The following is a 143,240-nucleotide window of genomic DNA, read 5'->3' on the forward strand; positions in this document are numbered from 1 at the left end:
ATTCCCTAGTGCCTTCGCCCTCCTAGAAATGAAGTTTTCAGCAATGACGGCATGATTACCTGCAGCATTTCCATTTCAGCGATCTGCACTGTGCCAGAGCTGCTCATCAGCTTCTCCAGCTCTACACAGTGCACAGAGACAGCTTTTAGAACTTTTTACATGTCATCTATAGAACAATTACTGCCAAACCTATTCCCACTTCCAGTTCTAGCTACTGGGAAGAGTTCTGGATGCCTGGGGAGTCCATGAGCATGTGCTTTCCCATGCATGATGAGAAAAGAAGCATCCTAACCATAGCCAAATCATGAAAACCTTCATTTCTACTTTTATCTGTTAGGATACTATGTACAAGATTGTTTTATTAGAGCTGCTTCAGAAATAAAACCATCATTAAGCAAATGAGATTCTGATTAATTGGTATAAACCAGACCATTATATTAGTCTATACGATTCAATTAAATTTTCTGATTTATATCGATTTCTTAGCTGCAATTACTTCTCTTTTCATCAGTCCTTGCCATCCCGGTGCCCCTGCCTATTTCTCTATCAGAGACAGCCAGAAAAATCTTTGGTTTTTTTGGACATCACTTCTTCATTAACCAGGCTTAGAAGAGAAAAACCTGGGTGGCAGAGCCGTGAGTCAAGCAGCCACAGAAAGTTTTCAACAGGGGAGATGAAATTCCAAGAGCAAGCAAGTTTTAAAATATGCTCTCATATTTTGGCAATAGCATTTGAAATCAATATTTTCCATTACCTCTATAAACGGGGATGGAATGCAGGGTAGCGTTTCAGCTGCTAATATCTTTCGGCCTGATCTATACAGAATATCTACTTCTTGAGGTCTGATTGCATCAATTCCTCATTCACCATACAAATGAGGCTCTGAGTTCATTAAAAAGGGAAAAAAAATCCCCATAGTTTATACTTGTCACTCTGGAGACTGAGCTGGATTTCAGCGAACTGACGGGGAAGCAAGATCTATGAGCATATGCACGCTTGTCCTCGGAAGCTGCATAAATCTCCCTATAAACCCTGTTCCGAGTTTCCTCTAACCTTAATGCCCGAAACACTGGCACAGTTTCTCTTGGCTGCAGCAGAAGAGATGCTCCCACCAAGCCAACACACCTAACGATGCTCCAGAAGCAGCTTTCCTTGCTTTCATCAGCCATTTGACGAAGGCACAGCAATGCAACGCTGCCTGCATCGTTCCTCCAAGGGATTCGTGTGGACAGAGCATGCAGGAATATTTGCAACATAAGCACAGATTGGGAACCTGCAATTCATCTTTTTGTTCCAGGGCCATCCACAGCACTGCTCTGGTACTGCAGACAGACAGAGGAGTTGTAAAGCAGGGGGGAACTGTCAGCTCACACCACAATTCTCACCTCGTATGCATCCAGAAGAAAGGAAACCCGCTATTGCTGACAAGTTGGAGAGCTTGTACTCAGGGTATGTGATTTGCTCATTAAGATTCCTGGTTATGTACCTGGTAACAGAGACATGCAGCTCCATGGCCTCTACCAGACCATTCACAAACAGCCCTCACAAACCACAAGGCTCAGAGAACATCCTTAATCAAACACCAGTTTCACTGCCAGGCAGGAATCTGGTGGCCTACCATCAGTACTGCCTGGTGCAACCTCACGGAAAGCAGGTCCTGTGTCTGTGAGGTGCATCCCACACAGGTTTAAAGCACAGTAACAGAGAGCTGTTAAACTGTCAACTTCAGGTGACAAAAAGCCTATTTTTCCCTCTTGGAATGAAGAGATGACGTACCAGTGGGGTGGATGGATGTGTGAACTGAGATTTCAGGAAAGGCCATTTAGTTTGCAGAGCCCAGGCTCTGACCTCCCACTTGGAGCTGATGCCTGTTAGAGGCTTAGACTGGTCTCATATTTAATGGAATTCTGAAAAATACAGCCCCAATGTGCTCATGCAGAGCTCTCAAACATACCAAGCAGGAACAACCTCTGTCCGTATGGAGGCGAGCTAATTTGGATTAACAAATCCAAGGGGACACCCATAGATTATTCCCTGGTTTGTACCTTCTGTGCTATAGGAATAAGGATACCAATTTCTGAAATTACAGCAACCTGGAAGAAGAACTTGAGCCAAACCATCAGGCCGTAATGAACAACAGCCATGTCATTTCCGAGGCTCGCCGTGGAGAAAGAGAAGCGCATTAGGTACATTTAGGTCTTACATTACAGGAGTTTCAGTGTACTCCGGGTATAAGACTCCTGATACTCTTAAAAACTACGTCCTTGAAAAGGTAATGACTATGTCAGGCAATGAAGTTAAAATAAGAAATGTGAAAGTAATAAAACACTATCCATAAGCCACAGCAGGAGCCCAGCCTTCACCTGCTGACATAAAAAATGCCTCTTTTTTCCAGAAGATAAGCTGCGAGAGATGACTATTCTGGAAATTACATTTTAGCTCCAATGAATCACATTTTCCAGCTTGAAGTCACTCACAGTGAAAGGACTCTGTGCCCGAGTACTCTTGAGTTCCAGAAATAACACTTGGAGTGGCTGGGAGAAAATAAACCCCTATGGCTCCAGTGGCTCTAGGGATGCACAGATGCTATTTAGATGGACCTCAAAATCTCCCCCCAGAGACCACAACCATCCCTCTATCACTTTTATCTTCCAGAGGCTTTGAAAAAGGGAGGTTGTGCTCCCCTATGAGATGTTACCCCTCAGACTGTCACAAGCATCTTCTCCCAACCGTGAACTATCCAAATCACCCGAGAAATGGTACCATACATCTGTGCTCTCTTGATAGCCAGGCTTTATTCAAAAAGAACTCCACCTATTTTGTCTTTTGCATCCACCTAAAGCATCTTTAGCTCCTGGGTTTGGGTCCCACCTCACACAGCAGCATCCCCGGCAGCACATCCCTCTGGAGCTGCTCATCAGCACCCATTCTCTTGCATCAGGGTCACTTGCTGCCTCCATTTACACCCCAAAGCAGCTCATTCTCCTTTTAGTGCTGTGCCTAGCACATGGACACACCACCAGTGCTGACAGATAACTGCAGGAACAGTACAGAGTTGCAGACAGCTTGCCTTGATGCCTTCACATAATTTACCTTAACACTTTCTTTCTATACATTGTTTTCTCTCTGCTGTCTTCTACATGTTCTACTGCTGATGCTAATTATGGTTTTAAATGCAAGATGAAAGGAACTTATCTAGTTGCAGAAAATTATAGTGCTTTATGTATTCATGTAATTGTCTGTTTTCCTTTTCCTGGATATTTACATGAGCCATTAATTTTATTTTCTTTAGGTATGGAAGCTGGAGCTTCAAAATAATCATTTGGCTTGTTTATTTGCAAAAGAAGCTCTGATTTAATTATTTACAAGAATTACGAATTGCAAACAATGAATAAACATGTGCAACAATTAATAGATGCTTTGTTGAATTCTCCTATGGAACCAGATGGTCTACTGATGCATGTAAATAGATCATTTATTTCATTTGGAAATCTGAATATTGAATAAGAAATGAGATCTTTGCAGCTGAAGACCTTACCAAACACTCAAGCTAGTTCAGAACAGAATTAGGGAAGGGATTATACAGTGTCACATAGAAATAAACCCAGGGGCCTCTTTGGGATGATCAGCATAGTTCAACATGAGTGCATCACAAACACTTAATAGGCATGGAAGAAAAATATTTGTCTATCTGAACCTTTCAATCACGGCATTTTACATCAGAAGTATTTGTTTTGTCTCAATGGCTGCTGACATCACATACAAACTTCCCTGGTGCTTATTAAGCTCCAGTCTTCACATGACTGCTTCAGACAGAAACTGTTTATGAGCTGAACATGCTGTAAGGAGCTAGAGTTGGGTGGAAAAACCAAGACAAACTGAGCAGCACCAGCAGTGTGTTTGCTCCTCAGCAAGCCAGCACCACTGCTCCTCAAGATGCAGTCTAAAGAAAAAGACATATCCGAAACCAGGACTCTCCAATGATGCTGCTGTGACATGTTTGCAAATAACCACAGCAGCAACAGTCACTCAGATACCCATCACTGTGGTTTAACGGCTCAATAGCACACAGGCCTTGGAGTCATTGATAAATAAACTCATGGATGCCCTGTAAAGCTGATTTTCACTGCCCGCTTTAATAGGAGAGAAAGTAAATACAACTGTGACCTTTGCACAGATCAGTAGAGAACCAGCACTCTAATTAATTGACTCTGTATATTATTCAGAATCTGTTATCACGGTGACCCCGGAAAGGTGATTTATGTACACAGGTAGGAAGAACCAGCTCTCATCTTACTAAAACTGGTATAAATCAGATCCCCGTGGGGGTACCCCAGGGCTAAGCCACGTAACTGAGAGGAGAAGCAGGTCCCACGCCTGCAGTCAGGATCTTCATGTGCAGGGGACCAGGGATCCATCCACCCGGAGCCAGGGATGCTCAGGAAGGGGAGCTGAAGGCTGGGATCCAGCAGAGCCGAGCAGAGGGAATTGCTCTGACCACAGGACACCCTTTCAGCAGCTGAGCAGAGAGATCTTTGGAAATGGGAAGGGGGAAATTACTGCTCTGACAGAGGCTTTCTGAAGCCCATCGCAAGTTTAATATTTAAAATGGCCAGTTCCAGGTGTATTAGCGCCTCAGCTTTCCCACGGAATGAAGCTCACAGTGCATTTGTAGCATAGCAACGTGCCTGCAGGCACACTTGAGCTGCTACTGGTGTAGATCAAGCCCTCACCTCAGCTTGGCCAGCTTTTCCAGGGAAGGGAACAGAGAAATGCCACTGGCGGGTAAACCCATGCTGACTCCAGAGCCCAGGAGGGTTAATGCGGCTTTCCTGTGGTGTGGCGAGGAGTAATCTTATTTTCCAGGCTTTTTAAGTATGAGAGACTTTGGTACCTGGCACCTCGTAAGGAGCCAGTGACCCTTTCCTGAATGCTGTTTCCTAGAGCTCTGAGGATCCTCACGGGAGCGCCCTGCCCTCCTGCAGACTCGGGGTCTCTGTTTTCTTACAAACACGGGTTACTTACGGCAGCAGAACAAAGAGCCCGTGCTAGCAGCCTGCTGTAACCCTCTCCTTTGACCAGAACATCACCCAGCAAACCTGGAAATCTGTCCTTATTGCTGGAACAGAGTAACAGGGAGGATGCCAAACCCGTACCAATGGTAAGGGCTGTTCCTCTCCAGGGACAAAAAGTGCAAACGTGTGTTACTGTAAGGAGTGAGTCTTCAGTCAAAGCCCTTGTAATTCTTTTCTATTCTAGCACTAACTATAAATTAGTTTTTATTACACTTAATGGCTATAGCAGTTGTGTAGATTCAGTATCGACTTCCTTAGGTCATAATAGCCGGTAACAGTGTGAATTCTTCATCCCTTTCGGCAAAGAACTTCAATACAGGAAAACAAGGAAACTCATTGCTGCAGATCTAAACTGAGGAGGCAGGCTCCAAAGAGGGAGCTGCAGCAGGGCAGGAGGTAGATCCCTGCGATGGGACATGCCCAGGTATCCCAGCTGGAGAAGGGGTCCCTGCCACACGCCCCAGCACACAGCCCTGCACTGCTGATGCTCAGAGAGAAAAACACAGCTTGGGGATGACTTTGAGTGTTTTGAATGCAGTTACCAGGTGAGCCCTTGACTTGTTTCTCATCCTTCTGAGGACTGGACAGCAGCAGTGCTCTCTACACACAAACAAACAGCTCGCCTCTGCCTTCTGAGCAAGGATTTGTCCATAGTCAGGTGGAGCCCCCCTCCTAGAGACAGCCCCTGTTACTGGAAAGCTGCAGTGAGCCTCTTCCTTGTGCACTGAGCACTGCCCCTGCAAGTACAGTGCTGCTGTTTCAGAAGGCAGTTGTCTGGGTGCTCCACACCGCGCCTGCCATCACTGCAAGCTCAGTTTTCCAGTTACATTTAGGAGCTTCAATGTCCGTTTTGCCACAAAGGCATTTATTCTTGTGCATATTTCACATACGATATCAAGAATCCAACACATGCTGAGGCCAGACAGCCAGTTGAACTGTTTGATATTCCTCCTTTCCAGTGAGAAATCCCAAATGGCACAAGAAAGCTGGAAAAATCAGGTCCCCTTGATCCAGGTCTGCTGGAAATACAGATCCTAAAAGGTTTGTTTTCAGCGAAGCAAACCTATTCAACAGGACAAGCTTCATTTGCTCTTCAGTCCCAACTTGCCTACCTGTGATACACAGTAACATTTACCTGCTTCAGAGAAAATGATGTTGTTTAATTAAGGACTGTTAAACCACTTGGGATGCTTGATGGCAAAGTTTATTCTTTATTATCAGAATAATCAGCCCTTAATGAGGAAAAATGCAAATTACTGGCAATAAATTCACATGCACAAGTCCCTCCAGCTTTTCTGTGGGATGATTATTCCACATTAGTGCTGAGTGAAGCCTCTTCCACCAGTTGAGCTCACCTACAGCCATTGTACCCCAGGGGTACACACACATCCCTTGGCCCCAGAAGAGAACAACCAGCCACTGCAGTGATGTGGCATTTAGAGCACGTTTTCATGTTTAACAACATACCATTGAATTAAGCATCAATCATAACCAACCGATAAGCCAAGACACAGACCTGAGACATTCGTGTACATTAGGTACATGTCAGAAGCTGTGACAAGTCAAGTCACAGCTAAGCATACCCTGAAAAACAGCTTGCAAGAGAGGAGCCGAACAGTGGGCAAAGCACGGAGCTGAAGGGAATTGCCTGGGGTCACGGGGCTGCTGTTGAGCTGGAGAGGAAAAGCACATGCCCACAATGCTCTCGTGCTGTACAAGCTGCATCTCGGCGCCCCACACAGCTCCTTGTCACTTGCTTGGGGGTGGGCCAATTTCACTGGAATCATACCCTCTTTCTGCTTTGTCTCTATTGTTTTCTTATGTCCTAACATTTCACGGATAATTACCACTGCCATTCAGTCAGCTCCCTCTTCCCCAAGCACACACACATCACGTAGATAGTATTCTATACACATTATTACAGTATGTGCCCAAGATTAATCATGGGGAACGAACACAAATGCTTGACATCACTCACTAATGTAAAAGAGAAAATACTTCCAGACAGGCACATGCTGTCCCAAAGGTAGACATGGCAGAGGCACTTTGCAGTATTTTAGATGCGTTTGGTGTTCATGGGGATTCATAAGCAGCATCAATGCAAAGCAGACAGGGCACAGACACTTTGTTCCAATTCTGCACTGCTGTAAAACAGTTTTATATCGACTACAGCATGATTTTCCTTAGCAGTTACTGGGTGAAGCTATTGGAAAGGCAGGGATTTAGAAAGAATAGAAAAGGAAATAAGACGAAGAGTTACAGAATCTTTAGTGACAAACTGCAAAGATTTTCATAGTTTCTGACTATAAAAGAAGATATCAGAAGGAACACACTCTCATCTCCTTTCATTTTGAGCTTTGAGAGGGCCTGAAGCCCAGCTGAAACGATAGAGGAGTCCGCAGCACCAATAGAAATCAGCTCCTATTCACGCACTGCCCACCCAGCTTTACAATGCTGCTGCTATTGGTTATCATGACAGCTCCTCAGTTTTGCTTTTTGAGTTCTAGGAAGGTCTTAGCACATGCATAGAAGGACCCCTTCCTGAGCAAGAGCTGAGCAAAACCTGCCTTTGTAGGGAGGGCTACACAGGGAGAGTCTGATACCTGGTATACAAGAGACTAATGCACATGGAGATCAAATTAATTCCCCTTCTCCTCCCTCGCCCCATATACAGCACCCCCCATTAAAGCCCATCCGCTCTTGCAAAAGAAAGCCCAATTCTCATTTACCCATAGATTTCTTATGTTATGGGTTATTCTAGCAGTACAATGCAAGTTAAAAATGGCAGTGAATAGGGGTTGCAACTGCAACACCAGTCACACAGAGGAGCACTCGCAGGTCCTGAGCTCTAAGGCATGGGGTACACAGCCCTGTGCCCTGGCTGCACTTTGTGAAATTGAAGTGGTTTTATGAGGATTTCACAGGGAAGAGTAAAAGCCTGAGCTCGTGTCCCTGGGTCAATCTTCTGACAGCAACTGCAGCTGCAGAACCAATCCTATTTGAACCATAGGCTGCAGTGTTTGGTGACAGCAGGCACATAGCTCAACATATGGTGAACCACCCTTCAAATGGGATTGTGAAGTGCCCACTGCCATGAGGCAGCATCAGGAAATCCTCACCAGTGGCAGTATTTAGTCACCTATTTCCCCCCAGCAAATATCCTGAAGTCTTCCCACATTTGAGTATGGGACAGGAGGTGTTTTTACAGCAGCATTCCCAGGCAACATCTCACCTCCTCCTGCTGAACGTATTAAATGTTCCCACAATTTGTTATGAGCGCGCTATTAGTTTTCTGATTGAAGACTTCACTTACTGACCACATTTTCCCATTACCAAATCAGTGCTTTCATTAACGCATCCCAGAGCCAGACCTGGCACTGACCACAGGGAAAACAAAGGCTGTGCAGGCACAGATAATGTCCTGGTCAAGCGTGCTTCATCAGGAAGGACAGCGCAGAGTGGCAGAGATGAGTGGCACACTTTTATCCTGCTCTGCATCTGTTTAAACACAGCTTTATCCAGAGCACCGTTAGCATCTGGAGCACAACCTTTTGTCACCGCTCAGCCCCTGCTCGCCTGTCACCAGTAGCGAAGTTCTCCAGGGGGACAGGCAGGAGGGACTCTCTGCATGGGTCTTGGATGGTGTCAGCATCATGCAGCAGATGGCAACAGCTGAACATCAAGCAATAACACCAGTCATTGATATAAAAACCCAAACCACCCATTTGCTCTTTGATCAAAATCATCACCAGAGCTGCCTGCAGGTTTGGCCAGCAAACCCTCACCAGCCTTTCACATCGGCTACAGACACAAGCACTGTTTCCTAATGCCCTGTGTTCGTAGCATCAATTAACTCCAGGCAGATACGCGGTCAGCAGGGATTTATGGGAAGCTGTTCCACAGCTGGTGCACGTGGCACTGAAGTCACTCAGGCACTGGGACAACAGGTCAACCTTCGCAGCAGGCGGTGCAATGCACAGCTGAGGGTGGCAGCTTTTCCCTTGCACACTCTTCAGCAAGGTCTCTTTGATTCTGTTGTAATCTTAAAGCAAATTAACCCAGCGCAAGGCAAAGCTCAGCGTGGGGCTGGTTCCTTTTGGCATTTTGGTTTGGTTTTGGTTTTGATTTCCAGCTTTTCTTCTTGCTTTCTGAAGAACTTCGATCCCCCTTAAAATACAAACACATTCCAACCAGACCTCAGGCCTAATGTTTGTTATTGTAAAAGCCCTGTAATGACTCCTGGCTTTCTTCTTCAAGGGACCTCTTGCCAAACTAGGACTTACTCATTGTAGCGGCTGAAGTTGGCAGCCACAGCGCTCAGAGAAACCTCAAAACTTCACAGAGGATTAGCTAAGGTGACGTTGAGATTGAACAGCACCTTCACACCATCTGCTCTCTGGTAAAACCCTGCTCAAGGGAAAGCACACTAACCAGTTCTGTCTTCATAGAATCATGGAATGGTTCGGGTTGGAAAGGACCTTAAGATCAGCCACTTCCACCCCCCCACGGGTAAGGCTCCTTGCACACATTGCCCAAGGCTCTGAACACTGCCAGGGATGGAGCATCCACCACTTCTTTAAGCAACCTGTTCCAGTACCTCAGCACCTTCACAGTAAAGAGCTTCCTCCTTATCTCTAACCTAACCTTCCCGTTTCAGTTTGAACCCATCACCCCTTGTCCTATCGCTACAGTCCCTGATGAAGAGTCCTCTTCCAGCATCCTCGTAGCCCCCTTCAGACACTGGAAGCTGCTCTGAGGTCTCCTCGCAGCCTTCTCTTCTCCAGGCTGAACAGTCCCAACTTTCTCAGCCTGTCTTCATACAGGAGCTGCTCCAGCCCCTGAGCACCCCTGTGGCCTCCTCTGGACTTGTTCCAACAGTTCCATGTCCTTTTTATGTTGAGGACACCAGAACTGCACACAGTGCTGCAAGTGGGGTCTCATGAGAGCAGAGGAGCAGGCACAGCTCTGGGTCATCACAAGCTTGCTGAGGGCACACCAATCCCACTGTCCATGTTTTCTGACAAGGATGTTGAACAGGATCGGCCCCAACACCGACCCCTGAGGGACACCACTCGTTACCCATCTCCACTTGGACACCGAGCCCCTCCGTCTCCAGCAGTACCTGATTTAGCTCTGGTCCCCTGGCAGCTACATGGCCCTGAAGCCAGCCCCTTCCTCCCTCACCAGTGACCACCCTGCCTCTGGGGTTGGGGTGTTTTGGGAAGCTAAAGGGTACACAGTAAACAGGTTGCAAGTGGCAGTGTTGTGGGCTGGAGGAAAGCAGTGCAGTTAACAGCATTTAAATGATTAACTGAGCTCAGGAGATGCAGCCACCTCCTAAGTGACTATGAATATTCAGGTAAATATGTTTAGCTGAAATATTGAGTCATCAGCAGACACCACATGCACAAAATGTACTCCTGCCTATTTGTCGTTAACTTAAACCCCAGCTCTGGCCAGCACTCCTGCCAGCTCACCACGACATCTGTAGTACCTCAGGTGTGTTATCTCCCAGGTAGGCTGGCTTTCTTCTGACACGTTACAGAATACAGACGTTAACAGCTCTGCATGCAGCAGCTAAATCTACATAGATAAAAGTTGGGGTTGGGGAGGAAGAGGAATTGGATTACATGGTTTTCCTGACAGAGGAAAGGACTCATTTACCATAAGACAATGTTCATTAAATGACAAGCACCAAGGATTTCCAGACAGCAAGGATGGAATTCTGACCCAGGGCATCCAGCCAGTGTAACATGTGGAAGCACAGGCTCAGCAATTGAGGAGCGGATAGAGCAAATGCCTTGCTCCTTATGGAGTCAGGGGAGCAGCAGGCATTGGGCAGAGGATTTAAACTGGAGCAGGCGATTCCCAAGGATTAGGAAATGGAGATAAAACCATGCAGGAAAGGAACGTCTGCCATGGGAGGAGGCGAGCAGCACTTTTGAGCTAATACTTTTCATTAATGGCTGAGAAATGGGGAGAGCAGAAGTGGCTTGGATGAAGTTTGACACAAGAGCAATGGAATAAGGACAATACATTTCTGGAATGCTAGAAACAGGGCAAAACCAGGCAAAGTTCAAGGAGGAGCTAAGCAAGGAAGAATTCTGAAACAATGGGCCACAGCTGCTGTAAGCAGAATGGGAAGGAACTGGAAAGGAGCACAGGAGGAAAGCTGGATCCCCTGCTCAGCCCACTGAAAGCCAGTTGGCAGCTCAGCACGCTGGATGACACAAGGACCAGCCGAGACAGCTCCTCTTGCCAGTTCATGGAGTGGATTTCATATGTTCCTCACTAAAGCATTTGAAATGGGCTCGCACTCACTGCTCCAAGAGAGCGTCTTTGACACATTGTCCTAACAAGTTGTTTCTGGTTGTACATTGTCTGATCCCCCCGACAAATCTGGCCCCAGCCCCTGATGCGACAAACTGCAGGCTAATGCGCAGGCTGGAAAGATGGTGACTAAAGGTCAACGGAGCTCCACTGGACCTTGGGAATCCTCAGCAGCTGGCACCAGGAGACAGGCACTGCACTGGTTGTAATGTATTTGCGTCCCATTAGATCTCTGTTTGAGAGCAAATTTTAATGTATTTGTGTCCCATTAGATCTGTTTGGGAGCAGGACCAGGAGCGCTGCTGGTCCCGCACCGCACAGCTGCCGAGTGGCTCAGGTCCCGCTGCTGCGGGGACACGCACCATCCTGCACACCACCCCTTCTGGCCTCTCCCAGCAGACAGCATGACATCAGCTTACAGTGGCAGCAGCTTCTGCAGAGAGGCATCCATCTGGTTGCTCCATGTTGGGCCGTGGGGACCCCCCGCTGCTCCGAAGCGGATTCTCAAGCTGCAGCTTTACAGCCCGCTCTGAACCAGCGCCAGCAGAGCTCAGTCACTGGGACAGCACAAGGAGCCAGACGGGTAAAGCAGGAGGTAAAGATGTGACTCAGACCTCGGAGGGAAAGTGTTGAATCCATTGCACTCAGTCACGCTCTCCCCCCGAGCCTGGCAGCAGCCTGGAGGCTGAAGCCCAGCAGGGGCTGGCAGGCAGCAGCAGCATCGCTCCCCTCTCAGTGCACCCAGGGCGGGCTGAGGGACAGGGCATTCTCATCCTCTCTTTACAGTCTATTCTTCCAGAAGGGTCTGCAGCTACCACATCTCTGCTGTTCTGGGTTCAATTTGGAAGCCACGCATTCATAGCTGGAGAAATCCCTGTTCCTGAAGGACGCGGCCCTTGCCAGTGCCAACAACTGGTTTGTGTTTGTTACAGTAGACGCTGCCATCTCGTATTTTTAATGTGCTGATGGACTAGGACTAAAGCTTCCCTTACTCGCTGGTGGAGACTTCAGACTGCCGGTGATCTATTTCTATAGCTTGGCTGCAGTGACTTTGCCTCCCAAATCTCTTGTCGCATGGAATTTATGCTGTTGTTCAGCTGGGGCTGGGTGACTCCAGTTCTTTCCAAGGCTGTGGATGGCCTTCAGTCATCCTGTGCTCAGTTCACTGTAAGAAAACCTCATCTACAGCACAAAGCCTATATTGTCCTGGAAGAACCTCTCAAGCACTGCACAGCCCAGGCTATCTGCTGCCTCTTCCCCAAGGCCAGGATACAAATGCGCTCTGCATTTTCAGAGTGATTCATCAGAAAGTTACCACCATCAGAAACAAACCTATGGGCCCGGTATTCCTGTTTAACCCAGGACTTTCTGGCATGCAGCAGTAGGTGTTGCCTCCTTTGGGAAAGGAGGGAGACGGGGAGAGGAAGAGCCATGCATTTTGCTGACAGGGCTGGATTAGAAGATGCACAATGGGATTTCTTTAAGGCTTCCTTTAGCATCTTAAGAGAATATTATCCTTATATTTGACATCTCATCACCAAGCCACTTTATCTTAACAAAACAATTCATACAGAAGCCCAATTTACTGCTGCTATTAATGTTTTTACCTATCCACTTGTTTTACCAAGCAGCGGGCAGTGTCTATTTAGTGCAGGTTTAATATGCAACCAATACACATCTCAGTTTTCTGATATTCCTTAGTATTTCTTGTTGAAGTACAAGCCAATGAACACACTTAAAACCACTGGCATCCCCTTCCCAAGGTAAAGAAATCTTCTGAAGATTAATGCAAAAGGACCTCACCCTGCCACAGGGTAAACAGCACCTGCAGGGGAAGGGCAGCACAAGGCAGCAGGCAGCAAGGCACTGTCCAGAGGGGAGGGCTGGAGACAGGGTTTTTTGATGGAAATCTGCTTCTTGGTTGGCTTAGGTGTGAAGTCAACCCACACCTTGAGAGGCAAGTTACACTGCTATAGCATCATTGCACATTACTGCACCGTTCACCTTAGTAACCCCAAGGCACAAAGTCCTGGGTAGCTCTGATACTCCCCTGTCCCCAGGCTGTCTGGCTTCAGCCTGTCCAGAAGCCCCTAAATCCCTGCCAGAGAATCCTCCCTTGGGCCTACAGAGCTCACAGGTGCTTGCAGCAGCACAGAAGAGCTCATTTCAGATCAAACCCCCCTTTCTACCCCCCCCCCCCCCCCCCCCAACTGGAACAAGATGCTCAGGTCCTTGAAACTCAAAGTCTGCACAATGAGGCACCTCCTTCCCGGGCAAGGCATCCCAGGCCCATGATGCTCCATCCAGAACCAGCACTTTGATTGCAGCCTCAACACCACAGGCCCTTCTGGGCAGCACTCAGGGAAAGCTGAGCCAGACCATGGTTTCAATTACTGTTAACAGAGCAGCTTCACTTGCATGCTGGCAGCTCTTTACAGGCTAACTTCATCCTGGTGCATGGATATTTCACCCCCAATAGCATGAAAGAGAGAAAACCAAGGTCCCCAATTTCCTTAAAAGTAATCCATCCCTTTCTCATTATCTTTAAGCTTGGGGGGGGGGGGGGGGGAGCAGAGCATCTGTATTCTTGATAGTAGAGAAACAGCTGTATCATCTCTAATCTGAGTAAGCTGTGTTGTAGCACTGAGTGAGCACTTTCTTTACAGTCCACAAGCTCTTCTCACTTCACTCAACACATGGATCTTATTTGAACACAGCGATACAAGGAGTAAAGAACTGGGAACAGTGGTGAGGGGGAAGTTAGGAGAACAATGAAGCACTAAGTTCCCAAAATGTTACATTGATTTACCAGTTTCTGGCGCTTTGGGGTCTGCAGGGTACAGAAACACATGCTCAGGAATACCAGCAAAGCCCAAGTGAGCACATGCACACTGCTGTCAACCTCAGGAAAATCCAAGTTTTTCTCCAAAGTCAGGAGAGATTTAGCCAAAAAAATGGCCAAGGAAAACAAGGTACAGCTCAGAATGCCCACAGCGTTCCAAGCACTGATTTAAGTATAGCCTATAGATAACACTGGACTAACTTGAACCTATTCCCACTTGGCAGAAAAGCTAATCTTTTCCTCCCACAGCTGTCTACATAGATGTCCTGTCTTCTTAATACATCTAACATCTAATTTAATGCCTATTAAGTGTTCTCGATCCAATATAATTTCCTTCATTTTAGGGGGAAAAAAGCTGTATCAAACACAGTTTGCACACACCACAAAGAGCACAGCTTCACAAGACATGAACAGAAACCCGGGGCTCCTACACAGCCACCTCTGTGCCACCCCTTTCCTCTGACAGTTAAGTCACTAAAACATCTCATTACCAACATTTTAAAGGTTTCTTTTCAGTTCCAATTTTTTCCTTTTCACTTTTATGCAGTACAAGCTCACGGTTTCAAACAAAACCCTGCACCCAACTGAACGTGTCACTTTGACAAAGGTCCTTTTGCAAGAGCTCAAATTAGAAGACTCACAAGAAACCTTTCTGTGAATGGCTTTAATAAATTAATGTTTTCCAGGGGAAGAAGGTGATAAGGATTTCACGGACACTGCCACACACCAAGGAAATGCCATGATTACTTTGGTAATTGGAAGTGTAATAGCTCCTATCATGTACTCTGGTAACTGCGTGGTGCTCTTCCATACTATCCCAATGGCTTTATTCCTTCCTGCCCGTCCCGAACAGCTGAGCACATCTGTAGGATAGCCAAAGCTTACTGAAGAGACGCAGATCTATTCAGATGAATACACTGAACTTGAGAACCAGACCCCACACCACAGAACATATTAACATAGCTAACACCAGACACGGCTGGTAACAAACGGGGCTGCTCCGCTTTCCCAGCCCTATCCACATCATTAGTATCAACAGCAGTACCAGGCTATCAGAACAGCAACCAGCTGAAACATGTGGATATGCAACTTCTGAGCCTACTCCACCCCGTGTTTCAATAGCTTCAGCTTTGCATTCAAGTACCAACTCCTCAGTACCACATCAAGAGCCTTCCCTGGCAGCTCTAACAGCCCATTTGTTTGCTAAATAGTGACACTTCATCCATCAGGCTGTTGGCTTCCAGCGCAGTCCTAAAGGTAACACCACCTTTTACTGGATGTTCGTTTTAAATCCATCTGGTTTTCTATATTCCAATACATGTATTACTGCCCAGCGAGGGCTCCTGAGGACAGAAGGGTCACCATCTGGAGACACAAGCCTTGCTCCGGACAACAAACACTCTTGGTAGAGAAGACTGATGGAGTAAACAGGGCAATAGTTCAAGCAGCCTCTTGGTTCAGCATAAAATGCAAGCATTGCAATGCAGCATGAAGTGTCACACTGGCTTAGAGCTGTGGCTCTCTGCCATTTCTTTGGATGTTTATGTAGCTACACAGAACTGCAAAGCAGAGGCCACTGCATTATTGACCTCTCCTTGGTGCACCAAGTGCCTATATCTCATGTTGCTTCCTTTTGAAAGTAGCTGTCAACAGTTCCATAGGCTAAGGCTGGCGCTCATTGCCAGAGGTTGTTAAATGAGTAAAGCTTTTAGAGAACAACAGCCTCATGGCTGAAACACAAGGTTGGAGAACCCTGAGAATCTGTTGCTTTACAAGTCACTCCATGCACCCCAGTAAGGGTGGCCAGAGCCTTCTGCACAGACCCCTCATGTGCCAATGAAGCTGCGAATGCCTGCTTTGACACAGCAAGTGACAACGTGCAAGCACTGACCCAGGATAACCCCAGCTCCGGTATTTACAGGATGAGACAGAGGACAATTCCCTGGTTTTTACCCAGGGAATTCCACAGGATGCCCCCAGTGACCAGCACTGGGACCATGGGGGATTTGGTGCCATGGGGCTGGATTCTCTCAGGACACTCGGTCTCTAGTGAGCTTGAGCTCCCCATTCAACAGCAGCCCCAGAAGTCCAGGAGCTGCTTTTACCCCCTCACACAGCCCTGAGCTCCGGCTCCAGTGCCCAGGGCTGGGTGCTGCACCCACAGCTCTGCACAGGCTTGCCAGAGCCTCTGCTGCTGCCCATGGAGGAGGAAGGACCGTGGGCCATTAGGAAACACTGGGGGCAATTCAGTGCCTCTGCTGCCTTGGCACAGGGCTGAGCCCATCTCCCCACGCCCAGCACCCCTGGAGCAGAGCTGCCCCTGTGCTGCCATCAGCTCCACAAGGCCCTTCCACCCTAACACAGTCATAGAAACAGAGGAGACGAGGGACGAGGAGGCACAGAGCACTGCTACAGCTGCGCAGGCATCATCAACAGGAGACTTCAGAACCTTCTGCCGAAATCTCAAGTTTTACCATCTATTACCCCAGGAAGCCACATCCACAGGAGCAAAGGAAATGACTACAACAACCGGGAGCCACTTGCCGCAGTCTCTGAAGAGCCACCAAACAGACACAGCATCAGCAATGGCTCAAACACTCATTAACAACAGGGAATCAGAGGCCCGATCCGGGGGGGCTCCTCAGTGGGGCAACACATACAGGAGAACAGCCGGAGGGCAGCAAAAGCCCAACTGCGGCAAGCACAGCCCCGCTGCCCGGCCATCGCTTCCCGGGATTCAGAGCAGTGCTGGGAATCCGGAGCAGCCTCTCTCCTCCATACTTGCAATTTGTCATGCTGTTGCAATGTAAACAGTAGTGACTATGGGTAAATGTTAGCTTTCAACGACAACCACTGTACATATAGATTCCGTGCAGTTTACTTTGGGTGTTTTGGTTAGAAGGTCAGCGCAGTGCTCAAATATTTGGAAGAGGCACAAAATTTATAGCACCTAAGAAATTACAGCACATAGTAAACACACATGTGCCCTATTTATACATCTATACATATAAAGAGAAGCAGCGTGGCTTCGGCAGTTAATTTGCTCCTGCTGGAAGGCAGGATACAAGAGGTAAAGCTGTGTGCATGGCCTCACCCCTCCCTGCTCTCTGGAAGCGCCTTCATTCCATGGCACACGTTAAGCCGATGCATATTTCTATTGACACTATTTAATTAAACCCCACTCTCCACACACACACCGAGCTCACACTCACGGCTCTGCCTCCACACCGAGGGAGGCCTCCTCTCTGCAGCCCCTGCTCCAGAAGTTTGCCTTTTGGCAGCTGGGCAGCATTAACCCAGTTGCAGAGAAACCAGTGCCATGAACCACACCAGCCCACTGGCACCCCACAGGGTGCGCCGTCCTATCCTGCGCTGTGCAGCGGGTCCCCCTGCCCTGCCATGGGCACTGCACCCCTGAAAACCTCCCTCTTGAGCTCTGCTCCCGCAGTGGAGCCTGACCCCCCCTTCTCCCATGCACACTTTGCTGTCAGCAGGAAGGGCACGGGTTTTCCTGACTTCCACATCAGCAGCTCACAGTCTGCCTCTGGAAGAGGACAGCCCACACTGGGAAGCTGCTTCTCACCGCACCTGCAAGGCCATGGAAGTGTGTGATCCCAGCATCGCAGGTCAAGAAACACCAGCAGCAGATCACCCGCTCCCTCCTTTCTGTACCAAATCCCAAAAAAGGGCAGGTGTGAAATCCACGGAAACCAGGACGCTGTCCCCAGGGAGCCCGCACGTGCTGCCCCACTCATAAGGGACCTCTAGGTGAGGCAGGCAAAGCACATCAATGTTCCTCTCCAAGCACAACGAGACCTTGAGGGCTCAGCCCGAGCACATGTGTGAGCACAGGCAGGGGCTGGGCCATATCCTGCAGCACGGAGCTGCCGCTCTCAGCCACCAGGAGCAGCACCAACCCCAAGGCTCCCATTGGGATCACCTCAGCGTGCAGGGGTAAGGATGGAATCCCTGATCCTCAGCACGAATTTGCTGCTCTGGCAAACACTGCACCCAACTCCCTGCACCCCCCTTCCCAGCTCCGGCAGAAGGAGCCACCTCGCCTGCCCCAGCCAGCAGCTCCATGAGCAGCCCCATGGAAGCTTAATTACGGTTAACAAAGGGTTTGCAGCTGCAGCTTGGATTGTGACATAACAAAACTCACTTCTCCAGTTGTTCCAAGAGTGACTGGAGTTCACTGCACTGCAATCCCAACAGCAGCTCCCGGGCAGCGGTTGAACACTGGGCTCTCTTTCTGATCAAGCAGAGGCATGAGGTTTTGCAATGCAAACCAGCTATATTTATGGAGCCCACCAAAGCAAGAGTGTGTGATTATTATTGAGAGCAAACAATGGGCTTGCTTTCCAGAATGCTCTTTCACAAGACAGCACTAGTGGAAAAGCTCCTGACCTGGGCTCAAGGGGCAGGCACTCAGCTCAGGGCAAACACAGCCCATGCGGGATAGCACAACAGGATGAAGGTTACCTATAGTACCCGATGGGAGTACTAGGATGAGCCTGACAATTGCTACTATTTGCCCACCCAACAGCCAGCCCAGAAGCCATGTTCACCCCACCAACAGCCTTCTGCACAGAATGATTTTTAAGTTATCCTGAAGAGGAAACTCCAACTTCTTTTCTCCCAGATGAAGACTTACAGCTTCAAACATTCACATTCTGAGCAGCACCCCCAACAGGCTCAGTTTCTATCCTTTATATTCCAGCTGCACCATGGCTGGGCTGCTGCAGATAAAGCCACACTGGAGCTGTCACTCAGCAGCTTCTGCAGTGCCCAACTCCTTCTGGGTTGTAAGCAACAGAGAAGGGAAACTGAAAAACTTCAGCTCTTCACAAAGAAAAGACTTTAAAAAGCCTCAGCATTGAAATAAAACGTGGTCATTTTGATGTACATCCCTTTCCTTGGTTTATTTTTAGAGGTTTAGTTGCCATAACAACATAAAGTATTTTACTCTATAGCATAGACTGCAATGAGTTTGTTGCTCCTCTTTGTGCACAGCAGAGCCCAGAGCAGCACCCCTATCCCAAAGGGGAGGGATGCCCCCCTGCTCCAGGGCACCCACAGCACCAATGCAAAGTATTCATGTACCACAAATGGCCAGCAAGAACAAACTTGGGAGCTTGGGCTGCACCTACAGCAACCCAGGCACACAGAACAAAAGCAGCCAGAGAAGCAGACACAGCAGCCCAACAACCATTGTCTGAGCAGCAATCGCTACTGCAGAGCCCACAAGAATCCCCCCCTCTCACACCCCACTCCCCCTAGCCCAGAGAAGCCCTTACCTGTACCCAGCACCCTGTCTGCAAGCAAAGGGACCCTCCGACAGAGGAGGAGCCCCTGCGCTGGCTGCACATATAAGCAGGGCTGCAGGATGGGGCACACCTGTGTGGATGGGCACACCTGAGGTGCAGATGATCATTACTGGTCCCTTCCAACTGATACAACCTGCTCTGCTCTCTGCCTGCGTGGATGGGGCACACCTGCAGCTCTGCCCCTTTTAAACACCCCCTGCCCAGCCTGCAGGTGAATGAGGGGCTCTGTTTGCTGGTGCCCCCTGCCCTGGCCCGTGGCTGGGAGCTGGCTTTAGTGGGTCTCCCCATTTCCGTGCTGATTGCATGTGACCTTTTGAAGGGCTGTTTTTGCTGGTAAATGCTGTTGTTGCTGTAGCCACAATGACCTAAGACCATCAGCAAGGGAGGAGGAGATGCAAGAGTGCCTCTTGTGCTGGTTGCGTACAGCTGGGGCCGAGGGGGCTTGTTAAAGCTTGTCCTGCTGCCCAAGAGCTGGGGCTGTAACCCCTTCCCTGTGTGCTCAGCTCCCGGGTCAGCGAGCACGGGGTGGTTGTGGTGGGGTCTGCTGCTGCCAGCCTCGGCACCCCAGGGCCCTCGGCAGCAGGCAGAGCCTCGCCGGGTTACTCATGTTCAGAAACTGCTTTATTGTTTCAAAGCATGTCGTATCTGAAATGCATCTCTTCTGCTTGAGCAGCGCTCGGCTTCCCTAGAGCTGCCTGGTCACCAGGGAGCTGGGATGTTGAGCCGGTTCAGGCAGCAGAATGGCTGCTAAGTGCAGTTTTCACATGTTTTCAGATATTTATGCTCTTGTTTACCATTTTCTGCAACAGAAGCGGCAGTATCATCTCATACAAAACACACCAGAGGCAGTGGCAGTAGGTGAATGCTCCTGGACACTCCTGCTCCTCTGAATCCTTGGGGAAAAGCTCTGCTGGCGGCAGCTCCTGTGGCAAACCAGGCTCCAGCACCCAGTCCAGGGGGCGATGGGCACGCTCACACACAGTGCGTGGCTGCAGAGAGCACATTCCGTGTTCAAGCAGCTGAAGGACTCTAATTCAAACCAGTAGAAAGAGTTTTATGTACAGAAAATACCGATCTGCCCCAAAACTGTTTGCTGTGCTCAGGAGCGGGCGCTCTGCATTAGGTCTGGTTTTAAACGTCTCTTGGCCCTGAGTTATGGCACATTAATTATGGCCAGGGGCGATGAAGAGGAGTTATTCCTTTACAGGGAAGATGGAGAAATGCAGTTAAAAATAGCCGGTAAGGCAGCGCCGTCAGGCACCGGCGCCTCCCTGCCCCCGCTGGATCGCCGTTTCCCAAAGGCCGGGGGGATTTGCTCCCAGAACACAGGGAATTTTTGCATTACTCAGCATAATTCAGGGTGAGCGGTGGAAGGAGCGGCTGTGGCGGCCACGGCGAGGGGCAGCGAGCGACCTTCCCCTGCCGTCAGCGGCTGCTGGCCAAAACCTCGCTACGTTCCCCCGCCCCTTCCCCTTCGGATCCCGACACGGGGCTCGGCTCCTGGCGGAGCGGAGGAGGGAAGGGCCCGGGCAGGCTCGGGGCCGCGCTCCGGGTGTGAGGGCGAGCTCACGGCGGGCTCTGAAAGCAAACCCACGCCATGGACGGGCTCTCGTGGGACCTGGTGCCACCTGGAGACCTCACCGGGGTCTGCTCCGCGGGCAAGGAGCGGTGGAACCGGGAACCCCTCCCTGGCAGGAGAACAGAGTCCCCCTTGCAGGGGCCAGCGGAGCTTTGGGTAACTCACAGGTCGAAGTGAGGGTTTGTTCCCTTCTGCTCCGGAATACCTGCGAGTGCTCCTAAACCAGCATCGCGGCTTGGAACCCGTGTGCTGGGCCCTGCGGTCATCCAGTGCTGCTGGAGAGGGTGTCCCCTCCTGCAGTGCTCGTGGGGCCCTGACACAAGCTTGGGGTCAGGAAACTGATTCAGCTGAACGTTACCCTCGTCCCGTTAAACCTGAACCAGGCGGTCCTCGGTGCGGCCCCACGCACCGGCATCGGCGTGTCCCAGGAGCGGATCCCATGGTCTACCAAACGTTACTGCAGCTCAGAAGTGGGTATACACAGATTGCCATCTAGTGGCCTCTGAAAATGAGCCTCATAACTTCATTCTCTTAAGTTTTGCTGGCGGGAGATGCTCAGCGAGTGAAACTATTGCTACAAGGCTGCTCCGGAACGGTCTGGCCCTGTGGCAGTGCCCAGGTCACATAATATCCACTCTTTCTTCCTTTATGAAACCTGTATTTGAAAGTTTCAGGATACTTTGGCTAGAAAGTAAGGCTAAAGAGTGCCTTTGGGAAGAAGGTTCGCTGTTGGTGCCACTTCTGCGTGGAACACCGGTTGGAGGTCAGGGATGCTCTGATCATGCCCACACCTTACATCAGGTTTAGGGAAACCCCAGCAGCCCTGTCAAGACCCTCACACGTGTGGACCTGCAGGACACAGCCCTTGCCAGCAGCCAGCTTGAATTCAGCAGCAGCACTGGGTCAGTGCTGCCCATCCTGGGGTTCACTGTAGGCAGGAGCTCCTGCACACCCTCGGCTGCTGGGAGCTGCTGAGGATGCTCCCATGAGGAAGACTGGATGTGTGCTCTACACGAGCCAGCCTCGGTAACCAGCATCTGCACATCTCCTGTCACAGGGTGTGACTCATCTAACTTATTATGGCAGTCTGCTTTAAGATAAGTGCCTTATAGAGCTCATCTTTTTCCATTGCCTGCAAAGCTTTGAATGATTTACTTGTAGGACTACATCTGCGTTACAGATGTATTGTAGTATGTATACATACATGTATAAATGTATATTAGACATTAGGCAGAAGCTCTTCCCTGTGAGGGTGCTGAGGCGCTGGCACAGGGTGCCCAGAGAAGCTGTGGCTGCCCCATCCCTGGCAGTGCTCAAGGCCAGGTTGGACACAGGGGCTTGGAGCAAGCTGCTCTAGTGGAAGGGGTCCCTGCCTGTGGCAGGGGTTGGAGCTGGAGCAGCTTTAAGGTCCCTTCAACCCAAACCAGGCTGGGATTCTATGATATCCATGTGATTAGGCAAATCCCACAGCACATGAGTTGAAATAAAGGCTGAAAGCAGTGAGAAGTATTGAGAACCACAGCATTATAAATATAGCAGTTAAAACCAGTTCACTGGTTCAGAGAATGATGGGGATGAGTTGCTGGTGATGGTATAGATTAATGAGCAAAAGGTAGAGATACACTCTTGTTTTGGTTCATTTTTCCCAGCAGAACTGGGGACCTGGAGAGTGGTTCAGCTTTGCCTGCTCGGTGACCTCCAGACAAATCGTTCTTCTCCACGTCTCCATTTCTCCCTGTGTGATATAGAATGATAATAATTAACTGACATCTTTGCAGAATGGGTTGACAAAAAAGGAAAAGGCATTTTATAGCAGAAGAAAACTGGAGCAGAATGCTAATCCATGAAGCTTTTTTGGCTTTCTAAGCTTCATCAAGTGTTGCATTCATGGGTTACTCTTGTGCTTGAATGTCACCCTCTTGCCAAGATGCATCATCTGCAGATTTTGCACCTTGCTTACTGCAGGCTGTAAATAAGAGCAAATTGATGACAGCAGAACAAAGCGGCAAGGGCCTGAGCTGGTAAAGGCTTCTGGAGCCTGTCGTGTGTGTGTTGCTCAAGGCAACGTTGATCCTGGTTTGCCAGGGGCTGGATGGGCTGCAAATCCCAACAATGCAGCCGGGCTGCGAGAGGCTCCAGCACCGAGTGGTGACAGTGGGAGAGATCTTGCAGTGGAGTGGAGGGGTCCAGGCGCTGTGCAAGTGCAGGCTGGGCTGTCTGAACTGCCAGAGGCTCTTGGAAGAAAGGAGCAGTGTTTGTGCATTAGTGAGCACATCCGTGCCCAGCGCGCTCCGGGGAGCATCCGTACGCCTGCCTGAGCCCCTGCTGTCATCAAAGGTTATGGACAACAAGACCATAGCAACCAGACCAGCAGCACCGGGTGGTATCTAGACACCGAGTCCATCCACGTTAGAGTGAGCTGTTTGGGGGATTACACTTCAGGTTTCCATGGAAAAGACTCCCATAGAACACGCTTCCAGCCGCATCCCTGTGTAAACTGAAGAGAGGTTTCAAAGCTTCAGCTCAATGTTTTTAATGAGTGTAAATAAAGGGTTTTCTTTGCCATTTGTGTGCATGCAAACAGGAAAGGCTCCGCTGCCCTTTCTGTGCCCTGTTCCCTCATCAAGCCAATCTATGTTTTTACAGGGTAAAATTTTGGATGTCTTGTTAAACTCTGAGGGATACTGAACATAAACAGTGCAAAGAACAACCATTTTTGACCATTTATCCTCTGCATCCTATTTACAGATACAGACAGATACCAGCAGGAGCATCCCAGGGCTGCAACCCTCTTGGGGCCTGGCTCCAGCCTGGCAGCATGCAGGGTTTGGTGCCATGAGAGGGAGTGCAGGGCAAGGGACAGGATTTCCTCCATGCCACCACATTCACTGCACACTGGGATGATTTATGTATGCAGAGAATAGCCAAGAACACTCCCACCTGAACAGTGCTCCTGCCTCCTACATTTAAACACCTTCACAGCTGGGATGGATTTTTGCTCTCGCCCTCCCTGTGTTTTTCAGTTGTTAGAGGTACCGCAGCCTGCTGCTTAGCTCGCTCTGAAGCTCTGAGACCTTTTGTGGCTTTATTTCCTTCTGGTATTCCCTAAATAAATCACTGTATATTCACAAATGCTCTCATGAGAAGTGATAGGAGCAACATGTGGCAAACGTCAGCCCATTCCATGCTCACACGTGTTCAGGTGATTTGCTGGGAACCCCCGGCAGCTCCTTACGTGGCTGTGGAAAAAGCTGAGTGCCTTCATGGAAGCACTGGTGGGAAAATGCCCCAGTAATGGGCAAACAGGAGGATCGCTTTCTAATTGAAGCCCTGTATTCACCGCAGCAAGCAAGAATAGAACTGAGGCAGAATTAGGCCTTTTAAGCTCACTTAAAGCTCAGGCAGAACATTACAATCTTCACACTTACCACCCGAGCATCATCGCTTGACTGCTGCAAATTTATTCCAAATTAACAGTGGTGCGAAGGAGTGAAGAATTAATCCCATGACGTGGGCTTGGGCCAATCCATCATTTGTAATTATGATCTTCTTGTCTTTGACACTATGCATGGGTAAGATTTAGCTCTGCTTTATTCAGAGATGAGTGGAATCGCCAGAGATGAAGAAGTGAAACGAGGAAGAGAGGCCTGTTCAAGGAAAAAAAAACGCAAAAAGCCTCCATGCAAACCTTGGTATTGAAAGCAGATAATGTTATTTAAACACTAAATAGAGGAACAGAAATAAACTACCCCATGGCATCAGAATTGTTATCTTGGCTGCGTAAACATGTGAATAAATAAATGCATTTGGTCTAAAAGACACTGAAATTAAGTTAACATGAAACATCTGCGTCTCTCAAAGCTGTTACTGACATACAAAACTGTGAATTCTCAATCTCCAGATCAAACCTACCATTACAAGATAGTTAAGTACGTCTAGTTTAGATAAAAGGAGCTAGATTGTAAGAATTCCAGGAAAGCACAAAATGGCCAGAGCAAACATCAAAGCCAATAATCGCAGCTCATCAAGCTGATGTCCCTGTTACTGAGCCTCTGAAATCCATACCCAGGGCGTTCTTCTTCCATGTGAGATTATGTTCACAGATCCCTTCTCATTGTTAAGCTTTTAAGAACAATACAACCGCTGAGCTCTTCTTCAAAGCCAATGTAATTGGATGATTTCAATGCTTTACCAAAGTGCACTTTTCCATTGGCACAGCCCTGGCTGGTAACGGGCACAAGCAGAGTCACCCATGGTGCAGCGCTCACCCTGCTCCGGTTGCTTGGAGCAACCCCCCTGCTCCTCCACAGGTCTCTGCAGCTCCAGAATTTGCAACCCCATTTTGTAATCAACCTGAACTGGGCCCAGTGGATTCTAGAGTTGTTTAACTAAGGGCTGACTGGTAAAATCAGCCACCTGGTTTGGAGGACTGAACAAGCATCCCTCCAAACAACGACTCAAAGCAACCAAGGACCCTCTTCTCCTGTGCTGCGCAATCCAGCAGCACTCACAGCCACTGCTCGGGGTGTATTTAAAGACTGAAGTAGACCCAAAATATTCAGTGGTGAAATTGTGTCTGAAAGGCATTGGGAAGGTTAAAAGATGGAGTGCTATTTTTATAGTACTCTTGTCTGGTTATTTCAGCTTCTTCTCTAAATAACATCTCAATGGTTGATGGTGGTAAATGAAGCCATCAAAGTTGGATGCATGCTCTTCTAGCAAAGACAAGTAAAAAATAAGCAGCCTATGCTGAGGTAGAATGGAAGTAACACGAGATCAGTGAACAGAGCTGCAAACAAGACTGACAAAAGTGCCTGTGAATATACTAGAACAAAAAGGAAAAGCCAAGAACACGAGCAGGGGAGGGCAGCAAGTGCTGTGTGACAGGCAGGTTAACGCGCCCTCCTTGGGTGCCCCCCACCAGAGCACCAGCTGCGGCCAAAGGCTGAACCCCGATGAGGTTAATGCTGTTTCTGTACATTGTGTGTCTGTGGAGGCTTGTGAAATGTACCTGAGGGTGCTCAGGGATCCGGCTCAGCCATCTGGGAGCATCTCGAGGACACACACAGCAGGCACGGGGATGGGGCTGCGAGTGCTGCAGTGATGGAGGGACAAATAAAACACTTTATAAGAGGAGGAACCAAGGAACCAAGGAGGCTGGAAAACAGTGAAAAGAATCCATAAATATACAGAAGAAAATGAGGTGACAACGAACAGCCAATATGGGATTGTACTGGAGAAAGCAGGTTCAGCAAACCTGCAAACCTACCATCTTCCACACCTAACTGGTCCTACCAAAGACAGGGAAGCAGCAGAGGTGATACTGAGACAAGAAACAGGGCTCAGAAACATTGACTGTGAAGGTTTATAGGTGAGCGCACAATTGGGACTGCATCGCTACTGAATGTAGACAATACAGCCCACCCTCAGGCTGCAGCACTGACTGCTCTGATCAGCCTGGGGGTGGAAGATAAAGACGGGAAGTGGAAAGCTTTGGAGATGGGATTAGAGCTCAAATTGATCTGCAAAGTTGGAGAAATGATGTGAGTTGTTCAGATGGAGTTTAGCCCAGCACACGATGCTATTTTAAAGAAGAAATGTCAATGCCTGTAAGCAAGACAGGTAACCAAGGGCTCAGCAGCGTTTGTGCAGGAGAGGGTTTGGGGCTGGCAACAGATAGTCAAATAGGGCTTGTTCAAGGAAAGAGAAGAATGACAGGGGAAATCAGGAGGAGTTCACCATTATGTAAGAGGCTGCTGCCAAAAGGAAGAGAATGAACTGTCTTTCATGTCTATTGTGACTTGTAATTACAAAGTGCATTAGAGGGAGGGAAAAAAAAGGAAGAAATAAGCCTGACATTGTGAACCATTTTCTGATCATAAAGTTAGCAGAGCACAGACAAGGTGTTCAAGAGTGATTGTGCCATTTCCCTCCCACTGGAGTTCTAGAGGACAGGTCAGACCTATTTGGCAGAAATAATCTCGCCTTTACATCCGGTGATGACTCCTCTGAGTCCTCTCCACAGCCGAGAGCAGAGGATGTGGGAGCAGGCACAGGAGGTGCCCATGGAGGCGGCCAAGGGAACAAGGCACAGGGGGTAATCCAATGGGCAGCATTAGAACACCAGAGAGCACTGGAGGGCTCCTCGTGCAGCCCCAGCTGAGGCCCGGCCTGCTCTCCATGGTGGAGACTGGGATTCCATCACTGCCTGCCTGCATGTGCCCACCCTAGCCCCACAGTGGAGACCTGGAGAAAGGAGCTTCCCAGGGAACCAAATTAAGCGCTCACAAGAGGTGATGAAACAGGGCATCCATATGACTTTTGAGCCCTCACTTCCCATCTAACCTAACCTGGATAGAGTTCCACGAGAGAGGCCACTAGACTGATCATCTGCCAAGTGCTACACGATGGTGACAGGCCAGGCTCAAGCCTGTGGTTTCATGGTGGATCTGCTGTGCAGAGAGCCCCATCTGACTTTCCTGGAACTCTCAAATCCAAAAGATAAGCCCCTCTCTTTGTATCCTCAAGGAGTGCTGAAGTCTCTCAAATCCCATATAAAACAATTGAAGGTAATTCTGTACCTTGCTGGCTCAGGGCTTTAAAATAAACCCAATGGCCATTTGGCAGAATCTGGCTGAATGAATCTGTAAGAAAGCAGAGCAGTAAGTAACGTGACATCTGCTGGTGGTGTTAGTTAAGTGCAGACCCTGCAGCCTGAAGATCCCCTCCCCTTGTCTGAACCAGTAATTTTTACTTGGGACGAAACACTGGACTGAGAAAATCATCCTCAAGCACAGACAGAAACCAAGAGGCTTCCTGCAATGGGACCAAAGCAGCTGGTCAGAAATAGCACAGCTTTATGGCAAGGCTTCCTGTTGCCAGGAGGGCTACCCAGCACACACAGCATCTCTGTGATGGGACAGGCCATGACTGCAAAAAACCCTTCCTGCTACAGGGAACAGAAACCTGACAACAGGAGAGGTTTGACTACCTGGGAATGGGATTGCTACTGATGCTGTGGGAGACAGGCAAGGAGGGGAAAGGCTTCCTGCTGCTGAGCCATGCCAGACCCATGTCCTGCTTTCCAGCACATGGAAGTGATGCAGCGCAGCAGTGATGGGAGTGCATGGGGTGTGTGGTACACGTGGGATATGCTGCAGGCCCACCCAGTGGAGAAGCAGGAAACAGCAAGCCCCACTTACTCCGTTCCTTCATGTCTTGTTAGGATGCAATGTGTAACACTAAGGGCAGAGACTCCAGAGCATCTCGGTGAAGACACAGAGTGAAGGCATAAGAGCACAGACGAAACATGCTTTCCAGTAAAGGCTTTGCCATTTGTTGGTACCCACAGAAATGTTGCTACAGAACCAAACTGAACTGCAGTCAGCAGCTACCTCAGAGCCAAACTAGTGACCTGAAAAACAAAGCCACTGTCAAAACACAAACCACGACAAGATGGACAAACTGGGAAAGTACCTTTTACCTGCTGTGAATGGAAGTCATTTCAAGATCCGGTGTTACGACAAAAGTGGTTTTAAATAAGCAACACCAGCATTCGTATTTGAATGCTTTAGGCTGAGTAACAAGAAATGTCAAGAGAATGCAGGCTGGAATCAAACAATGTTAGTATTTCACTTGAGAACCAGATAAAAACACTTATGTTAACAGACTGTGGCAGAGAGGTCAGATTTAGAAAGTAAAAATGTCCTATGAAGTATGAAAGGCAAATGTGGGAGTGAAGAATTACAGCACAGTCCTGTCATGCCATGCAATGGCAAGATTAAATTGTCTGAAATGGGACTAAAATTGAAGCAAGATCTAGGACAAAACACTATTACAGAAAAATCAATGGAATTGATTTTGAAAAGGCAATAAACAGAGTCAATGGCATCATATTAATTAATGTACCAGAAACGGGATATTTAAAACTACCAGTCTAGATGTAACACTGTGATTTATTAGGTCCTCTATGAATTAAAGTGCTTGACCCCTTCTACTCCCATCCACTTCTCCTCTGCCCCAGGAGACCAGTCAGGAATTCATTGATAAACTCCACAGCATGAGCTGAACACAAACCACTCCTGAAACCTCACTGCTTGAGTGGGATGAGCAGCATCCTCTACTGCCAGAGCAAGGGCTTTGTGAGCATGTACCTGAGTAAATAAAGGCTTCTTCAGACAGCCTCAGCAGCTGCATTGCCAGAGCCATACTGAGACAAGCCAATTTTAGTCTTCCTGCACACTGTTTGCTCGTGCTGTGGCGAGGGAAAAGGTTCTTTACAGTGGTTTAACCTGTAATTAATCACTGTGGAAGCCACCTACAGCATCAATGCAGGCTTTAAGAAACAAACCACACTGGTTTATGCAAGGTCAGCTTAATGAGCCTGCTTCACTAGAATATGAGTATTAGAACCCAGTGTGCTCGAGAAAGAATGTGAGCTTTTACACCTACAAGAACAATTCTATATTTAATTAGGCCTCATTGGAAATCACTGTAATGTATTTGCACAAACACAGGACACTGTGCTCCACCAGCAGGTAATGTTCTTCATTAAAGAGTAAGAACTTTGTGCACCAGGGCAGAGGTGGCCCACCAATGCGGAGAATCCTACCAAGTACAGAGCAACACATTTTGCCATTTTGCTAAGTGATAAAGCACGTTCTGCTCAATGAAACCAACTCACCACTTATTTAGGATGATATTTTTTAATAACGTACCAAAGTAGAAAATTATCTGGGCTCTTCAATTCATTCTGGAAGGAAATTGATGTTCCTTGTGTGTGAGTTGTTCAATTCACTGTAACAACCAGTTATAGTACACAGTGCAAGTCAGAAACATTCTGTGCATCAGTGTTTGGTTCTTAAAGGCTTTAGACCCAGGACACTCCTCACAGCTCCCAATGACACAGGCAAAAGCTGGCTCTGGACCTTGACAGTAACCTCCAGTGGCACCAGGAAGGTGCTTTCAGGAGAAGGTGCAGGACGAAGGGAAGAGTGAACAAAAACATGTGCTGGGCCATTGAAATCATTCACTCCCATATCACTACAGATGAAAGCTCTCCTTTGAAGCAGCACCCACACCTCGAGTCTTACCAGAAGGTGTTAAAGTAACACTGCTGACCGGCCATTCAGCTCCTGGAGTCTGTGAACAGATCATTCCATGGATGTGACAGAGGAACATCAGACTAACACCTGCAGTACAGTCAATGAGATGGAGCGCTCATGTGAAGAAGAACTGTTTTTGCTCTCCCACTTCCCACACTTCAAACAATTCTTGTGACTAACATCCCAAACCAGGTTATAATTCTCGTTTGTGACTGAAGCAAAGACCAAATCCACTAACTGAAGAGTTTTAAACAGATATTTGGTTCAGTAATGAAGTTTCTATTTCAGTAACTGAACTCCATTAATAAAGATAGAAAAAAATCAAACCACCTTTTTCAAAATTCAAGGAAAATTTAATCAATATGCCTTAAATTATTATACAGTAACTACAATACTGACAAGCGTTACATTTTCGAAATGGTGTTTTTCTTGGAAGTACTGCAAAAGAGATTACTCTTTATCTACTAGTATGTGCACCATCAGGAAAAGAAACTCTAGTTGAAATCACCTTCAGAAATCCAAGGTAACATATAGCTACTCAGACATCCAAACGTATTCTTATTTCAAGTGTGATAGAATTACAGATCCCTTTAACTTTTAACCATGTTTTCTAATTCATAATTTAAGTATTTTAAATCCTGAAATACTACCACATCAAATGAACAAATAAATGAGACCAAGGAGCTTCAGAGGACCTTTGTTAAAATATAGAAAATAGTCTAATTGCTTCTGCTCATTTGTGCATTTTGCTCTTGGTAAGAGGGGACTGGAAACAGGTCCTTTATTACTGCAGATTTATTCAGAGTACCCCAGATCTACAGCACCTGCAGTTCTGGTAACTCTTTTGGATGAAAATCTATCCGTTTATAACTGCAACCATTGTCCCTCCCTCAGCCCCCTAGAAACAAATCGAACCAGACAAACACCACCCCCCTCCCCAAATGAACCCCACAGCCTTCAAATAACCAAAAGTTACTTGTCTAAACATAGAGGAATGGGAAAGAAATTACATTAACTTGAGAAGCATGGACACTTATTAAAGCTATAGACACCTCAGGTCAATTGAAAACAGTATTCAGAGTCCTAAAAAAAGTGAACACGAGACATTTGTTTTCATTGTTCCAGATGATTCAAACCAGGTCTAAGTGTCGTGACAGCAACACTACACAGTTGTTTGCAGCTGCTTCTGGTCCAGGTGCATGTCCCAAGTTGATGTTTCCATTTTGGCCCACGGGAGTCCAGCAGTTTGGACAGTCTGTTCAAAACACGGAAATGAGAGCAAAGACCCCATACAGCAGCGCGCAGGGGTATGCTACGAGGAGCTGTTGTCCTTCCATTGCTAAGGCAGAGATAAAGATTTTGGAAGCAGAAAAGCTGCACCAGCCAATGATTGCAGATGTGAAAATAATCCCCAGCATTCCCCTGAAGAGAGAAGTGAAAACAATTCATACCAACCTTGTGTATACCTGCTCAGAGGAGCTGTAACTGGGCTCCTCGCAACACCTCTTACAGATCCCAAGACAAATTTCAGCTTTCATAGTTGACATTAAATGAAATAGCTTCACTAAAGACTTCAGAATGATATTATTCAGTTATGACAGCATAAAAAATGCCCCAAATTAACTCCGTGCATATGAAATGTAGAAGCAGTGAGTAAAGTAACTGGTGCAAGTTCTTTCTTTTCAGTCCCCAATTTCACATGGCTATGAGGAATCACACCAATCTTCTGTCCATCAAATTCAAATTTGCACCTTATAGGATGATTGCTTTTAGACTTTTCAGATTTGACAGATTTGAATACAGAACTGTGAAAGCAGACTCGATATTGTTATTTGAGTCTACGTATTTAAAAGCTGGTAACTGACTTATAGCCAAAGCCAGCATTCACCTACCGTTTATCTACCTGGAGACTGTCAATATTTATGGTTTTACACTTACTAAGGGCTCCTGTCATACTCAAATTCTATGCAGCTTCATCACTGCCTACGAAAATTCCTTTTAATAACTTCCTTCCCCACCTCACAAGAGAGGAACCTACTACCAAATTATAAAGTTTATGTACTTACTGCAAGGAAAACACAATTGCACAACTGGAAAGTAGGATCATTGGTAGAAGACAATATCCGAGGACACTGGCAACGCAGCCAAATGAGACACCCGTCACGCTCATTAAGTTCAGGAGACAAAACATCCCTACACATCCAATTACACTGATGCCATACACATAGCCAAATTGAATTTTACCAGCCTGAAAGTCAAGCAGAGCAATGCAGGTTAGTCACCAGAACAAGTAACACCTCCCACCAACACAGGGATGAGGGCAGAGTGTTCACAGAGCATCTGCACTTTCTCCCTTGTCCCCCACCCCTATATCTAAATTCAAGATTTGGACATCCCACCACGTGAATTCCAGGACACCTGTATGTTCTAGCCATCAAGAGGTACATTTAGACTCACTTCATGTGTCTTGATGAACAGAGTTTGACTGAATTGTTATGCTTTGATCTGAGCTCCAAAAGCCTATAAATTCTTCAGGATTCAATCAACTAACTTCTCATGTGGGCTGCACATTATAATCCCTACAGAACCAGGGTATAAAGACCAAAAAATTGCAGTCTGGGGACTTCTTAACAAAAAAAAGAGCTGAAGTCTAAAACTGCTTCCTTTCTAACACCAAACTGCACTGACATAACAGCATGCACCCTGCAGGGACACAGGACCAGGCAGCCACTGAAGCTGCCACCTTGTGTGGCTTTGAGCTCTGTTATCCACTTACTTCCAGATCAAATTAATGTATAACCCACTTCTCTCCTTCCTCAAGCTCTATGGGAAACATTGGGAAAGTAATAATCTCTTAGGAAAAGAACATTCAATGTATCTATTAGAAACATATTCATTAACTTTACTGGCCTAGTTTCCATAAATAAAGTTACTTATTAGAGTAGGCTTGAAGGCCCCTTGGTACCAAACCACTGTGTTCGTGTTGTAGCAATGCAAAATTTTTGGCAAAAATTAAATGTGGCGCTTCAAGACATTCAGAGAAAAGAGCTTGTTATAACTATAGCTATAACTACTTCAGTGACAAAGACGACGTTTGCTGCTGCTCTGTCATTTCATAATTGACGTTTCTGAGTCATTAAAGTACAATCTTATTTCAATTAAGCTCAACTAAAAAAAGCTGCTGACCTAGTAACAGGCATAAACAATTGAAAGCAGGTTTACTTTACAAGTGTTTCACCAGACTGACTCTTGATACTGAAAGTCATCTCTGACGTGCCAGGTAATTTGGCTTCCCCCCCCCCCCCCGTGTTTCCAAGAATATTAACACACAAACAGGAATCTTTGGCAAATAGTATCTTACCAGTAATAACGTGGCTCCAAACGCTAGACAGAAGACCACTGGTCCAGCCAAATCAGTCTCATTCATGATGCTGCCATCTGCTACTTTTAACGGGTGCAGCACTGTTAGCGTCTTCTGCCAGATGTGATCAAAATTGATCCCCAATTCTACAAGTTACATGAAAAGAATTATGCACGTTCATTTCAGTTTTGCCCTTCCTGTCATTCCCAGCTGCTTCACTCAGCTTATCCCCAAACTGGGAAGAGTTCTGGATTTCAGCCATAAAGCATAAGTTATACCTTCTAATAGAGGAGGCTCATCCTCAAAATTACTTCCATAAAAAGACTGTGCTGAAGTCGAGCTGTACATCTGTGTTGGCTGGTAGATCTGCCCTGTGTAAGGCTGCTGCTGCTGCATCATGTCGGGAGGGACAAATCCACTTTGCTGAGAGTACTCATAGCCTCCATACTGCCTGCAAGGAATGACATCAGATCATGGACAGGCACAGAACTGTATTTTAAACACCTCCCTGCAAAAGCAAAGGTTCTTTTCACAGCAACCAATCCTTCCTTCGTTTTATAAAGTGACATTAGATGATCCCCTACTTGGATCCAGGCTCTCTGGGCACACAGTCACATCCATCTTTCGAACCCTCCCTGTTAACCTAAATGAGATGATTTTTGCTATACGCACTAGTATTGCTTTCTGGGTTCAAGTCGGAGGCCTGGAGAAACAAGCATTATCCGTTGACTGAATCCCTACTACAGGTTGTAACAGAGTTGTAAAATTTTGTGTCTCAAACTTATTTTGATATTGGCCATAAAATACTACTTACATCTGACACCAGCATGGATTTGCTATTTAGAAAGCCTGTTTACAAGCTCACTGTCAGAGAAGGAAGCTTTTCACAAAGACACTTTTGTTCCCCACCATATTTAAAAAAGGAACATAGTAAAAATAAATCAATAGAGAGAAAAGCTGTTTTCTCCTTCCCTTGAGCACCACGCGTGTCAGGCATACAAGAAGAATGGTATGGACATTAACCATGTGATGACCTACAGGACATGATGCAGGGGAGGATAAAACAAGGATTTTCAGTTTCTATTTCACATAGTCTTGATTAAGTACTACCAAATCAAGTTATCCTGCCTTTGGAATACTTTCCATTATAAATGTTGCATGTATAAAAATATATATGTTGGTATGTCTAAGCTAAATCAAAGCTATCCTCTGTTCCTAAACAAACTCCTAAGTTATCTTCACCATTAATCATTTCCAAGTCTGACTACAGAGATTCTGGTACATGTTTCCAAAACATTTAACTGTGAAAACATAAACATGCAGAAGGAAAATCCAGATCTCGCTCTCCTTCCTCTCCCTGCTCCAGCAGAGCTCAGCACAGCACTGAGATCCCTTTCAGGTCACCAATGGGCATCGCCCTGCTCCATCTATTGCAGGGATCCCACGGGTCATGTACCTGACCCAGACCCTCAGCCTGGGGCTGGATATTCCCAGCAGCCTCCTCAGAGCTGCCCCGGCTGAGGAACATCGGCCCCGCTTCCCTGCTGACGCCCAGGAACCACCGCTGACATTGCCAGCTCCTTTATGGAACACTGCAGCTGGTTTTACTGCCTGCAGATGGACTTACAGAACACTGACATTCCCCTTCCCAAAGATTACGCTTACAATCAAGAGAGCCCACGTACCCTTTCTTGCCATTTTTTAATCTCTTGCTTTAAAAGGCAGAAGGCAGAGTACTCAACACACAACTGCTTTATTCCTCCGTTTACAGAGCACAAGTTATGCTGCTCATAGAGCAGAGCAGCAGGAAGCCCCTGACAAGCCACAGCGGGTGGCCGGACTCTAACCCTTTCCTGACCAACCCCAACCCCGATCCCCAGCCCAGCCCAGCCCAGCCCAGCTCAGGCTCTGCACAGGGCACGAGCGGCACACGAGCTCAAAGGCCAGCGGGCCTTACTTGCTGTAGGGCCTCCCGCCGTACTCGTAGGGCTGGCTCTGCTCATCGATGCTGTAACTCGTCTGGAAGAACTCGGTGTTGAAGCTGTCAAACCCGGACATCGCAGAGGATCTGCAACAGAGCAGCGGGGCTCGCGGCGCTGCCCGGCCCGGCCCGAGGGGAGCGCCCCGGGACACCGAGCCCTCCGCCACCCGGCCGCGGGCCCTCCCTCCCCGCCGCCCCCCCCCGCTCAGCCCGGCCCCAGCCGCCGCCCCGCGCCTCCCCCCCGGCCGGGGCAGCCGCCCGCGGACCCACCGACAGCCCCGGGCCCGGCTCCGCTCCCGCCGCCGCGGCCCCTGCGACGTGTCACCCGCGGCACGACCGCTTCCGGGTCAGCGGGGCGGCGCGCCCGCACCGGCCATGCGCAGACCCCGCCCCTGCCCGCGTGGCGCTGGCGCGGGGGCAAGATGGCGGCGGTGGGGGGAGCGCCGGGAGTGCCCTGCCCCGGCCCGTGCGAGTGCCCGGTCAGTCCGGTCACAGCCCCCGCGCTGCACTGTTCACCGTGGTGCTGCTGAGGCTGTGGCGTGCGTGACCGCTGCCTCCCGGTGCGCTGCCCGAAATGGGAAGAAAAGCAAAACCCTGGCTGTAAAATACGTGTAAAGAATCAGCTTGTGCCCGTATCTGTGTGGGCACTAAAGCAGCGTTAGCCCGTGCCTCTGTTCCCTGCTTTGCCTCGTGTGCTGGGACAGCCCCGTGATCCATAGGAAGAGTGACAAGGATCTGCGGTCAGGTGCCCTGGCTTTATCCCCAGGCCACAGCTCCCGTGGTGTTCCCATGGGAGTGGTTTCCCCGTGACCGGTGTGGATGCAGAGGCAGCAGCGTGGGAGCGTTGATGTGAAACTGAAGGAGATGGAGCAGGCTGAGGGGAAAGCGAGCAATCAGCGTTAGCCCTCCTTATCCTTACACACATCCTCATTAAAGAAGGGATTCCTGAGGCCAGGCGGAAGATGTGCTACAGCCATGGATCTGCATGGCATCGTTAAAGCCCAGGCGTTGCCTCACCCTCACAAATAAACTGTAGTTGCTGGGAAAACTGTGGAATGGAGAAGAATGACTGGGACTGTGAGGACACTGACGTGAAGCAGCTCCTTCACAGTCCCTTGTCACTCACTGTTTATCCCCCTGGTTTCACCATTTTGCTCCCATATTCTCATGTAGGGCCAGGGCAGAAGCTGTGCTCAGACTGAGAGGTAGAATTTGTCTGTATTGAGTACTTGAGGTGCTGTGGTGGGCGCAGGAAGCCAGAAGTGTGCATTGCTGGGCTCTGGGCCAGGAGCACCCCGGCTGGGGCAGTTTCTGACACTTCAGAACGAGTGCATGGTGATGGCTGCTGTTCTGTTTCCATTCATTCTGGCCCAGGACACAGGACAGTTATTCTGGTGCAAACTGTCACGTATTTAATCTTCCGGTGAGCTCACTGTATGTCACTGTGGGCCTGTTCCAAGCCTCTCCTGCAGAACCCATTCCATGGTGCAGCCCTGTAGGGCATGCAGTGATGCTGATGACTTGGTGGCCCTTTGCTGAGCCCTGTGACTTTGCTGCAGTTCACTGGACAGTAAAATGAGGCCCAGGTGCAGGCAGTGGGCTCTGTAACTGATCTGCTCGTGAAATGCTCTTTGGCTGGAAATCTGGGGGGATTTGTGTAGATGACCAGATTTTACTGGCAGCTTAGGCTGAGTCCTCTCTGCGCTGGGTATCTCAGCATTGCTGTAGGGTCTCATCTGCTCCAGCTTTACAGGACAAATTTGTACCTGCCTGTTGCAGGGTGCAGCCTGAGACCTGCCTGTGGGTTCAAGGGAAGCTGTGACACTGCAGCCACACCACTGCTGCCTTCCCTGGGGACCCAGGAAGGGTGTCAATGGACAGCCGGGATCACCCAGCCCTGCCTGACGAGGTACAACCTCCACAGGCACCAGTCCTTCCGTTCTGCGGTGTCACAGTTAAGCAGTTACCTGCACAGGGGATCTGGCTTTGCAAAAGGCCAAAATGGCTCCAAGATGGGAAGAGTAAAGATGCTCCTAACATGGGGTACACAGTGCTGAGGTCATGACAGTGCTACCCAGGGAGGTGCAAACTTTGCTTTACCTGTAACATTCAAATTACACCAGTGTTAATAAGAGAATAATTTGAACCGGACTGTGAGCAAAAGTGTCATTGAAACAACTCTGGAAGTGTGGGAGAAGGGAGAAAGGAGGGAGGAGGAAGTCTGCTGAAACAGGCTTTGCTATGGCAGAAAGTGTAAGAGGGAAGGGGGTTCCCTTACAGACGGGTGGCTGAAAACAACCATTATTTGTTTGAGTTTAGTCCTGGGATGCTGCTGTGAGCGCACGAGGTCTCTGTCCCCCTGTACGTGCTGGGTCTGTTGCAGTGCCAGAGCCCCCCAGGACTGTTGGAACAGTGGGAGGCTTTGTTGAACAGTGCCTGTAAAATTCTAAAGGATTTGTCAGCATTGGGTATCTCAGTTCTGGGTCAGAACATTACCGGATGTCCAGCAATCGTGATCTGAATGGGTGGAACATGGGTTTTTCCCTTGCTGTGAGTTTTTGAAAGCCTAGAACGCTGCACACTGCATTTGCTGTGCATTTGGTGTGTGGCAGAAGGAGGGGACAGCTTCCTTGGCAGGAGCTGTGCCCACACTCTGTACATTGCGTGATGGAAAACACATTGTCGCGTGTGTCCTGTTGGATTCGCCTCCTCGTGCCGTGCCCGTGCTCACGCGCGCAGCAGCTGGGAGAGCTCTGCTCTGCCTTTGCCTTCTTGCAATGGAAATGCATTATCCAGTTGAGTTATGAATTAAAGATCAAGGGCAAATCTGGATAATGCTTTACTATGTGCCTGTTAATAAGCCCTGCTTTGTGGCACTTGCTCTTTTGCCAGCAGATCCTTTTCCAAGGGAGATTCTCACATTCAGTGTTTCTCTATGCCTCTTCTTCAAAGCGAGGATGTGTTAGGGCTTTGACTCACACATGCTGCTGGACTGCAGCAGACGGGGTGTGCACTGTGTGCAGTTCACACTGCTGGATCAGTGGACAATGTGCTATTTTAGCTCAGTATCATACTTGCTTTGCTCCTTTTGTGGGAACTCGGTTTCCAGGGGTACCTGAGTGATGGGAAGACTGCTCCATCCCAGGAAGGCTCGTAGCTCTGTGTTGGCCCCATGTTTAGCTTGGAGACTGCTGAGGAGAGCTGGCTGTTACAGCAGATGTGGCTGGAGGATCCTTGGGTGGCACCTTCAAACCATTTCTGATCCAAAGCGGAAGCCTAGAGCTGGGAGTATGGGTTTTCTTTCTTCCTTTTCTGTGTGAATTATTGTGTGTAAAATCCACCCAGAGTGATGAAAGTTCCCATGTGGCTTTTTAGCTGAAATCTTCTGTCCAAAATCCAACTTAGATTGCTTTTTTCTTCTTTCCAGAATTACTCCTTCAGTTTCTGGTACTTCCAATTGGTGCTGCTTGGAGCTCCTCAGCGTCTGCATGGAGTTGCTAAATGCTGATAAACAGCTTCCTATTGCTCATGACAAGTGGGCGACTCGATCGTATTTATAGGTTGTGTATTCATATGCAGGATGGAAGGGAGGTGCACACACAGCCTTGCTACTACACACCTCGCTGGGTACTCCCCTTGCTTTCTAACACTCACCGCTGCCTCTTTTGGGACGCCTTTTTTTAGCACCCACGGAACGCAGTGGAGTCAGTTGTGCCATGATTCCTAATTTAGCACTTTGACATGAGGAGTGACCTCAGCCCTGGGAATGATGTCACGTCACTGGTGCACCGGGTGTAAGGATAGCTCTGCTCTGACTTTGGAGGCTGAATATTCCCCTCGCTGTGCTGGAGGTAGTACAGCATCTGTTCACCTTCCCCTCCACGGGAGCTGCTTCCCTTTCCCAAAGGAGCCGCAGAGCTCTGCAATGGAGCTGCGTGGGAGCTGCGGCTGCACGGTCCTGATGTGCCTTACCTGTGGGGCACAGAGTGTTTCGGTTTCCCTCTCCTGCAGCTGCAACACTGATGGATTTGGGCAACGGCTTGTACTGAGCTGGGAAGCATTATGGGATGCTTTTATTACTGAAGTAATTCCATCAAAGGAAATTATGTTACAGTAAAATGATGGGAACGTCCTGTGTAAAGAAATAAAAGCAGGTGTTGAATTCCTTTCATTTATTATTTGAAAAGTGCAGGTCATTTCTAACACTGTTGTGATCAAAATTCCACAGGTTTTGTTCTTTTCAAAGGGTTATAATTTTTAAACAGACTTGGAGCTTCAATCTGGCAGCATCAGCCCCTCACACGGTGTCAGGATGCTGCACACAAGCTCATCAGGAGTCACAGGTTTTATATGACCTCCCATCTGCACATTAGAGGTACATTAGGTTTCCACTCAGGCCTCAAGCCTTCTGCCAGGTTGTTCTTTGCCTCGTGGTTTGGATCATGACCATTCCGTGGGCTCGCAAGGGGTGTATTTGAACAAGGATCAGTTTTTACTGGGCAGATCCTTCAAGCCCTGCCAGTTGTGGCATCCCTGGCTTTATGAAAACTGATACACATATTATCACAGGATGTTAACTAGCATTAATACGTTCAGGATTTGAAAAGCTGGTGCGATGCTCCTTGCTTTGAACGGGGCAGCACCAGGGAGCTGAGCTCTCAAAGGAAGCCAGTGTTTCACCACTCATTGTAGGTGTTAAAGCCCCTCATTGACCATACCCCTGAGGTCAAACTCCAGGGTGTGATTGACTGTTCCACTCTCACATTTGAATTTGAAAAGTCTGCGAGAGTAAAAATTACTGTTTTCCTGCCTTAGCATTAAAAGTTGTACTTGTGGCACCAGCAGGTTGTGTTCACTGTTACTCTTTTTAATTATGGCCATGTTTTCAGAAGAATCTCACAGAAGTATCTGCAACTTCAGCAGTCAGCAAAGCCAGGCTGCACACAGGGGCTTCCTCACATGCAGATTTCACTCTGAAGCTGCCCCTCCAGCTGTTGGTTAGGGTTTGAGTGAAACGCTTGTATTTATTATAGAATCACAGGATCCCAGACTGGTTTGTGTTGAAGGGACCTTAAAGCTCCTCCAGCTCCAACCCTGCCATGGGCAGGGACCCCTTCCACTAGAGCAGCTTGCTCCAAGCCCCTGTGTCCAACCTGGCCTTGAACACTGCCAGGGATGGGGCAGCCACAGCTTCTCTGGGCACCCTGTGCCAGCGCCTCAGCACCCTCACAAGGAAGAGCTTCTGCCTAAGAGCTCATCTCAGTCTCCCCTCGGGCAGGTTAAAGCCATTCCCCTTGGCCTGTCCCTACAGGCCCTTGTCCAAAGCCCCTCTCCAGGTTTCCTGCAGCCCCTTCAGGCACTGGAGCTGCTCTCAGGTCTCCCCTTCAGGAGCCTTCTCTTCTCCAGCTGCCCCAGCCCAGCTCTCCCAGCCTGGCTCCAGAGCAGAGCTGCTCCAGCCCTCGCAGCAGCTCCGTGGCCTTCTCTGAACTGCTCGAGCAGCTCCATCTTTATCACCGCGGGTAACCTGGTTCTGCCGGAACCGGAGCGTGTGGACGCAGAGCTGGGCTGTGCGGTGCGGTTGTGACCGGCTGCGGGGCCGAGGCGGGCGCGATGCGGGGAGCCCCTCACCGCGCCTCACGGCTTCCTTCCGGCGGCGGCTCTGTGCCTCCCGGCCCGGGGCTGCGCCGTTACCGGCCGGGTCCCGGCGCCGCCGCCCGCGCTCCCCGGTTCCGCTCCGCTCCGCTCCCGCTCGGAGCCGCCGGGACGGTTCTGCGCGATCGCCCAAAGCCGCCAGGTGGCGCTGCCGGCGCGCGCAGGGCCGGGGGCCGCGCCGGGCTCCGACCGCTCCCCCCCCCCCCCGGTCCCCAGCTCCCGTCAGAGCGCACGGAGGTGCGGGACCGCTCCCGCCGCGCCCCCGCACCGGCTCTCGGAGGGCTCCGACCCTCGCCGGGGACATGCGGAGCGCCAGCAGCGGGGGGAGCCCACGGTCCTGCCCCACAGCCACGGGCGGGCGCGCTGGGAGCCCCCTCCCGCCGGGATCCCCCGCCCCGCCCGCCCGCGTCGCCGGCTGAGACCGCGGCGGTGGCTGCGCGGAGCCGGCAAAGGCACGTCCGGGCTGCGGGCGGGCGGGGGACGGGCGCTGGCGGCCGGAGCGGGCGGAGCGGAGCGGGACGAACTTCACCCGAAGTGAGCGGGGCGGCCGCGGCCAGGCGCTGTCTCGGTGCTGGCGCTGTCCGCGGGCTGCCCCCGGCGCTCGCCCGGTCCCGGCCCGACTCCTTTAAGATGATGCAATCGGCATCGCCCGCCGCGCTCCCGGCCCCGCGCCGCTGAGCGGAGCCGAGCAGAGCCCCGCAGCGCCGGCAGCGGGAGCGGACCCCGGCGGAGCGGCCCCGGCCGCGGTGGCCCCGGCGGAGCGATGGCTGTGCCGCCCGCCGCGGAGCCGCCGGAGCCCCGCAGCCCTTAGCGCCGGCTGCGGGGTTTCTGCAAGTCATCTGAGGCTGCCGGAACGCGCGCCCCCCCGGCCCGAGCTCCCCGAGCCCCGTCTGATTCACTCGGGGGTCGTTGCGGGGTTTTTTCTTGCTCTCCCCATCGTGCTGTGTGCTTTGGTCTCTGTCGTCACCTGCCACGGTTAACTTGTGAGTCGGGTTAACTCTTGAGACCTCCACGGATGTTGCTAAGAGCACTTTTCCTGCCTTTGCTGTCCCTTGCTGGGATCGGATTTCGTACTCGCTGGACTCTGTGTGCCTGTCTGTGTGTTCTGAGTGTCTTGAGATTTTGCTTTCCTTTCCAAGAGCTGTGCATTGACTGTGACCAAGGTAAGGCTCGCTGTTCTTGTTCCCTCATGTGCATGTCTAAATGAGATGTTTCCTTAAAGATGAAGTATGTATTTTCCTTTAATCGGTGGAGTCATATGTGGTCCTTCCCTTGATTAGTGCTTGTGAAAAAGCAGTGTAGAACTTGCAAGATGCCAGACCCATTTAGCAGGAGACCTGGCTTGGCTTTCTAAACCGAGCTGCTTTTCTCTGGTGCAGCTTCTGTGATGCTTAAAAGGGTAATTTGTGTCCTGTGTTGTTTTCCCTTTTGACAGACCCATGAAGGACCATAGGCTTGGCTTGACCTTGATTTTGATGGCTTTGTTGGAAGATGTAATGATGTGATCGCGTTTTGTGAAGTGATTGCTCTCCAGCCTCTGTGGCTTAGGGTAGAAGCCACTTCTGCCTCCCTGTCACTCATGGACAGTTTGGGTTTTTTTTGAACAAACCTTTTGGCTGTTTTTCTTTTCTCACTTCCCCTTTGCCCCCTGTTTCTCCTCAGTGTTGGAAGCTTTATTCTACCCTTTAATGTGATTGATAGTCCTGCTGCTTCCTGCTGCTGATTTCTGTTTTGAAGTACAATGGCTCTGAGTGGCAACTGCAGGACTTACCTTCCTTCTCGAGAGCAGGGGTCGGGGCTGCACTCCTTCCCAGAGGTCGTGGAGCTAAATGTGGGTGGCCAGGTTTACTTCACTCGCCATTCCACCTTGGTTGGCACCCCTCACTCCCTGCTCTGGAAGATGTTCACCCCAAAGAGAGACACGGCCAATGATCTGGCCAAGGACTCCAAGGGAAGATTCTTCATCGACAGAGACGGTTTCCTTTTCCGCTACATTCTGGACTATCTCAGGGACAAGCAAGTGGTTCTGCCTGACCACTTCCCAGAGAAGGGCAGGCTCAAGAGGGAGGCTGAGTACTTCCAGCTCCCAGACTTGGTCAAACTCCTGACTCCCGATGACAAGCAGCAAAGCCCTGATGATTTTTGCCACAGTGACTATGAAGAGGTCTCCCAAGGCAGTGACACAAGAATATGCCCACCCTCGTCGCTCTTACCGCCTGATCGCAAGTGGGGATTCATTACCATCGGGTACCGGGGGTCCTGCATTGTGGGCAGGGAGAGCCAAGCAGATGCCAAATTCAGGAGGGTCCCAAGGATTTTGGTTTGTGGAAGGATTGCTCTGGTCAAAGAGGTCTTTGGAGAAAGTTTGAATGAAAGCAGAGACCCAGACAGGGCTCCAGAGAGGTACACCTCCCGGTTCTATCTCAAGTTCAAGCACCTGGAAAGGGCTTTCGACATGTTATCTGAGTGTGGATTCCACATGGTGGCCTGTAACTCCTCGGTGACAGCTTCCTTTGTCAACCAGTACACAGATGACAAGGTCTGGTCCAGCTACACCGAATATGTCTTCTACCGTAAGTACAAGCCATTGCTGAGGGGAATACGACCTGCTTTAAGCTGCTGCCTTCTGTTGGCCGTGCAGTTCTCAAAGCCCAGAGTGCAAATTGCCTCCTGCCTGCCGCGCTCTGAGGCTCATTGGGGTCTGGGGATACGCTTCAGGTTAAGCTTTCGCAGTGTAAGGCAAGGCCGAGCCCGGTGGCTTGGTCCTGGCTAGGTGGCAGCACAGACTGCCAGAAGCGCCCAGCCCTGTGGCTGGAGGGTGCTGCTGCCTCCGGCGGTGTAAATCACGCCTCTGACTGCCCCGCACGCTCTCGAGGCGGCGCGGGATGGAGCCTGAGCCTTGCGAAGACACTGCAGAGTTAATTACAGAAAGTCTTCAGATGGGATTCCATTTACAAAGGTAATGGCTGCTTGGTAATAGTCAGGCGCAGTCAGCCAAGCCATCTGTCAGCAAAGCTGACACACTTGCCCGCAGGGAAGGGAAAACAAAGTCCCGTCCCTGGCTGCTTTTCCACAGGGAGCCTCCTCGGAGCCAGCCGGTGTGCTCTGGAATGAGGGCTCGGAACAGAAGGATGCGGTTGCTGTGCCGTGTTATGCAACATGCCTGTGAGAACCAAACTGGCCTCGGAATGGGAAGTGCCTGCCCTGCTTCCCGCAGTCACAGCGGATCGTATGCTGTTGTGGTGATTCCACCTGATAGCTCTGGCAGGCTCATTAACTTCCTAAGTTGCTGTTCAGGTGGAGGCACCGTTACTAATGGTAACTCCAGGGTAATTTTGATTCTATAATTCCATACCAGAACGTCATTCCACAACTGCTGTGCTTAAATATTTGAGAGGCTCATGCGGCTCTTCCTCCATTTTCACTTCGGGAGGGAGAAGGATGGGGCATTTCCCAGCCCGTTGGTAGAAATGGGCTTCAGGCAGCAGCTGCATTGGCAGCGGGGCTGGGGAAGGTGATGCTCTGCCATGGGCACTGTGTGCGAGGCTCACTGGGACCAGGTTGGTACCAAGGAGAGATGGCAAAAGTTTGGGATGAAAGATGTATTGGGAAGTGAACAGTTTGTGTGTGATACCGGAGTCAGCACCATCTACTCTGGTGTCGGGGCTCAACAGGCAGCCCTGATCTGCTTATGTAATGGTGCTTAAGTTAGCATCCTGAAGCCATCTGTATTTCTGACGTGCATAGATTTACTTAAAATTAGTTTTCTAGCTGGATTTCTTAGCAAAATGGTTCTAAGGTCATGGATTCGCTTACATTCCAACAGGGATGGATGAGTTCTGTTATTAGGCTTCTTCTGCTTGAAATCGCAGTGTCTTGTACAAGTTTTAGGAGGAGAATTACTGTAGTTAAAGGAATGGATTAGGATAAATTGTGTTAGCATTTATATATAAAAATCAGAAAAACAGATGAGTTCCTTATGGGCACCAGGGTTTGCTCATTGAAGGGGGATGGAAGGGGGGTTTGCATGAGTCAGCAAACACAGGCTCCATTTGTGTGTTACTCAAATTCCTACCCTTAGGGATTGCTCCCACATCGCTCCAGCTAGGGCCGGGTACCCAGAGGTGCCTTGGGAGCATTGGAGAGCGGAAGTCTACAGTAGGTGTCACAAATCTTCTCTCACTAGTGCAGGGGAAGCCCGATCCAATTCAGGTTCCTGGAAACCCTTACCCTGGCTTTGCGTTTGGCTCATGCCAGTTCTGTGGACTTCTGACACTGCTGCAGTTTCAGAGATGGGTTTTCCAAAGGGTCCTTCCCCAGGTAAAAGCGAAAGCAGCGACCATGATGCCAAACCACTCTCTTAGCTCTATGCTCCTCACTCTGTTGCGCTCTGTGCCATGGCTGCTGGCTCTGAAGCTGCTGGTGGGCTGCCGAGGTTCTCCAGCCGCGTGCCCGGGGTCTGGCTGCAGCCTGAGAGCCGGCACAGAATGCTCTGGGAGGGAAAGAGCCCCCTTCCCAAGTTTCCAATGTCAGTTCATACCAAATTTCCCCAGATCATGTCATTTGGAACTTTGAGGACCAATAAAATTGACATCTGGTTTTCTGGTGGCATTACATCTTCTCTGCAGCTGCTTAGCCATAGTTACTTAATTAGAAGCTGCCAACTGTGTCTACAGAAGCATTAATTCATCAGGCTGTTGTGAGCAGGTTAATGGGCCTAAGCATGGGAGGTGTCTTATCCAAGTGGTTAGGCAGATGCAGACTCACTCCTGTGAGATGCATGGCCAGAGGGAGTCTTCAGAGATGGGAAAGGAAGGAGAAGGAGGAGGAAGAGAGAGAGGAAGGAGGAATAATAGAGGGAAGAATATATTTCTGAGGCACCAAATACATTGTACAAAAGCTGCTCAGAAGGTAGCTGCCTGCGGTTGGCATGAAGACAAAGAGCATTCTTCATGTGCAGATCCCTCTAAAAGCAGATCAGCTGGTCCAAAGGGGCTGGAACCTGCAGTGGCTCACATGGGTACAGTGTGGGCTGTTAACAGAACGGCACGATGGATGCTGTATGACGCCTTCTCCCCTTGTTCAAATTTAGGTGCTATTAAGGCTAATGGAGCTTCCAGCTCTCTGGGGAGGAGGCTTTCCCGAAGCACAGGGCACGCAGGGAGCCCAGTGCAGGGAACCCACAGCTGTTTTGCGTGGCTGCTGGGAAGGGCTGTGGATGACACTGCAGTCCTCGGAGTGCTGCTCTGCTCCACTGAAGCTTCAAACAGGGTTTGGAGGGAGGCGGTGCTGGTGTGGTACAGCTGAAATCAAACAGTGCTTTGAGGCACGCACAGTTCCTGCGTGGTGGGTGGGCAGGAGGCACAGCCTGGTCCTGCTCACAGGTGGATACGGGTTGAAGAAAGGAGGTGAGGTTCTGCTCAGGCATCTGCTTTCCCTCCACTTTCTCCTATGTCAAAGACATTTACTCAAACTCCATGCTGGCAAAGGCTGCGTTTCAGACTTGAACCATTTTGTGGGTGCTGCCCCCTCCTCTGGTTTGATGATCTTTAAGTAAAACCTCATCTCCAAACACTCTCATTTTTGGAGAGGGTGACAGCCTGTGCTTGGATCTTCGTCTTTACATGTTTCCAACCTTTGCAATGGGATGAATCAAAAGTGTGCACTTGAACATCTGGTAAATGTGGTGCTGGGGGCTGGGGGTGTTAAAGCATATGGGCTGGCTCAGCCTTCTGCAGCCTGGCCCCATTCCTGACGTTGCAGCAGCACACTCCTTTTCACCGCCTCCCATAACCTACAAACCAGCTCCTCTTGCCTCGCTCCAGTCTTGCAGCCTTGCCAGGCTGTGGTGACAGCCCTGCACGTGGATGCTGTGATTGCCAGAAGAGCAAACGAGCAGGTTGGGAATGGAGAAGGCTTTAGCTTCAGAGAGCAGATCAGGGACAGGGCAGGCTGGGTGCTTGTGTCTGTGGAGCAGTGAGGAACCGCATGACATGGCAGTGGGATGGCGTGGGGAAAACAGCACAGCAGCCCGTCTACATAGTGCTACTGCCCCCAAGCCTCTGATGCCATGTCCCTGCTCTCTCTGAGGTCAGTCACTGGTGATGACAATAATTACCTGGAAACAGAATTAATGTTTTCCTATAGGAGGAGAGGGGTTGACAAATTCTCCTTCCGGTTCAGTAGCAGAAAAGAATAGAGGGATTTCAGATAAACTGTTCCTGCCCTTCCTAAGGCCGTGCTTTGAAGTCTGAGCAGGCATGAGGAAATCAGGACAGCCGGTCTGATTTGCTGAAACCTTGCCCTGCGCCGGCCACTTGCATGTCTGCACATGGGGAGCAGCTCAAGCACCTGCAGATGTTGCTGTGAGATGTTCCTGGCTCTGTAGCTCGGAAAGCCCCAGATGAGTGATCAGGCTCTGGCTCCTCAAGGGCATGTGCTGCTGCCTCTGCTCGCACTAGGGACAGTTGTAAATTTGGGCTGCCTCACCGTACTCTTTCAAGGAGGTGCTGGCTGGGAGAGCTTTCCTCTTGCTGGTAGGAGGCTCTTGAAGTAGGTTACTGATTATCCTGGCATAAACAGAAGAATCCTCCTGGGTGGGGATGTGCATCAGGAAGGAGATGTGAAACCCTCTGTGAATGCGCTCTGATGGCCGTCCATCGGACATGTACATCTGGGATGATCCTGGTGTTCTTTAGACAAGATGATCCACTTGGGATTAATGCAGCCAGCCGCAGCCTGTCACTTTGCATGTGTGAACAGAGCTGAAAGATCCCATTCTGATGTACCTACCACTGACTCATAAATTAATTGTGTGGTAGAAATTTGACTAACAAAACCGAATGCTCTTGTACAGTGACACCTACAGCTGTGCTGTCAAATGGGTTACGTGGGGAAGAGGAACATTGCCTGTTCTCCCCTCTCTTTGAACTGGTACTGTCATATGTTCCAGTAGTTGGTTCTGTCTGTTTTTAAATCAGTGGAGACCAAAATGACCCAAAAGTTAACAAAATAATGTCTAATCCAACGGATAATGCAAGCTGTCTTCCCTGCGGACAGGAGATGTTTCTGCTTCCAGGTAATTATTGTCATCATCAGTGACTCTGGTCCATCTTGCCAAACAAAACTCCTCTCACAGGGATGATCATCTGCAGGCGGTGAGGCTGGAACCAGCCAAGTCTGTCAGCACATTCATGTCAGAAGGACCTTGCTCTCAGCTTTGCTGCTCAGACTGGAGCAGCAGCTGAATTCTAACCAGTTTGTCATGGCAGGCTGAAAAGCTGCAGTTTTTGATTAGGGCTATTCCATAGATGAAAAGTGCTGTTATGTATTGGAAGCCAGCAGTGTCAAATCTGACAGGTAGAAAAGTCTAAGAATCTCCATCTCAATGGGTAACTGAAGCAAAACTTGGTTTAAAAGTTGGCTGGATGTAGGGCTCGGAGTTTATTCTATCAGCGTATGAACAGTGATGCTCAGGAGCCGGCAAGGATGGCATTTGGGTACTGGCCTCTGTCTCTCCCCGGTGTTCACACGCAGCTGATTGTTTCATAGCCCTTTGGGTATGATCTTCATTGACTTGAATATCTGGGATAGATATTTAGCATAATTGCACAGATCTGTTGCCTGGCTGCTCCCAAATACCATTTGGCAATGCAGACCCTCCCTCTGGCGCAACAGCCGCGCAGCAGCCAGGCAGATTCCTGCCAAGGAAAGCCCTTAATCCTCTGCCCTGCGTCCCTGGAGGTCTCTGCAGTGCAAGGGGGGCTCTGAGCTCAGGAGGCAAAACCAGCGCTGCCGGGGGAGGGTGCTGAGTGGGGTTTGACCTGGTGCTTGCGTCTTCCCTCTCTCTCCAAGCCGTGCTGAGCACTGCGGGTGCTTCGTGCACTGCAGGCATCGGCGGGCACTGGAAATACTCGTGCAGGGTTCAGGGATGTGGGGGCCTGGCCGTGGGCATGGGCTGTGGTCACATCCTCACTGTGCCTGGCCACCACTCCTGCTGCTACTGGACAGACCGGCACGCACTGGGGGGCAGAACCCCACCGGGGACACCAGCACTGCTGCTGCTTGGTGATCCAGGAGGGGCCGTGGGGAATAAAGGATTAACCAGGGAGGGCTGGCACTTAGGGGGGAAGGAAAAACTCAATGTATTTCGAACTGCAGCCTTGAGCTGGATGTTTTCCATGCACATGAGGTCCCAGAGCACCATTTTGGTAGGCTGATCAGAGGAGGGGTTTGCTGTGATGTACGTGTGTGTTGGCAAGATGCATGCAACTCCAGTTGGGAGGTGCAGAAGCGGGAATGCCCAGTCTGCTGCCCTGACAGCAGTGGTGGCCGCATGGAGGGGCTCCCACCAGCCTGTTGGTGCAGCTCTCCCCGGCCTGGGCAGGTCTGGCCTGCTGTAAAACTTGCTGAAATGTGGTTGTGGTTCTCATGAAACCAAACCCAGGAAGGGCAAAGGAGCGTAACTCCGAGAACACAGCACAGATACTTGCCGTTCACTGCATAGCAGCAACATATTGCGCAGGCAGACGGACACTTGCAGCAGGTTGGGTTTTTCTGTCCACCCATCCTGCATTGGTTTAAATTTGTAACCACAACATTTTCTCAGTTTCTTCTCCTTTTTTTTTCCCGGCTTCTCAAGTTCAAGTCTGACACACGGTAAATAATGGAGACAAGAAGCAAACTCAGAATTACATCTTTGCAAAGAGAAAGAGGAACCGGCTATGAAACTTGTCCGGATATGTATGGTTTTTTGTAAAGGAGGAAAACAGACTGAAGGGAGTAGCTCAGCTTGGTGGGATTGCTTCAGTAGTGATGAATGAGCTGGCCAAGGAACCCTGCCTGAGTGGTTTCCCTGTGCTACTTTCAGGAGACAAGCTCTAGTTAGTACTGGAATACATAAAACATCGCTGCTGTTATTCTGCCTCCTGATGTTGACCCAAGTGCTTAAGGAGCAGTGGAGCTCAGGCTCCAGCCCTGATGATGTGTTGTTGATTTGGGAAGGGCTGATGCCTCTGAAGTCCATGCAGAGGCAGCTCTGGTGGCTGATGCATGGTATAAAGGCTCAGTGCATGAGGTGAGGTCTCCCTTTGCTGTTTCGTGTTGGAGGCTGGTGTTCATTTCTGTGCTAATGGCCTCGCTGAGGCTGCCCCAGCAACCTTGGGCTTTCCTTCATGAGTGAATGTCCCTTGGTTTTGTCTCTGTTGGTAGGATCTGGGTCAGTAACAGAGAGAATGAGCAGCAGTACACTGAGCATCAGAGTACTGCGTAGGCTGTTTTCCTTAGTTTTCCCACATTAGCCTGTTAAATAAGTTTTCTAATGATGTTTAAAGGAAAGCTGGAAGTCTGGAAGTCAGAATAGTTTTTACATTTCAATGGCTGGGTATAAGCTTTGCTGAAACACCCATAATATACGGTGTTCACTTAGAGTGCACTCCTGTTGACCACTTTGCATTGACTATCAGCTGTGTAGAACCATGGGCCGGTGCTGGGCTGAGCACTGCACGGCTCCAGCAACCCCCTGGATGTAGGAAGCTGGCTCATAAATCACTGAAGATTTTTCCTGTGCTGCTTCTGAATCTACTCACCAAGTGATCAGTGATTTATAGGAGCTCATTGATTAGCTGCTAAGGCAGCTAAAAAATTCCTCTGCGGAAAATAGAGTGGAGAGAGCCCCGGTTCACAATCCATCCTGAAAGCCTCCAGACAAACTGCTCTAAGTCTGCCTGTGGAAACCTGTCGCTGTGCTATGGGGCTCTGGGGATTGTTGGAAAATGACTGCAACATCCCCAAACCTCTCATTCCAAACAGGAAAATGACCCCACGCTTTGGTGTGTGTTTTTAGAGGAATAGGATCACTCTGAGGGAGCAACAGCCCAGGGGATGCTCGTCCTTGCTCCGAGCCAGGGCTGAAGATGGGAATGGAGCCCCTGTGCTGCTGCTGGGTGTTAGGCTGTGGCCAGGGCCTGAAAGCCAAATTTTAAGGAAAAATTGTCTCCCTGCATATTTTGGAGGAGACGTATTTGAAGACTTCATCTTGAATTTCCATCAAACTGAATCACAGTGTATTTTTACACCAGAATTAAATCAGGCTGAAATAGAACCCAGTGGATCATGCTGATTTTGACTGAGTTTTGCACTTTAAATATTCTCAAAGCCAAAAACTGAGAGCAAAGCTTGAGTGGGCAAAAGCAAAGGCATGTCATTGGAGAGCCGGGGAAATGGGACTGTGCCCCTACACAAGGAATTTTACCACTTTTTCTCAGCTCACAGTTTTCTCTGGTGGTGCTGGCAAGTCCAACATTTTGTTCCCTAAAGGACCAGGAGGATTGCGGAGGCTGATCCCGGGACCGGGAAATGAAAAGGGTTTCTTGCAAATTTACTGCTTGCGTGCCCATAGGACAGCAGGATTACTGATGACACCTCTGTCTATAATGTACTGATGACACCTGTATCAATAATGTACTGATCACACCTGTATCAATAATGTACTGATCACACCCATATTAATAATGTACTGATGACACCTGTATCAATAATGTACTGATCACACCTGTATCAATAATGTACTGATCACACCCATTTTAATAACGTACTGATCACACCCATATTAATAACACACTGATCACACCTGCATCAATAAGGTACTGATCACACCTGTATGGACAGTGGATGCTTTCAGGCAAACCTTGACAGGATTTTCTCTTGCAGGGTCGGTGCCTTAGTGTGTTATCATATGGCAGATGAGCGTAGGCTGGGCAGGAGCAGGAAGACTGGGGCATCCGAAGAAAATGAGATCTAAACCACAAAAAGATCAGTAATGAGGGAGTTGATGAGTTGCTGATTGTTTCAGAAGTATGTTGCCTTTAGTTTATTCTCTAGTTTTTAGGTGATCTCAAGGTTGGTGCAGGGAGCTGGTCCTCAAGAGCTTTCTCAATCCTGCCATCACCTCCTAAAGCACAGGACTTGTAGGTTTAGAGATGGTTTGTACCCATGGCTCGAATGAATTCTGTCATTCCTTTGGATGCTGTTTCCCCTAAGCCACAGGCAGCCCGAGCCTATCTGTACTTTCCCTGGTGAAGCCACAATTATCAGGATGCAAAAGCATGTTTCCCAGCTGGGAGCAGAGGAGTTCCTAGCTATTCTTGATTCCATTCATTTGTGAGCATTCAAGAGAACAAATCCTCCATTCTCTCAAGTCAATGCACTTGTATTACGTGAGGATTAAATCATTCCCTTCCTTCAATTCAGAGCGCAGGTAGAAAGCTGGCCTGCCTTACTTCTATTCCACAGACAATATTAAAAATGATGATAAAAGTGCTTTCACCAGTAAAGATTTGATTAAAGAATCTGCTGCTTTAGAGTCCTGGGAGTGAAGGCAGAAGTCAAATGATACCATTTCATGAACACTGCCAGGGATGGGGCAGCCACAGCTTCTCTGGGCACCCTGTGCCAGCGCCTCAGCACCCTCACAGGGAAGAGCTTCTGCCTAAGAGCTCATCTCAGTCTCCCCTCGGGCAGGTTCAAGCCATTCCCCTTGGCCTGTCCCTACAGGCCCTTGTCCAAAGCCCCTCTCCAGGTTTCCTGCAGCCCCTTCAGGCACTGGAGCTGCTCTGAGGTCTCCCCTTCAGGAGCCTTCTCTTCTCCAGCTGACCCAGCCCAGCTCTCTCAGCCTGGCTCCAGAGCAGAGGTTTGAGTTTGTGTATTCCCAATCCAGCAGCAGCAGACCGGGGATCATGCCACATCTGGGCACGACCACGGCTCCCGCAGCACTCACTGCTGCTGAGCAGAACCAGCTCTTCTTCACTTTACATTCCTGTTCCAGCTGTGGCTGGTGGCTCTGGTACAAACAGCATCGTACTGGAGCTGTGTCTAAAGGCATCAATAGCTTTTCTTTGCAAGAAGATGGCCAACCTCCCAACAGCGAAGGAAGAGCCAACCTCCCCACGATCCCTCATGGAGGCAGACTGCTGCGCATCTCCTGCAGCACAGCCAGTCTTCTCCTGGATGAAATCTAAAAGCTACCTGCCAGGTAGTAAATAAATAATTGCAGGGAAATATTGCACATAGATTTCTTGGGAACAAACTTAATTACATTTTGTGAACATGCCTACGTAGTTCCATTGATCAGGAAAAAAAGGGTGTATGCTCTGTCTTTAAGATTTAAGTGCTTGACAGTATTGTCTTCCTCCCCTCCCTCAGTTACATTCGCTTTATATCCTACAGTGGAAAGGAAATGCATTTCTGTTTTTCTTTCTTGAGGAAATTGATCCTAATCAGCACAGGACATGATGTATGGGTTGTCACTCTACAGTATTGCTAAGAAAAAAAACCCAAACAGAAATGACTAAAGAAGGCTGGGCAGATATTATATTAATTTCCATCTCAAAATGGATTTTTTCCCACTAGGACCAATAAAAAGGAAGCAGAGGCTTTCAACAGCCTCTCCAGCTATAATTAGTTAAAAGAGGGTATGAATCTTGCAAGGCTAATTTAGCAAGGTAGGTTTTTTTAGACACTTCACAAGATGTTTTTTTGCCATTGAGTCCAAACTCATCCTTGAATTCACAATCCCAACCACCCCGGGTGTTGCTGGGATCTCAGCATCTCCTCCTCCATCCATCACAGAGGCAGACAGGGGGTGACCCCATGGGTCTGACAGAAGTGCAAAAGGACCAGCGAGTCCCAGCCACCTCCATGGCCCAGCAAAGGCTCGTGCCAAGGGACTTGATCCTCATCCCAGCAGTGGTAAATCCCTCCTCTGGAAGGGCTCTGCTGGGGCTGCCAGCTCTGCAGGATGGCGAACGTGCTGCTGTGCTTGAGAACAAAACATCCCACGGGAGCCCACGGGGTTCCTTCTGTTTGTTTGTCACTCCCTGGATGTCCTGCCCAAGCGGCCTCTTTACATTAGGGCTGTGCGAGCAGCCCTGGGAGCACAAACGTCCTGGGCCTGTGTCCGCACCCCGCGGGGAGCAGCGAACACCCCGGTGCAGTTTGCTCCAGGTTGGCTGCTTTTCCTTCCCCAGATCATTCCAGCAGAGCAGCGAGCTGCGTGGTGCAGGAGGCGGCTGCGTCCCTGCTCGCGTGGTCGTGCTTTGGCATACTGGTACAGCATTAAAGTCCCAATTGAACAGATGGTGTCAGGATTTCAGCTCGAGCTGCAGATGGTCCGAGGAGTGAACTTGCACACTTGTTATTTTTATTTGAAACAGGTTAAGAACAAATTACTTTTTGACTATTGTTGTTATCGCGCTACTTGTCCTTTTCCTTTCCCTCTGCATGCGTGTGTGCATTTATGTGTGTGGCTGTGGCATAGAATCATAGAATCCAACCTGGTTTGGGTGGAAGGGACCTTAAAGCTCCTCCAGCTCCAACCCCTGCCATGGGCAGGGACCCCTTCCACTGGAGCAGCTTGCTCCAAGCCCCTGTGTCCAACCTGGCCTTGAACACTGCCAGGGATGGGGCAGCCACAGCTTCTCTGGGCACCCTGTGCCAGCGCCTCAGCACCCTCACAGGGAAGAGCTTCTGCCTAAGAGCTCATCTCAGTCTCCCCTCTGGCAGGTTAAAGCCATTCCCCTTGTCCTGTTCCTAAAGCCCCTCTCCAGCTTTCCTGTAGTCCCTTCAGGCACTGGATCTGCTCTAAGGTCTCCCCTTAAGGAGCCTTCTCTTCTCCAGGCTGAAATTTCTGGGTTAATTTAATAGAAAAAGATCTCTGCTGCTTCAAATCATCAATGTCCGTGTGAGCACCTCACACCCACTGCATGGCACTGATTTTCCTGTAAAGATCCCAGTGTCACAGAGCCCCTGCGCACATTCTCTGTGCTGTTTCTCCCACCCCATGTACCACACTCAGGGAGGTTGTGACCATATGTTCCAGGCTGTGTCCTGTGTGCCAGCTCCATCCTGCTCTGGCTGCCTGCCTGCGGGGGCTGCACTGGGGCATCTTCCCGGGGGTGAGGCTGACGTGGCTGCTGCTGCTCCTCCTCTCTGCGCTGTTTGCTGCGGGCAGGTGGGCACAGGGCAGCTCGTGCCTGCCTCTGGTGTTGGGCTTTAACTGGGAGCCCAGCCCAGGGAGCAGAGGGTCCCAGTGCCTCCTGCTCTGAAACACACTGCAGGTATCTGGGCTCTTTAGACTGGGGGAGACGTTTCCCAAGGGTTAGATCATTGAGTGAGCATCTGCCCAGCTTGCTTCTAATAAGGGAACTTGTTTCTGAGCTCTGACTGTGATCGAGTGACTGGACCAGCAAAGATAAATCTTGGTCTGTTACCTGTCCTGGATGCATTCCACGTGTTCATCCGGCCATGCCACTGCAGGGAGGGTTTCCATGAAACACGCTGCAAACATATGGCAGAAGGGCAAAGCCTCCAGTTGCAGGTGTAGGTATAATCAGGTTCATTTATTCCTCCCTCGTGCCTGCTGCCATTACTCATTCCTCTCGCATGCAAATGTACCCATCTCCCTGCTGCTCATCAAGCCCACAGTGGTTTAGAAGACACTATTCCTATCCTTAAACCACAGTGGGTCTGGGATGGAGGCACCTTCCCACAGCAGGGACCCCTCACCCAGGGAGCCGGCACCCAGGGACCCCAGCTCCCTCCATGGGGCCCTCGGTTCCAGTTAGTTCTGCTTCCTGGGCAGCTGGTGCAGGATGTGAAGGGCTTTGGTGGGCTGGAGGGAGCAGCAGGGCTGGCTGGGGGCCGCAGGGACACTGGGGCGAGCTGCAGACCAGAGCGCTGCTGGAGCGAGATGCCCATGGGGCTGGTATGTCCCCCCTTGCTGGGGCGGCCGCGCTGATGCAGAGAGGGCTTTTGGGATCCCTGGAGCACAGAAAAGTGCTCCACATGTTTTTGATAATTAGTGTTTTCCATAATTATCCTGGGTAGGATGACATTGACCGAGAAGGCCGTGCCATAGCCAGAGGGCTTTGAGCTGGTTTGGTTTTCCCTGCAGTCCCAGGCAGGCTGTGCGCAGTGCCGGGGCTGCCGCTCGGCCTCTCCTCTGCTCGGCTGCTCGAGTGCTGATGGGAACAGGGTGAGCGGGGATGAGTGATGAATATTTCATGGGGAAGCATTGCAGCACCGTGTATGAGAGCAGCTCCATCACATCCTCACAGCTGCCTCCTTGCTTTAGACAGCGTGGTTTTGTCTCCCCGGTTACCTGCAGGGGAAAGGACAGGCACATTGCACTGAACCCCTTGTGGCACACCCCAGATGGCTTGAAATCAAACCCAGCCTTGGAACCAGTGTCAGTAGAGCTGCTTGTGTTAATATAGCCATAAAACCAAACCTGAACCTCAGTGTTGTGTTCCAAGTTTCCCCTGGACCATTTGGTGACATAAACCATTGCCCTGGTGAAAGGGAAATCTTCCTGTACCCAGATTTCCTGCACCTCACCCTGCCGTGTTTCTCCATGGCATGGAGTCATTTTTCTTTCCACGCAAGTATGTAATGGTCTGTAAAGTGTATGGCACAACAAGTAAACTATTAGGCAGGATGTGTTTGCTCAGCTGTAGTGACAACTTCAGTTACACGCTGTGTTTTTGTTTGCAGATGCAGTTTTCCAGAGCAATAGCTATAGGACAGATTAAGTATTGTTTGAAAAAGTGATCAGAGATTTTGTTTGCAGTCATGCTGGGGCTCGTCTCTAAATATTGGAAGCATTTTAAGTTGCTTTGTATTGATAATGGCATTGTAATGCCTTTTCTTGCTTGTACAGCTCGTCGGTGTTTTAATGTGCTTATTCCCAAGGGATGAAGTAACTGAAGAGAACAGATTAACTTAAACCTTAAAGAATGTTCCGTGAGGGAAAATCATATTTCCTTTCATCGGCTTTGCAGAAGGTTATTAGGTATTAGACTGTTTGTGTTTCTCACTGCTGTCCATGGCCAGCGCGTGGTTATCAGTGTCCTACTGCAACACTCAAGTCCGATACAGAAACATGCCTGAGCCAAAGCAGGGATGTTTCAGGAGCCTCTCAGGAGAGGTTGTTCCCACCACTTCCTCTCCATGGGCCTGGGGTGGGAGGGTTGTGCTGAAAGGGGGCACCCTGGCCTCTGCTGTGCCCCCCTGCACTGTGCGGCTGCCAGGGCTCAGGGGAGGCAGGCTGGAGCCATGGACCTCAACAGCACCGTGTTCAACCTAAAGCCTTTTCTTGTGCTCCTATCTGAAAATGCAGACCAGGGGATGCTTGTGTATGTGGTGAAGTGCTCATCCGTGGTTTTGCCTGTCACAACACGCCCCATCATCTTCTGCACCAACTCGGTGTGCAGCAACACAGCCACTTTGGGAAGACAGGTCAGGTTTGATAGATTCATGGAGACGTGGCTTGCCAAAAGCTGTTTGCGTGTACAGGAGTCACAGTTTTACTGAGCTGCTCTGAACATGTCCACCTGGATATACCCTTATATAAAACAACCCCCTTCTGCAGGACAGGGACATGTCACGTCTGTCCCCGGTGGAGACCAGATCCATCTGACAGCTCTTGCTCATCAGCCCTTCGAGCTGACATGTGCTACCCACAGGTCCTGAGTAAAACCCGTGAAGGCCTTGGTGGCTGTGGGAGCAGGGCTGCTGTGCCCTTTCACCAGCACTGTTCAGATGATTTCAGTGAGACCTTTACATTCTTTCCAGGCTTTGTAGCTGCAGTTCTGTTTGGTGTGCATGCACAGCCCGATTCCAGTGTGCCAAATAACCCGTGTATTTATTGGACCCTCCCAAATTGATCAGAAACACAGAGCTAGCTTCTACAACAAGGTTTCCTTGTGCTTAGAACCACCATTTCAATGTAGGATGATGCAAAACCTCTCTTGTCATTGTGCTTTCTCTTTAACAGCTTATTACTGTGCTTTCCCTAGGAATGCATCACCAGCATCCCAAATAGGATGTGTGACGTGGACCAGCAGCTCTTTAAAACAATGCAGAAGGATCAATTCCACCTGGTACTAGTGTGGGATTTACTGCTCATAGCAAGACGTGTCCTCCTGGCATGCCAGCCTTCCCCTCCCGGCTGCTCTGCCTGGGCAGGCAGGAGTAGAGCAGGAACCTGGGCTTGTAAAACCCGTGACTTGGCCAGCTGCATTGCCTCTGACAGGGTTAAAATGCCCCCACCAGTAGCCTTGCCCCAGGCACAAGCTTACTGATGGTCTGTAAACCTCAGGTAGCACTTGTACTTACCTTACAGACCCCCCAGGTCCCCCATGCCCAGAGCACCCTATCTCTAGATGCTGAACACCATTAGCTGGAGGCTGAACATCAGCTGTCAGGAGATGCTCAGAAAACCCACCGGAGCTGGCGGTGCTGGTGCATTGCAACACTCTGTTTATGTTTGTTGCAATAAAGAATGTGATAAAAATCTCACATACCCAATGTTTCAGCTGATCAGAAACTGCCGTATTTGTTCGTTCTCATTGAGGCTCTGATCTGTGCTGAGAAAATAATTGGCTGAAGCAGCAGAAGCCTTTTGGTTTCCAATCAATGCCAGCTCTGTTCTGGAAGCAGTCGGTGACCCCACCGCGAGTAAACACACAAATATTCTTACTTATGCCCCAATTATCTGCTCTATAATTTAAACTCCGAAGTATCCGGTTGCCTTTGCACTAATTACTGTGCTGGCTCCTTGCGAGTGCCTCCGCCTTGCTAATGGCAGTTTGTAAGGTCCTGATGGCACTGCAAGACCCGGCAGGGCTGTGGAGGGTGAGCTGCGAGCTCCGCACGGGGAGCAGCGTGCCGGTGTTCGCATCACTGGTACCTGTGCTGAGCGCAGCATGGGGATGCTCTGTGGTTTAGCCAGGCTCAGCGGGGAAAGGAGGGCAGAGGAGCCTGGGTCCGAGCTCTTTGGTTCCTCCTCCAGCTCCTCAGCTCATTCTCGCAGCGCTGGGGTGCAGCCTGCAGGTGATGGCAGGAGCAGTGCCCAGGAGGTGACGAAACAGCCTGAGCCACCGGTACAGTGAAGTTCCGTGACCTGAGCACAGCCTGGTCTTTGTTTCCTGAACTCATTTGGTCTTGAGAAATGCCTCAGCCTTGCGCTGGTTTAGCAGCAGGACACGGCTCCTGCGTTCCACTGGCACTGCCTTAGCTGCTGGTAACTCCTGGGGCCTAAAAGAGCAGATTTTAATCTTACAATAGTCTCTGAGTTCCTCCACTTGTTGCTGGTGATGACCCTGTCAGTTACCTATCGGAAACAGTCCCTAGCCCGACTTCTTCTGTTGGTACAGCTATAATTGGGTTTGAAGTGAAGCCCATTTATCTGCAGGGGTGGGCTCTGGGGGCGTAGCAGAGGGCAGAGCATTGGTGAGGGGTATGTGGGGACATGTGAGGACATGAGAGCACTGAAGCAGTGGCTTCTCCGCTGCTTTGAGTGCTTAGAAATGTATTTTTAGACTGGTTGATTTTAAAGCTAAACCTGGCCTGAGAATTTTTTCTGTAGAGACAAGGTCCTGTGTCTGTTCTGGTAATCTGAAAACACCCAAGCTAACTCAGTAAAAGTGAAACTTCAGTGCATGATTTAACTGCACGATCAGCTGAGTGATTCTGCATATTGAATTTATTTGGAGCTTAAGTGAGAACATAACGAACCTGAGCAACGTAGAAACCTAATTTTCTGTTAAAATAATCTGCAGGAATGTACAAATCTGTCGTAAGACAGCCCAAGCTGGAGGAGCCGTTTCTTCACTGCTGTTACAGATGGAAAGATAAACTTGTTTTCACGTCGGCTTAGAGTTTTGCTCTGCTTAGGAATGAGTATGGGATAAAGCTGATCAGCAGAAGCACAGATGCTTTCCCTAGCGCTTAAACCACGCTGCTCATAGTGATTACCGTAACGGAGACATGTGCTGGTATTCTGTGGATTTAGGGAGGAATGTCAGCCAGAGATGCCAAAACATCTGCACAGCCCTAGCCGCTCCCTGAGCCCATGGGCAGCTCTCCATCTCCTCCGAAGGCTGCAGGATGTTGTCCGTGTCCTGGTCTCTGCCTTTTGCCGTGGAAGCCTTGGCTGGGCAAGATGGCTGTGGCCATGGGGAGGAGACTTCTGAGGAGCCCTTGATGGGCTCAGGCCTCTCTAAAGTGCTCTTGGTCACGGTGAAGGCTGAGCCCGCCGTGATTTGCTCTTCAGCCTCCCCTGCACCAGCCCAGGTGCCACTGCCTCCTCTCCAGCCCCCCTGTAAAGCACATCTTCAGGAAGACCTTTTCTTCCCTACACCAAGTCCAGCAGGGCTGGGCTGTGTCACCACGGTAGAACTGTGGTTAGTGATTCGGCAGCTCTCGTCCCCCTCACATGTGAACGTCGCTCAGATAACACTCTTCACATGAAAAGGTTTCTTGAAATTCTTTAAGTGCACATTAAAATGCAAATCTGGCTTATTAAAGATTTCTGGAAGTTCTCTGACAACACATTTAAATGCAAATCACTGAAACGTGGATTCACTGTGAAAATCCAAACAATTACCGGATCCACATGCGGAAATTAAAATGGGACCAGGTTAAATGTGTCTGTAGAATCAGGGCCACCTTGGCAGCAAACAGGAGGCAGCTCTGCGGAGCACTGGCCTGGCCTTTTGGGGAGCAAGAGGGTGGGATGGGGCCCAGTGCTGTGTCCTGGAGCTCCTATTGCACCATGGGGAGATCATGGGGCCACAACTCATCTTCGGTGGGACAAAGGCTCCTGATGTGGATCTGGACTGGTGGAATGCAAAAGCCCAGCTGGCACCTATAGTGAAGTATCCCTGATGGCATGAGATCCTCTTTTTGTCCAGTTAGGATGTCATCAACATAAAAATACACGTGTGAGAAGCAAAGGCAGAGCCCTTGGGCTTATGCAGATCTGGACTCATCAGTACCCAGGCAATACAAGTGGGAGCATGTGAGGCAGCAGAAGAGCCCATTAAAACACCTTTAACAAGGAGGAAGCTACAGCTGGGTTTGATTTTCCCCCAGATTATGCAGTGCGGGGTCAAAGGTCTGCCCCAGCCAAATTGGTGGTAATTATCTGCTGGAGTTCTGATGGGTGTGCTCTGAGGTCAGCTCTAAAAGCTCTTGGTGTTCGGGGATGCAGCCCAGTTGAATGCATCTCATCTGCTTTGGTTTGAAGTATGATAGCTCATTAGGATCAACAGGCTTTAAATACCTGCAAGACTAAATGAGGCCCTTTCTTCCTTTTGCTCTGCTGTGCTTGTGAAGTTCCTTCAGGAAACTGGAGAGGAGGAAGAGGTGCTGCCATCTGAGGTTTCTCCGGAAGAAAAGGGGGATTCTTTTCTCCCATGAGCTGTGTATCCTGCAAACAAGCTTTGCCAACACCCAGGTTTCATTTATTTGGGGCATTTGTATTTGAGGGATCTGAAGCTGTGCTTTTGTTTGGCGCTTTTATGTTATTTCATGTGCTAATCAGGGCTTTTTAACTTAACTCTGTCACTCAAATGCTTCTTGATGATGACGAGCAAAACTGAACTATTTTACTGCTGAGTGTGTTTCATCAGTGAATTTTAATTTTAAAGGAAAAAGTGGGGGTTTTCTGTATTTTCAGTATGATTATTTAAAAACCAAAACCAAACCAGCATGGGGCATTGGACAGATAATGTGCTAAGTGTGGTTGAATCCAAAGTACAAAATGAATCTGTTTTTTTTCCATCCTCCATATACAGTTTGTGATACATGAAAATAAATGTCATGCCCGAGTGATTCAAGGACAAAACGTTCTGCAGCTGGTATGTGTCAGTGTTGGAGGAAAAGAACGGGAAGCCTGTCAGCTCCTCATGCTCCTGGGTTATGTATCTCTGCCCCAGACTTTATTGCAAGCATTTCTGTGTTGGGGTAAATGGAAAGCGAGATGATGAACTGTAGCTGTCAGGTGATGGTCCATGGCTGCCTGCACCCATGGCACTGGTGCCGATAACAAGGCAAATGCAAGCCAGGTCTGTCCCCTCCTGCTTTTGTGGCTCTGATGAGGAGCTGGGTACCTGTTTCTGCTGTGTCTGGCCCTTGTGGGAAGCTGGTGCATCTCTTCCAGCAGGGGATGTGGGGGTGCAGGGATGGATCCCTCCCTCCTCTGCCACAGGGTTAAGGAGACTGACACCACAACCTCTGCATACAACATGATGGATCAAGCCATTTTCCCCGTGCTGCTGGGTTTTGAACTGATGTATTGCTCCATGGGCCTTAATTTACAGCAGAGATCTGTATTTTCCAGTGACATACACTGCAGAAGAGCATAACTGTGTGCCTTACCTTCTTAGGCAGCGAGGAAGAATAACTCTTGCCACTGACTGCAGGCGATGAAATCCCTGACATGTGCTCTGTATTATGGGCTTAAGAAGCCTGGAAAATCAGGGAAGTGGCAATCCCTCAACATAATACATGTTAGCTGCAGTGTATGGTACAAATTATATTGGAAAACTGTGTTATTCTTGAGCCATTTGTCCATGTTGTGAAGTTGATGCTTTCTTAATCAGAAAATGAGAGAAATGCAAAGTACCTGATGCTGTGGGTGCTTAGATCCGTGTGGAGAATATCTGCTGTACACTGGGTGTGCAGAGCTTAACTGTGTTCTTCATAGAATCGCAGACTGATTGGAAGGGACCTTAAAGCTCCCCCAGCTCCAACCCCTGCCACAGGCAGGGACCCCTTCCACTGGAGCAGCTTGCTCCAAGCCCCTGTGTCCAACCTGGCCTTGAGCACTGCCAGGGATGGGGCAGCCACAGCTTCTCTGGGCACCCTGTGCCAGCGCCTCAGCACCCTCACAGGGAAGAGCTTCTGCCTAAGAGCTCATCTCAGTCTCCCCTCGGGCAGGTTAAAGCCATTCCCCTTGGCCTGTCCCTACAGGCCCTTGTCGAAAGCCCCTCTCCAGGTTTCCTGCAGCCCCTTTAGGTATAGAAAGAATCCCTGCTCAGGCTCCCATATCCTGCACCAATGCTGGAAATGTCTTTTGATATCAGGAATTTGTCAAAATTCCTAGAAACAGTCCCCTTGTGGGGTGCAGGCTCAGCACCCCCCGAGCATCACCACCCGCTGCAGCCTGGGGATGGGTGAACCTCTGTGAGCCGGGAGGGCCTGGGAACGGCCACGCTCGAGCACTGCTTTATGGGCTTAGAATTCAATTTCTCATCCTCAGACTATGTTTCTCACGCTCCCTTTTAAGTGCTGCTTAAGCATTTGTCAGTGCATTCGCTCCAGTTCCACTCGCTGGGGGTGGAGGGGAGCGCGGTGAGCACGGATCTGCACTGGGCATTCCCAGCTGGGCACTGGTGGGGGCTTTCGGCACTGACCCCCAGCTGCTCCGTGCAGCAACTTTGCCAGATCTTTTTCATGCCTTTGATTCTTTTGTGTTTATTTATTCTTGATTATTAACATTTATTTATTTGCTGACCCTGGCAAGGAAACCTGCAGCTCGCAGTGGTGAGCTCTGGGGCCGTGAAAGGTCCGTGTGGCCAAGCAGAGGCTCCTCTCCTGGGACCCTGCACGTTGTACCCCCTGTTCTGTCCTTCACTTGGTTTTGTTCCCTGGGATCTGTTTGGTCCCAGTCACCTCTGCACGGGTCTGTTTCCCCTCCCTGATGACTCCTCCTTGCTCTCCCCTGGGGTGCAGTGAGGGATATTTCCATTGAATTTGCACTCACTGCTTGGGAAACTGCTGTCCTCAGGTTTACTTGAGGTTTCTGGGGGAGGGAAGACCCAACCACACATGAGCAGTGACCAGCTCAGCCCGCCCTGCTTCCCCCTCCTCCTTAATGAGGTAGAAAAGGCATTTTTCCAAACAGAAATCACGCCCTGCCCTGAAAAATGCTGCCCAAATCCCTTTCCGTGGGCATCCCAGAGCAGCCGCCAGTACTGAGCTCTTTAAAGCTGCTTTCTGGGCTCTAAGGAGAATTCCTGAAGAAACATTTTGCAGGAGATGTTTTGGAAAATTAACTTTGTGTTCATCAACACATCATCAGCGGTTTTCTCACCCTAACAATCAAAATGTCCACGGTTGTTTCCATCCTGGAGGAAGGTGAGCGCCAGCACCAGGCAATATGTTCTCTCATCATTTACTTCTGGCAGTGCTGTTCCCAGGGGGCTGCAGCTTCCTAATGAGCAGGGACAGCAGAGAAAAAGGCATCTGGCATGTTTATGAGCCTGTTTACAGCACGGGCTGCAAACCCAGGCGGTGCTGGAAGAGGTTCTGGGGTTTGGGGTTTAGTTTTACAAGGAACAGGCATCAGCCCTGGTTCCCTTTTGACACTCGCAGCTTTCCTTCCATTTCCTTTCCCAGCCTCCTCAGCCATCCAGTGCAGCTCATGGTCTCCTGCGTTTTGGGGCATCTCTTTTCATTGTGTCAGCCTTCCCTGCTGCAAGGAAAACATCATGGGTTTGTGTTTGTTTCCCTTTGGAGGCTGGTCTCTGAGTGCTCGAGGTGCCAAAGCTTCGTTTTCCTTTTGCTTGCATGGGATAAAGGTGAAGACACACACATGCACCCCCTGCGCACTCACAGAGCCCGTGATTCTCCCCATTGCTTCCTATGAATGGTGACATCCAGGATCAGAGATAACTCAGCTGATGGTGCCCAGGGCAGAACTGCTGGAGGTTGGAGGGGGTATTTGCAGGGCTAAACTGGGCTGTGCTGCTGCTGGGTGTCAGGATGAGAGCCTGTTCCCCAGCAGCCTTGGAGGGGTCTCATGGGCATCATGAATGCCGCTTCAGGGTGGGTAGAGAAGCAGCATCAGCTCATGGCTGTGAGGAAGGGGAGGCAGAGGAAGGGTTTGCAGGCTCATGTGGATGAAGTGACACTCGGGGATATGACCTTTCCCAGGACCTTCTGGTGGCAGGAAGGTAAAGCAGCCAGAGAGAAGAGGTTTGCAGTTATGGGGATGAGGATTTGGTTTGCATGGAAATAGGGCAGAGAATGCATCATTAATCATTAGGATGAAGAACTGGCAAGATGTGGATATAGCCAGGACATGGGGACATGGACTGACCCAAGATGAGGATGATCCCAAACTGTGAGGCTGAGTTACTTGTACAATCAAGATGATGACAACATCCTCTTGACCTGGGTTTGCAGGTGACCAGTCTGGTGCCAGTGGAGAAATGGAATTATGTTGGAAAATGCTGAAAGCCAAAGAGGTGGCTCAGGACTTGAGGTGAAGAAATTTGCTGCCAGGCAGGAGCGTGCTGCATTTCAACTGTGTTCTGCCTTGTGGGTGAATGGTGCCAAGGGATCTCCTGTTCTGCTCCTTCCGACATTAAAAAGGGAATACCGATAGGGTAACAAAGTAGAAAACCAGGATTAATTTCAAGCAGCAGCTGCTGGTGCCGACGGCTCCCTCGCACCTTCCAATCACAGCGTTCGTGCTTCCTCTGCCTCGGTGCTGCAGCCGAGCACCATCTGCAGCATCAGTCAACAGCTTTTAATTTACCTCCATCCCGCCTTGCCTGTGGGAAAGTGTGAAACTGGGGCTTGTAGGAAGAGATCTCCCGTTGCAGTCATCGTCACCAGCGTTGTTCCCCCTGCCTGCAAACAGCCCATGGCTGAGAGCCGGTGCACACACGTCCTGTCTGCTCCTGCTCCCCGTGCTCATCTTTCAGCCCTGTTGCTTCCCCAGGCACCGTCCCCTGCAGGGCCAGGGCAGGGGGTAGCAGCAGGGCCTCAGCATGGTGCACTCCCAGGGGCTGTCCTGGGGTTGTGCTCTCCTAAATCCCTGCCACACTGAACTGCTTTGGGTCACAGTCCATGGTCCCCGGCTGGTGTCCCTAGGGAGAGGCCACGAGCGTTCTGTTACCTTGCTCCGGAGCAGAGCCCAGCTGAGCCCAGGTCAGTACAGCCAAGGTCAGTGTATGTCCTGTTTGCTAACCCCGAGCTGCCTTCCTTTCCTCCCTGTTTTTATTTGCCTTTCTAACCAAAGCAAGTGTTCAGTACAAGTGGAGCTACGAAAGAAAATCAATGCCTGTTAGCTGTTACTCTAGAAAGGCTGCAAGCAGCGCAGGAGACCTTATGCTTAAAAATACATTGAGGATGCTGAGAGACTTGTAATAACACCCCCTGCATTTCAGGCCCACTTTTTGCACGCATGCCATCCAGCCATTCTGTTCCCTCTTTTGCTTGTGATTTTAAGGACCTTAAGTGAGGACCCCAGCCTGGGACAGGGTCAGCACCAGGCATTACTGCCATCAACCACAGTCCGGTGCCACAGCAGTGGTGCACATTCACAGCCAGAAATACCACTTTGGTACCTGCAGCCACCTCCAGTGTCACCACAGGGCACTGCCTTTCCCTTGGTCCCCCGAATCTGTGGCTTCGGTCGTTTCAAATGGAGCATCCTGCCCTGGTGCAAGCAGCTGGGAAGGGTTTGCTGCCCTCTGCTCACTCCCCCGATCCCTTTCGAGACCTGGGCTATTGATTAAGGATTTAAAATGGAATAGTTAATCTGAATAACTGTAATATCTGTATGAATGCATTCCTCTGAAACACGACAGTGGTGGTAGTGTAAAGTAGGTTATTTTAGAAGTGTGCAGTTCAGAAGCGATGATCTGGGATAACTGATGTTGCCAGTGAAGAGGCCTGTGCAAATGCAGGTGTAACAGGAGATAATCTGGGGAACAGGAGAGTGAAGAGTTTGAGCCCTGAGGCTGCATCCAAGCAAACAGCAGTTCTGAGGGTAAGGAGCTTGCCCTGGGCCCTGGGGAAAGCCCTTGGCTTTAAGTGGGGCTGTGGCCCTCGGCAGTGGTTGCATTTCAAGATCTGGAAGCAGATTCTGGACAAGTTGCACTAATGCCTTCAAGGGGAATGACTCCGTATCCCAACCTGTGCTACCGGCAGCCAGCTCTGACCCGAACGGGGGTGTTGTGAACCCTGTGGTGCACACATTGTGATGCTCACATGCCTGCCTGGTGCCTGGCAGGGTCTCACCAGCCCCGAGGGGAAGCCCTGTTGGGCAGATGAGCTCATTACCAAGGGCAGTCATTGCACTGATGTCTGTGGCTGCCATAAGTACACGCAGGAACTCTCTGTTCACATAGCAGTGATGAGCCAGCCCTAAAATGAGAACAGATTTTCCTAAACTCATTTTCTGTTGAAATGGGGTGATTTCATTCTTGTCCCTGCTTGTGGAAATCAGTGCTATGTACATGATAAGCATGAATGATACATGTAATGTATTGCCCGTGGGAAGCATTATAGGTTATGGTAATGCTGGGATGTGTGTGTGAGGGCTGATAGAAGCCGAAGGGATGTAGAAATGCATCTTGTCAAGTGTAATTCATCCCAGGATAATATAGGTATATGCACGTAATGGGATTCTTGGCTCCCCTGCTCAGTGGGGGTGAGGGTTATGTTATTACGCTGCTGTTCCTGCACTCATTACATCCACTGCACCAGCAGCCTGATGGTCCTATCCTCCCTGCCTGCCTTTCCTCCATAAAGTCCTTTCCCTGAGATCATCTTTCAGCCTGTGATTTATCTGACTCCCAGACGAGGTGCTCTGAACGCCGCAGCTCTGCACGTGAAGACATTCCCAGCATGGCTGCAGTCGTATATCTCCCAATTCCCACCAGCCTTTTAGTGTTTCTGTTTTTATGGGTCCTTCCAGGGGAAAAAAAGAAAGCTGGTTTTAGGGGCAGAAGAAGGACGGAGAACCTGGGTGGCAGCAGGGAATTCCATGGCCCAATGCAATTGCTCCTTGTTTTCAGCCCTGTCATTTGGGGGCCACGGATACCCCATGAGCTGGTGATGTCCACCCTGCAGTTCCAGTCTGGATTTCTGAGTAAAATGCAATGGATTTGTAACTCTCCCAATGTGTTTCATAGGATCATATAATGGTGGTCAGGGTTGGAAGTGCTAATTTCATGCCATGGCAGTAGTCAAAACCACCCCTTGCCCGGCCTGTGTCTACTGGCTCCACTTCATCTCCCTTTTCAGTGCAAAACTGAAGGTGTGAGAGGGGCTGGTGTGTGCTGCTGTGAGCGTGCAGCCAGCAGGGGCAGTGTCAGGACGCCAGGGAAGAGGAGATGTTTCAGTGGTTCTGCAAGCCGACAAGCTCAGATAAAAGCAGCCTTTTAAGCAGAGCTGGATATGGTATCTATGGTCTGCATTCCTTCCCTGCTTCCCTCCACCCACCCATTTAGTGCAGAGAGGTGTTTGCTTGTATCCACATAAGTGTTTATGGGTTTATACTCACACAGGTAAAATCAGAAGCACTTTAAAAGCCACATTTAGGTTCTGTTGGGCAACCAGCTGCTGCCAGCAGCGTGCTCCCTGCTGCCAGGGTTCATGACTTCCCATCAGCATTGCCTCCAGAATCCCGGGCTGCTTTTACTCCAGGTTCTCTTTGGAGCAAAACTAAGATGGTCCTGTTACAAATGGACCAAATGCTTGAGCCCTGAGAGCCAGGAGCTACGGAAGTGGAAATGGGAGGTTGTGTAAGAACCAGCTCATGGGTGGCTCATGGCGATGTGGTGATGAGCCCGTGAACTGCTTCAAAACCATACGATCTCTGCAAGCCCTCACTTGGTAGGGCAGCCGGAGAAGGTAGTGTAAAGGGGGGCGATGCTGATGCTCAGCACTGCGCTCAGGAGTGATTTATCTTCTTGTTTGTTGGAGTTTTCTTGCTGAAGAAGCCTCGGTGAAGCGTATCCTGAGATAGCAGCAATCCTTTCTGCCCGGTGCTGCAGTGCCCAGAGCTGATATCAGCCCGGCTCCCGCTGGCTCCGCTTTGCTGCTCCCTAATGAGCAAAACAAATGGGATGTGGGCACAAGCCTGTGTGGAGGAGCAAATGCCCTGGGTGTGTGTGGCTGTAGCAGGTTCATGTGTCTGTGGGTCTCTGCAGCACTGGAGGTATTGCTCTGCCCAGCCAGTCCTGGGTACAGGGCTTTTTCAGAGTGCCAATTACAGCCTGAATAACTATTGCATTACACGAGTTGTGCGAGCTGCTTTGTTCTCCATCTTGTCTTTGGTTTCTCAGGAGCATTTCAGGGTGAAATAATTGCACATTCAGGGAATTTGCTGGTAGTTATTAATTTCATGGATTCGTTTTCTGTGCGTGTTTGCTCATGACAGGCTCCGGGCGCAGGAGGTCCTGCAGGGAGGGGATGGTGGAGATCACAGGCCACTTCTTCCCTAACGCAGGGTGCAATTACAGACAGTGACTTTCCTGCTGCCTCGAGGAAGGACAGTGACATCTGCTTGGTTTCACTGCAGTTACATCACCTTGGTGCCAGTCAGCCTCATCTTTCCTTGGTCTTAGCTGATTTTCCATTTGTTTTCTGGGCCTTTTCAGCTCCATGGCTATGCTATATAATCATCTGTATCTTCTATGTGATGACCCTGTTTTATTAGTGATAATGCGCTAATTATTCTCGCTCTGAGTGTGTGTTGATAATCGCTTCATATTATGATAGTGGTTTAAAGATCAAAGTAATGTGTAGCACCTCATCTTAGGAGCCATTATTAGGTTGTACTGTAGCCCACTGAAGAGTCATAGAACCCCAGACTGGTGTGGGTTGGAAGGGACCTTAAAGCTCATTCAGTTCCAACCCTCTGTCCCGGGCAGGGGCACTCAAAGGTTTGCATTTGCACTCTCCTTTAAACCAAGATTGGCTTCTGAAAGGTCTGTGTGGAAACAAATTCTCACTCCTGTATTTTGCAAGAGTTTAGAAAGACTGAACAAAATCTGACATAGGAGACAAAACAGTTACCAAAATCTGTGGGTAATACCTGAGCACACAGCAGTGGAGGGACTTGCTTTGTGTTCTGTAACAAATAGGAAACAAATAACTATTTGAGAAGGATTTAATTAACCTGCATGAATTCAGTTAGGCAGGCATTGCATGTTTTACCCAGAGCATACGCTGTCTTCTCACTTATCTGTGGAAATGTTCCTTGCTATTTGCATGCTACCTGGAGGTTTTTATTAACTGCAGTGTTTTCATCAGTTACCTGTAATTAAATATTTATGGTACAGCACGTTGATATTTATATAAAATATTGACAGCAGAAAGGAAATATGTTTTCAGGAAGCGGAGAACCTGGCTTATAGAGGTGTAGAGCTCAGCGCAGTGCTGGATGGGGTTGGTTTGTGCCCCATGGGGGTGATGCTCGGCAGTGTTGGGTTCTGTTCCATCCAAGGCTTCCAGTTGAACTGGGGACTCTGACCAGCCGCGAGCCTGGCACCAACTGTGAGAACCCAGAACATAGAGGGGGCAGCAGGCAGGGCACAGAGCAGGGATCTTAATTCAGTTGTTGCTCTTAATTCAATGTCTTCTGTCAGAACGTGTGCCGTTTCACCAGGAGCGGGGCAGCATTTAGCGTTTGTCCTCTTAAATCATGTTGTCAGTGTCCGTAATTCAAGCTAGTAAACTAGGCATGAAATACTTGTGTGGTACCTCACAGGGCCGTAAAATGTGGGAGGTTTTGTTAGATTTAATTAGTGACATGAAACAGTCTTTGTGAGGCTCTCTCCTTGCAGAACCCCGGCCGCTGTCCTCGGCTCTGCTGGCAAACCCAATGCAATCCTTACAGAAGAGGCTCAAAGACATAGGTGGGAGTTTCTGAGAACAAAGCAGAATCCATCTGAGACCCAAGCAGGATGCATTTTCGCCTCTGATATTGATTTCATCAAGGTTGTGTCAAGTGAAGTTGATATTATATACAGCAAAGAACCCAGGTGACAGTTTTGGCTCTCTGGCTTAAAGGAAAAGGCAGATCTCTTCGGGGTGAAAAGCTCAGCAGCTCTCACGGTGAGGCTTTTTTCTTTTAAAACAAGCATCACACTTTTGTTTAAATGGAGGGAGGAACAGACTATTTATTGTTGTTCAGAAATCTGGATGGCATTAGCAGCTGTGTAAATTAGTTTAACTCCATTGACTTCCGCAGAAGCAAACTGATTCATCTCTGCTGAGAATCTGGTTCCATGGGACTTAATTGATTTTCAAGCTGACATTTTTATTACTAATAACATTTAAAGTTCGGATAATGCTCATCAAATATTTGCTTACATGCTACACAGCATCCTGTCTAGGTAAATAAGGTTGTTGTATGTGTATAAATCCAGATAAATAGGTAGAACTGTACAAGGAGTACACCGAGCAGCTGAGTTGCTCAAAGGTGGGAAAGACCATGAGATCCAGCGTATGGACCGCACTGCTCCATCTCCTGCACTGGGGGAGCACCAGTGGGTTTTGACAGGCTCCTGTGTGGGCACCTGTCTCTCTGGAGCTCCTTAGCCTGTCAGTCATTCCAGTTGTATGTGAGTGAGTGACTGGGGCTACAACAAGTAAGAGGAAGCAAGGAACAAGCCAGAGGAGGGAAGCGCGTCGGATCGGTGCTCATTGACAGTACCTAATCTTACACCTTACCTTCAGTGGCACATGTAAAATGCTGTCTGGCACCAGCGAATTGTTCTTTGAGTAATTGTATTATGTACTTCAGTGCCTCTTTGATAAGATGTAATTTGTGTGAGCTGATAGCAAGTCGGTAATCCCTCACATTCCCAAATCATTTTAGAGGGAACGTTTCTCCTGAAGGCTGTTGGCTGAAACCTGGTGGGGAGAAATGGGCTTGTTTTGAGGGGCAAAATGTTACTTGCAGCCTAATTAAGGTGATCCTTGCATGTAAAACCTGCTACACTTAACTGCTTTGGAGTGTAAGGAGCTGTAGGAGGCTTTATTTACCCTGTGAAAAAAGGGGGTTATAGCCAGCTGCCCAAGGTGGGGGCTTCTGCCTGGGGAAGGAGATGCTTCCCCTGCATCCCCACCAAAACACAGGTAATACAGGCAAATACAGGGCATGCCAGGTATTATTTTCCCTTTACTGGTGCTGTATTAAATGCTGCTACTCTAGAAACAAATGTGTTGTGCAATAATTTGGTTAAGCGCCAAGAACAGCATCTGCATTTGCATTCTGTGAATTAGAAAGCAATCTGTTGCTGGAGGGGAGCTTGTGTATTCATTTCTAGCTCAAAGTACTCTTGAGATATTTCACTGCAAGCACTGTGTCCAAGGCCTTTCCTTCCTTATGTCTCAGATGAAAATGTCCATACAGGTGCTCTCTGAGAAAAAGTATTTATAACTTCTTGTGTCACCTCATCTGGCACTAGGGAAACAACTGCCAAGCAGAAATAGGCTTGGGTTTTTTTCCCTCCTGTGTGAAGCTTTTCTTAGTAAAACAAAATGCTGGGATGTTATCTCTTCCTGTTCAGAAAATGGCAGCATTTTGCTGAGATTCTCGCTAATGTGGATGGTGCACGAGTGCTGCACTGAGATTGGAGCTGTGCAGTATCCAGCAGCCATGGAAGGTTTATTGTGACCAGAGGATGCTGGCACTGGGTGACCAGGAGTGTGAATGGCGGGTGATGCTGACACACAGCTCCTGCCTGGATGAACTGTGCACGTGGTGGCCTGTCCCAACCACCGTCCTGAGATGAGCTCTACATTTTGTGTTGTTCTGTGTCTAAGGGGGTTGCAGTGGAATCTTTATGTAAATGGAGAGAGGCTTTGGACAAGGGCCTGTAAGGACAGGACAAGGGGGAATGGCTTTAACCTGCCAGAGGAGAGACAGAGGTGAGATCTGAGGAAGAAGCGGGTGCTTGGGAATGCCATGGAGATGACAGCCCTGTGCTCAGAGTGCTCAGGCTTCGCTGCCAACAGCTCAAAAGCAGCTGAGTTTGTGTGAGCACGTACCCTTTGTGGGATGAACGTTAGAGCCCAAGCCCATGAGAGCCAGCTGGGACAGCGAGTGCTGCTTCGGTGGGTGCTGTGGATACTCAGCTGCAGGAACACCGGCCGTGATGTAGATACACAGGTGGCAAAGACACGTCTACGGTGATGCCTGTTGCTGTTTTGTCCTGGAATAAACCCAGTGGTGACAACTTTTCCCTGTGAGCCTTTACCTGACCATGGCTGCTGCTTGCAGCTCTGCTGGCCAAGATGGGAGCCTTGGGCAGCTGTGATGGAAAGAGGTATTGAGGGACTGGGAGCTGCTGCTGGGTCTGATCCAACCAGCCACAAGCCTGTAGCAGGGGTGGATTTTCCTCCTGCTCTTTCAAACAAAATAAGTAAACCGTTGGAGTGACCAGATTCACCGGACCAAAAGGACCTGAGTAACAAAGGGAACGGTACCCAGTGAAAGCCCGCCCAGGGCAGCAGGCACCTTTTAAACCATTGCTCTGCTGCATCCTCTTTGCTGCATCAAAGGATGAAAGCTTTCTCTCTCAGCTCAGCCTCACTAATGAAACTGCTCAGCTCAGCTCCCACAGGGGCAGCCAGATCAGCCCCACCTTTGCTTTCAGCCTCTCCAGCACGCTGCACTTCAAGATAATACGGACTCGGGAAGGGCTTGTGAGAGCACGCAGCATCCGCTTCCCTGGGAGCCAGGGATTAGCACCAGCCACATCCACCGTGCTTCTGAACCAGCTCCCTGCGAGCCCCGTGACCTTCACACAAAGACGGGGTTAAAACAAAGTGGAAAAGCCTCAGACTGGGGAAATTGCCAGAGTGTGGCTGGAGGCAGCGGAGCTGCAGCGGTGGAGGCCGGGAGAAAGCAGAAAGCAGTGTGGCCTGGAGTGAGGAGGCAGCCGAGGGAGCATCCTCTTGAACCACAGAACGTCATTGTTATGCCAAAGCGGCACCATATTTCTCAGCTCTCAAAGATCAGAGCTCATAACTTGCCCATAAAAAGTGCAGCTGGCCAATATTTTTTCCTCTTTCCTGAGTGAATGGGAAATGAAGGTGTTTTTCATGCTCTTTGATGAAACTCTGAACAAAACCGGGGCTCGGCGGGAGTGGTGCTGGTCCAAGACACCCATCAGTGGGTCCTGCAGCCCGCGCCTCCCCTCTGCTGGTGTGGGATGCTGCGGGGCTCCCTCCACTCCTCTGGTTCTTCAGGCTCTCCCCTGAACTGTCGGCATTGCTCGCTGCTTATCTCCATATCCCCTGCAGTGGATCCCAGCGTTAGTTTGGTCCCAGAACGAACTGTGGCCTCAGCCGCAGGGGGCTGTGGTCCTCCCAGCCTGCTGGAGCTGATGGGAGGCTCAGTGAACATCCTATCATACCCCAGCTGCTGGATTTCTTTCATTGTGAGAGAACAGGTCCTGGTTTTAGTGCCTTTTTTTGTCAGCATCCCTGGAGGTTTTATTTACTTCAGCTGCTTTCGTTGCAAACTGTGCCGATTCATTTAACTGAATCCTTGTCAAGTTGCTCGAGCTAAAAATGCAAATGTACAGCAGCTATTGCTTTTTTTTCCTCCCGATGCAGAACGCAGGCATTGGAAAGATAAATTACCCCAGTTCCCTTTAAGCACATATTGCAGAGAAGCAAACACTAAAACATCAAAATAAAGCCTGCCTTTCTTCTGCGCTCTTTTTAAAGCAAGAATATGATTACGCTCCGTGGGTCTCGGCAGAGCACAGATCAAAGCAATCAGCAACTGCTCGTCGCGTTGTGACTGGTTGTGAACAGCACTGGCACGGGTGCCACGGGTGGGGAGCAGGGCTCGGAGGGTGCACAGGCACCCTGGTGCTGCGAGGAAGAGGACAGCAGTGCTTCCCTCAGCCCCTGACCTGGTTTTCCAAGGCAAAGGCACAGGCTTAGGGGACAGTGCCTGCAGGCTGAGGGTGAAAAGGATGCCTGTGTGGAACATCGCTTGTAGCTTCAGTGGTTGCTTGGCTTATTTCTCATGTAGGATGAAAATCTCTCTCTGAATCTTGGGGATGCCCAAAATGCAAATTCTGTGATCCACACTTTCCAGGAGGACAAATTGGATCCTAAATCCAAGCACTGACAACCTTCAGCTTGGAATTGGCATAGGCATCAGGTCATTTTTGCTGGTACAAGGAGGCAGAGCTGAGCAGAGATAACCGTAATTTTTCACATAGAAAGACTTGGCAAAAAAATGACATTTCAGAATTGAAACCATTTTCTATTTCCCTACAGAAATGTTCCCCTATTTTAAAACTAAGATCGTTTCCTCCTTGCCTTGCTTCTGAATGCACACCCTCTCACAAGGCAAGTCATAGCACCATTTTGCTTCTAATTGCAGGGAAAATTCCTATTTCTGATTCACACTCTGGTACTTGACAGGCTTTGTGCAATTGTTCCTTCCATGGGACTCCTGGTACAATCAGTGTGTCGAATGAGCAGAGAATTTATGACAGCAGATTGCAATACAGATGAGCTGTGTAATGTGGTTCAGAGGAGGATCCTGTGCTCAGTGTTACTGCAGCGCCGGGCTGGCTGAGGGCAAAGCTCCAACCGCTTCCCCCTGCATCCCATTGGAAGGCAAAAGGAGAGGCTGATGAGAGAAGCCAGCCATGGAAAGGAGTGATGAAGGGAAAGGGTGAGAAGGAAGGGGAATGGTCCAAGTGGGGAGAAAGAAGGTGGCCCCCGTGGGAGCTGCAGCATCATCCACATCCTGACCATGCTCAGCTTCACATCCCAGTTCTGAGAAACCCACCTGCAGCCAGGATAATGCAACACAGCGTTTGGCCAAGACCCAACCAGGCCCCAGGTCCACAGGGATCCACTTTGACCCATGTGCAGCATAAGTGAAAACCAGCTTAAAACACGCTCCGTGGTGCGGTGGTGATGGTGGTGGTGGTGGGTCTGTGGTTTGACTGGAGATGTCTTTGATGAATGACTTCTGGTGGAAGTCATGGTGACCTCCCCAAAAACTGCAAAGGTGGGTTTGTTACACTCAAAACCGGAGCTTTTTGCAAGGCAGGGTGTGAGAAATGGATTCCTGTTTGTGCTGGATTAAATTCCAAATTTTCACTTGAAAAAGGACAAAAGAGTTGTTGTGAAGGAAGTCTTCATCACTCACACCCTCTCAGGCTGCGGGGGGAAGCTCTCAAACCACGTATGGATGCGGTTTGAGTGCCAAAAAAGTAGACTTATCCCAAAGTTTCTGTGAAATGCACAAGGATATTAATTAGAGCATGTGATTGTGGAGCTCCCTTAGAAAGTAATGATAGGATGCAGAATTTTTTCTCTGTGGTTCTTGTTAATCAAGAAGAGAGCCAAAGGAACAATATGTTAATCACAAAAGTGAAGATTTTGGAGAACATAATGATGGATAAGGACCCAACTGTCATTGATTATCACTGGGAGTTTTACACACATCAGTCCTTTGTGCCTTTCAAAGTCTGCCTGAAATGGAAAACCCACGAATCCTTTCTAAGCCTGGGCAATGAGGACAGGACAGTTATTTGTCTGCTATAATTGCATGGAGGTTTAGCAATAGGAGGATTTGAGCTTCTCTCTGGGCACCTGCAAATCTTGAATTCCTGCCATCGCTGCTGGTTTGCTGAAATAAAACGTGCCTGCCAGAGAGCTTGGCTGGAAGCAGCTTTACCTTAACTAATGCGGGAGATCCTCTGCTTTAATCAAAACCTCCTCAGTGGAGCTGGAGATTGCTGTTCAGCAGAGTGCCCAAAATAAGAAGCACGCTCCTCACTGCCCCTGGGGGGACACGGAATCCAGCACCTCCTATTACACTGAAGGCCTCGCATCTCATTTTTGAGGTTTAAGTAACTACCAGAGTACTCATTCAGATGTAGCTGCAGAGCCTGGGCAGGGCTTTGCTCTGCCCGTGTGCGACTGGAGGAACAGGGAATGAGCCCGTTGCTTGTCATGGTGGTTTGGTGTGTTCACAGCCCCGTGTGCTCCATCACAGCCCCGGTCCCAGGTAAGCAATGAAACCAAAACCATCAAGTCATTGCTTTATCATCAATGTTTCCTTAACCAGATAGAGCAAGCCACGGCTGCAGTCCCTTGTGGTGGGCACCCCAGGGCTGGGGTGCTCGGCTGGGCCCCCGTGGCTGTTAGGGTTGCCCAGCTGAGCTGTGGCTGGGGAGCAGCATCATCTCCTAAGGGTGATTCCTCCCTCCGAGGGATGAAGAGCTTCAAACCCCATCACCTGAGCTGGCTGTGCAGCGCCTGCTCCCTGTGCCGCGTGGCAGCTCTGGCCTGGGTTATCTGAGGCTCTCCTTCCCTCTCGGGTAGTTCTCTCATCCTGGTTTTGCTTCTGGTTTGAAATGTATTTGTTGAGCAAGCACTAAATCTGTCATTCCAGCAAGTGCTTAATTGAGCCATTCAGCCCTGGGAAGTCTTTGTTTCCTTTCACAGGATAAGTAAATACCATCTACCAATGGATTTCTTCTTCCTTCCCCCCTCCATTCATCCCTTTTCCAAACTAAACATTTCCAGGCAGTGGCATTCTTCCTCCGTTCTGCATTCCTTGTCAGATGTGAATCCCTGTGGCAGAGCCCGTGCATCTCCAGCACAGGGAGGGAGCAGTGGGATGGTTCCAGCTGCTTCTGCCACTGTTCCCTGCACTTGGGGCTGCTGCTGAGGTTTGCTCCAGGTTCCCTAAACTAGAGCAGCCCTCGGCATTGTCTGAGGATGATGCGAAGAAACACAAGAGTGAGTAAATGCTCTGCTTGCTCCATTCAGCTCAGTTCCAGCCTGGAATCAGGGCCAAGGCCATTGTTTAAGGCTCTTTCTGCAGGAGTCGGCTTGCAGGCTCCATGGGCCTCACTCAGAGCTGTCCTCCTTGGGCTCACGGAGGCGTGCCCCTGCTGTGTGTGATGCTGAACCCACCTGAGCATCCGGCAGTGGGGATGCAGGTGCTTGGCTCCTGCCCTCCCCGCTGCCCTCGCACATTGGTGTGGGGCTAAAGGGGCTTTTCAGCCATGGCCGAGCTGCCAGCAGCCCTGAGAAAAAGAAACAAAAAGGAGATTTTTCTTCTCACTGCTGATCTGATCAGTGGGATCTCACTGGCACGTACTGGAGGAGACAGTGTCAACCAACGAGGCAGGCACTGGCTGAGGCCTGATGCTGCCCCAGCCCCTCATGTCCCAGTGCAGGGAATTGCCATGGGTGCTGTTGGCTGCAGCAAACAGTTCCTGCAGGATGCTCCTTCCTCTCTGCAACCCAAATTCCTGCAAATCCCCCCTCCTGCCTGCAGTGCTGCAGAGGTGAGGTACAGAGGAGATGGGCTGCAGCCGGCTGGGTGCTGCATCGCTGTGAGGAGATCATAGAATACAGACTGGTTTGGGTTGGAAGGGACCTTAAAGCTCCTCCAGCTCCAACCCCTGCCACAGGCAGGGACCCCTTCCACTGGAGCAGCTTGCTCCAAGCCCCTATGTCCAGCCTGGCCTTAAGCACTGTCAGGGATGGGGCAGCCACAGCTTCTGTGCTTGGAGGATGATGTGGTGAAGAGGTGGGAGCTGGCTGGGATGGAGCAGGACAGAGGTGCTGATGTGTGCCCCAGCATCATGTGTAGCCCTCCTCTGCCTGCACTGAATGGCCTCGTACTCTAACCCCAGTGTGTGCATCCCAGGGCGCCTGCGGATCCTTGTCTGCACCACATCAGGCTAATTGGAGAACAACGTGGTTTGCTGTTACAATAATTTTCACTGTCAAATATTTTACTGTTAATTTGAGCACATGAGGCTTTCTTTAATGCTGTTTAGGGCTTTGATGTTAAATTGCAGATTCATCAGTTGCATGATAAATCACTTAACGGAATTTCCCAGATGTTTTACAATTCAGTGTATGTTTCCTCAAACTGTCAGGCTCGTTGCTGTGATGCTGTGACGGGAGCTGGAGGAACTCGCACGCTTTGCTAGAAACCAAACTTCTTTCTCAATAGCTCAATGTCCAGCTCCTCCTGTCTGGGTGTTTTGAGGGCAGCCAAGCAGGCGCTCGCTGAGCTGCAACAGCTCGAGGCAGTTCTCAGTCACTGCTCCTGGAGATGGGCTGATGCTCACGCTTGAGTCACCTCAAAGCTGTCCACACTGGTTTGTGTTGAAGGGACCTTAAAGCTCCTCCAGCTCCAACCCCTGCCACGGGCAGGAACACCTTCCACTGGAGCAGCTTGCTCCAAGCCCCTGAGTCCGACCTGGCCTTGAGCACTGCCAGGGATGGGGCAGCCACAGCTTCTCTGGGCAATTCCTGTTCTGTGGGTGCAGAGGGGAAGGGAGGTGCAGAGCAGGAGGGTCCCGGGGTGCTGGTGGCCCCTCTTGTCATGTAGCCATGCCGGGATTCCTGCGGGCGCTGCCCCATGTGCTGGGGTTTGGCATCGTCCCCAGCCCTCTCTCCAGCGCTTTCATAACAGCCCCAGTGAAGCCATCCAGATTCGAAGAGGCTGCCCCCGCTCACTTCCAGAGCTCCCTGGATGCAGGCAGCAGCAGCTCGCCGAGCACAGCCCTGTGTGTGCAACTCCTCACAGTCCCTCCTTTCTGTTCCTAGGGGTGGATTTAACTCTTATTATGTTTATCCTGGAATGAGGATGCCAGAAAACATATATTAGGGCAATAACCATATCATAAATATGTATTTGCACTAGGGTGGACAAATACATCTGCTGAATGATTTTTTTTAGAATAAAATCACTTCACAGGATAAATTATTCAGTGATTAATATTTGCCCAGTTGCAATGTGTGCAGAGTTCTCCTAATGTGTGTGTAGGCCAGAAGTGACTCAGTAATGCAGAAAGCGCTTGTGCTGTGTTTCTACAGCTGTTAAATATTAAGGGTCTGTTGGTCATGTGCACAGAGGCCCCATAAATCATTTTGGCTCTGTAAAGGGGCCTTGAAGCATGAGGAAATCATATTGCTGCTTGTTTTATGGCCTTCGTATGCAATAAGAGAGGTAGAAAAAGGTTTAATGTGAACATGAGACTCTGACTGCACTGCTGGTGGATTTGTGGAGCTTTCCAAGTGACAAAACATCTTAAAGAGTAAACTCTGGGATGGTTTTGAGGCTTGGCAGCTCGTGAGCCTGTGCTCCTACAGCCTCCTTCCCCCTCGCTGAGGACCAGGCATCCATTCTACAGAACAACCTCAAACATCCCCCCCACAGCGGTGCTGTGTTAAAGGCAGGCGGTCTTCTTGTGGTTTGGAGTGTTTCAGAGCAGTGGCACAGCCCAGTCTCGAGTCTCTGAGCTCAGCAGGACTGGTTAGTACTGGGAGGCAGGAGACCAAAGGGGACTGAGTTGAGCAGTACTGGGATGTGGTGATACCCTAGAGCGCCTCCCTGGTGTCCTGATGGCTCTGTGCTGCGGTGGACGGTGCTCACTCCTCTGCTCAGGGGACCAGCAGTGGGACAGGGCTTGGTGGTGCTGGAGGAGGAGCAGGCAGGATGTCACTGTCATATCATAACCAGTGCAAGTGTCCTGTGATCTGATGGTGGCAACGAGACAGGCCTTGAGCTGTAAATTATTCACGTAAAGGGCTAATACAGCAAACATTACAGAGCTGTGCCAAAGCACTGCTTAGTTGTTTGTTACGCTCGACTGCGATACAGACGAACGATCCTTTTGTCTTAGGCACTGTTGGGTGACACACTGATCTCTAACTAATGCTTATCACAGCAGAAATGCAAGTACCCATGAAATGAAATTTCACTGTAGTAATTAAACATTGTGGTTACAGATTAATCTCCCATGTTGAATACAAGTTTGTTTTGTTCTTTCGAAGGCAATAGGTTGAACTTCAGGAGTGTGAAATGTAATATTAAGCCCCAGAGAGTGCATAAACCCTGCATTTATTCCAGCCAACTTGTTGGATGAATGGGGTGGCACCTATAGCAGAGAAACAGAAGTGCGCTGCTTGAGGTGGTGAGTGACATTTCCAGGCTCTGACTAGAGGTGAAATGATTTCACACTGCCAGAGCTAAATACATGGCAAAAAAGAGAGATGCAAACCCAGCCCTCCTGTGCCTGTTCTATTTCGAGTCTTTCTGGCAGATGGGGGTTATGTTTTCCTCCAACCTGAACTATTCAGAAAGGCAATGCAAGGTGTGTGCAGGAACTGCAGCAGAACCAGCTCAGCTCTCAGGGCAGCTGAAGGCAGCATGTGAGAGCTGCTGGCACAACCGTGCTGCCCATTTCTGCCTTCAGCTGAGCAGAAACATGAGGATTACTACTGCAGAAAGCCCTCGTGTACCTGGGCATGGCGATGCCTCAGCTCAGAGCTGTGCCCACCAGACAGTCACAATGCCAACAGTGAGTTCTTAGTTCTGCCGTGAGCGGACACTCCTACATTAAGTGAAATATCAGGTTTTTCCTCCAAAGTGGATTTTATGGTGATTGTTTTCTTTGAAATGCAATTAAAAAAATCAATGCAAATTTTGCTCAACAAGCCAAAAAAATTCTGTGTTTAAAGAAGTGTTTTTGTACCAGTTACTTTCATTCTGCTGGGAAGCGGTGCTAGGACATTATAGAAGGGAGCCAAGGAAGCCTGTCTACAGCTGAGCCTGAATTCTGGCAGCCCAGTTTCCCACATGCCTCTGCTTTCCCTCTTCTACAGAGCTGCTTTCCAGGACATCAGGCCCATGGGTTTAATTAGAAAAGCAATTCCACGTCTTGCTATTGGTCAGAAGCAGCCTGGGCTCGAGCACCTGCAGGAGTTAGGGCTGCTTCTCCCTTTGGGGGGGGTCCTGAGTTCTGCTGCAGATCCTGTTTCTCCTTTGTGATGGGTACGAGTGGGTGAAACCAGCCCGGGTCCTTTCCCAGACACACAACCAGCTGGGCTGGGTCTGCCTCGGCAAGGGCTGTGTTCATGGGCTATCATGGAACCACAGTCCATCACCAGGCTGCTCGGTGCCGTGTTGAGGAGCAATCCCTAAGGCAGGCTGGGGACCCATACTGACCAGTCCCGCAGTTCACTCTGTGTGTGTGTATTTACTTCGTCCTTCTGAAGCTTTCTGTGCGCCCAGCCTGCCCTCACAACCTGCCCTGTTAGCTTTGGGGTAGCTGTGGGATGGAGGCATTTCCAAAGAAGTAAAGACTCTGTAAGGTAAAGAACACAGAAGTGCACCATGATGCTGCAGATGCTGCTGGGGTGCTCCTTTGAAATCCTTGTCAGTCAGTGGAAATACATTACTATTTCCAGAGGGATTAGGATACATCTTGCCATAGCTGAGGGCTTACTTACGTTTGCAGCATTTCTTCTAGGTCAAAGGACAGAGTCCAATTTTTTCTGTGTTTGACAGATTTCCACATTACAGCATGTAAAAAATCCGTCTGTTATTATTATTTTGGATACATGCGTAATGCCGTGGGATCTCCTGTGAATGTGGTTTTCATCCACAGAGGTACTGGACTCATAATCCTTGAGACTTTCTGCATTGTTATGGGGAAGTGTAATAGAAACCAGTAACATCTCTAAGGACTTCTTGCGTTCTGCTTTAGAAATGTATGGAAGGAAACATCCGATAGTCTGATAGATCCAGCAGGATCAAAATCTGTAATTTGTTCTTGTGCAAATGCAGGGTGGAGCCGTGGGGTCAAAACCCACTTCAGTGCCTCTTCCCCAAACCCACCCCGCCCAAGGTGTGCCCTCCCTGAAGCAGTCAAAGCATCCTGCAGACGAGTTAGGGACAAACCTTCGGAATGCGGCAGGAGCCCTCCCTGCAGGATGAACATCCCGGGTAGCTCCAGGTTTGGCGCCAGGGGATGTCACTGCCCTGGGGACTATGGGGTGGGCTGTGGACACCTCGGGATGCCACATCCCTGCCTGCCTCTCTCTGTGCCCATCTCCCCTCCACTTCCCAGTCAAGCTTTGCCTGGTTGGGGCGTTCCAGCGCACCCCTGCACACCCAGGCATGGGGCTGTGCCTTGTTTTACATCACTAAGTGCCACTCATTCCAGATTTCACTTGGATTTACTCGCACGGAGCAGGTTCACAAATGTTACTGGGGCATTTTCTGGAATTACTCGTGCCCCTCCGCGCTAGTGCCCACACTGCAAAATAGAAGGAGTCAGGTATTTCATTCATGCTAATGCTGTGCTAGAGTGCTCCAGAGTGACCTACACAGACCTGCCTTGAACAGGAGGACAAGCCCCACTGCAGTGCTCACTGCTGAGGCTCTCGACTTCATGGAAGAGCAAAGCTCATGATCCCAGAGCATTTAGGACTGCCCAGGCATGGGTAACGGAATTGGTCTTGGAGCTGGTGCTAAAAATGTTTGCAATAAAGCAGCATCTGGAGGATCTCCACTGCACACATTTATATGATGCAGAAGTACCTTGGTCTAGAAGGTAAAACTGATAAACCAAACCATTCATTTCTTAAAGTTCAATTCACCACTTAAAGGATAGAAAATAAACCAGGCTAAGCCGCAGCAACAATGAACAGCGAGATACGGGATTTAAGGCAAAGCCCACTGTGGCTGGGAATGCTTCTCTCACGTAAATCAAATTTATCTCTATGGAGCAGAAGGCTGTTTTATAAAGTTCAGACAGGAAAAAAAATAATTAAGGAAAACTTCCAGAGAGAGTGTCTTCAATAGCTGGTAAAAAACAAGCATCTGCCCCTATGGAAAGGGATATCTGATACTTCCAGAAATGCAGAGCACCGGTACCATCTAGGCCCCAGGCTGTGGGTTCAGACCCAAACCAGTCTGTGCTTTTGATTGCCAGCACCAAGCAGTGGTCTTCTTAAGAAGCTGTTTGGGGAAAATGAGGTTTGGGTCAATGCTATTGAAAACAAGCTGCTACAGCAAAGAACACGAGTTGTTTGTTAGTGTGAGTGAAATGCCACTGTTGTCCTAAGCAGGGACTGTGCTGCAAACACCACTGGTCAGGTACAGCACTCGGCTGCACTGCTGTTGCAGCATTAATTCCTGGTAACTCTGGATTTAATTTGCAGCCTCATTTGGAATGCTGCCTTAGGATGGAGGAAAGGTGCTCAAGCCACTGTGGTCAGGAGGTGCTGTGGCCACTGGGCAGCTCTGCTGGTGTCCCCGCAATGGGTGTGCAGGGACATTTTACACAACACTGAGTGGTAAGTGAAGGATATTAGAGTGTTTAAAATGAGCCAAAGGTAAGACAAAAGCCATCTCATGGCAATTAGGAGGTTAGCGATAGCTTTAAGCATTGAAGAAGAAAGTGATTTCCAAAGTGCCTGTTTTCAATAAGTAACTTTTTCCCTTGGATCTCTCAGCAGAACCATTTCTGGTGTGAGCTGTTGCTCTCCCCTCGCTCTGCCCCTGGCCCAGGTGCACAAGCCATGGTTCATTTCATGCCATAATAATGACATCCATCATGTCACCGTTCACCACCCGGCCAGCGGCTGCTCCTCTCAGCTCTGCCAGTGCCATGCGTGTAAAGGGGAGCGCTGGCAGATGGGGCTCCACTGGGATAATAACTCCTTGTGTGTTGGTCCCTCCATGCTGCTGCCGCCGCTGTCTCCTGCCCAGGTGATGTTCAGCAGTGCTCAACAGGCAGCTTCAGCCTGTCCCAGTGGTACAGACTCCCTGCCAGGCACATGGTACCGCTGGCAGGGCCTTGAGGAGCACTCAGGGACTGCTTCCCTCCACCTCCCATCCTGTGCATGGTGTCCACATGGATGTAGGATCTTGCTCGGAGTCTGCAGGTTCCCCGGGGCAGGGCAAGAACCAGTGGCTGCTCCCCCTCTCCCAGGGAGGAGGTTCAGCTCTGCAAGGATGAGCAGCCTGGATGTGTTAATGAACCTGTAGTAACACTGGGTTCAGGTTCATCATCACCTCTTATTCAACTGAGAGATTTCAGTTCTGAGCTGTAGCAGTTCACTGCCTATTGTTACAGCTCAATTACTAATTTATAGCATTCTAAACCCCCATGCAGTGAGTGAGTAAAGTGAAGGAAAAAGACTAGTAAAGAAAAGAGGCAAGAAGGTGGTAACCCAAAGGAAAAGGAGAACTGGACAGAAGAGTCCAGGGGGAGATCTGAGTGAGGAGCCCCAAAAGAAGAGTTCATGGGAAGGGTGACTTTTGGGAACAGCACCGGAGCAGAGACAAAGAGACAATGGGAGGATGCTCCAAGAATAGCAAATCACTTGATACTGAGAGTAAGAGATGAGAGAGAAGAAACTGGAGCAACAGAGACTGCAAGAACAGAATAAATGTGAGGTGAAAGGGGGTGAATTTATCCCTATGATGATGGCAACTGTAAATGTCCACAGACAGCATCCAAGGAGATAGATATTTATATATGAGGACCAGGTGGGAAGTAAAAGGGAAGAGAATAGGTGATTAAATAATCAGGAAGAACAATTTTAACTTGGGTCTTTCAAAAGGAGAGCTGAGTTTGTTCCAACTGGAGCCATAGTAAAATACAATGAAAAGACAGCAGAGCTGCAAGTTGATTAAAATAAAATCTCACTTGTTGGTTGAAAGCAGCACCGTTAGCAGAAACTCCTCATTTAAGAATTAGTTATCTCCTTGCCTGGGGATTTTTCTGCTTGACATCATGAAATAGCTTGTCAAGCTGGTGCGTGTCTGAATGTAGCTGTTGAGTGACAGACCCGCTGCCTCTCAGTGCATTGGTCTTGCTTGTAAACGCCTCTTACCTCCAAGTTCTATCCCGACTGGATTTCCCTGCTCCACCAGCTTTGGCAGGAAGCACCCAGCCTCTTGCTGAACGCTGTGCAGTTCTTTAGGGCATTGGATTCTTATGTCAAAACAACTCTGTTGGGATTTGGGGCCCTCTGTTGTAAAGCCAGTCCAGGGGAAGACCCAGCCCAAGCTGCTGTGTGCCCATGAACCCATCCCAACCGGCTCCTCCTTTCCCTAAGGATGTGCCCTTGTTTTTAAAGCATGACCATACTAACACGCGGCATGCGTGCAGACCTTTCTGCCTGCGTCCCTGCTGCCAGGCACCTCTCCTTCTCCTTCTCCATTTCCTGTGCAAGTGATGCTCTTGCAAACCTATTAATCAGGTGCGGTTTAAGCTTGCCTTCTTGCTGCCTGTAAAACCACATTTCCCAAGTCCTCTCCAGAGCCTGTGACACAATTTTGTGTATACAGGCTGGGCTCTACTTTGCCTTCTGCCTTTGACACTTTTTCACCATTATTCATAGAATCCCAGGCTGGTTTGTGTGGGAAGGGACCTTAAAACTCACACAGTCCCAACCCCTGCCATGGGCAGGGACACCTTCCATTAGGCCAAGTTGCTCCAAACCCCTTCCAGCCTGTATCCAAGCTCGGATTTGAGGTGCAGTGTTCTTTGAAGACATTGCTTTCAACAAATGAGACTTCAGTACTGTCTGTAAATCCAGGGATTAAGCAAATGGCTGTACTCAGGAATATCAGAGCTGCCTTTTTGGAAGGTTTTAGAGGTGAAGCCCCAACAGGTGACTGTGATTCCTTGTTTCAGTTCTTGTCCTGTAGGTTTTTTAAATCTGCAGCTCCTAGTTTCATTGTACCTGCCAAAAAGGCAGAACAGAATCAGGAATCTGGCTTCTGCTCCTCTTCTTCACTCTCTTCCCTGAGATTTCTTTGCACCAATGTCATTTGTGGTGGGGGCAAAGTGGAGCACACAAATTATGCTCAGAGTAATGGCAAGTCTGAAAATAGCTCTCATTTAGCAATTGATTGCAATTAATTGGAACAACATAGGCTGACACGATAGCTTCGTATCTCCAGAGCATTTCTGAGTTCATGAGTTCTAATTTTCAAACGTGATGGCTCCATATTTCCATAACCATCTGTCAGCACATTCCAGAGCACATCCTCACGAAGCAGGAGCAGTACACACTTTGGCTTGACTAACTACAAGAGGTGTCCAAACCAGGGCTCAAGTGGCAATGATGTAAACTGTGGGGCTTACCTATAGGTGTGCAAATGTACAGATGCGTGTATCTTGAGGTCTTTCCTACCAGACCAGAGCTGTGTGGAGCTGTGGATCTAAAGCACAGTGGGCGCTCCTGCCCTAGCTGAGGAAGCTGCCCTGGCTTTGCCTTGAGGCACTGATGCTTCATTGACATTCATCTCATTCCGTTTCTCTGCTTTAGCTGCTGAGGAGCCTGCAGGAATGCTCATGAGGGTAATGCTAAAATGAGGGCACTGGGAGGGGACGTGTTTTCTGATGATTCCGGCTAATTTGGTTTATACCTGTGTTGTAATTAATGGGCGATTGGAATTTCTTTCTTTATAAGCATCAGGAATACATCAGTGCAGAACAGCTTGGGGGGGGGGGGGGTGTCAATCCCCAATCACCTGCATTGCTCCCTGGGTTTGGGTCAATTCAATGTCCTACCAGGGGGGTTGTGTCTTTTCCTGCTGAGAAGGTGACACAGATCTGAGCTCCCCACATGGTAATGGCAGGGGATTGCTCAGGGAAGACGAGGAAAACCCTTGCTCTTCAACCAGGGCTGGCTTAATTCAGTCATACCACTTCCAAGTTCTTGGGTGTAAATTTAAAGTAACAGAAGGTCCAAGGAGTGATTGTATTAAGATATGGTGTAAATACAGCAATAGTTAGTTCAAAAAGATACAGAAAAGTCTTACATTTGAGGGGTCAAGGCTGGACTTGAAGGAGGAAGATGCTGGTAGTGGCAGCTCTTCATTCTCTGTGCACTCAATTTAAACAAGCTGGAGATGTTTGACAGAGAGATGGAAAGAGCAAACACTGTAGGCAGGAGAACACTTCTGCTTCCGTTTTTATATCAGTGTCAGTTTCCCAGGGGAAGATAAACGGCACAGTCCTGATGGCCAAATATTGTTTCTAATCACAGTATTTGGAAAGGGAAGTACAAAGCAAGGAGGCCAGCAGCACTGGATTAATCCTTCAATTACTTCTTATACTGGGAATGCTGAACAGTCAGACCTCTTCAGCCTGCAAACCAGGCTATTCATTTCCTTCTCTTCTTCGGTTAAATGCTTGTTAAACTGTCAATGAAGAATGCAGGTGAGAACTGGAAGGGTATTGCTCAGCCTTCCAGAGGAGGATCTGGTGAAGCAGACAGCTACGGTTAGGCTGATAAAGAGGCTTCAAAAAAAGATTGGTTTGAAGAGACCATAATCAGAAACTATTAGAATCTGATAGATGTCCTGAGTCAATGACAGAGACATTTGCTGAGGTATCACCCCATCCTGGGAAGGATGCTGATGGGACAGGCCAGGCTGCTCCTGCAGTGGGGACAGCCACCCTTGCCAACAGCTTGTTGTGGTGGGAGATGCCTGAAGCTGAAGGGTCCTCCTGGGGTGGGTTTGCTGGGTATCATGGAATCATAGAGTCCCAGCTGAGAAGGGACCTTATGGATCATCTGCTCCAATGATTCAAGGCAAAACACAGCCTGGATGAGATGTCCTAGCACCTTGTCCAGCCGAATCTTAACAGTGTCCTGTGTTGGGGTGTCCACCACTTCCTTGGGGAGATTATTCCAGTGGCTGGTTGTTCTCAGTGTGAAGTCAGGGGTGTTTATTGCATAGAAAAGTGATGCCCAAAAAACCAAATTGACCATGGAAGTGGTTTTCCTTTGATAAATAGGCTTTTGCTATGCACTGCAAGGAGGAGCCTGCATGCCGTGGGGTACATCACAATGGTCAGGAATGCCTGACCACGCCAATGGCCATGGTTGAGCAGTTTCTCCAAACACTTTTCTGTTCTTACCACACTGCTGCTCACACTTTGTGCTTCCCTTCCCACCCTGAATTTTAACTTCATCACATGTTACTTTGAGAAAGATCCACATATAAATATTTTGGCTCATTTCATATGCCTTCTGGTATGTTAACACCGGGTCTCATATTTTCTCCACCATTTGGGGAACTTATTTTTATTTTCAAACAAATCTGATACTCTTACCTAAGTTCATTTCCAGATTTGAGTGTTTTAGGGAAAATCACAGGAGCGCTGCTAAAATGACAGTGCTGGGAGAGAGCCTCCTGATAGAAGTGTATGTGCTGGCTGGGGACAAGTTCTCTTGCACGAGGCGTAGACCTCTGCAGACAGAGAGGCCATGGGCAAATAATTCTGGTTTTTACACTGGGTTGGCAAGTTAAGAAAATATAAATGGAAAACCCTTTAAAATAGAAGAATTAAATGAGTAGACTGGGCTAGGAAGGAAGCTGGGATCTGAGGAGAGCAGCTCACGTCCTGGCTCCATCAGTTACCCTCCTTCCCTCTCGCTGCCTCCTTTGAACATAGGGGAGAGTTCAAAGCAATAACCTTACTGTCAAGTCCGTCCCTGTCTTTGTTTGCTTGCTGAAATTTGACTGAAGATACTTGATCCCAAATGCAAATAAACCTGCCTCGTACCCGTCCTGCTGCCAGCACACGTCCCCGAGCCAATTACTTGCATGGCATTTGTCATTGTTCCTAAGCTTTACCTTGGTAATTTTATTTAGACAGGGGCATTTTCTGCTGATAAATCTGGCTCGATTACCAAGTCAGAATATATTTATTAAAACACCAATTAGACCTTGGTCTCTCATCAATCACAACACCTTTAATTCATGCATGGATGCCAAAATTGTTAGAGGCGTTGTGCACGCATGAATGAGTGATCTAAATCAAATTGTCACTTCACCACCATCACCTTATCTTCAGACCTAGAGGCAATCCATTTTTTATTTACTATATGAATAATGTGCAGTATTTTTGAAAGCTTGAACTCTTCAATGTTTTTGGTGTGGAAGGGAAAATATTTGCTTCACCAGGTTGCAAACAAAGGGAAGCATGGAGGCAAGGGCATCAGCCCCTCAGGTGCTCCATGGATAGGTCCCCATGGGCTGGAGGGGATGGAGGCTGGCCAAGGGTGGCTCAGAGGCTGCCTGGCTCAGAGCAGGAGCTACTCATTCCCACCTGCCAATAGTCCTGGCTGTGGTGTTAGGTACTGCTCAGGTGGGGGTCATTTGCTGCAATTAGCCCCAGCAGAAGAGATAAAGTGTGGAGAAATCAACAAAGCCTGAGAACAGTTGAGAGGCTAAAGGTGGAGGGACAAGGAAGAAGAAAGGGAATATGAACTGGAAATAGAAACCTAAAGCTAACAGCTTTAGGGCTCTAGAGCAAAAGAAGCAGTAAGAAGAGTACAAGGACAACAGAAATGGATGAGACTGGATTGAAAGCAGTAAAACAGAGTGGCTTGAATTAGGATGCTCACAGACAAAGGTTGGTACAGCCCATGCATGTGGGGGTAAGGAGTGTCTGGACACTGCCTCAAGGAGCACTCAGTGCCAAACTTCTGTGCCCTGCATTGTCCCTTCCCTTCGAGTAAAAAATCTCAGTGCCTCTTGATGAGCAGTTTGTTGCTAGCTCCGTATCTGTAGCAACAAACCCGCTGTTTGTTATCCTGTGCCGGCCTCACACAGAGCTTTTCCCCTGGGAAAAACAAGAACCCTAAAGTAACCCCAGACCAAACCAACCCCAGGCCTCAGGGAAAGGGCTGTGGAAACTGCAGGGGACAAGGGGAATGGCTTTAACCTGCCCGAGGGGAGACTGAGATGAGCTCTTAGGCAGAAGCTCTTCCCTGTGAGGGTGCTGAGGCGCTGGCACAGGGTGCCCAGAGAAGCTGTGGCTGCCCCATCACTGGCAGTGCTCAAGGCCAGGTTGGACACGGGCTTGGAGCGAGCTGGTTATCTGTGATGGCTGGGGTGAGGGTCTGTGCGCCCCTTCTCACAACAAAGAGACTTCACTGATTCTGGTGGGGAGGTTCTGTGCCCGTTTGATTTTCTGTCTCGGTTCTCTTCCTGGTTTTCTGCACACCAGCAGCCTCCCTGCACAGGGATTTCCTGTTCCCTGCTTGCAGCGGGTTTGTTGTGGAAGAGGGAGAGGAGAACAGAAAAACTGGGAGGCTGATGGTTTGTGTGTCAATTATACATCAGAGTCTTTGCTGCTTCTTCAGAAGCTTCTAATAATAATAATTATAATTAGGGCACTGGGAGACGAATGTGCTGAGATCAGGGAGAAAGCCAGGAAAGCCAGGCCAGAATTAATTAGCCCCTTTTATCTCAGAATCTCAAAGCATTTAGACATTAATTAATGAATTCAGTGGTTAAATCAGTGCGATGTTCAGTTTGCTGGGGGAATGGTGGCTGGTGCCGGGGCTCAGCACCCATCCTGCTCAGCTACGGGTTCTGCATGGGTTGGTGCTGCTGCAGGCACTTCCCCTCACTGCAAAACACAGGGCACTGTCTGCCCCCCTGACAGCACCCAGAGCCGGGATGAGGAGACCCATGCCAGCACTGGGAACTGTGAGGTTCCCCACGAGATGCAGGTCCCTTGGGGATTGAAGCTGATGGCTTCCCACTCATCCCATGGTGAATAAAGGTTCTCCACTGCCTCAGACCCAAACTCGGTGAAATCTCTCATCTGTGGCACTGAGGTTATCCCCGGAACCTCCCAAACCCACCGCTGTCTCCAGCACCCAGATCTCGCCTGGTTTTCGCTGTTCCACCTCATGAATAGATGCATTTCTGCCTCCCGGCTCACCCACTGTATGCCCATCCTTGGTGAATATTCATTAAGTGAAATTAGCATCTATTAGGCCTTAATTAACTTATGAAAGGCTTGTTTTGTGGTAATGAAGTATACACTTTAGATGTGCCTGATGGCAGCTGGGGTGTCCCCCAGCCCATAGAGCACCCCCTGAGCAGAGTCTGTCCCTCCAGCATGGCATGAGGGACTGCACCCCCTCTTCTTCCCTGTGGCTGTGGGATTACATCTGGTGGGTGCCTGTGGCCTAAAGGTGTGCAGAGCATGAGGGTGCTGAGGCGCTGGCACAGGGTGCCCAGAGAAGCTGTGGCTGCCCCATCCCTGGCAATGCTCAAGGCCAGGTTGGACACAGGGGCTTGGAGCAAGCTGCTCCAGTGGAAGGTGTCCCTGCCCGTGGCAGGGGTTGGAGCTGGGTGAGATTTAAGGTCCCTTCAACCCAAACCAGGCTGGGGTTTATTCTGTGATTCTCTGAGTCCTGGAAGCCAAGGGGACCCTGGAGGGAGCTGAACAACACAGGCCAGAGGGGTGGGTGAAGGAGCTCCCAAGTTAGTGGAGATCGGCTCCCAGCCGAGCCCGGTGGAGGTTTCGGTGTCAGTTTGTGGGCACACTGAGGAATGCTCCCCGGGAAGTGGGAGTGAGCAGCCTGCCCCGGGCACAGCGGGGTGTCAGAGCCGCCGCTAACCCGGGTCTGTTCCTCTTGCAGGCGAGCCCTCCCGGTGGTCCTCGTCCCACTGCGACTGCTGCTGCAAGAACGGCAAAGGCGACAAGGAGGGGGAGAGCGGCACGTCCTGCAACGAGCTGTCCACGTCGAGCTGCGACAGCCAGTCTGAGGCCAGCTCCCCGCAGGAGACCGTCATCTGCGGCCCCGTCACCCGCCAGCCCAACATACAGACTCTGGACCGGCCGCCCAAGAAGGGGCCGGTGCAGCTGCTGCAGCAGTCCGAGATCCGCAGGAAGAGCGACCTGCTCCGGACTCTCACCTCCGGCTCCCGCGAGTCCAACTCCAGCAAGAAGAAAGCGGTGAAGGAGAAGCTCTCCATTGAGGAGGAGCTGGAAAAATGCATCCAGGATTTCCTCAAAATCAAAATCCCAGACAGGTTTCCAGAGAGGAAACATCCCTGGCAATCCGAACTGCTGCGGAAGTACCACCTATAGGCTCAGGGCGGGGGAAGCACACGACCTGCTCACCGTTAGAGCAGGGTTCTAAGTGATACGAAAATAATTCCCAATCATAATTATTTGTTAGGTCACAAACGAAACAGAATTCATCTCTATGGTACTGCCTAATTTGCCTCTTTCACCTTAACATTTCTAGTCCTAGGGCAACAAGATTTTTCCAGTCGTGGAAGCACAATGACAAACGCTTTTCTTTGTAAACTCTGAGTCTTACACAAGCTGAATACCTTAAGGGCACATCCATGCCGAGGGCAAGGGATGCTCGGCTGGGGAGGGGAGGCTGCTGCTGCTGCTGGTGGTGGATGTGGCCCATGGGCAGGCAGTATTCTGGTCCGTGGCTGCTGCCTCCCCCCGTCTCCTCGTAGTGCACAGTTTGTTTGGAGGGTTGTACACTGCTCACAGAAACAAGCTATGCCATGACAGTTTACCTTAGCATGTGTATATATATATATGTGCATATATATATGTGTGTATATATATCTCTGTGTATATATATATGTATATATATATCAATATATATTGCGTAAAGATTTTTTGGCTCTCTCCTTATAACTGCACTTTCTCCAAAAAGAGCATTTTTTAGCAGTCTGTGGATGTTCTGTTTCTTCTTCAGGTCTTTGAGGGTTGAACAATAGAAAACCCATCCCACGGGCCCTCTCCTCTCTCCCTCTTCCCCCTCCTTCTCTGAGACTGTAAACGCATTTCAGTGGAGACCAGGGAGCAGTGTGTGGGGCTTTGTTGCCATCAGCAAAATACTCCATTTGTTTTTGATGATCTTGTTCCCCCTGTGTCCTCCCTGCGCCTCTTGTCGTGTTTCTCAAGGCTCTCCGGTACCAGTGGGTTGGATGCGTGCTGATCCCAGTTGGAAAGCTGTAGGAATTCTGCCGGTGCTGGTGAGGATGGTGGAGCGCTGCAGGCGTGCTTGGCCCCAGCTCCTGCACAGAAGCCATCCCGAGGGATTACAGGAGCCATGTGCAGTGCAGTGCAGTGCCTGGCAGGGGATCCTCGCTGCGGGACGGGAGTCGTGCACGTTCCAGGAGGCAGCACACGCCCAGGAGGAGGTACCCGTGTTCCCGTGCCCGCAGACACCCCGGCTGTGCCGCTCCCATCCACGGCCGTGGCAGGGCGGGAGCCAGCAAACAGTGCCGTGAGCTCCTGTTGGCTGGGGTCCATGGGCAAGGCTGGTCCTGCATGGATCACAGGGATCACATCCCGGCGTGCAGAACTCGGGGCATGGGAGCGATGGGGTGCAGCAGGCTCTCAGTGCCAGGCAGCGCCTCAGCAAGGGCCGGAGGGTGCCGGGTGCTGGCAAGTGGTCCCAGACAGAGGGCTGGTGAAACCCGGTGCAGGCACAGGCTGGGGGTGAGCTCAGGCTGCCGAGCTATGGAGTGATGGAAAACTGAATTACTGCACTTACCTGCTTTGTCCATAGCTGAGTACGAAGCAGCTGCAGTATTTGAGGTAAATTATTTGTTTTCTAAAGGCATAGGAAGAAGGAGATATTTTATATATATGTAAAAGTACGGGAAGCGATAGTGCTGGTAACACAAAGCACTTTGACTCTAACTTCTCTAGTGTCCTGCAGGTTCCAGGGCTTCCCCCCTCTTAACTTTCAGAAGCTGCTATGGGAGGTGAAGTCAAGTCTGCACAGGTGATTTCTGTTCTCTTCATGCAAGGTGATGTCTTCACCCTTGCAGGGCTCCATCGTGCCCGCACGCCTGGCTGGGACACCACAGGGGCCCTGGTGTTGGGTCTGCACGTGCAGAGGTTCGTACCCACTGTGCAGCTGCAGCTGTGCTTATTGTGAGGTGCAGATTTTACCAGCAGAAAAGGAAGCAATACTTGTCCAGAGGGATCCATGGCATGAGCTGGCTGTGGGGAGGGGGAAAACCCCCCCAGCAGTGCATGTCCCAGCCTTTGGAGCATGGGGCTTGGATGTGGCAGCTTGGCATCATCTCTGCTGAGGCCTTACACACAAGGAGAGTGCTGTGTCCTGCAGTGAGCATGCAGCACTGGTAACAGAGTGAGCTTGTGAAGCGGGGGCTGACCTGGGAAGCGCAGGGCTCGGTGAGAAAATGCAGCACGTCTTGGGATCAGGCTCTAGAACCAGTTCATGCCTGAAGCGCTGCAGCCCTCTGCTTACCTGCTCATTTTTGCATGGAAATCTGCGCTTTGCACAAGACCCGTGGATTTGGCTGCTCTCAGTTCTCTGTTGGTTGGTTTAGAGTATTTTAATTTTCCTACTCAATATTTCCCACATCTACCCCCCCCCCCCCCCCCCCCCATCACCGAGCAAACAGAACTGGGGGACAGACAGGGCTCACCCTCAGTTTCCAGCTGTGTGTGGTTCGGGACAGGTCACCCCTCAGCAGCAGGCTGCAGCTAAAACCTTGTCCTCCCCACCACACCAGATCATCCCCTTCTCTTTTTAATACCACAGTTGTTGGGGCTCTGAAATGTGTGACAGCGGAAGAGCAGGCACTGTGTGTGTGAGTGTGTGTGTGTGTTCCAGTGACGTTCAGGGCGCACAGGATTGCGCCATGATGAATAACTGTAGAAAAATTAGACCAAATGAAACGTGCCCGAATGGGCTTGATTTATGTGGCCTTCATGTCTTCAGTTTTAGATGAAATGGTTATTACTCTCCAGTGCTACAGAAATAAAGGTCTTAAACTGCAGTAATCACAGGCAGGCCCAACCTGCCAGGAACCACAACCAGGATGGGGCCAGAGGAGAGCGGGTGCCTGGGCATGGGGATACACGTGGGTGTTCATGCGCTCTTGTGCTGCTGTGTTATGCAGGGATCTCATTCTGGTCCAGCGTCATGTTGCAGTTGTTTCACAGGAGCTATGGGCTGTGCTTTGAGGCTTTGTGCTGGCAGGCTCGAGGTGGTAGAGTCCCTGCTGCCAAGAAACTCCTGGGCAATGGTGGGGAGCCCTCTCTCCCTTTCCAGTGGGTCTCAGCTGCTGGATGCTGCACAGCATCCATTACTGCTGCTCCAAGTCCCCTTCTCCCCCTCCTTTCCTTGCTGCTTTTCTCTGGACCACCAGTACCCCACTGCCAGAACTGCACCCCAGCAAAGAGCCATGCTTTGGGCACCTTGTTCTGCCACCATCAGCTGGGCACTGGACCCTGCCGAGGGGCAGAGACAGGCACCATGGCCATGGGAAATGCTGCCCTCCAGAGCCCCTTAATTCACTTGTGGGTGGCAGCAGGTCAGGAAAGAGCAACCAGACCGTGTGCCAGTGCTGATGGTCCCTTCCCTGCCCAGGCACAGAGGTTTTCTTATCACAGGAGGGCAAGAAGGTGTTAACTCTGGAAGACCTCTTCCCCAAAGCAGTACAAGTCCATACCCATACCTACAGTTAGATACATGACCGTGGGAGGAGGGCAAACACTCCTGCCTTCCTGGCATGGTTGCTCTCCCCTGTCTCAGGATGTGGCACCATTGACTGTTGGAAGGGGTGGGAGAAATTCCTGTACTAGGTGGGTGTGGAAATGTTACAGCTGAAATGGGGTGATAAGGGAAAGGTGGGAGACAGGCAACGCAGTGGAGGGAATTGAAGCTGGAATAACAGGTTGTCTGTAAGGTAGCTGGGTTTGGAGCTCTGGGAATATTCAGGTCAATTCTCCTTTCTTTCAGTGAGAGAACCTGTGTCTGTCCCTAGGACATATTTGGTCACTTAGCGATAGCAAGCCAGAACAAAACTCAGTTAACAGAGTACTTTATTCTTTCTAAAATAGCTGGGGAGCAAAACGGGAGTTGAGCTGCTTTCTGCACACAACAAAGACCTAATACAGGTTCTGTTGAAACTAATTTGAAACTTACATTGACTTCAGTGGGACTGAGACCCCCCTAAAACACCTTTTCTCAAGAAAAACGGGCACTTACACCAGTGAGGGTGAGGGGAAGCCATTAAGCTCTAGTAAAGCTCACATCCACTTATGCTTCTTATCACTTCTGTGTATGGCAAAGAGGTCTGGTGTTTAGGGGTCTCCTGCGTGGCCAGGCTTTCACTGCCATGGTCTGTTCGTAGTCTTGCTTAAGGCACTGAGCTGAAGGAGTGAGGGGAGGCTGATGTGCCCCTTTGTGAGCACACGGTGGGCGAGTGCCTTACGGGGGGGACCTGAGCAGGGCTCAGAGCATCAGGGGGAGACCAAGGGAGAACATGGGATTTACATAGACCTGTGGGGACCAGACTGCTTTACTTTTCCCTAAATCACATGCACGCACCATGCAGAGGCCTCACAGCTCTCTGCAGAATGTTTTGGGGTTGAAATCCTACTTTTGTGAGTCCGTTTATTAATTTTACTTGCAAAGTTGGGAGCTGAAGGAGAAAACAAGGTTGATTTTTATTGGCAATGACCATAACATGGCAGAACCCTTCAGCTGCACCACACGCAGCTCTCCAAGCCCCAGGAGAACACCCCCCAAGTTCTCACCCTGGCCTGAAGCCCTTCCCACCATTGCGAGTACAAGGTGGACTTGACTTGCAGAGTACTTTATGCATAAGGCCCCATGTGTACCATGGTACAAGATAATTGTCCAGTCTTATGGATAGTTTATGCCCCAGCGGGGTTTTGTAGATTAAAAGAACAAAAAAAAAGCACTTTTAAATTTAAATTATTTATATTATAAAAAGACACTCTTTATTTTTCTTGGCAGCGATACCACTTAGCTGAGGATCAGTTTATGATATTACAGATTTTAAACTATAGCAATGCGAAAGCAAACGGGACAAGGCAGAACTGGGAGCTGAGCAGGCAGAAGGTTCGGAGGAGGCGGCAGGGCCCACGGCACCGGAGCGGGGGGGCTGGAGACATCCTCACCTACTCGGGGCCTTGCTTCTGGTACATTTTCGGACCTCATACAAGCACTCGATGACTTTGCCGAGGCTGAGTCAGTCTGTTGCACATTGACGTAGATTAAGTGGCACCCACTGAATTACCTCTCTACTTTCCAACGTGGTTCACTTGTACATACGTGTGATGTCAAACTGTTTACAGGTTATTTTGTGCGTAATTGTGGAGAAAACAAAAAGTTTTAACTACAAATTTCAAGGAATCGATTTTACTGGAAGGTGTTTAAAGAAATGAATGTGCTTAATACAGTATAGGCATCATTGGTAATGGTCTCACATGAATGCATGTATCTCTGTGTTGTCAGTCCCCACCAGTGAGGTTATTGGCAATATTCTGCAGTCTGTGAATAGCAAATATGCATCAACTACTGTGACTCTGACAAATATAACTCGGTAACTGTTTCTACTGTGGTATGTAAAAAAGAAAATAACCATGTAGCTTTTAGCCTGCTGTATTTCCCTGGTACAAATAACACCATGAAAGAAAGAACAGCTTGGAAAACCCAACCGTGTCATAGTGACCTGTGTGGAGTCATTCCTGCAATGGCACCTGCCAGGTACTTGTGATTCAGCTGCTAAAAAAAGACCTGTTTCTAGAGGCTGGGGGGTGCTGGTGGCAGAGATGACCTTGTGTTCAGAGTGCTGATGGGTGAAGGGAACTGCTTGGTGTTCCTCATCCCCATGTGCTAGTTAGGCCTTACATAGCGTGCTGGTGAGAAGTGCAGCCATTAGTGTTGGGGCATTGAAAACTGCAGCTAATTTGTGTCCTGCCATCCAGATAAATCAGTGCTTATGCACTATAAGAGCACAGACAAGAATAAGTAACTCGGTATCCTTCAACTGTCATACGCACACACATAGATACATACATACATACCTAGATACGTGCTTTCTTGCCCACTGTGATCTAGCATTGGTTCCTGTTAACCAGTTCCTGCAGGCTGGGGGTTACTCTCTCTAGAAGGTGATGGGGTTGTTTTTGTCTCATTTATTTCTGGGCTGGGCTGGCACCCAGTTGGTGGTCGCAGGGTGAGGTTCTTCTGCCTTCCTGACTTGAAGAGAGATTTTCTGATTCCGTGGTTTCAGAGCACTGTCACCAGCAGCAATACTTCTGGAAAAGCCATCGCTGCATCAGGGGCCAGCTGCCAGGGTATTTCCGAGGATATTTTGAAACACTTTTATCCTGTGTTGTTCCAAAGGTGCTGGCTTCATTGCAAGTGGAGAAAGCGCAGGGCACGGCAGGAGGAGAAGGATACAGAAGGAAAGCTGGGGTGTCTCTTCTGGAGATGGAGAGCTGTCCCCATGCCGTCCATCCACAGATGATGCCTGGTGAACAGGCTCCACGTTCCTTCAGGGCTGCTGCAAAGATGAAAAGAGGGAACGGCTGCTGAGGGTGTGAGGAAGGCATTTGCCATCCTCTCCCCCAGCAGTGCTGTCCTGGGATGACAGGCTCACCAGCTGGGTTTACTGTCACAGCTGCTTCCCTTCTGCAGAGCCATTGGAGTGGGATCAGGGCTCAGTGCCCGTCCGGCTCACATCACTCTTCTGGCCCCGTATGCAGTCACCCCACTCGAATTGGGAAGCGTCACTGCAGGCTGGGTCTGAAAGAGCCAGAAACCAGGTGCTGCTCATCTGGGGGCTGAGTGCCCCAAGCGACTCTAATTTCAGTTTAATCTGTGGCACTCGGCTGTTCCTCAGAAGAAGCCCTTTCCAGTGGCCCCCTCCCGAGAGAAGGTGAAGGATCCCGGCACTGCAGAGCTCTCCCCATATGGCACTTCACCATCGCAGGGATTCGGACGTTAACAGTGTCTGAACAAGCATACGGAAGGCAAAGCGCTGCCGGAGGTTCAGGCTCCTCAGATGGTGAGTGGGATGCTCGCCCTGCTCCAGCCTGGAGATGGACGGCACTGGAAGCCCCTGAGCCACACAAGAGCACAATTCCCACCCCAGCCGTCTGCCTCCTGCATGGGCGGCTGCATGCCAGGACCTGCGGGGCCAGCAGTGGGGCCCTGCCAGCTCCACGCTGCTGTTGCGGCTCCCAGAGGAACCCACTGTGCCTGGCGCCAGGAGATGAGGTGTGTGTGCCCGAGACCTTTGTGACTGCTGGATCCTGCCTGCGCTGACTGATCAGAGCTTTTTAACGACAGTTTGGAGCAAACAAAAAACAAAGTCGATTTTTAATGTGAAACTACAAGAATCGTTTTGTCTGAGCTGCAATGAAAGAAATGCTTCAAGCAACACAGAAATGAAGAATGATTTCTTATACCCATTTCTGCTCTTTTTTTTTTTGTTTGAATTAGTTCAGGTTTGAACTGAAAAATGAGAACTCAAGTCGCAAGCCTTCAGTTTTGGAGCAGCCATGTGGCCATTGTCACACATTTCTGCATCTCCCCCTTCACACAGCCTCTGTCCCGAGCAGGGCTCAGCACCGCGCTGCCCGCGCGCCTCTGAGGGCAGGAGCCTGCACACTGCTGGTCCTGGCACTTGTGACTAGTGCCTGGTCCTCTTGTCGTGTGAGGGCTGATGTGAGAGCAGTGGATGTTTGGGTTAGAATACCGGTAAGATAATGCAGGTTACAATACCTGCATGATAATTACTGAGGATTTCATTACCTTCCCTACTCGGCACTGTGCGATGTGCATGGGAAGCAGGAGAGCTTCCCTTTGGTGCCAGTTGATATGAGAAAATAACTTCAATCTGCCTTACAACTGTATAATTAAAGGAGCTTATATATATAGAAATATATATATATATATACACACACATATGAGTATTTCTTTCCCTCACTGACGGAGTTGCAGTGGTCAGGGTGGGCAGCACCAGGCCAGCTCTGTACCACATAGGTAAGTGGTAGCAGGAAGAGTGGCACCCCCTCATCACTGTTCAAACCCTGTCAGAGGACAGGCTGCCTGTCCACAGCTCTAACGCCCCAGTGACCAGCTGCCCAAGCACTTCCCATATGGAGAAGGTCTGGGATGGGGAGGCTGCTGCCCCTCCTGCTCGCTGAGCAGAGCAGTTCCCACAGGCAGGATGAGGCGTCACCATGCATCATTCCTAGGCTTGGCAGGATTGGGAATACGTAATTGCTGGGCCCCCAGAGCAGGAGGAATGCGGTATCCAGTGGAGAAGGAAGATCCCTCCACTGCTGGTGGGACCGTTGTGTTCAGGACACAGCCCCTGCACCTCCCGCCTCTCCCCACTGATGAAGGGCAGGGGCAGGGCAAGGAGGAGCCTTCTGCAGGGAACTGGGACACGGAGGTTGTCTCAGAACACGAGCAGGGCGCAGCAGAGCCTCGCTCCCTGCTCCACTGCTCTCCCCATTGCGGAGACCAGCCCCAGGCTCCTTCCCCCAGCATCTGCAGGGAGAGCTCTGTAAATACAGCAGGTTAAAAACTGGCAGAGTAACAGCGGATCTGTATTTAATGCAGATGTTTCCCATGTTTTGTAGTAATGTTTTATTGATAAATAAAAATCAACCAAAGACAAAAAAGGTGTTTGGCATTCATGTGACCTGCAGCAAGCCCATCGCGTGCTCTTTCTTACAGAACCTGGACAGTACCTGCCCCTGCTCCAACCCAGCATCACCCTCTGCGTGGGGGCTTGGGGGGTGACCCCATCCTCGGGTGCCGGTTACCCGGTGGTTGATCCTCACAGCATCCAGGTCAGTGCTGGGCCCAGCACCGGGCTGGTGAGCACAGCCTGGGTCACACAGTCCAGGTTAACGTTTCGGGAGATGTCTTTGCAAAGCTTTTCAATGGACAGACACCACTGAGCAGCTGAACACACCCCTGTCACCCGGCCAGCCAAAGCCTGTGGAATCAATGAGGAATTCTGCATTGAAAGCAGGAAATGTCTTGTGGTCATCCCAGTGCGTTTTCCCTGATCCCACCAGCACAGGGAGCTGCAGGGAGGGAGGAGGCTCTTCGTCCAAGAAGGGCACTGGGGTATTCCCTTTTTATCCCTGAAAGCCCACATCTCTGCTGGGGTTGGTCTATGTCCCATTCAAAGTTAAAAGTAAGATGCAGAAGTTGAATTTCAAGACAAACCAGAATTTTCTGTCACAAAAGAAACAATAATTATATGTATATAAAGGCTTCCAGTGCCTGAAGGGGTGACAAGAAACCTGGAGAGGGGCTTTGGACAAGGGCCTGCAGGGACAGGCCAAGGGGAATGGCTTTAACCTGCCCGAGGGGAGACTGAGATGAGCTCTTAGGCAGAAGCTCTTCCCTGTGAGGGTGGTGTCAGTCCTGCTCTGCCCCGGGGCTGCTGCTGTAACTCTAGTCATGGAGCAGGATGGAGATGACAGAAATATCACTAATAGCTGACAATGATCCCAAAATACTGGGATTTTTAAAGCACAGCAAGACAAACACAACTTGAAGCCATTTGACTGCATGTAAATTAGCTGCCTCCCAAAGATAAGCTGGAGAAAAATGGGTTCATCAGAGACTTGTTAAAAATCACTAAAAGCATTAATACTGTAAACACCTCTCTGTGCCATCAGCCTGCATCTTTCCAGATGTACTTTTATTATTATGCCCATTTTATGGGAGGAGAAAGCGAGGTGCAGCTATCAGGATCATTTTGCCCCAGAGATCACAGCAAACAGTAGCCAAGAGGTACTAAAACTATCTCATCTTATCGAGCTCGCAGTCAGGCGTGCCTGTGCTGCTCCAGGCTGCCGAATCTAAAACCCTTTATCAGATTTTATTTAGTCTTTATTGAAGCAAAACGTTCCTGATTTCAAGATTTAGTGCTGGTGGAACCGGGAGGCGATGCCTGCATTCCTGAGAGTGGCCATTTACCGTGAAATAGAGCTGGGCAAGCAAAGGATGCGGGAAGAAACTGCTTGGGATTTAACCCCTTGAACCACCTGGGAAGTATTTAAAGAGCTCCAGACAGTGCTGGCCTGCCAAAAATTCTTGAGTGCATTTCACTGTAAATGTTTTTCAGCAATGGACTTGCTGAGCTGCTGAGCAGAACGTGAGGGGGCTCTTTGAGGGTGCTGAGGCGCTGGCACAGGGTGCCCAGAGAAGCTGTGGCTGCCCCATCCCTGGCAGTGTTCAAGGCCAGGTTGGACACAGGGGCTTGGAGCAAGCTGCTCCAGTGGAAGGGGTCCCTGCCCGTGGCAGGGGTTGGAGCTGGAGGAGCTTTGAGGTCCCTTCCAACACAAACCAGGCTGGGGTTCTGTTTCTGTGATTTTATTTCTGCATTTGCCCCAACATCCTGGACCTCATCTGTAAGCCTGAAATCCTGGCTGCTGGAGTGCTGGGTGTTCCCTTTTTATCAGCCAATATTAAATGACAATAAGCTACAATAATGGATGAGCAGTAACAGATAAAGGGCTCCAGTGCATAATGGCCTGTACATGCAACAGCCATCACCTTGGCTCTACCTCCAAGGATAAATCCGTTTCCTTACCTTGTGTTTAGCCACAATTATGAAATGAGGAGCCTGCCTTGGCACAGCCCCTCTCCAGGGCCCCTGAAAAGACCGAGGCACTCGTGGACACATAAAATGTCATTTCTGCTTCCTCTCTGATCATGCCTGCGTTACTTGCAGTTGTTATTAAGCTACTCTAATTATTTTTTAAAATCCAATAAAGACATCTAATACGTGTAATTTTAACAGAATGCATTGGGAATAGTGTGTGCTTTAGTGATATTACCAGCGCTAAAAGAAATGGTGCTACTCATGTAGCTATGAGCTTTTCTTTTCACCATTAGCCCAAAAGAACAGGTCCTGATCTATTTGGAATTATTCATTAGGATCATTTCATCTGAGCTCTTATCTCCTTTGCTATAAAATCTCTCTTACTGTGAGCATTGTGAATGACCACAGTGTTTTGCTTATGTTGTGCTCTTGATGGTGGAGGATGTATAGATATATATTTGACAGATAGGTAGGTAGATGATAGATAGATAGATAGATAGATAGATAGATAGATAGATAGATAGATAGATAGATAGATGATAGATAGATAAATAGACAGAGCTGGGGCAACATGTGGTGTGTGGCTGGCATGGAGCATGGGATGGAGCCATGTGAGACAGGAACATTTTTCCTACTGCCACCCCATCTCCCCCGGCCTCCTGCATTGCTGAATTAATCCAACCAAAACCTGGGGGAGCTGAAGAGAGCACAGGCTGAAATAGCATGGCTTTAGGAGAGCTGATAATGACTGCAGAGGATGCAGGCAAGGCTGCAGATAATAATAATAATAATAATAATAGTAATAATGATGATGATGATGATGGAAACGTCCTTGCCAGCACTTAATGCAGCCAGGCTGCTGGCTATGGTATTACCCAGTTAGAGTGTGATGCACAACCTAAGGCAGTGCCAGTGAAGGTCAAAACCCACACATGCAGCAGCAGAAGGATTAAAATACGTCTCCACTCTAATAATCCCTCAATTAACAGCACTATCAGCCCGCAGGCGCCCGCCCACCCGTTCAACCCAGCTGCCTGGCCATGGGCCCATTCCTGAGCTCCAAGAAGCGCAGGGCAGAGCGTCAGGCGGCTCTGGGTGCTCCCGTACCCACCATGAGGGTCCCCACTGCAGGACATGGGCATGGAGCTGTTTGATGCGCAGAGAGGAGCAGCCCCCAGCACCGGGTCACCTCCCACCTGAGCTAACAGGGACCAAAATCCACTTCCATGTCCAGGGACCCATCTGCATCTCCTGAGCGCTGGCAGCTCTTGCAGGAGAGATGTGGGATCCTTCTGCTGTTGCTCTGGGCAATTAGAGCTGTGGTGGGTCCCACAGCCCCTGCGGGGTTATCAGAGAACTGTCACTGCTGTGCAGACTTGTAGGAGGAAACCAAAGCAAAGCAAACAAACCAAAGCAAAGCAAACAAACCAAAGCAAAGCAAACAAACCAAAGCGAACTAAACCAACCAAATTAAACCAAACCCAAACCAAACCAACCAAATCAAACCAAACCCAAACAAATAAAACCAACCAAACCAAACCCAAACCCAAACCAAACCCAACCCAACCCTAAACCAAACAAAAGCAACCAAACCAAACCCACCCCAAACCAACCCAACCCAACCACGAGGAAACCCCAAATAAAACAAAACAGAACAAAACAGCAGCAGGAAAAAAAAGAAAAAACCCACCCAAACCCAACTCCGTCTCTTCTTTCATGGTAAAATCATTATTCAAGGGAAAACCGGTCCCTGATTGCAGCAGCAAGAAGATGAAGACCCCTAAAATGCAGAACCTGGATACCTTCAGCCATGCTTTTCCCCCTGCCCTAACGTCTCCACCTTTTCCCCCGGCTTTGTGTCCTGCTTGAGGCTGTTCTCACCTGGATTATCCCCACAGAGCTCCTGCCACGTTTGCCTCTACATTCCCATTCAGCTCTTTAAGCTGTCTACAAACCCTGATATTGATCCAATTATCTACAGCAATCACTCCAGCCTCCACCAGCCTCTTTGGGCCGTTTTGCAGCTTTCAGCCAACACCAAAGACTGAAGGTTTGTCCCTCATAATTTCGTATCTTTCTGATCACTCACGTCTCTGTGCCGCAGTTAATACCTCCTTTCAGGCTGGGGCAAGCTGCACTGGACAGAAAACATTCCCTTGCTCTTTACCCCTGCTCCTGCCTCACCCCATGTGCAGCATCGCAGTGTTAGCACCAATCTCTAACTCACAAAGGTGCTTGTGTTTCCAGCACTAGGGCTGGGAAATAAACTCAGCTCACGCTGCAGAGCCAAACCCCAGCAGTTTAACTGCAGTTGTACAAGATGCTTCCCCAGCAAACAAAACAGGACCAAGAACACTTCCTTCCCCTCTTCCCCAGGTACCAGGCAATCTGCTGCAGCTGTGTACCTGGCACTGCAGACCTGATGTGGGGAGGAGGGAGCTCTTCAGCTTTAGACTCTGAGTGATGCGTTCAGCCCCATCTGCAGCACCTTCCCCTCTCCTGCTGATCTCCCTGGACACCCGGAGCATCCCAGAGAGGCACAGTGCTTATAACACCCCCCAAGGCTCCTATTCTGAATGCACTGCTGGCTCCTTACCCTGGCACAACATGGGCAGGCCGGGGCTGGGCCCTGCTGGGTACCACACCACACTTTAGGTTTCTAACTTCAACATACCCAAGCATAACAAAAAAGCAAAGCTTTTTTTCCCTCACCTATCACTATGGTCCCTACACTTCCAGCAGTACTTGTGTGTTTAAAATTAATGAAGTACATATAATGAAGTTATATCAGGACCCAGATGCTGACCGGGTCAGCATCAATAAATTCAATGTTTCAATAAATTAAACTGAATTTGCTTCTTTGGGTGGTCTCTTCATCGAATATTACACCATTTTGTAACATGGACCATAGTGAAATATCATAGAATCACAGAACACCAGGTTAGAAGGGACCTCAGGATCAAGCCCCACAGCAAGCTGCTGTGGCTTGTGGGGCAGGTAGTGACTGTCCTTTTCCTGCACCAGAGCACAGGAGGTCCCTGCTCCTCCAGGCAGAGCTCAAACCAGGGGCACTGTAAGGGGCAGGGGTCAGCCCCCTTTGCAGTTCCTTCCAGCCAGTGATCTATGCCCTGAAACAAGAAAATGGATATTCCCATTAGATCTACCTGCTAGGAATACAGATACTTTTCATGAATGCCCTAATACCGTGTTCCAGCTCTTTCTGAAAGGACAGAACAGGAGCGCTCCTTTTCCAGCCATCATTTCTCCAGGCAGACCACGTTTTCATCCTGCAGCTGTATTTTAGCACTGTTATAACTGATCACCTCCTCCAGGTTAAACCTGCAAAGGCATCCCAAATCAAGTATTGAAATGATAGCAAAAAAATTCCCCTAACTCCTTAAAGTTAATGATGATCTTCATTTTCATTTTCCACATATTTCTCTCCTTGTAATAGCCATGTGCTAAATCTTCATGGGATTTTTATAGTTTCACTGAAGGAATATTTGCATAATTATTAGCACATAATCTGCTTTAATGGTCCAACTGATTTTACTGTTACAGGTAAATGTATGTGGTGTCAAATTTAAGCATATAAAGTTCTCGACAGTTCCTGGGCAAATTCCTTGTCTGCTGGGAAGAAGCGTGCCCGTAGCTGTGCTAGCTGCAGGGGGAAGAACATCACTGTGCCCGGGCTGGACCCAGTGCGATGGGGTGCAGGGCGCAGGGCTCACCCTGCCCTGAAGGAGCAGCAGAAAGGATCCCATTGACTCCTGCTAGCTGTTCCTGGGGAATAAAAGCCACAGCAGAGCCCCACGTCCCCTGGTACCACTGTGCAAGGCAGGACCTGCACTTGGGGCTGCTCCCCCAGCACATGGGCAGCTCCGGGAGGGGATGTGGGACACCAAGACCCCCAAAATCCACTCTTGTACCACATGGGACAAGCACATCTCCCACAGACACACACCTCAACCCCAATGCTACCAGGGGTTGCAGCTACTGCATGCCACTGGGTCCTACACCCTGCCGGACACAGCCCCTGGGATCCCTCCATAGTGCTTGGCTTTGGGGATTTAGGAGCAGGAGCCAATGGAAAACTGCAGGCTCAGAGCTGCGGGGGGCTTTGGAGGCAGTGGAGCAGGGTCTGGCCTCCTGCTCGCCCATTTTGGAATCTTCCTCCATTGGAATGACGTGGAAATATATAAAAAGGATCTGCTAAAATAAGAGGAGGGAGGTGTGGGGATGGTGTGATGACAGCAGCTATATAGAGAGGCAGCACAGAATTTCTGAGGGAAAGCATCAAGCTCCTGCTATTTTCCAACCGGATCATACCCCTCTATGAAATGTCATTGCGGGAATTTTTTATAGACTGTTCTAATAGATACTGATAAATGTTTTTCACCTTAGGGCTTGTCAGGAACAGACGTGATTGATGCTATCTTCAGAAGCAGATGGAAACGTTCAGTGTGGTATCTGCCAGCACGATGGATCACAACAATGGTCCAAAGCTGATCTGTGTGAAACGTTTCAAAACCAGCATTTCCAGCTCCTGCAGGAGCAGATGAGGTTGAACTCGCTCCTCTCCAGCAAAGAGCCTTTGGACTTGTAAAATCTGGGAAATAAATAAGAAAAGCGAGGAATCCCCCCAAAACGCCGGCAGGAGTGGGGAGCTAGCACAGCCTTGGGGCAAACTGCAGCTTCTGGAGACGTTGCCATGCAATTATTTAATTACTTAATAAAAGTACTACATGTGTTAACTGAGAATGCCTCTTTGCTCCCAGGTCCAAGCTCAAGCCCAAAATTAAGCTCTTAATGCCTTATCAACAGCAGAGATTTGAGTGTAAAATCTGCTCTTTAATTGCTATATTAAATTAACTTTCCTTACCTATTTTCAGACGGAAGCTCAATGTTTTCACACAGCTCTGGATAAGCAGAAGACCTTCAAGTGGGGTTAGCTGAACGTTCTGTTTCCATTTCCACTGACATCCAGTGGAAGGGGAAATGTGGCCACTTCTACTTGGATGAAGCCATTCTAATAATGAGCATCTTTGTGTCTGTTGCATTACCTGTGTGCTCTGGGGAGCTCAGCTTCCCAAAGCACTGCACAGTATTCCCCATGTCTTGCTCCCTGGGAGCTAACACCATTCACTGTGATCCTTTCAGCCCCATGCAGGCAACAACAGCACAGTTTGTGATTTATGTTTTGCCAGGACCTGTCGGACTGACAGCATTGGCTGTTGCTGTCATTGCCCACACTGGGCACGCTGCAGTGTTCAGTTTTTGCAGCAGTTCTGGTGGTACCTGTGTTCCACACCAGGAGCTGAAGAGCCGTGCAGAGCAAGGCTGGGGCTCCACTGATTGCTCCTGGCACCCTTGCACATGGCAACAGCTCCTGCAGCTCCATGATCTCTCACTTGGAGCTCGAGATGCAATGGTGCTGCCCGCCCCGGGCTCACGTTCTACACACAATGTGCTTACCTTTCACATCCCCGAAATAAGGAGATAAAGGTCATACACACATCTGAGGCTTCATTTGCGTTCCTCTGCAGGGGGGCAATAAAGTGCCTCATCAAACATTCTGGGCATCGAGCAGTGCTCAGTGCACCCGAGTGGGGCAGGAATGTTTTGCTCCAGGGTTCCCTCTGCTCCCATCCCACCCAGCAGGGACTGGGGCCCCTTCCTGGGGGCTTCAAGGAACATTTGAGGGATGGAAGAGAAAAACAGGCCCTGCAAAAGGGAGCCTTGACCTGCTCGGCTGCCTGGGCTGCCTCCAAGGGCTCTGCCTCCCCATGGGACTACGAGACCTGACAGTGAAGGGGATGGTGCAGCGATGGGGGCTGCCATTTGGTCCATGGAAACCACCACCGTCCGGATGTGGAAAATCTGGCCTTTTTGTCTCTGGCAGACAAATGATCCACGTCCTCCTTTGTAAAGGATGCAGCTGTAAGAAATTAGGAAATAACTTCTGGATAGATAAATTTATTGGTGCAATTTGGTTTTACATGGTGAAAACGGCGTGTTTATAAAATATTTATAGAGTTTTCCTTCGCAGTGATGGAGCAGGAACCAGTTAAACAATGCGTGGGTCTTCATTAGCAGTGTCTCACACGCAGGTTTGTTTTCTGTCTCGTCTTGTCCCTTCATTAAGTTGGCCCTTGTGATAAATTGGCCCAGATCATTAATTAATAATTACCTCTTCTGTGTAAAAATCAGATGCCTCAACTTAGCACTACTGGTTATGAATTCAAGATTATGCATGAACCTGTATGTGTTTCTCTGCTCCATATTTAAGTCATTCCACTATTCATCCAAAACCCCATCAGAACAGATAATAAACCACTTCATGAACAGATGTGCCACTTATTCATCTAGTTCTATAATGATAATGAAGAAAATTTAATCTGGAGTGTCTATGGAAGATGATCTGAAAGACAGATTGGTATGAATAATAAAGACACTACACAAACCGTTTAAGAACTGACATAAGAGGCGATCATTAACTACTCAACAATGCTGCCTTTGATGTAGCCCAACAGTGTATAAAAACAAGCACCTCTTGGGTGTTGGACTCCACAAGGAGCTACTGTTTTGCAGATGTAAATGCTTGAAATTGCTTTTACTTTAAAGAAGTACAAAAGATAATTCCCGTTACAGCTGTAAGCAACATCTGACATTGCAGAACACTGAAAACACACTGAAGAGAGGCTGGAGGCTTCAGGAGCACTCAAGGTGAGTGGGATAACGCACAGAGCTGAATGTCTATTCAGAAAATAAGAAAATGCAGAACAAGGGGAAATTTATGAGGCCAACTTGCTCCAAAGAGCCATTTACCTCTCATTAGCTAGATATATATTTATCTGTTTCCTCATATATGATACTATTGATTCCTGTCAATAGCAAAAAACACCCACAGAATGCAGTAGAGGCAGGAGACACTTATTGTAGCTGAATATTTGCAAAGCTTTAATGGAGCTGCACAGCTCCGTGATTCTTGATGACAGTCAAAAAGATCATATAAAATCCCCAAAGTGTCTTTGGAGAAGCAAAGCCATTGCAGTCAACGCTGGGGGAATGTCCTGGATTGACACCGTCATCTATTTATTCCCAAAGCAAGAAAAGCACAAACTGCGCAGGGTAAGCCTCCAAGTGATCCACCAAAAAAACCCAGAGGCTGCTTGGAGGATGGGGCAGGGAAGAGGAGATCACCATGATGTCCATGAAGTGCCCCTTACCCAGACCTTTACCCTGGCCACACATTCATTAAACACACACTGTTCATCATGAGCACATCAAGAAGACCAGGAGGAAACCCACCCTTTGCTTCTGGGGAGGACAAATGAGGAGACCTCATTTCATATTTGGGTGACATGGATCAGTGTGAGGTGTCCCTGCCCAGGGCAGGGGGGTTGGAAACTGATGACCTTAAGGTCCTTTCCAACCCTAACTATTCTATGATTCTATGATATATTCATCACTGCTTTGACCTTCTTGTGTGATGTGCAGGACACTGTCCTTGCCCGAGGGCTCTGTCTCTGTGTGTTCCCTTGTGTGGTGCCCCCCATGGCCTCAACTGACAGAGCTGAAGTTATTCCCTCTAGAAAGTGACCCTGAGGGGAAACAGCCCCATAACAGTAAATCTTTTTCTTAACAGTTTGTCAACAAAGCAGCACAGCTTTTAGCACCAGAAATATTGCCAGCCTCTTCCAGCATCTGTCACAACAGCAGCAGCCGACACTGCCACAAATTCTGGGTTAAGGAGACGGGAATGAAATGGGCTTGTGAGGGCAGTGTGGAAACCTGGCTTCTCCTCTGTGCAAAGGCCTTGAGTCTGAGCCAGCAGCAGCACTCAAGGGTAGGGATCCAGCCCGTACATGTGGGTCTCTCTTTGCCATGGGACCGGGCTCTGTGGCTGCAGTAAGCAGAGGCTGCTAAGGCAGATTTTTTTTCACTTTGTTGCTTCCTCACCAAATTTGGGGTCAAACCCTGGTTTGTGAGCTTTCCTTCGGTTTTCTACTGATTCTGGTGAAGCTACGGCTCCCTTTAATTAGCTCAGCTGCCACATTCTAGGCTCAGGGTGTAGCACTTGCTCTAGCTGCTTACCGCAGCAGAGGACATACAGTACCTGTGTGTGGGAGCACAAATAAACCAAGAGTTCAGCCATCAGCGTTTGCTGTGGCAGCACCCAAAGTTATCAGCCGGTCCAGAGTCCCATTTGCTTGATACCATCTGTGCTTGCACCTGTCTCTTGGCCAGGAAAAGCCACTGGGGTTCCAGGTCTGCCTCCTTCAGTCCCATGCTGGTTGAGGTACAGGTCACCATTCAACAACAGTGGTCCGAGATCACAGTGGGGGCTTGAGAGTTTTTAAACCCAAGAGAGAGACAAGTAGGAAAGCCATTACCTGGGACCACTTGATGCTCCTTGACCCAAGCAAAGTGCACTGTCCCCAGCCAGGAGCACCCAACTCAAGTTATTGGAGATGTGAGGAGCCACCAGCATTTCTCAGTTTCCTTGGTGATCACTGTCAGATCTGAAACACAAAAATAAAATGAAGTCTGTCAGAATTAGTTCTATACATTCACACGAATTATGTACCTTTCTAACAGGTAGCTTTTCATGGAGCAGATTTCCATGCTTTTTCCTAGGTCACTGCTTCTCAAGGACTAGAATGAACTGGTCAAAAGACAAGTATTTAATCTTGTAGTGATAGAGCAGACATTTTAGTAGTGAGATTGGTTTATTCTTAGGCTACATTCCATAAAGTATATACATCTTCCCAAGGCTGAGCAGCCTAAAGCAATTTGTCTACGAGAATGACCCTGAGACTAGTTAAAGTTCATAAGGTGCAACATGAGTCACGATTAGAAAATGACAGAACTACCCCTCTCAATGGCACGAGGTGAAAATTCAACAGCAAATTGGTATGAAATATTATGACCCAAACTAAATCAGGGATGAGTAGGTGAGGAATTACAGTTGTTGCTCATTTGGGAAGCGAATGTGAGACTGCGTATTTTGAGTGCTCAAGAGGAAATCTGGTATCTTTGGTAACATAAGGATATAAAGGAAGAACATCTGAATGGTTTCCATTTATTACTGTAGTCATGGCACTTGAAAAGCAATGAATAATCCCGGAAAGCATCTTAAGGACTTCACTTTCAAAGTGCTGATGGCTCAAGAGCGAAGGGTCCGTTGGTCCAGCAGCCACCCCAGACACAGCAGAGCAGAGTGGGGAGCCGTGGGGATCCAGGCTCTGCTCCTGCTGAGTGCAGGGTGTGGGCAGGCTCCACAGAACCACCCTGTAAAACCCTGGCAGTGCAGGCACAGAGCAAGCGAATGCAGCCACTGATCAAGTCTGCACTCTGATGGATTACACACAATCTTAAATATTATAGGAGAAAGTATTTCATCCAGACAGGAAACTTTAAGCAGGACACAACAGACATTTTTCTTACAATATTAACAATTTACCATCTGAACTTTATCTTCTCTGTGGATAATAACCACTAGACACTGGGTAAAGGAACAATTGATTTAAGATCTCAATCAAAGGAAAGCATTCCTCTTATCTGTATAGCCAAGCAATGAAGTAACAGTCATCTGGGGTTATTGTACATTTGTCAGGCCATTAAAAGCATGGGCTCAAGATCTATATATGGGATGTAAGACATTTGTGGAAATGACTCTTACAAAAATCTTTACTGGTTAAGAGCCTGCAATCTCTGCCTGTCCTTTGCTTGCCACAAAAAGGCAAGGGAAAAAAATCATAGTTCCTGTAAGGCTGGGACAGAGCCCAGGACAAACGTTCTTCCCTCTTTCCACACGCTTTTGCTTGATGATTTAGTTGCCACTCAGACAAGGAGCGATGTGGCACACAGAAACTCTTCCCTCCATCCCTCTGCAGGCACTCTGGGTGACCTCACCCCCTTCGTGCAAATGCAGGGAGCTTCTGTGGGTTTGGGAATGGGCACAGCCCCTCGGTAGCTATTTGAGTTGTGCTATTTTGTGTTTTCTGAACGTCTCAGCGACCTGCTCCTGACAAAGCACAGGAGCCCAATGTGCTGGGCTTGTGAACAAAACCGGGGGAGTATTTGACATGGATCTTTCCAATCCCACTCATCCGCTGAAGGTGGAGGAGGAAACGATCACGACGTTACAACTGCGAAAAGCACGTTGGACTTGTATTGCATGTGCAGCACTGAGTGTGAATGCAGCTTGAAATGCACAAGCTGATGATGAATGGCTGGTTTCAGACAAGACCAATTTGATAATGATTTTTCCCCATTTTCTGTCATCTCTTTGTACAATCTGTACTGATGTGAAGCAGAGATATCAAATCCAAACTATTCTGAGTTTTTAATCACAATATATTCATTGACAAAGTGACATATCCAAATCCTTTTTTCTTCCTAAACTTTTCATAGCAATTATTTTAAGGCACAACTTACAACCTGTGCATCCTCAATTACTCCTGCCTCGGATTTCCAAAGCAAGACCTTTGTTTATCCAAGGTTTGCTCTACTGCTAATGCATGATGCACTCTCATCAGTCAAATCTGAATTGTTGCTGATGTAGGGCAGCAGTTATAAGAGCACACATTGATCCCAGATGTTTTAGTATGGCAGTACACAAGCCATATGAAACACAGTAATTCCTGCTAAAACAGTACTTATGTTCTTCAAAAGCAGTCCTGAATGGAAAACCAGCGGTGCTGAGGCAAATGCATTGGTGTACCAATAACTTCCATGCATGTTAAAGAATTCTCTAAATAACATAAGAATGAAATAAAACCAGAAGTAACCATTAAAAGATCACGAGGTATTTCGGTCTGCACAGAGCTTACCAGCAAGATACCCTGTGTGTGCTGGACTGCAGAGCCAAAGCTGCAGGGCTGAAGTGACAAAACCATGCCCAGAGCCTTCATTACACTGGGTTTAACTTCGACCAACTTTGTGCTGCCACAAAACAGTCCTAAAGGGGGGTGCCCACCTCACACACACAGCTCTTACCTCACCACAGGCACATGGAGGATTCTGCTGCCCCATTGCCCCCAGATCCTGATGTCTCCTCATTGAAGAAGGGAACATCCACCCCGAAGCCCTCTCCTGCTTTGGCAGGCTCCACACCGGTGGGCATGGAAGCACTGCCAAGGTCATCTTCTTCTTCCCCAGGTGCAGGTCAATGAGGAAGGATGGCAATGGGCAGACATGCCATCAACGCCAACCCACTGCATGGGCCTCAGCATGCAATGCACTGGTCCAAACTACACCCAGCTTTCGGCAGGTCTCCCATATGGCACGGAGTGAGGTGCTGAGGAATCTGGTGCAAGTCCTGTTTATTTTTAACATGACTGTTCTGCAAAGATAATTGTGTCAAGCCGAAAGCACCACGGACTGGTTACACTTCTGCTCCAGTTACCATGGTTGCTAATACTTAAAAAACTGCCTGAGAAAGGAAGAGAATTGCTCTCCCCATGCTGGGAAATGTCTCCCTGGCTCATCCCTGCCCACATAGTGCAGCAATGCTGCTGGTCTCAGCTTCAGATGTGAAAACTGGTGGAGATCTGCCTTGCTGGGGCTGGCAGATGGAGCTCGGTTTCTCGTGGGTTATCACCACAGTGGCAGAACAAATCTGCTCATCTCTCCTTTGGTTTTATGTAGGGAGAAATCTTGCTGTTGCTGCCAGTAGGCACCTGTGGGAGAAAAGAAAAGCACAATTACATCCCAAAGACTGTTCTGGAGTATTTGATGTAAGCCAGCAGCGGTGTGCAGTGCCAGGTGGACAAGAACACACTGAAGCCTATAAGAGTAAACTGAGTGCAGACAAACCCCTGTTCCCATAAGTGCAGTGCTCCCCTGTGATAAGCAAACAACTCACCAAGGTTTTTAAAATAAAGTGGACAGAGAACAGGTATTTCTACATGTGATGGATTTGAGCCTGATAAAGGGAGTTATTTAATAGCATGAGCCTTTGCCTCAGTCCCATTGCTAAGCAGGGAGAGTTGGCAGCAGCATCTCCCTTCCCAGCAGCAGGGTCATGGCAGGACACACCACGGGCTGCCCCATGCTGTGCCAGGGCCCCCATCATCATCAGCCTGGGTCTCACCCCCCAGCGCTGTGGTCTGTGCATGGACAGACCCGACCCACCTCCCTGGCAGGGGGCACCACCAGCAGCACATGAGAACCCCCCCGCTGCCGACCCCTACAGTATTCCCCAGAGCATCAAAATGCAATGAATCAAAACGGATCTGAAGGGACTCTTGACTCGAGGTCTGCTGCAAACCCTGCAGCAGGCTGATCTCGCCCTGGCTCTCTGCCTCTCTGCAGCCGTGTGATGCCTCCCTGAGTGCAAAGAACTAAAATGTCACACCAAAAAAAATACCTGAGCTCTGCGGAGCTTAAATTCACGATGAATTATGCATTATCAATCAGGCAAAACAATTAGCTGAAGCATTAAAGCTCTAAAATGGTTTCAGAATCAAAGGGACCTTGCTTCAATTTACCTTCATTTAGGAGACTCAAAATAGATTTTAGTGCCAGTTTAGCTCCATTTGCACCTTTTGCATTCACTTCCCTGAGCATGTCCAAGAAAGAGTTTCCCTTTGCCCATATGATGCCTTTCCTGGGATGTATAACTGGTGAGATCTCACCAGCAGCACCAGTTTGTACTGGTGTGGGGGTCTTTAAGCACAAGTCTGCTATGGGAAGCCTCGTTCTTCCCGAGCTGTGGGGGACCTGGGGCTCTGGTCAGCGCAGTAATGGTGCCCTGAGGAGCAGAGGAGGACCTGGGGCCTCAGCCTGCAGCCTGCAGCCAGCTCCCGGGGTGTTTACTGTCACCACGAAGTGACAGGAATGGAACAAGGGCCAGAAACTGAGCGAGCCAACAAAACAAATCAGTGTTACTTGCCCACCCAACCGTCTGGTGAAACGCTCCGTGCTCCTCCACGGGAATTGCTTCTTTCATTGCTGACATGTCAAAGGAGGTTATTAACCACATCCATTTGTGCTGCAATGGAGTTTTCCTGTTTTCATAAAGAATGTTTTGACCAGCTTTTCCCAGGCACCCTGACATGTCATTCCCTGCAGGAATTCCCAGACCCAATTATTTAAATGCCCAAGCAGCCATTTGGAAAGCACTGCTCTGCAAGCACTGTTATTTTAACTCCATTTTCTGGCCCATGGCTGACCAGAAGGCATCATTGCATGTGGTGAGCTGCAGGCACACCTGTGTTTAGACACTTGAATCCTACTGCCACAAAATAATTGATTGGAAAAGGTCTCAGCACGTATCCAAGACACTGCCACACATCCGTGCTACTCTCCGAGCCTCTGAAATGGATGCTTCTCAATGCTCCCATCCATCTGTCCCCAGGCTTCCCATTCCTGTTCTTTTTTCTTTACTGCCGCTGCAATGAGAAAACAATGTTCCCACCCCATGGTGTGAGCGGGTGCTCTGGGGTGGCAGCTCCCCTCCGAGCTAGACCCTCCAGTCCTGCAGCACAGTGTGCGAGGCGCTGCAGGGCTGCCTTGGAAGTGTTTTGTCCCTGTGCTCCTGAGAGATCAGCTGAGACTTCACAGTGGCTCCTTTCGGTTTCCTTTTCTGAGTCTGCCAGGGGAAAAAAATGCAGTAAAAATACTTGGATCATTGATATTTCAGTGAAAAGGAGTCAGGGAATTAAGGCTCACCTGGCTCTGCTGTTTCCTGCTAAATGAGTGCTTGGTTTATTGCCACCTATTCATAAAGTTATCCATCATTCCTCACAGAGTTTGGTAGGAATTCATGTGAAAAGCCATTTCAATATTCACCTTTCATTACTCTCCTGTCTTTATGCCCATTCGGCCCCAGCTGCAGAAATAATACTGAGTGATGCCAGCGTCAATGACCAGGCAGTGCTGTGGGATGAGGTGGCCGTGGCCACAGGACATGTGCCAGCAGGACACGTGCCAGCAGCTCCAGCAGAAGGCGAGGACATGAGGCAATGTCTCGTGTGTACGCATAATCTGCTCTGTCTCAATTACACAGTTCACAGGCAGCTAACGGCCCAGTAATGACATGGTGGAAAGAACTGGTGCCTGCTTACAGGCTGCTACAGCAGCAGAATGTCAGATGGAGCCGGGGGCTGCGGTCTTGTCCTGGCTGCATTCGGTCACAAACACTCCCACCGGTGTCACTCATGGAAACCCCAAGAATGGTAGAAACACACAGGGGCAATGGCGTTTCCTCCCTCCTGGCACCGAGAGTGTCGATTCCCACATGCGCTGTGGCATAGCGTGAGCCACACAGACCTGCTGCTCGGGTTATTAATTTCCAGCCTGTCTGAGCAGAGGCCCCTTTTCCGAGAGGCTCCCTGGCCAAATGAGGGGGGAACAGGGACCCTGACATCTCTTTGAGATATAAAAAGCAAGTTATGAATAATGCGAAATTCCACTGGCAATGTGCATAATGTGCACAGGAAGCACGGGAGAAGGGAGGGCACTGGAGAGCCAGGTCACAGAAAGTGCTCCACATGCAGCATCTCTCAGGAGCAGATCACGTAGGATTTTAGTGAGGGCTTATAAATATTAATACATCACCTGCTTCAATTGCCTGCAGCTCGCAGGGGCTGTCATGCCCGGTGAGTGGGGTGACACAGAACGGGACCGCTCCTGACAAGCCTCCAGTGTTTACTTTCATGCTCTTTTGTAGGGTCGCATGGGCTTCTCCTTTAATTGGCACTCCAGGGTAAAGGCAGAGGTAACCTCATCACGGGCTGGAGAAGGTAAAGCTTCATAATCTATGTGCACCACATCCTCATGAGCTGAAAAGGGGATCTCAGGAAGGGATGCAGGTCTAAGTACGTGTGTCTGGATCTACAAGTGCTGTTGGCTACTTGAATTATTGAGGATTGCCAGCATATTACCTTGCAGTAAGTGCCTTCCTACACAGAGGAAAATGCAGCAGAAGCTGAATTTTGCTCAGTGTCAATACAGAATTTATTGCTGCCTTCATACCCCACAACACTGTTACCGGTCAGAGCCCACGCGGGGGCTACCCAGGTTACAGCTCATCCAAATGCGACTCTTCTGTACTAGAGAAATTACACTTTTAGGTAAAGGGCAATCCATTCAGCTCTGCACACCTAAAAACCCCCAGGGCTCAAAAGTGAGCTACTGTGTTTCACCTGATCCTGAAACCTTTCTTCCCACAGGGCACCCAGACTGAATTCTGCCATGGAATGTGGAACAAGCCTGCCTGGGCAGCCCTCTCCTGTCTCTGACCTGGCACAGGCGTGCACACCATGCTGGGCTTCAGGGGCTCCTAAATGAGGATGGCACAGCTCGGGAGTTGAAAATACGAGAGAAAAATAGAGAATAGCCACAAAACATGTCAACTAAGCTCACAGTGGTTCTGTAGCCATGACTCGCTCCATGAGATACTGCTGTGGTACAGCAGTAAACACACCCAACCATACCAACATTAAGGCATTTGCTTTTTAAGTCACCTCCAAGTCCTTCAGTGCAGAAAACTTGTATATAAATCACTGCTTTTCTCTAATACATCACTGCAGCACCTGCACCCCGAGGGCTCCGGCAGCCAGAGCAGGAGGGAGCTCGGTGGGACCGGCCTCTCGCAGGCGAAGGACAGAGACGCCTGAAGGGACTTGCCAAGGTCACAGAGCCAGGCTGAGCTCCATGGAAACTCGTTCCAGCACCCGCTGACCCCAGAAAGAACGGACCCTGCTGCATCATGAGGAGCTGGAGCTTTGCAGTGCGGCACCGGTGCGAGCGGTTCAGAATAACCTGAGTCAGGATGGGAGGAGAGAAGACACTGTGAGAAACGGGTATCTTGGTGATAACCTGACATCAGCTCATGTTCTGATAATCCCTGCTCCATCCCTCTTTTTCCCCAAGGGCCCACATGCACCAGGATGAGCGTGGCAGTTCAGTACTGCAGCCTGTTACACAGATGTCTTGGGACCAGAATCCAGATGTTCTCACTCTCATCTTCTCTGCTTTGTTTCTGCCTTCCTGTTTTAGCCAGATGGACCTCAGCTATTCCTTGAAGCTGTATTCAGCTTCTGATGTATTTTCCATGAGTGAAAGGGGAACTTTTTTTTCCTTCCATCAGCAATTTTCTACAGTAAATAAGAAAAGGAAATGGAAAACCTTGTAGGAAGTCCCAGGCTGCCGAGGCTTTTTAAATGGGCTCAGAGCTCAGGCAAGAGGCAGATTAATCACAAAACAGACACGTTGAACCCGTGCAGAAGATGACATTTCGGGGTAGTGTAAGGAAGAAGGATTAATTGGCTGATGGGACTGGGAACAAAAGAAGCCTGAGCATGAACCACCAGGTACAGGAGAGTCAGGCTGTGACAGCACCGAGACTATTCAACAACTTTAAGCATGAACACTGTGATCTTATTCTAATGTGCTTGCAAGAAATCGCAGATGATTAATTGGATCATTTCCATATCCTGCTCCTAAGTGAGGTACTTCAGGGAACCTGTGTTTCTGTTGCTGCCTGACCTACACTCACAGGGTGCCAGCCACTCCAAAGAGGCTTCAACATGAAAAAGTGGAGTGATGAGCAGTACATATTAAACAGACAGACAAACCAGGTAACAGCCCCTGCGTCCCCTGAAAAATATCCCACTCCTCTGGTTAACACTTACAAAATGCATGGCATGGAAATATACCCCTCATCCAACCAAAATAAATAACCAGTCACATAACAGGTTGCTGTTGACAGCAAGCAGCACTTGCCAAAGACACCGATGTCTTTTCATGCAGCGTTAGCACTCCAGGATGGTTAATCTTTGCTCAATGGTCCTTTTACCCTAAAAATCCAGGAGATAAATCACAGTGCTTTCTGCATGGGGAAACCCACACATAACACCATGGCCATCAAACCGAGACTCGGATCCCTTTGTCAGTTCCCCCCTCCCATTTGCCACAAGTGCTGCAAGGTAGAGGCAGAAGAAGACAAGGGGGCAGAGCAAAGCTGCTGTGCCTTGGGCACACCTCGCTCCTCCAGCACCGTGCAGGTCTGTTCACTGAGCAGCTGGAGCCTTCCTAATGCTTCATTACCCCCGATTACCAGCGGTGGATCTCCTTGTGTATCTTCAGCCCCAAATATTTAGTTTTCCTGGGGCTGGAAGCTGGCTCTCAGAGCACCTAAAAGCTGTTTTCCACATGTTCTGTTTCTACATAATTATAGTACCCATGAACAAGCAGAAGGAGGGGTTTCTCCTGGCTCAACCCAGGCAGGTAAGCACATGTTCGGTATCGGGCACGGAGGCAAGCCGGCAGTGGGTTTATACCTGGAGTGTGCTTAAACACCTCTTGTGTTGGGTAGCCTGCGTGTACAGTGCAGAGCTGCCTTCTCGTGGAGGTGTGTGGAGTCTCTGAGCCAGCCAGGAAGGATCGGAGCCTCAGGACTGGATCTGGAGACTGACCTGAAAGGGTTCAGCTTGTGTCGTTCTAAAAAGCTTCCCATCAGCCCATGACTTCATTTCAGTTTCCCAGCATCACTGAAGCTGCCATTGATTTACTGCTCAATTTCTGGGCAGTTTGGAGAGTGTTTCCCCAGCATAAATGCTATTTATTTGAAGTAGAAATTGAATCTGATGGGAAAATTTCTTTTAATTTGCAAAACCAGAGAAGGTAAAAGGGGCAGAGAGAAAACCCTCCTCCAACTGGCAAGTTTGTACGTCACAATGGTGCAAAAGCAGTTCCTGTTCTGATTTAAAGCAAAAACCAAAATACCTTTCCAACACATGGGAAGGACCTACCAGAGCTGCCCCAGTGTGGAGCATCATGGTCAGGATGTTCACAGAGCACATACTGATGGATGAGGGTACAGCTCAGTCAGGGGATGGTACCACAGTTGGTACCATGTACTTGCAGTGCATGACTCCAAACAAACCTATGGAGACTTTGAAAAGCTTCACAGGTACAAACAGGTATTAAACCTAACTACGCAGTCTTTCTTTCTCTTTGCTGAATTTATTTGCCATTTACCCGTGTCTGCACATTTGCATTCCTTGTTCCTGCATTATGTTTGTAATGAATTTTCATTTGTACATTGTAGAGAAACGTCTCTTTCTGTCATCACACAAATGCTGCTTCTTGTTCCCTCATGCACTAACTCAGAAGCAGACACTGTAATTTCCAAGTGTAAAAGAAAACGATGTTTTTGAAGGCTGCGTTCTCTGCAGAATAATTCAAAGTACGTCACGTTTCTTTCACTGCCGGAGCCTTGATCACTGGTTTCTTCTTTCTGCTAATCAGCTGTTACCAGTAACACTGAAATGTAGGTTCCTGGGTGAGCGTTACAAACCCAGAGAAATTGTGACCTGCATTTCCCTGGAGTTCCCTGCTGCCTGCCATTCCCAGAGGAGGAGGACAGCGCTGGCTGCTTGAAAAACATGATGGGTGCAGGAGGGGCTGGTGCACATCAACCTGGAGCAATGCTTGTGTAGGAAACACAGCAGCAGGACAGAGCTGGCCCTCAGTGACCAGCTCTGGATCCTGCTGTGCTGTGAATTGGGATGGCTTGTTCACCCAGAGCTAGGGCTGCTCTTCTGGACAGCTTCAGCCTCCCCAGTTCAAGGTAGGACTAATTATGAATAACAGGCTACACTGTCCTGTTATTGTGGGTTTTTGATTAACATGAGATATTACGCTACAGGGCCCTACAAGAAACCTGGAGAAGGGCTTTGGACAAGTGCCTGTAGGGATAGGCCAAGGGGAATGGCTTTAACCTGCCCGAGGGGAGACTGAGATGAACTCTTAGGCAAAAGCTCTTCCCTGTGAGGGTGCTGAGGCGCTGGCACAGGGTGCCCAGAGAAGCTGTGGCTGCCCCATCCCTGGCAATGCTCAAGGCCAGGTTGGACACAGGGGCTTGGAGCAAGCTGCTCTAGTGGAAGGGGTCCCTGTCCATGGCAGGGGTTGGAGCTGGAGGAGCTTTAAGGTCCCTTCAACCCAAACCAGGCTGGGATTCTATGATTCTCTGCCCCACGCAGCCCCAAGGCTGTGGGACCCCATCATCCCCGCCTGGCTGCACATCGTGTCCCTGCCGCAACCAGAGCTCTGTGCCAGCCTCCACCAGCTCACGGGCTGCAATCAGGTTAGCTGCAATCCGGTGGACCAGATTTTGGTCACCTCAAAAACAACAACATTCCCCTGCTCCCCCTCTCAGCCCTCCCACACACACATCTGCCATGCTTTAGCTGCAAAATTAAATCCCCTTTTCACTCAGCTGGCTGGAGTCAGCCCATAACTCATGAGAACAACAGTGTGAAAACAAATTAACCCCTGCAGCGAAGCAGCAGAACTTGGAGGCAGGGGAGGCTGGAGGGTCTCTCCTACAAACCCCTCAGCTTTACCTGTGCTCCACACATCCCAGCACCACCCAGCACACACGGACTGCCTCATCTGAAATGAAATGTTTCCTGCCACAGGCTAGGCGAGACTTTGATCTTCCTGGAATGCCCCGAAATGCCAGCTCCGGTGTCACTTCTCAGTTGAGCTGGCGCTTGGGTGCGTTTCCAGAGCAATAACACTCCCTTTCGGAAATTTAAGTTATTCCATCTTATTTAATTAACTGGTTTTGCTGACCCCCCTCTCTGTATTGTATTTCCACTTACCTTGTGCTTCATTAAACTTGCATGAAGCTATCCAGCCGTCAGTGCCTTGCACTCAGGATGCCAGGAACTGTTCTGACAACAGATTGGAAATCACATGTCAAGTAATAAGCAGCTTTTGCTGGGGTTATGAAGACACCTTTGTCCCATAAGGTGGTGCAATTAGCAGGGAAGCAGCCTAGGTCCTAATAGCAAGAGAGAGAGAAGGTGATAGAGAGAAACAGGGTTAAATCTGCTCAGGAGGGAAAGGGGCTGATGACAGCTCTGGGGCTGGCTGGAAAGGGAAGCAGCAGGCAAGGGGAACCGTGGCACAGCCACAGCAGGTTTAGCTCTGCACTGCTCTTTTAATCTCTGCACTGAACTGCAATCCGAGCAGCATAAAACATTTATAGATGCACCGTGCCTTCCCTATGGCACCGCGATAAAACACGCCCTCCTGCAAGTGTCCCCACACAGGTTTGATTCCAGTTGTCAGCATCCGACTGGAATTATTACCTGGATAAAGTCATCCTGAGCAGAGCCGCCAGCCCAGCCCGGGCCAGCCAGGGACCCCACAAGGGACTCGTCAATGTGCTTGAACACCATCACCTGTGCCCACATCTTTACCCCAAACAGGGATGTCAGAGAGATTTCTAGTCCATGGTGCAGGTGCTCCCTCAGGGATTAGCAAATGATGGGAAACGTGCAGCACTGCGTAGCTGCTGATGCATTCTGTGCACCACTCCCTTTTGTGAAAAACCCATCATTATTGGGCAAACTCAGCTCAGTAAAGCAGGGACTGGTGTGAGGAGGTTTAGCTGTGACGAGCCTGTTGCATCCCTAACATTTTTGGGGGAACAAAAAAATCTGATTTGAAGCGACTACATTTTAGACGCTGTTGCTCACTTCTGGTTTAAAGCAGCCCCAAGGAAAACCCAGAAGAAATTACGGTGTGATGAAACCTAAGTGGGATGCTCTGATTGAGAACTCCCATTCGTAACGCTGGATTCTGCGTCAGGAAAATTCTGAGTTTGAATTGTTCAGCGCAGCTGAGTGAGAGCAGGGCTGACATCTCCAGAACGTCCTGCCCATCTCTCCCGCCCACAGCCCGGAGCTGCTTCCAGGAATCTCTATAGGTTTATTTTTAGCTCCCCATTTTCACATAGATTCAAGTCCAGAGCATTTAAGCTCACTCCCGCTTTAGGCAAACACGTTTGGTATTCCGCTCCGGAGCGGAGGGCACACAACAGCAGGCTCTCCAGCAGGTCCCTCTGCAGAGCTCTCCTGCAGAAGGTGACTTGCCCTGCGGCTGCCCTGCTCCATTTGCAGGCGGTAGCGGTCCCTCAGGGACACCGGCTGTAGGAACGGCTTAGGAGCAAGGGTACAGCAATCCTGGGTGAAAGCCTGGCTCCACTGCAGCCATAGGAAACCCCTCAAAACCAGTGACTTTAATGGGCCTGGGATTTTGCTCTTCGCGTTAGTAGGAGAAGATAAATTTCAACACATAGATGTGAATATTAAAAATAGGGATGAGTTTTGAGCCCTTCCATAAAGCATTTTAAATGGCAAAACAAGCACACAGGCAAATCCTCCCTGGTGCACTTGCACCCAGCAAAACATGAGAGAGGACCAGCAGTCGGTGCCAGAACAAATTGGTACACAATCATCATCAACAGAAAGCATGCAGACCAACGGCAGCAGTGCCGGGAATGCAGAACGACAGATGAGTCCAACCCTGCTGCTGCTGAGCCAGGGGAGGATTAAATGACAGCCATGGCAGTGCTGTCGGAGCGGGCTGCAGGGCCCTGTCTCACACTGGCCAGCAGTGGAGCACACGTGTTGATCCCTCCCCATTTCCCAGAGCCCCAGAAAAACTCAAGGGACAAAAAATTAGGAAAGCCACCCAAATGCCCGCAGCCAATGGCCGAGGAGCTGCCCCTCATCCGCTGTGCTACCTCGTGTACATCGGGCAGGATTTGGTTGGAGATTTGATCTTTTCCTATGCTCCAAATACAGCGAAGGGGGACCCCAGAACCCCTCGTGCATCAGCTCACTTGTGTTGTTTATTCAAAACCCATCAGTCGGTGGCATTTCCTTCCATTTAGGGTTAATCGTGGCACACAGCACAGTTTATGTGGCACCCCGCTCCCCTGCACAGCACGCTTTTCAGATTCATAACATTCCCAAATTCTTGCAAATCAGTAAGATTCCAGCTCTGTTGCTCACACTTACAGCGATATCAGCAAACATCAGAGTATCTGAGAGCCCAGTCAGGATACTGTGAGGTTGGAGAAGGGAACCAGCGTTTGATGCTACACCTGGAGAAAGCTTTTTGCCAAGCAGCAGTTCCCAAAGGTGCAGCCGTCGGCTCCAGGTCTACCAGAGCAGCTGAACTCAAGCTCTGGTGAGCTGCTGCCATCAGAGCACAAAGACACGCTCTCAAAACTGTTGAGAAATGCCACACGGTGAGATGCAGTTACCTGCTTTCATCCTCACCTTCGGACACTGCGGTGACTGCACCCAGTTCTACCTCTGAGCATTCTCCTGGGGGAATCAGATATTGCCCAAGCCCCCCCTTTTAAGCTTAAATGCTATCATAACCTTGCTTTTCTTTGTAATTAACTTACAACATTTAAATAAATGATCAAGTGAGTGTTTATGCAGAACTGAGGTCCCGCATGGACACCTCTGAGGGTGTTTGGGCTATTTCTCATACCCAGAGCAGCAAGCATTGCTGTAAAGCCAAGTGTCCACAGTGGCAAGCATTGCACTGCCCTGGCAAGCCCTACGTGAGCGTGGCAGCGGGTTGCTGCGGTGCATCACACGCCAGAGGCAGGACAACCCAGAGCATCATTCAGCAGAGCCCGTGCTGGCTTCCCTTTTAATCTATGTGAAAATTGGATTTATGGGAGAGGAGTAAGAGCTATCCGAACCCGGCCCATAAAACTGGGAGAATCATATTTTTCTCTCCAGCAAGCAACTTTTAACAGCTCTGCTGGGTGCTTATTTGCAGTCACCAGGCAAAAATTTTCTCTGCTGTTTACGACCCTTTTACTCATTTCTGTGGCAGAGGGGGGTGGGTTGGAGCACGCTGCCAGTGATGCTCTAGTTACCGGGTGTTATTTGCTCCAGGGACTCTTTTGATATGTAGTCCTCTGCTGTACTAATGTCCCCATTAGTCCTGATTGCCTCTGCGGGGGGTGGTAAAGACTTCTGTAACAATGTGCCTCTGAAAATCCTCCTTGAGCCTTTGATATCTTCTTTGTGACATTACCCTCATCTTGCACAAGACAACAGTTTGACTTTGAAATTATTGCAGTTCTGTTGTTGTCATTACTTTGTACTTTACTGTGTAGCTGGATGTTCCTTATGGAGATATCAAGGGGCTGCCAAAGAACCTCCCTTTCTGTGTTCCTCATGTGCTCCTGAGCCACGGAAGTGTGGTGGCTTTAGAGGCTGAACTGAAATGAATGAAGATTTCCTGGTGAAATTCCATAAACTTCCTGTTCATGGGCAGGATGGAAATAATAAAAAGATATTATTTTTTCTCTGGGAAACAACGTAGGACTGGAAATGAAAAACTGAAAATGAGGAGCTAAAAGGCCCTCTCACACCTCTGCTGCCTGGGGAGAACAGCCCCTTTGTGAAAGGGCTTTATATCCCCTGCGATAGCATTTGCTTTAGAAGCGGGTCATAATGGCTGTCATTTTCATCAAGATTAGCCATAGAAAATAGACTTTAAAATACCCAATAAGGGAAGAAAACTTAAATGAACTTTTTTAATTTTGAAGATGACTGCAAAGGCCTGGGAGAATTCCAGGAGGATTCAGAGAAGCTGCAATGAGGTTTCTGCTGCTGTCACCAGCCATGGACAGAGCTCCCAGCAACATCAACACTTGCCAGGAAAGAGGCACGCCAGGCTTGGATTTCACCGTTTCAGTTCTGCTGTGCTCCAGTCCTGAACTGTGATTCAGGCACCTTTGTGTAACGTGCAGTTCCTGGAGCCAGACAGCAATTTGCTGTTTCTGTCTCCAGCTCCTTTGGTTCAAAGATCACTAACGTTATTTCCCATTACAGCTCATGCCTTAAAAATACAAAGCAAGGGCAAGAGCAAAGCTTGAAAGACATCCCCATGCTGGAAAGCTCAGCAGCAAACAGCACACAGACGCAACAGAGTGCACAGGTACAAAACCAAGCAGAGGGTCACCTCCGTTGTCAGTTGTTAGCAGCATTCCAACACCTAAAAGGGCAACAAGAAAGCTGGAAGGGACTTTAGACAAGGGCCTGTAGGGACAGGACAAGGGGAATGGCTTTAACCTGCCAGAGGGGAGATTGAGGTTGGAACTGGATGAGCTTTAAGCTCTCTTCCAACCCAAACTATTCCATGACATATGTAACCCAAGGCATATCCAGCCCTGAGCCCATGCGGTTTCACCGTATCATCTGCAAGAAGCCCCATCACCACCATCAGGCACCTCTCCGTGCTGGAACCACGCTTCTTGTCCCTGGGGTGAGCTGTGCACAAGAGAGGACCCAGAGAGGGACAATGGGGTGATCGAGATGCTCTTTGCTGCAAGTTCAGCCCACGTGGAGGTCCCAGGGGGAGAAAAGGCTTTTCCTGCATGAATTTGCTGTGCTGCTGGTGCTGTCGTGTTTGCGCGTTTGCAGGATGCGGATAAGAAGGGCATCAAATTTGAATGTTATGCTAATAACATCTGTGTACTTAAATCAGCACTGAGCAGCTGGTACATTTAAAACAGCCCCCAGCATGTCTGAACACTCTGTAAATACAGAGTTAGTATCTCCTGGGATCAATTTATCATTAATAAGTTATAAAAACAGGATTTGATGCACACTGAAATAAAAATCGTATCCAAAAAAGCCTGTTCTTTACTTCCATTTTCTACTCATCTTAACCCTCTGGTGTGTGAGGCCCCCTGCCAGACATTGAGTTGCACAGATGGACTTGGGATTGGCCTCATCCTGCCCAGGACATCTAAGCACAAAGCACAGCATCCTGTGACTCATGTGCAGTCAATGAGGAGATGCAGGCACCTGTAAAGGGGATATGGGCCGTGACTTCTCAGCTCAGCGCCTGACACCTCAATGTGCAGGTTAGGGCCTTGGTGTATGCTGCCAAGTGATTCACCTTTACTTAGCATGCCCAGCTTCACTAAATACGCTACAAGGACCTGCACGTCACCAACAGACTCCAGATAGCATCGGAACTTACTTTGAACACTTTGGGATGCCACCTACTGAGTTGTAAAAATTAATGATAATTACTGGGATGAAATGGATCCCTTCTCCTCTTATGCTCTGAAATAATCTGTTGTGAGCAGGCATTGGACATACATATCCTGTACTGCGCTTCTTATGCCTCCTGGATCCACAGACTGGTGACTGCTTCATTAAACACATATTTTATGCATCCTATAAGCTCAGGGAAACTGTATAATTCAGGGTACCAGCCAAGGTGTGCAGGTGGCATTTTGATTGATGCTGTGTGTATCTGTAAAACTAAGATACGCCTCTGCTTATTTGGTTGTGGTTTTTTCTCCTGCTCATCTCTTCCTGGAACACTTTTATCTCACTCCAGTAATTGCCAGCAAAACTCACAAACAGTCAAGTCCCTGAGTAAACCTTATCAGCCATGTTACACTGAACAGCACTCCCCTCCACTTCCATATGGGTCTCATCACCAAAGGCAGTCACGGGTGTCCTTGTCCTACAGGATTTGGTGCATTGGAGACACGTCCGGCAGAGGGATCCCAGAGAAGGGATTGGATTGAGGTTTTATTATGGGCCTGAGCTGTGCATGCTAGGAAAGGCAAATGCAGATGGTAATTTGTAGTTTTGTCCAGCTCCACCCTGGCTGGAACTGAGAACTGAGACATGAGCCGCGCCAAAGCCCATTGCATCGGTTTATGATCTCAAACAGCCCCAGGGGCAGGGGCTGACAGCCTCGGGAGCATAAGATCAGTTGTGCTAAATGCCAGTCCTGCCCCGCACTGACTGCGCCAGCTGCGCAGCTGCGGAAGCTCTGCCTGGGAGGCCCGCGAGATCTTTATCAGGGCAATGCAAAGCCCGGTGCTGTTTGTCTGACTGACGGTTTCCCACTCCCCACACCACGTGGAGCCCGCAAACACCCAGCAGCCGTTCCTGTAAACCTGGAGGAAGCGGCCCTGGGCAGTTTGCTGCGGCAGCTGCTGTGATTGATGGGCTGGAAGCACTGTCCTGCCTGGTGGGGAGATGGGGAGAGGTTTGTTTGGGGGTTACCCTCGCTGGGGTTACGACTGACGGCGGGTTCCAGGCTGGTTGGTTTCTTAATATTCCTGTGTGAGATGTGAAAACCTGCATTAACCCTACATGGGAACGGGGGGCAGGGTCCCTGGTTTAGCACCCGGAAGCCATGCTGAACAGAGAACGTCTCCCTTGCCTTGCGCCAGCCGCTCTCCCCTTCCCAGCAGGTGGCTTCAGTTAATGAGTCCCTAGCAAGAGCCATGCCCATCCGCTGAGCCTTGCTCTCACCACTGCAGGTTGGCCTCTCCTGACCTAAGCTCCCTACATTGCACCAGGGCTTTAAGGATTCTTGCTGACATGCAGGGACATCCCTAAGATGCGCACACTGAGAGAACCTCGGGGTGAAAACGAACAGGATAGAGAAGACGACGCGTAACTACTGGGTACATGCACAAGAACAAGTTTCCTCTCTGGTGTCTGCTGTCCCAGCCCTTCCCTCAGCGCCGACATTCCACATACCTTGTAAAATCCTGCTTTGGTCTGTAAACTCCTGTGAGGTTTTTGCTGGTCCTCCATCACTCAGGTTGTGCTCTCGTGGTTACCAGAGCCCCCAGCAGGTACAAGTAGTGCTGCTGCAGCTGCTGAAATAGCAGGAATTCTTCGCAGAACCATGGGAAGAAGGGTGGAAAATCAGCCTTTCTCCAGCAAGCTGTGAATGTGTAAATAAGCACGAGCAGTGTAATTATTTTTTCCAAGCAACACAAACAGGACATTTTCCTGGCCAGAAACAAGAAAAATTTCTTGATGCACTGGGATGCCGTATACAGGAAATTTGTTGCGTATTCGATTGCATTTAACATTTGTTGTCTCTCCTGCTCTCTCAGCTGAGCAGTGCAGCATTAGGTGGTCATCTTGATTTTTGTACTTTCTTAATCACATTTGTAAGAGATTTACCCAGTGCTCAGCCCTTCATTGACAAAACCCGACTAAACCCATCATTAGGTAGGTATCGAATGAGAGATCAACTGAAGTGATCAATAACAACCAAGTATAAAATTAAAAGCTATTTTTCCTCCATGCACCATGCAGTTTTCTGCTAACCTGCACATAACCCCTTCACTTCACACTGGTTCTGCTGGAGATGTGCGACTTTCTGCAAGGTTAGGAGATGGTTTACCTCGACAGCCGATGGGAATGAGTCCAAACCCCCCAGCCAGTAACCTTGCCCTTATCCCTTCTGTCCACAGGATATTTCTGGACTGCTCCTCAGTCGTGTCTGGCTGAACCTGCTGGATTCAGTCCATGGTGGCAGAGAGCTGCTGGGGACCGGCACTGGCAGGTAGCTGCCATCCAAGGCACCGTCTGTCCAAGCAAGAAAACGGTTAACCAGGAAGCACATCCTGTGCCTCACAGAGCTGTGCTTTGACTGAAGAACTTGACCCAAACATTAATGAGAATCAACCAAAACACATCTGTAGTTCTTGTGAGGTATAAAAATCCCAGGTTACCACAGAACAAATCACTAGGTAAAACAAAGGAGGATTGCTAACCAGTGCTTTGTGAGATAACCAAGACTTTAACTGGGTTTGGGCAGTTTTGCCAAATGCTTAAATTTAGGAACTAATTTGCATGTTGCCCATGAACAAACATTTGTGCCCATTTGGTTATTTCTCGCATTTCTGAGCAGTCAGTTCCGGCTCAGGGCACCAGTGTCGGCCAAGAGCCGCCTCCTGCAGTTACCGAGATGGTTAAATCTGGTGACAAAGAATGTGCAGAGGAAACAAAACCATTACATATGTAAATAACAGTCACTAACCCCTCTAATGTATCTGCTCCAGGAATACGCTGTGCAGGCTGCGAGGCAAGATAATGCTCCCTGCACCAGCGCAGATAGAGCCGGGCGGCAGCTTGTCCTTTTCTGGGAGAAGCAAGGGTGAACGGAAACCCAACACGTGAGCTGTTTGGGAGATGTTGGTGAGATTGTCTTGGTCTGAACGGAAGCGGTCGGAAAGGAAACAGTGCTCTTCCAGGTTTGCCTGGTGCCACTTGGGATGCTTGTGGGGCTTTTTCTGCTTCTGAGGAATTTTGTGCTTTGTCAACTGCAACTCAACCTCCTTCCACCGCCACTGCTGCAGCACCCGCTTTTACATTTAGATTCTTGGCACAAGGAACAAATAGAGCCCATTGTCACTGGTGCTCGCTGCCTTCTGCTGTGGCACCGTGCTCATTACAAGAGCGATTTAAATTTCAGATTCTGTAACTGAAACACAGAAGCCACGAGGTAAGAGCTGATTGATGAGGAACTGTCACCTGCGCATCTTGATCTCTGTGTATCCGCAGCACCAGGTAGTCATCTTCCCTGCCCCAGTGCTCAGCAGGCTCTTGCTGCTCCCCCTGAGCATAACAGTCTAAGGAGGAAAGAATGAGCAATAAATAGATACGGTTACATACAGCCTAATCCAGTTTAAGGATATGAAAAGACCCTGCCAGACACAGCAGCCTTGCTCTACACCACCTTCCTCCATAAAAATAGAAAAGGGGGCTCTGAAGGTCAGTGGCAGGAACCAGCTGATGACCAGCTACCAAGCACTGAAGTTTTATTGTATTAAGATACCCCTGCATAAACCCCCCACCCCGGGGTCAATAATCCCATCTCTCACACCCCAGCCCAGCCTCTTCCAAATGAGCAGATGAAATGGGACTTTGTTCTGCAGCACTTGGGCAAATGCAGAGCTTGAGACGCTGTCCTGCCTCCCAAATCCTCCTCCACCCCAGCATCCTCATTCCTTCCCTGACAAATTCACTGCGCTTTTAAGGTTCTCCAGATTTAACTCAATCACGTTCCCAGGGGCTGGCAGGAGAGAACAGAAATAAAGAAATCAATCACTCGATGAGAGACAGGCTTGAAGCGGCGCCAGAACTAATAGTGCCGAATTCGGGAAGGGAGCATTTCAATATTTATTAGGAAGGGATGCTTCTGGCAGATGTTTACAAGTCTGTTTCTCCCAGCGCTGCCTTCAGAAGGCTCCCGCACCTTCCCCAAGGCACAGAGGGCATTCCTTTGCAGAGCTACCTCCACGAGCCTTGCAGAGGATTGCTATCACCACTTCTGCAGTGAGATCATCCAGAGGCAGGCTGGCGCTCAGTCCATTTCAACTCCTTTTTGCCCTTCATGGACTTCGGGGTTCCACCCTTCCTCATTGCAGGTGACTACATTTTCATTGTTGAACTGCACTCAGTCACATAAAAATGACTGAGGGCAACAGGTAACCATTCATTACCATGGGAATGTGGGTTTCCTGCGCAGATAATTCAGAATTGCTTCAAACACCACATCAGGTTAAGATGTTTAATGTGGAAATGAACAGGTCAGCCCCTGGAAAGCAGGACTGAAGGTGCAACGTTGCTTAAACAAGTGCCAGCCACTTGTTTAATCTACTTGTGACAGCATTAAATATAACTTAAAATACTCGACTGTTTGTTCAATCTGGTGTCTTTAACCTCCAGTTCAATTTTAACTGTCCAAATTACTGAAGCAGGCAGTTCAGACTCAGAAACATTCATTTTTCCATCCAATCTTGGTTACCTCTTTGAGAAGCTTCCTTCAGACTTCATTAAAATCTATACACCAAAATTACCATTTTCCCCATGAAAAGCAACACCAGTGTAAATAAAACAAGTGGCAGCTCTGCCTTTCCAGCACTGTGCTGAACAGATTGACTCACATTAACCAGTTCAAGGATAATTCCACTCACCCATCAGAATGGGAACAACTCGCCCTCTAACCACGGTGAAGCACCACAGTGGAGCAGTGCTATGGGTTAGCATGGTGTGCTGGTCAACCCCATCTCCATGCCCATCCTGCTCCCACACTGGGTACCTTCAAGCTCCCATCCACTGACTCGAGTCTTATCCCATGGGATGGGTGTACATAATGTGTCTTAATGGCAACACAAAAGGATAAACTCTCACCTTGGGCTAGGAGAAAACATCCAGCCACCCCAGCATGAAGACACCATGTCCTCCAGCCTGAGTGCACAGCATACAGTTTTGTATCTGGATACTGATCCAGATATAAAACTACACCTAGATAACCTTTTCTTGAGCTAAACATACTCACCAGAAATCAAACTGGAACAAAAAGTGCATCTTCTAACATACCATGAAGAGGGAAGGAGGTCCATGGAGGAAAGGCTGGGCAGCTGCCAGAATAGTAGGCAGGGTACTGGGAAGCACTGGGCACTAGTGTTAGTTCCCACTTATCTCTGGTGCTCCATCAGTGGTTTTCTTGACCTTCAGATAAAAGCAAAGTAGTTTGATAAATAGAAGCACATGGTTTTGGCTCAGAGAAATAGCCAGAATAATTGCTTGGATCAAGAAGAGATAGCCGAAACTGCTTTCAACTAATCCCCTGCCTCTTTGTTGTTAGAAAAGGAAATTGTGCCCATGTGGTCAAGGGCCTACGGGTGCAAGCTGCATGGGGAGAAACTTCAAATAAATTTAAGGAAGAGCTTTTCTTCCCATGAGAGCAGTCGGTCACTGGAACAACTGCTCAGGGACTCTGTGGAGTCCCCAGCTGGCAGGGCATTGGAACTGGATGAGCTATAAGGGCCCTTCCAACCCAGAGCAGTCTGTGAGTTTATATTCTTGACAAGGCTGGTTTTGACATTTGGGTCTGGTAGAGCTCTTTAAAGCTCTATTTTTGAGCAGTGCCTCCAATCCCAAGGTGCTTACCACGCTGGACTTGGCACTCAGTGGAAGCCCCAAACCACAAAGCCTGACCACAGGGCTGGACCACATCCACTCGTACCCCCAGAGGAGGTGGAAAGATATCCCTTCAAGCCCCAAGGTGCTGCTGGGAGCTGCTGCCCATGTTCCTGCATCACTGGCCTCGCGCTCCAGCTACACTGGAGAGGAGAACCCCAGCAAAAGGCGTAACCCCAGTCATGTAGCTGCAGTCCATTAAACAGCCAGATGTGCCCAACATCAGGTTCCTACAGTCTATTCCATTATGGATTAAGTGGAGTCACTGAAGAGAATCATTAAGACCATTTTGGTGTCACATCACTTCCAAATGATTTACTGGAGTGTTTCCCCCCCACACGGCAGGACCTGGTCACATCTGCAGCAGCCCCTCTGCTCACCCACCGAAATCTAAATTCAAGCTGAATTTCTCATTTCCCCTGGGAACCCTAAATCAGTGCTTTTCATCACAAATCGGTTTCTAAGTGCCATCTCCCAAATAGGCATTTTAGTTTAAAAGCTGGAAACAAAAAGATGTCAATTCAAATGTTAACCCACAGTGAAAGAAAACACTGTCTCCAATATATCTTATGATCTTTCATTCATAACACTGAAATTTGAGTTCCAGCATCCATCAAAACAGCTTTTGAAATGCTGACTTGGAAGAAAAGTTTTAGTTCTGAATGGAGTCACCGAAGACCTAACGTTCAGGATATTGAACTAACACAGTGACTGCCTTTGGGAAAATGGTCTCAATGACTGGTAGAAAAAGAGTGAACATTAAGAAACCAAGAATTAACAGAGTACTTCTGTTGAAAACTAACTCCAGAGCAGACATGTTCCTATCTGGGCATAGGTGCGATTGTGCAAACCATTGTTTCGTCCAGCTTTTCTCTTGTGTGGAGAGAAAAAGTAAGCAGTTTAATCCCATTTATCCTCAGTTTCAGTGTTCAGAGCTGGATAATTAACACTGTTATATATAGCCCTCTATTTATTGGCTAAACATTAGTGTGTGAACTGGCATACTCACATGTATTGCATATCCATATGCAGACATATGGGAACGTGCAGTAAACGAAGCGTCAATCAGCTTAACATGGAAGCTGCAATGAAATTCCTGTACGTCAAATATAAAACCATTAATAAAAAGACAAGAAACGAGTCAGAGTTTAATATCAATGCCCTGAGTGCCCACAAAAAGGAAGTGTCCATTAAACCCAGCTTCATCACCATTTCTTATCAGCTGTGCTTGGTCTCAGCCAGCAGCTATTCCATTTTAAACCTGTATTTCTACCATTCTGTTGAGCACTTACTTTTATACATTCTAAACCCACTAAGCCTTATAGTGCAAGCTCTCTATGAGACAGGGCTCCAGATGTTTGCAGCAGGCTGCTTGTGTAAGAACTCACATTAGCAGAACCATTTTAAGGGCATATTCCAGCAGCGGGTTGAGGCACTGTTGTATTTCTTTACCTAAACACAGATTTTAAGGATACACACCCAGGCCCATGTGGATATGCACCACCTAAAACTGAAAGGTGTTTCTAAATAGAACAATATTACTGAAAGTGGAACCTGCCCGAATCACCCTGGCTGACTTCTGCTGGGGACCTGGCTTTGTGGAAAAACTCCCTTCACATCCCTTATATCTAGGGCATTAAATCAGTGCAAAGCTTTCTGCAAAGATCATGAGTTATTACATTTCACAAAGGACTAATGACAACCAAGTGTTGTGAATTTTAGACTTCATAAAATCTCTATAAAAGGGACAAGTTGGCAAACACTCTGATGGGAGTAGAAGGGAAGATAAAAGCTAAAAATCCCAACACACATGAGACTGATGACGTGCAACCAGCTCACACACGGTATTTGAAACAGCGGTCCCGGCTCACAGGTAGGCTTGCTATCACGTTTCACATGGGTATCACAGCAGTGCCCTGAGAGTAAGAACACAGCCCTGCCCTCGGCAACCTTCCCTTTCTTTGGGAAGCACTGCTGGGGCCTGACTTACAGGGGAATGAGCGCAGAATCGTGACGGTTTGTACAGAAACCAGAGGTCACAATTTCACATTCTGTCAAGGCATTTCCAGTCACCTCCCAGCTCCCTGGGGACGCTGTCCAGCTCCAGCTCCAGCTCCGGATCAAGGGCTCTGTGTTGTGCTCAAGTGCTCCCTCGGTCCAGCCTGCATGACACGATGCAGACGCACATGGGGACATCTCCTTTTCGCAACTCTAAAGTCATTTAAGCAGTCTTAATACAACCCCAATAATTACAGGTAAAAATAGATCCCCTTTGGAAAGGGGACACAGCTGGAACGGTTTCTGGTAATTTATTCTGAAACCGAAGCAGAAGGAAGCTCTGGCCTCTGCATGGCATCAGCTGCTGCGCCTGATCTCACAGTCCTGAAAATTCATAATTCCAGCCAGTTTCTGTGGGGACAAAGCACTTGCAGACCGTGATCAGGCCTGAGGGAAAGCAGAACTGAGCTCACAGTCAGGGCGATCCTCACTGGCTCTGGTCTCTTTGGGAGGTGAACGCTGCTGTCATTACACCAACACCCCTGGAGCAGCTCTTGGCTTGTGCACATGTAAGCAAGAAGAACGTACAAGCTGGTTAACACAGTCTGAGTCAGGAGCTGTACCCTGGATCTTTGGCTCCTTTTAAGGGAGCTGTGGGTCTATGCAGTGATGCTTGTTTGGAGAATTTTGACGTATGAGAAAGGAAACACGTGAATTATGAGATTAACAAATAGGAAAATCAATATGGTTAATGCAAGAGTCCTTCCTCCTGCCAATTTTAATAGGGGATAAATATTCACAGAGGAAGGGTGATGTCAGGAGGCACATTTATCTCCTGATCCACACGGCACCAGCGCAGTCAGCACCGAGGATGTGCCCTGGTGGCGATGCTATCAGAAAGCCCCAGCCCTGGGGTGGGCAGATTAATCATTAATCCATAGTCACGTTCTGCACTGTGGGTTTGGATGCTAGCGGCACCTCTCTGGGGCCTCAGATAAGAGGGAAAACCTGGTGCTACCTGTCAGCGCGTGTCATATCCCTTCATTGCACCCGACCTGCTGAGCTCCGTGCTGCTGCTGCCGAAGGCTGCTGCTGGCGGGTGCTGTCTGGTAAAGCCCAGCCTGTTTCCTCCCGGATGTTCACACTCCTACATCTGGTTTTAAAGGCGGCCAGCAGGACCCGAGAAGTCCCAAAGGCTCCTGTCGCTTATTCCTGGTGTAAAACGTCTGTGCTGCTACTTCCTCTTGGCAAGGGATGAGTGGTAACAGGTCACCACATACCAAATGCAAAGCCAAATGCTCACACTGGGGATCACTAAAGGCAGCAGCCGACAGCCTCAGGGCTGTGAATTTAAGTGCAAGTGATTCACAACTATGTTAAAATACTGGGAGTACAGGACTAGGATGAGGAGGATGAGGAAGGATGAGGATAGGCCCTACAAGCACACACAGCAGCGAGCATACCTGTTACAGGAGAATTCCGGATTTCCTGGCTTTTCCATTGTTATTAAGTTGGAAATTTTCTTGCTACACTTTTTCCCCTCCTCAGAAAAGTTAAATGAAACCAGCCCACGGCAGTAACCAAACCCTATCTGTTCTGTTTCTTTTCCAAGAGGTGTGTTTCACAGATGGAGGTTTACTTTGGTTTAAATCATCTCCTAATAGATTCTGGAGGAAATGTAGTAATTTTCTTCTATCCTGAAGTGACTCAGTGATGGGAAATAGATGTTAAACTAGAAAAGAACAATTTACGTATCTGCTCCTGCACTCCCTTTACTTTCATTTGCACGCAAGCTGTTTGGCTGAAGGGTGGGCTGGGGAGGACGTGAGCGCTGCTCTCGCCTTGTTCTGCTGATGTAATGACAATGGGAGGATTATTTCTTAATTTTCAGCGTGGTAAGTGGGTAATTATTGTCCAATTAGACTTGCTATTAACCTCTCTGTGCCTCATTCTGCCATCCATAAAACAAGAATAACAGCACTTACCACTCTCACTGGGACATTGGGGAGATTTATTAGTTAATGTACGTACAGCACAGTGCAAATGAAAAGCACTGCGTGTTGGCTAGAGCAGAATTATTAATAATGAATTGTTGTTAGTGGTGTTAGCAGGGTTACAGCTTTGGAAACGGGGGGGGTGATTGGATGCCTGGCAATAAGGTGCAACCATAAGGGTTTATCTTGTGAACCGTGGATCTTAAGCTTGACTAGTTAGGTGGAGAATCTAGAAATTGGAGTCTAGTGAAACGCCGAAGCCAGTTTTGATGCTGCAGACAGGAATGTAGCTTTGCCTGCAGTATAAACCCCCAGTGAATCAGATTTTTTTTTTAAATCTCATAAAATAGTAATTAATTATCTGGGAAAAATCTGTCCTTAAACTCTTCATCCTTAAACCCTGTACCTGAGCGAACACCTTGGGTCAGTTTGCCCATGACAGGCTGGCTCCTCAGAAGAAAGCTCTAAGAGGGAGGAGGAGACATCTGGAGAGGTGACCTGCAGCACTGGAAACAGCGAGACCAGAGCTGGTCAGTGTCCAGCAGCAACATTCCCTGCAGCTGGGCAGGGACAAAGGGCAGAGAGGAGAGGGGGCAGGCACAGCAATCAGTTACCATCAGGATTACTAATGGCAGCCTGGAGACTTAAGCAACCTCACACATTGCTTAATATAATCTCTTCTAAAATCTGATCCCACCTCCTCCCGGTGGCTGCTTGTGATGGACAGGGAAGAGCACTTGTGTTGGGGGGATGCCAACTGGGACACAGAAACTTCCCGGTCCAGTTCTGCTGCTGGTCTGTCAGGCCTGGACCTGTTGGTCTGCAGGGCACAGTGATGGTCCCCACAGCCTGGTGAGGTTTCTGTGGGGCAGCACAAGTCTCTGCTGCTGCCTGAGAGACTGTGACTATAGATCAGTCGAGGATAATTTAATTAAAGACTATACTAACTGATGCATGGGAACACACCAGTAATGAGTGTATTTTATCCACTAAGGAACAAATGCATTTTCAGAAACGTTCTTTCTTCAGCTCACTTCTCATTTAAACATTTGGATGGTTTCCAGTAGCTCACTGTTGCTCCTTCTCCCATCTGTCCCACTGAGAAATACAAAACATCATTCTGCTCACATATATATGTACACTCATATATAAACTCATATATAAAAAGTGATGTTAAACCTTCAGTCGTGCCATCTGATACAGCTCAGGCATGTGAAAGCTGCTGTCGGGCCTTTGGCACCAGTGCCAGGGCAGAGGCTGGCAGATGCTGAAGTGACACCGATGCTGGGTATTGGGGTGCAGCAGCAGGAGAAGGGCAACCTCATCCCAGCAGCGCCGTGCGCTGCCTCGCTGATAAATGCCTGGGCCATGTCCCAAAACCGTGACCTCTAATTAAAAGTGGTTTTCCATGCCACACGCTGGGAAAAGAGGAAACCTCCACCAGCTGCAAACACCCCAATGGCATTGTCTTTTTGAATAAAGATAGAAATAATGAATATGACCTGGGGTACTTTCAGCTCTGCCCAGGCCAAAGGGGACAATCAATCTGACTTGCAGCCCACAGTCTCTAAAGAGAGAAGTGGTGATTGACTTACTCTCCTTTCATGATTATCCTACCAACAAGTCGCTTCTAGCAAAAAGGTCCATGGGTGCAGAGCTGAAGCACAACTGCTCCTCCAACACAGAGATTAATATGGTGCCGCATGTAGGTGTAGCAATAATGTGTTAATGAGTTATTGATTTCTTTAATTAAACTTCACTGGTATCATATTTTCAATCTAAATGAATGCATCATTAGAGTAATTAATAGCATGGTGATAACGAGAACTGTCTGAAATTGCAATTAATCGGCAGCACATGGTCCTCCCATAACACAGGCATAACAGGCAGCCCAAGAGCCCCAGTGGTGATGATGCACCACTGGTCTCTGATGGATGCTGCAAGGAACATGCACAGCTCCCAGCATGGGGAGCCAGGTCCAGAGTGCCCAATGCCCACCACCATGGAGCCAGCCTGGTGTGAGCCCTGGCTGAAGCCCAGCACCTGCGGGATGCTGCACAGTGTGCACTGTGCTCCCATCTCCCCCAGCCCTCCATCCCCTTAGAGCTCAGAAAGAGCAAGCATCATTCACACAGCACTGACATGAAGGAGTTTGATTTTCCTCCTGACCATCCACATTTGAAGAGCATCCCTGCACAGTTCCCTTCTCCCTTCAACACGTGCCAAACAAAGCCAGCCTCAACTTGTGCCATTTGAAAATGGCACATTCATTTACAAGAGTGCTGGCTTCACAAATGATTGCTTAGGACAGAAAACACAGACCAGTAAAAGCTTATGAAAGCCTGGTTTTCTAAGCACAGCATTAAAAAAAATAACCTACATCAAACTCAGTTGTTACACACAGTATGATTAATACTAAGAAAAAGTAAATCACTGTGATCATAATTACAGCAAAAGCTCCTGGAGCTGAGGTGACATTTTCTTGAGTAAAAAGGAATTTGCAGCTCTCCCCCTTAGGCTGGGAACAGGGCTGCAGATCTGGTCACTGAGGCTCATCAGGTCCGAGCCCTTCCACGTTTTAATTCTATCTAAAACCTCACTAGCTATTTTTAGCCTGAACTGGTTTTTGCAGTCCCATCTGGGGCACACACATATCAGACTCACCCACATTGATGACTTTCTGTGGCTCTTTGCAGGGCTTGTTCTGACCTTTCTACCCTGGAAGAACAGAACAATAAGAAATACAGATTTCTGCTATAAACCAAAGAAAGAAATGCCCTGGCTGAACATGGGAGCTGGGCAGCAGGACTGCTTCAGAGCTTACCCCATCTTCTCAACGAAGACATCTTGTCTTTCCTTGCTGTGTGGTGTGATCTGACCCATTGCAGAACCAGGAAATTGCACTAATCTGATATGGATGAGGCTGACAGCTCACAGCAGGCACAGCACGGACAAGCAGGTGACCTCAGGGGTGGGGAAAAGAGTCCAGATGATTCTTAGGGCTTCATATAAAACTCAGCTTAAAAGCTCTTTCATTTAAACAAGTTGTCACTGCAAAAAACATTGTGTCCTTCCCCGGGAAAAACAAAACTGTTGTCTTATATTAAAAGGAGTGCTTCCTTTAGGGCTAATTAAGCTGACAAATAACCCTTCCAGAGATTGAGCAGTTTAACTGATCACAACGCACGGTGCTGGGGACCCTGGAGAGGACCAATTGCTGCCGTGCACAGCTGGGAAAATGACTGTGCCCCTCTGCATCAGGACATCGAATGAGGGAAAAATAATAGCTCATTAATCTTCCTAATGAACCTCTTCTAAACAAGATAATTCACAATTTTATGGTGCACATGGGGTTGCCGTGGAGATTTGCTAAGCTGCCTACCAAGCTGTGAATCAACGTGTACAAAAGCAGAAGCCAGCTGACATGAGTACGCACAGCAAACCTGTCTGTGGTCTTCTCATCCTCTGAGTTTCAGTAACACCACCTCAAATCCAGGGATGGGACAGACATGCCTTCAGAAGGAAGGGTTCAGCTGCCATGGTTATTGGGTGGAAGATGCAGCCAGAGTAGCAGAGAAATCAAGTGGTTTGAGTCAGGAGCCGCAGCACTGGACATCTCCATCTTCCCCTTCCCCTGGTCCCACTGCATTCACAGGCCAAGCACAGGGATCCTCAACCACCCTGGAACATGAGAACAAAAGGAACTGAAACAATCCTGCCGTGCTTCACATTGTCTATGTGAAGAGGCCCCTTACATCCTCCCCAGGTATAAGAGACAGGCAGTGTTTCAAGTTTGAAATTAATCCCTCTAGATGTAGCACTGTTCATCTCACACTATCGCAATAATCTTCTTACGTTCATAATTAAAGATTGAGCTGCTGACTCTTCACAATATTCAGATGTTTAATACTTGCTTCATCAGACTTATAATTGTCTTTGAAGATTTGGATTTAAGTGCGTTACAGTCCCTAATAGGAGATGCTTTGACACCCCACAGAAGTACACTGACCCTTTACACCTATGGGCTTCCAAGTGAAGTTGGAGGCTTCCCAGCTCTGCAGCATTAAACCCCCCCTGATATTTCTCTATATTTTGTTACTGAGCTCTAGAAGAATTCTGGTAAGAAACTCTTACTACTAAAGAGTAGAGCAGACCCCAGGCACCCACGGGCTTTGTATTTCTAAATAAATAAGAGTGTTCACACAAGCATCCTTAAGGAATAGCTGCCATCGGGCAACCTTCCTAGACAAAATAGGAACCTTTGAAGACTCTCAATTGTGCGAGTAGAACTCTTTTGGTAGTTCTGTCAGATATTTGTGAGTGTGATCACGAGGGCCACAGCAAGGCAGGTATTTGCTAAGCCTCTGAAGTCACCATCCCCCTTGGTGCCAGCTGGGCAATGCTCTGCAGGCTGCAGCTCTGGGACTGCCTTATTCCTATTCCACGCGCAGCAGCACCGAGCTGCTCACAGATGGTGTTACAGCAGCTCACGAGACCTTCATGGGTTTCTTATGGTCCCCTCTGCCCTTAAATCATAGACATGCACATCTGCAGGCTAGGCTTTTTTACAATCAGGTAGTCTCAAGGGAGTAAATAAGGATAAAGGAACATCAAGTTATGTTTCTATTATTTCCATTTTCCATACTGGAAATATAGCTATCATCAGATCAACACAACATGAAGTAAATGACACTATTGCAAATATTCGCCAATTTCCATAATGCTGCTACGCTGCATTTCCATAATTTCATGCACTCCTCTCCTTCCTTTTTATTTAATGCTGTTTCTTTCAGACAAGAGCCCAGAGCCCACGATCATTTGTGCACCCTGGAGACAGCAGCAAACAGAGAGGAGGCGAAAAAACCACCTTCAGTGTCCCGTGATCCAGCGGCTTTATCTTTAACTGCAAACCCGGGGCAGCTTTGCTGCACTCATCCACCAGCTGCTCGGCCGCGTGTGCCAAAGCACTGACCATTCCTGCAGTTCAGTGTCGCCGGTGAATTATCCCATTCTGTGCATTTCCAGTTTATTTCCCTTTTCTGTCTGCGCTCAGCAGAACTATCAGAGCCCAGGGAAAACTCCATATGGCAACCAGGAACCCTGTCAGGGAGCTGGCTGGGGCTGCCAGCACGCGGAGCTGCTCTCCCTGATCACCTCGCACCAGGTTTGTGGGGGTCCAGCCGTGCCTGGGACAGCAAGGGAACATCCTGCTCTTCCCACAAGGTCCTGGGCAATATCCGGAGATTCTGCCTTTAGCAAGGACCACAGAAATACGTGACAACCATTTCACAGTGCTCTAAATCACCGCTGGCATGCTATCAGAGCTACTCAGACTTCACATAGCACATCTTACAGAAACTCCTGAAGAGCAGCCAAAACTGTTCCAGGCAGGAATCTCACCACCACAAACTCCCTTCTACAGACTGATTTAATGGGTTAAGACAACGAATTAAGTTACCACTCTGTTTGCCCAGAAACACAGTATTAAAAGTACTAGTTCTGAAAAGCATTTAGTAATGTGTTGAGATTGAAGCCTGCTTCTTGTTCAAAGCCTTTCACTTCTTTAAAACTGCTTCCCTGCAGAAGAAGTGTCCATAGAGACAAAGCTTTTTCTCCTTTCCATAACCCTGCATTTCCTGGGCACAGAGCACTGCAGACACTGAAGCTGCTGGGACATTCAGCTCCAGGGCTGCATTCATTTTCCAGCCCCCCAGTGGCATCACCAGTCACCAGTGTCCAGGCTGTCCCTAGCACTAATGCAT

General features: G+C 49.1%; 2 protein-coding genes and 1 long non-coding RNA gene across 3 annotated transcripts; 1 reads left to right on the forward strand and 2 right to left on the reverse strand.

Annotated features, from left to right (window-relative positions):
- Positions 1-30,588: 30,588 nt before the first annotated feature.
- Positions 30,589-35,990, reverse strand: YIPF5 (Yip1 domain family member 5). The gene is made up of 6 exons (XM_061457147.1): positions 35,870-35,990; positions 35,576-35,686; positions 33,897-34,069; positions 33,619-33,764; positions 32,324-32,505; positions 30,589-31,679 (listed from the first exon to the last, which is right to left on the reverse strand). Exons 2-6 carry the CDS (start codon positions 35,674-35,676, stop codon positions 31,517-31,519), a joined length of 765 nt encoding a protein of 254 aa, XP_061313131.1. The 5' UTR covers positions 35,677-35,686; positions 35,870-35,990; the 3' UTR covers positions 30,589-31,516.
- Positions 35,991-41,939: 5,949 nt separating this feature from the next.
- On the forward strand, positions 41,940-93,117 carry KCTD16 (potassium channel tetramerization domain containing 16). Its single transcript, XM_061457146.1, has 3 exons — positions 41,940-42,414; positions 42,687-43,824; positions 92,114-93,117. Exons 2-3 carry the CDS (start codon positions 42,993-42,995, stop codon positions 92,563-92,565), a joined length of 1,284 nt encoding a protein of 427 aa, XP_061313130.1. The 5' UTR covers positions 41,940-42,414; positions 42,687-42,992; the 3' UTR covers positions 92,566-93,117.
- A 29,213-nt stretch (positions 93,118-122,330) lies between these two features.
- On the reverse strand, positions 122,331-130,686 carry LOC133271221 (uncharacterized). The gene is made up of 4 exons (XR_009744041.1): positions 130,539-130,686; positions 129,900-130,084; positions 129,242-129,431; positions 122,331-122,685 (listed from the first exon to the last, which is right to left on the reverse strand). It is a non-coding gene; the product is annotated as an uncharacterized LOC133271221 (long non-coding RNA).
- Positions 130,687-143,240: the final 12,554 nt, after the last annotated feature.

The sequence above is a fragment of the Pezoporus flaviventris genome, unplaced genomic scaffold (genome assembly GCF_033815535.1).
Source record: "Pezoporus flaviventris isolate CSIRO_AGI_PZ_B2104156 unplaced genomic scaffold, CSIRO_AGI_Pfla_v1 ptg000023l, whole genome shotgun sequence".
Lineage (NCBI taxonomy): Eukaryota > Metazoa > Chordata > Aves > Psittaciformes > Psittacidae > Pezoporus > Pezoporus flaviventris.

Bases quoted from the DNA above. Each gene is read 5' to 3' on its own strand.
- YIPF5 (XM_061457147.1), bottom strand. From the start codon at position 35,676: ATGTCCGGGTTTGACAGCTTCAACACCGAGTTCTTCCAGACGAGTTAC. The intron at 33,765-33,896 runs GTATAACTTATG...TGTAACTTGTAG, and splicing joins TGAGCCTCCTCTATTAGAAG to AATTGGGGATCAATTTTGAT. The intron at 31,680-32,323 runs GTAAGTACATAA...TTCTCTCTTCAG, and splicing joins GCAATTGTGTTTTCCTTGCA to GGGAATGCTGGGGATTATTT.
- KCTD16 (XM_061457146.1), top strand. From the start codon at position 42,993: ATGGCTCTGAGTGGCAACTGCAGGACTTACCTTCCTTCTCGAGAGCAG. The intron at 43,825-92,113 runs GTAAGTACAAGC...TTCCTCTTGCAG, and splicing joins CACCGAATATGTCTTCTACC to GCGAGCCCTCCCGGTGGTCC.